Source organism: Lontra canadensis, unplaced genomic scaffold, assembly GCF_010015895.1.
Source record: "Lontra canadensis isolate GAN:19392208 unplaced genomic scaffold, GSC_riverotter_1.0 scaffold10, whole genome shotgun sequence".
Taxonomy (NCBI): Eukaryota; Metazoa; Chordata; class Mammalia; order Carnivora; family Mustelidae; genus Lontra; species Lontra canadensis.
The window spans coordinates 3,536,913-3,654,881 of NW_022631004.1; the positions used below are offsets into that span (position 1 = coordinate 3,536,913).

General features: G+C 36.6%; 3 protein-coding genes across 14 annotated transcripts in view; 1 reads left to right on the plus strand and 2 right to left on the minus strand.

The window, feature by feature from the left end:
- The window catches only part of NEK1 (NIMA related kinase 1), a 208,858-nt gene extending 203,293 nt beyond the window's left edge, over nt 1–5,565 (minus strand). For all 8 annotated transcript variants that reach the window (XM_032855471.1, XM_032855470.1, XM_032855469.1 and 5 more), the window contains exons 1-2: nt 5,408–5,565; nt 4,972–5,095 (exon numbers count right to left, since the gene is read on the minus strand). The gene's annotated coding sequence lies outside the window, so the exon portion shown is untranslated. The remainder of the gene's footprint in view (nt 1–4,971; nt 5,096–5,407) is intronic.
- Nucleotides 5,566–15,295: 9,730 nt separating this feature from the next.
- CLCN3 (chloride voltage-gated channel 3) lies at nt 15,296–112,885 on the plus strand. 5 transcript variants are annotated; one of them, XM_032855475.1, is made up of 14 exons: nt 15,296–15,782; nt 28,092–28,267; nt 70,386–70,543; nt 77,045–77,144; nt 78,515–78,702; nt 79,655–79,777; nt 80,922–81,128; nt 84,546–84,626; nt 85,536–86,081; nt 88,558–88,744; nt 98,156–98,554; nt 104,577–104,793; nt 109,472–109,547; nt 111,272–112,885. In XM_032855475.1, the coding sequence occupies exons 2-14, from the start codon at nt 28,108–28,110 to the stop codon at nt 111,428–111,430; spliced, it is 2,601 nt and encodes an 866-aa protein (XP_032711366.1). In that variant the 5' UTR covers nt 15,296–15,782; nt 28,092–28,107; the 3' UTR covers nt 111,431–112,885. The 5 variants fall into 5 exon arrangements, with proteins under 5 accessions (XP_032711366.1, XP_032711368.1, XP_032711367.1 ...); XM_032855477.1 differs by lacking the exon at nt 109,472–109,547 and having other exon boundaries at nt 15,307–15,782; XM_032855476.1 differs by lacking the exons at nt 15,296–15,782; nt 28,092–28,267 and adding an exon at nt 54,033–54,291.
- On the minus strand, nt 37,077–37,634 carry LOC116866537 (protein C10-like). The gene is given in 2 exon segments (XM_032855482.1): nt 37,077–37,394; nt 37,397–37,634. Coding segments are annotated over 2 exon segments (378 nt in total). The 5' UTR covers nt 37,539–37,634; the 3' UTR covers nt 37,077–37,158.
- Nucleotides 112,886–117,969: the final 5,084 nt, after the last annotated feature.

Genomic DNA, 117,969 nt, shown 5'->3' on the forward strand with positions numbered 1-117,969 from the left:
GTTGTAGCTCATTATCAGACCATCCCACTTCCCAAAACAATCAAAAACTCTGAGTAAAATATATAATTGACCGACAGGAATTGAGGGGCTATAATCCTTGAGAGGTGGGAAAACATTAGTGAGTTTCACATCCATCCCAGACTTCTCCCTGAAGACATTTTCCAAATTGCGGCATAGCATGATGGAACTTAAGTAGAAAACCGCAATCTTACTGAGCTAAGGAGAGAGAAGTCAGAGTTTAAGGCTGCCAAAGTCCTAGAGAAAGGAAAAAGAACAGGAAAAAGCCCCAAATTCTCCATATAAATTTTTTCTCCTGTCAGCCCATTTCTAAGTTGCACATACAAAGAGCAAGTCTAAAACAGACTAGTCCTAGGAGAGCCTAACGCCATTCCTTGACAGGATCAAGGAAGGTAATCTACTGATACTCCCATCAACCTGCCAGAATAAAACATAAAAATTTTTTGGAAGATACATGTTCCAGAGCCTCTATGACTTTATTTACAACATCCAGTAAAAAAATTATGAGGTGTGTAGAAGAAGAAGAACCAAATAACCCAAGACCGAAAGAAACAATAGAAATAGAATCCAAATGATTCAAATACGGATTTTAAATAACCATAAGAAATACGTTCAAGAAAATAAGAGGAAAAGATGAACAAAAGTGATTTTTCTTAAAGATGGAGAACTTCAACAAAGAACTGACATTTATTTTTGAAAATTAAATGAACATTCTAGAACTGAAATACAGATATATGAAATTAAGAAGGCACTGCAAGGGTTTTACAGCAGTCAGGATGCAGTAGAAGTCAGGACTATTAATCTGGAAAATGAACCAACAGAAAATATTCAAGAAAGAACAAAAACACACCAAAAAAAAAAAAAACCCCCCAAAAAACAGGTGGAAAGATCTAATATAAAAAAGATTTTAATTCTTAGTCTCTACATTTATTCTGACCTATCAAAAACACAATCTTTGTGGGTGACAGTGAGTAGACAAGCTGATTTGAAGTTAGTATGAGAAAAAAAGAATAAATACTGAAAAAAGAAGAAAAAGACCAATGAAGGAAGACTTTTCTATTCAATATCAAAACACAATATAATGCTACAATAATTATGAAATTGACAGGCAAATAATTGAACGTGCAGAAACATATCAAAAACATTTTTGGGGGGACACCTGGGTGGCTCAGTAAGCTAAGCTTTTGATTCTTTATTTCAGCTCAGGTCATGATCTCAGGGTCATGAGATTAAGCCCCGCATCTGGCTCCATGCTGGTTGTAAAGGCTGCTCAGGATTCTCCTCTCTCTCCCTCTGCAACTCCTCCCCTGCCTTTCTCTCTTTCTCTTTCGAAACAAACAAAAACAAAACATCATATTTTTAACTTTGTGGATGACCACAGTGACACTTCAAATTGGTGGGGAAAAGTTAGATTTTTGAAACAAACAGTATTTAGACAACTAGGTAGTAATACGGAAGAGAAAAACTTAAACCCATTTTCTTCACTTTACATCAATATAAATTCTAGATAATAAACTACTTAAATGTAAAGGGAAAAAAAAACGAAAATAGCAATAAAACATGGGAGGATGACTTTTATAATCTTAGAGTAGAGCAGCTTAGTATGACACAAACCCAAAAAGCCTTAAGGCATTAATGTAACTACATAAAAAACATGTATACAAGAGGTACCTGGGTGGCTCAGTCAGTTAAGTGTCCAAATCTTGATCTTGGCTCAGGTCTCAATCCCAGGATCATAAGTTCAAGCCCCACGTTGGGCGTGGAGCCCACTTAAAAAAGAAAAAAATATGGGGCACCTGGGTGGCTCAGTTGTTAAGTATCTGCCTTCGGCTCAGATAATGACCCCAGGGTCCTGGGATCGAGTCCCACATCGGGCTCCCTGCTCGGTGGGAAACCTGCTTCTCCCTATCCCACTTCCCCTGCTTGTGTTCCCTCTCTCTCCCGGTGTCTCTCTCTGTCGAATAAATAAATAAAATCTTTTTAAAACACATGTATGGGTGCCTGGGTGGTTCAGTGGGTTAAGCCTCTTCCTTCAGCTCAGGTCATGATCTCAGGGCCCTAGGATCGAGCCCCACATCAGGCTCTCTGTACAGCAGGGAGCCTGCTTCCCCACCTCTCTCTCTGCCTGCCTCTCTACCTACTTGTGATTTCTGTCTGTCAAATAAATAAATAAAAAATCTTAAAAAAATGTATATGAAAAGTTAGTGTAAGTCAAAATTCAAATAACAAAAAGAAAAAATATATATGATATATATATGTATTAGTTCCTATCACCAAGGGCTCATTTTTCTAATAAATAAAACATTCTCATATTCATAGAACCAAAAAACTAATCTAACTGAAAAATAAAGGATTGAAGTTACAAGTTAACAACAAAAAGGAATGTAATTAATGTTAAAAATTTGCAAAAGTATCCAATCTCTTATAAAGAGAAATATAATTTAAAAGTACAGGATAAATTTTGTTATGTATATTTTACCTTGATTAAAAAAAAGTACAAGTGATGCATTTTTCACCCATCAGAATGGCAAAATTCAGAAAGTTTGTTACTATACTATGTTAGAAGGGAATATAAGGAAGCAGAATATGATGAGAATACCAACTGATACAAATACCAGGGAAAATAAAATTCCATAATATCTACCAAAATTATCAGTGTGATAATGAATTGCTATGATCCAGTGTGATAATGAATTGCTATGATCCAGCAATTCCGTTCTTAGGACTCGACCTTATAAATATTTCCAAATGCGTGAAAATTATACATTTACAAAATTTTCCTCTACAGCACTGTCTGAAATGGTAAAATGTAAATATCCATAAGCAAATCAAAAGGAAGAAACATTTATATTGATATGGATTAATTTCTAAGTATCAGAATTACTAACATGGCATACTATCATTTGTGTATTAAAAGGAAAAATATATGGGGGCGCCTGGGTGGCTCAGTGGGTTGAGCCTCTGCCTTCGGCTCAGGTCGTGGTCTCAGGGTCCTAGAATTGAGCCCCAAGTCAGGCTCTCTGCTCTGCGGGGAGCCTGCTTATGCCTCTCTCTGCCTGCCTCTCTGCCTACTTGTGCTCTTTCTTTGTCAAATAAATACAAATTTTTTTAAAAAAACACTTTAAAAGGAAATATATATGGGTTTATGCTTACACTTATTTACTTACACATGTGAGTATATGCAAATATATGGTATCTCTACATGTGTACAGACTCACCTAATTGCTTGTATACGTAACACCTGTGAAGGGATACACAATAAACTGGTACACTATTGGCTGCCTTCAGGGAAGAGAACTGAGTAATTAAGAGGAAGACTTTTTTAATCTTTTGTGCCTTCTGAATTTTAAGCCATATCAATGTATTATTTATTCAAAACAGTAAAATTTAAAAAATAATAAATGCTGACAGAAAGAAGAAGAATGCTAGCTAAATCAATTTCTCCAGTTAAAATCTTTCAACAGTTCCCCATTTTCAAACTTCTAACACTGACATTCAAAGTTTTCCTATACGGCCTACTTCTTTTCAACTATGTCAACTATGCTCCACAAAACTATCTTAGCCTCTAGTCAAATTAGACATCTTTCCTTACATTTAACTAAAAAAATTTTAAGCTACAATAAGCAATGTTTGATATAATAAAATTTCTGTACCAAATATGAAAAATGCCAGAGAATATAAGCAAAAACTATATCCCCTTCAATCTAGAACTTTAAGTTTCTCCAGTTGTTTTAGCTATTTGATGAACAAATTTTCCTGAAGGGAAACACTAGTAGAGGAATGTCAACAGATTTCAAGAAGTCCCTATGGTACTGCCTGCAGCTACAATCCATATACATGGTTTTCCAAACATTAAGTAACGTTTGGATGGTGGGAGGGGGACAATTTACCATCTCAGTGAGTCAAGTCCTTGACTTATTTATTATCCAAAAAAGCAGAAAGCAAAAATGGAATTCCTATTAGACTTTCTTCAAAACATTTGTTTTTCTTCTCTATAAGCCTATACAGACAACAATTAACGGCTTCCCTAATGGAAATTACCAACATCTAAATAATTTATATTCATGAAATGGTGTCATGACCACAACTTAGATTAGAGGGGAGAGATTATAGAAAATGTACTTGGAATACAATGCCAATGTATTAAAATGACCTCAAAAGAACTGTGGCCAAGTTCCATAACCCTCACTAAACTGTTAATGCTGACTCCCACTGTGCAAAAACCTGTTTTCCCAAAGAAGAGGCTCCTTACCTTTCACCTAGAACAAAGAGCAATCTTAAGTGAAATAGATCTGTGGATTCTCTAATAACAAACAAATCTAAACTAGAAACAAAGGACTACTTCTCTCCGTATTTGGCTCCCCTCCATCATCTCTACAATACTGCTGCATCATAAGAAAGGGCTATTACTTGCGTACATTGGATATTACTTTTAATCCTTCAAATACTTCTGATGTTACCATGGCAATAAAAAAATTACTGTTTCTCGGAGGTGGAGCTTTACATTAGAGAATAAAAATTAGTCCTGTATAAAAAAGTTATGATAAACTCTTAAAGTAGTACAACTTTTATTGTCTTCATAGGGAGACTGTTTCAAATAATATAAACTGAAATATAAGATTAGAAGCTAACCAGTTAACTGCTACTCATGTTTAATTAAAATGTATATGTAACTTTAAGAGACAACATAAATGCAAAGTAAATTACTGTTTATGCATACCAAGATTTGTTATTTTAATTCCTTTATCATTTAATATCCTTTAACTAACGTCCAAGCACTTCTTTGTAATATATATCGTTCTTTAGAGAATTAACATTTTAGTGAGGTGGAGGTATTATTTTCTACTTAAAGTATCCCTGCAAGCTCTACATAAACAAGTCTAAGCAAGATCTCCTCATTTCCAATATGATTTTACTCTTTTGCATATCATTGCTTCCCGCAAGTTAACTAACCTCAACGACACAGAGCGTTAGTCGGAGTAACGGTGGGGATAAACACGCATCCGTCTAGGTGTAGCAGCCTTCCTACAGCAGTTAATGAGGCAGGGGCACCATCCAGGATTTTGAAAATGACATCCTGAAAGAGAAACCAAGTCTATCTAACCTGCAGCTCCTCACAGGCCAGTTTAAGGAGGGCAGTGAGACTCCCACTCCAGATACCAGAGTTTCGCTGACCCCTCAGGCTTGACTCCTTCCCGCCTCCGGCAACGCCCAGTGAGACAGCTCCACACTACACGGGGCGAACAAATTGGTGTCTGAGCCCCTTGGAAACAGCGGGCGGTGGCAGGGGGAGTGCCCGGGTTACCGCCCCTGCAACTTCATAGAGGTGGTTACTAGTGACCCCGGCGGGATGGGGGTGGGGAGATAGCATTTGGGACTGGGAAGCTACCTGCCTGACACGTCCTTCTGCCTCCCAACGCCGGTACTGGACTCGGGGCTACGCGGAAAACTGCTTACGACTCGGAGCTGACGACTCTGCACCGTAGCGCCCCAAAACCCTAAAGCGAATGCAGAGGAAGGGGGAGCGGCCGGCGCGTCACTGGCGCTGACGTGTGACGTCAGCGTGCGGAAGCCGGCACGCATTGGGGGAGGCGGGGAAGGAGTGGCGCGGAGGGGCGGGGCCAAGGCACAGCAGGTGGGAGATGATGCCAGAGAATGAAAAAATGAAAAGGAAGGAAAGGAGTTAAGGCAGAGATGAGGGTTAGAGCTGTTTTGAATAAAGCATTTTATAAATTTGTCCCACATACATAGAGAAAGGGATTTTTTTTTAACATGAAGTCTGTTACTTAGGAATACCGCATTTTAAAAAGTAATTTTGCTTTAAAAAGCGAGGCTTTTTCTAGTACATTTTGGATGATTAAAGCAAGAAACTATTTTTAAGTATTGAAAAAAAATTTTAAAGACTATAATGTGGTTTTCTACACATTTACATCCAATGTGTGTATAAATTACTTGCCAGTATATTGAAATATAGTCTAATTTCATGGCAGGACTCTAAAAGATAGAAACAGATTTTCCTGTATAAGGGATTAGGTCTATTGTCCTGAATAACCCCAGGGCTAAACTGCCTTACCTAGAGTACCCCTGAGATACAGGAGAATCCAAATTTGAAGCTGAAGGAGGATGATGGCTTGTCTACTACATAAGTTACACTCCAGGTTATACCTGTTGTATATGTGATGTATGCAGCCTGCTGGAGTGTCCACAGATTTTGCCAGAAACCTCCGAGGTCAAAGATTCAGATCATTGCTTCAACAAAATCTGCTTCCTTCTCTCTCATCCTCTCTCCAACACACCAACACCCAAGACCTCTCTGAGTTTTTCCAGTTTTCGGTTTAGCCATGCTTTTATAAGAAACCCATAAAAAGAAAAAGAAAGAAAGAAAAAAGAGAAAAAAAGAAAAGGGAAAAAAGGAAAAGAAAAGAAAGTACTTTATTACTAGCATGGAAATTGAAAGTTTTTGGCTTCTTTGCCAGAAGATGGCACTGCAAGTCATCTAACCTGGCAAATTGGAGAAAAATCTGCTTTGGTTTATCTCCTCTTCAATCATCACCCATGCAAAAGACTTGTTTTCCTCATTTTCCCATTTCTAGGCTAACCTCCTGTGACCCCTCCAACCCTCAGTTAGTAGGAATTTTGGTGTCACAATGCACAATAACTCTAGCTCTACCCACATAACGGTTGTACAGCAAAGCAACATAGGAATGTTGCCAATTGCTAATCCAAGTCAATTCTCTTTAGCTGCTTTCATGAAGAATGGCTAGTCAGATACCTCCTTAGATCATTTTTCAGGCTCCTGTCATAGACTGTTGGTGGAACTATAAACTGCAACAGTCTTTGTAGAAGGTATGCTAGCAATATGCATATCCTTTTGACTTCTTTTGCCAATTCTGTACCATACAACATGACACTCCCAGAGTGGTAGAATTGTTGGCAGAAGGGGATGGCCAATACAACCTCCATTCTCTGGTAATCTCCACCATTTGTTTCTCTGTATCTGCCACAGTAGCAGCAAGACTAGTGAACAAGCAGTTCTAGACCTGGTTGGAATAGATAAATTCTTACCACTGTGAGTTATTCTTTTTTTCCCTTCCTTGAAGGCTTAAAGATTTTGTTGGCTGCTTAGTGGGGAGGGAGGAAAACTAATTTGAGTATTGATAGAGTTTTTGTTATTAATACTTCAGCTCAGTTCTAATCAAAAGAAACTGTAATATACCGTGCAAGAACCTGATGTTATTCACATAACTTATTTTGCTATGCCTCCAAATATTTCTTATATATTGAGGGCTTACTAATTTTTGTTTGGGCTAATTTCTTTTTCCAATTTTATTAAGATCTCATTGACATACAGCACTCTATAAGTTTAAGATGTACAGTTTAATGATTTAACTTACATATATTATGAAATGGTTATCACAATAAGTTTAGTTAATATCCATGATCTCATATAAAGAAGAAAGAGAAAAAATGTTTTTCTCTTATAATGAGAACCTCTAGAATTTTTTGCCCTAACAACTTTCAAATATACTATACAACAGTCTTAACTATTTAGTCATGTTGTACATTACATTTCCAGTACTTAGTTATCTTATAACTGAAAGTTTGTAGCTTTTGACACCTTTATCAAATCCTCCCACCCACCTTACCCTACTGAGGACTTTTTAAAATGCATACTAAGATCTGTGGTCAAAAGATAAATTAAGCAATGTATAGTAGGCAGAATAATGGCCACCCAGTTATGTCCCCGCCCCCAGTCCCTGGAATCTGTGAATGTATTAGGTTACATGAGAAGTGGGGAGATGGAATTAAAGTTACTAATCAGCTGGCCTTAGAATAGGGAGATGAGCCTCGATTATCCATGTGGGCCCAATGTTATCACAAGAGTCCTTAAAAATGAAAGAGGAAGGCAAGAGAGAATCAGGAGGAAATGTGACTATGGAAAAAGTTCAGAATGATAGGATATGAGAAGGACTCAACTCCACTGTTCCTGGCTTTGAAGATTGAGGAGGTAGTCTGTAGAAGTTGCAAAAGACACAGAAATGGATTCTCCCCTAGAGCCTCTAAAAGGAGGCTGACACCTTTATTTTACCCAGTAAGATTTGAGTTGAACTTCTAATCTACAGAACTCTTAAGATAATAAATGTGTGTCAATTCAAGCTATGAAATTTGTGGGAATTTGTTGCAATAGCATATTAATGCAAACTCCTATTCTCTTAAGGCTCCAGGAGCAACGTAGATCTGGCTGACTGGTAAATTCTTTTTATTGTGTAGGAGAAGCCCACAGCTAGATCTGTAAAAACACCTTATTGAGAGTTACCTCAGCCCGAGGAAGCTCCTTCTTAGCCACCTTCCCTAAAATAAAGGATCTTCCCAATCAAACAGGATCCCTTCTATAACACTTGCTGAGAAGGAATGAGATCAAGCTGAAGTATTCACATTGGGACAAATAAAGAAAATGTTCAAGGGCATTGGTTATAGTCCTTACCATGTAAAACACCCAAGTCTGTTGAAGAGGAGATTTATCACCACCAGATTCTTCTAACAAAAATATCAAAGGAATTATAGAGAAGGTTCTTCCCCCGATGGAATCTATTGTTGTATCACCAAACTATCATGTAGCACATTGTTTAAATAGATTGCCCCGTGTCTAAAGTACTGGTTCTGACTGAATGCTGCTTATTAACTGGGAATAATTAGGAATATGCATGTTTAGGCCTAAACTTGGAATAATTAAAACACTTTCTGAGAGTGAAGCCCAAGCGAGAGTATTTTTTGAAGCTCCCTGGGTGGTTTTGAGGCAAAATGAAGGTTGAGAACTGCTGGCAAGATGGTTGTATGTTAGAAATCATGGATTTCAAAATAAACACATTCCTGTAAAGAAATAAGGTAGTGCACAGCATAAATAATATTACAGAGAACGAAATGTGCAAGTCGACTCATTCTTGCCTGCTTCCAAGAGATCCTTAGGATAATCCCCTATGTAGGAACTAAAACACTACCATGAAAGGATTTAGGACTGATTAATAAAAGGATCATAGAAAGTAGCTATGATTAATAGCTTGTGACTATTATCTACTATCTCCAGAATCTCTGTGCTCCTTCCCAAAATTAGGCTACATATCTGCAGTGAGAGAAGAAGACATCTAATGTCTGTAAATCCCTTGTAAAATGTGTTCAGTGGTGTTCCAAGTAAAATAATATTGTGCTTGGATATTACTATGGTTCAATGAATGCTACCTTGTTAAAAGTAATGAAAGAGTCATACAAAGTTTGACCATATCGTGAGTGCCCCCATCATCACCATGAGCACAAGACCAACTCTAGCCCAGAACTGTACTGTTTGAGAATATTCGATTCTGCCCTGGGAAAAAAGAAATAGGATGGGCAAAACTCACAAGTTAAGCAGAGATAAAATTACTAATCTGTGACATATGGTGGATAGATAAAGTCAGCAGGGCATATACTTGTGAACATAGGTAGAAAGGGCTAGGAAAGACCAAGAGGTGCCTAATATTAATGAAGCACTAAGCATACGAGAGCATCTAATGTTCATTGAACACTATATTTTCATGAAACATTCAATATTACATGAGACACTCAACATTCATGGGTCTTAATTCTGCCCTCCAGTGGTGACGCTCACACTGTGTCCCACATGACCTGCTCCAAAAGTGCAAAACCTGCTCACCAGGTTAATTGGCAAGCTACGGATGTGCCCAGGCACTCTTTTCCCTGCATCTCTTTGGTAGAGCCAGAGTGTCATTGGCTTATAGGCATCTTCCATCTCTGAACTTTGGCTCAAACATCTACTCTCATCCTAATTACCTCACCATCAACAGGAAGGCTAATATGCCAAAAAGAGACAGGACATATGAGCACTGCATAACCACGTGTTTCAAATCATAGGTCTTTTCTCTGCACTTGTACCCTACCTTAAGTATGTTAATTTTCTTTACCCACTTGTTTCTCATGGTAAGTTAGCCTTTCTGTGACCTCTGGATTGCTTATCTGGTAGTATATTGGGGAGATATCATTGTATTAATGTGATTTACCACACGACACCAAGCACGTAATATTTGGATATTTCTGGGACTGTATGTTATAATGAACTTTTAAACAGTGGACCTCTTTTGCCTGATATCCTATAATTTTTAACTCTGCACTCAAAAAATACCAGTGTAGACTTTGCTGGCAACAAGGGGGAGAATCCCTAATTTTGGCAGGTCCTTAGAAGAATTTTTAATCTTTGGTTTTCCATGTAAACCTGATTAACAATTTTTGGAATATTCATTATAATAGAGTACAGTTTATTTTAATTGCAAGAAGCTAAATTTCTTGATCCTACAAAGGTCATTTGAGAGGCCTGCTGATTACTGTGTATGTTGGGTGACTAGACCTCATTGTTCCAGGACTAGATAATGAGAATCTTTAGAGTGTTTTGCCTATGTAAGTGGCATAGCCTGAGATTCAGACTTATGGAAATATGTGTGAACTCCTAGCTATAAACTTATATAAGACCTAGTGACAGGGAAGAGCAAAGGGGGTTTTGGTACAAAGTTACATTGAGAGAAACATGATTTATGGGTTGGTGCCAGCACTGAATCAGGAAATGAATACAGTGATTTTAGTCTGTGATATTGTCAGCTAGTAGAATAGGATAAATGAACCAATAAAGCTAGTGCTTAAGCCTATTAAGGTATAAAACCGTTTCAGGTGAGGGTAATACAAATGGGACTTCCTTTTCTCAAAACAAAAACAAAATAAAACAAAACCCAAACCAGCTATTGTATCAGGGAAAAAAGGAGCACTCTTTCATCACTTTTGATAGGTGGCTGTGCATTTGAGAACAGTGACTCCTATCTTCTTTTATTCTTTTTTTAACTGGAATGCTTGCAACTGTTATCCTCTACCAGTTCCACCATTGTATTTTGGGAATGTTGGAACGAGATAACCTGGCTTTTTAGTTTTACAGGTCTGCCAATGAAGAATTAATAGATGACAACCAGGAACCTCATCTTCATCTGATTTGGAAGAGATTTTGGAGTTTGAGCTGATGACATTTAGATTAAGATGAGGTTTTGTACTTCAAGCTAATGCTGTATTGGGATGAGACCAATCGGAACCTTGGAAAAGGGTGAACGTTTTTTTACCTGTAAATCTTCAGGGTCTTGAAGGTGGATTGTGGTAGGCAGAATTCTGAGATGGCCTCAAGCTTCTCATGCCCTGATGTACACACCTGGTGTAATTGCCTCTCCACAGTGTGGGCTCGACTGTGAATATAGGGATTTCACTTTCATTATAAGTTTATTAGTCAATTGACTTCAAATTAATAAAAAATTAGATTATGATGAGTGTGCTTGGCCTAATTAGGTGACCCCCTAGAAAGAAGTAAGAGAGATTCAAGAGAAATTCTCCTGCTGGCTTTGAAGATGGATAAGCTGCCATGTGGTAAGAGGGCTATGGAGCTAGGAATCGAGGATGGTCTCTAGGAGCCATAAAGCAATCCTGGTCAATAACTAGTAAGAAAGCAGGGACCACAGTCCTGCAACCACAAATAAATTGCCCCAGGACCCTAGTTACACCCCTTTTCTGTTATATGCAGCTAACAAAAAGGAGTTGAAGAATCTAAAATGTTGATATTAATGTTTATTGAGTTCTGTGTGCCTTGAAGATCCAAGATATATATGTAAGTCAGATATTCATTACTCTTATACTGGAGGGCCCAAGAAGTGCACATAGTCAAAAGCACTTGTAATACACAGTTTAATAAAAATTTGGTAGGGAAGCAAAGTACACAGTTCTCTTGCACATCCCCCTGTAAAACACTTGATGGCAAACTCTTTTCCAACAATTTTTTTTGAAGATTTTATTTATTTATTTGTCAGAGAGAGAGAGAGAGCACAAGCAGAGGGAGCAGCAGGCTGAGCAGGCAGAGGGAGCTTGATGTGGGACTTAATCCCAGGACCCTAGGATGATGACCTGAGCTAAAGGCAGATACTTAACTGAGCCATCCAGGCATCCCTCTTCTCCAACAATTTACTCCAGTACTTATCTGGGGCAACCTGGCTCTTTTTCCCCCCTTTCCCCTCTCAAACGTTGAACAAAGTCCTCTTATTTCATGCCAAGTAGCTTCATGTGCTTCCCTGAATTCTGGGAACCAGCTGATACACATCTAGGGTCTTCTACCCTAAACAATTATCAAAATATCTGGCCAAGCTAAGGCAGGAATCTCTCAACAGGGCTTCTGGTGAATCAACTTTCCTCCACATTTTTATATGTACCTTTGTAAATGCCTAGAAAGTTGCTGGGAAATTACCTCAAACATACTTCACAGTATTTTTTTGTGGATAGTGAAACTAAGGTTGGTCAGGTTTTGCAGGGCATCAACTTTCAATTTGAATTTTCTGTATTGTTTCAAAATGTTTAAAAAGTTATTGTGTTAGCTTCCTAATACAAATACAATTATAATACAATTAGCTGCTATAACGAAGTAACACAAACTGAGGAGCTTAAAACAACAGAAATTTATTTTCTCAATGCTGGAGTCTAGAAGTCTGAAAATTAAGGTGTCAGTAAGGTTACACTCTCTTTAAGGTCTCCAGGAAAGAATGCTTCCTTGTTTCTTCCAGCTTCTGGTAGCCCCAATTTTTCTTTAACTTTTGACAGCCTAACTCCACTCTCTGCTCCCATCTTCACATAGCCATCTTTCTGTCTTTGTCTCTCCTCTTCTTATAGGGTCACTAATTATACTGAATTAGCCCACCCTAATGACCTTACTTTGATCACATCTGTAAAGAACATATTTCCAAATGAAGTCATATTTATGGTGGGGGAGGATCTTTGAGGGGACACAGTCAGCCTACAATAGCCATGGCTTACTCTTTATTAAAAAAAAAAAAACTATTTAATGTGCAATATTTTATCAAACAATGTCCTTGGTCTCTTTAAAACATCAATATCATGAAAAATTGGGGGAGGAACTTTGAAGATTAAAAGAGAGTTAAGAAACATACACAAGGGGCACCTGGGTGGCTCAGTGGGTTAAAGCCTCTGCCCTAGGCTCAGGTCATGATCCCAGAGTCCTAGGATCAAGCCCCACATCGGGCTCTCTGCTCAGCAAGGAGCCTGCTTCCCTTCCTCTCTCTCTGCCTGCCTCTCTGCCTACTTGTGATCTCTGTCAAATAAAGAAATAAAATCTTAAAAAAAAAAAAAACATACACAAAATGCCATGCTTGAAACCTGATTGAATCCGGTCTGGGGGGGGGGGGAAGCTGTAAGGATTTGTTTAACAACTGGCAAAATTTAAGTATGGACTGGTACTAGGTATCAGGGAATTATTGCTAATTTTCCTAGTTGTGATAATGTTATTGTTCTTGTGCTGGGGAAGTTATTATTCTTAGGAGATGCATGTTGAAGTATCTAAAGGTAAAGTATAATGTCTGCATCCTACTTTCCTCATGCTTCGGGGGGAAAAAATCACGATATAGAGGAAACAAATATAGCAGAATTTTTTTAATATGACTGATCCTGTCATGCCCATGATATGTCATATTCAGCTATTTTAACTTGAATTCAAGCAACACAAACATAAATTTTCAGTATTTATCATATACCTTAGAGAAATGAAAAAATCATCGCATATGGGTATGCAATGTACTATTCTTCCAAGTTTTCTGGTCGTTTGGATATTTTTTCCTTTTTAAAAATTATTTTATTGGGGCATCTGGGTGGTTCAGTCATTAAGCGTCTGCCTTCAGCTCAGGTCATGGTCCCAGGGTCCTGGGGTCCAACCCCGCATCAGACTCCCTGCTCCACGGGAAGCCTGCTTCTCCCTCTCCCACTGTTTGTGTTCTCTCTCCCGTTGTCTCTGTCAAATAAATAAAATCTTAAAAAATAAAAAAAGATTTTATTTATTGACTTGAAAGAGGGCAAGAGAGCATAGAGAGGGAGAAGCCAACTCCCCCCCACTGAGCAGAGAGCCCTACATGGGGCTCAAGGGAGGCTGGATCCCAGGACCCTGAGATCATGACCTGAGCAGAAGCCAGATAATGGACTGAGCCACAGAGGTGCCCCGTGGATATTCTCAAAACAACCTTGCGCGGGGGGGGGGACTACTTACAAACGAAAACTTTCCAACCATCCCCAGTTACCATGGATAAAAAAAGAACTCTTTAGCATAGCTGCTGATTTCCGCATCATCACCTCAATTCATTATCCCCAGAGTACATTTTGCATATTATATTCAAGCAAGGATAACATATAACTTTAGATTTCTTCCCCCCTTGCCAGAGGTTTCTATACTGTTTGCCCCTCCCCGCCGCCCCCCTATCCGCGCGTCAACTTTTTTCAAATTCCAGTTCAGATGTCAACTCCTCCGTAAAATTTCTTCCCACGTTACTCTTTAAAGAACAGTGCTCCTTTTTTGAACAGTTATTCATTATTGCACCGGAATATAAACCCCTTGAGCACGGGGGCCGGGTTTACCGAATTGGGGCTGGCACACGTTAATTTAATAAACGCTTGCTGAAAGTAAATAAATTCAGTTCGGCCGTGTGGAATCCTCAAATTCCGTGTTTTCCCCCAAACCCTTAATTTCCAAGCATTATGCTTGAAACTGCGTAATAGCTAAAACTGGGCTATCAGTTTTCTCTGTACGTAACTTTGGCACAGAACCCTCAACGACATATGAAGACATATGAAGACATATGAAGGGGAGCCCCGCTGCATTCCCTCATCGCGATTGGAAGCACAGACATCATCTGGTGCTGAAGGCCATTTCTCTCGATCTGTTTCGAAGTAGAGCTCGAGAACCGCCGCTTCAGCCTTCCGTTTTCGGGGCCGACGCTTGCCGGCACTTCACACGCTGCTCCGGAGCTCCTGCCGGCGTGGAATCGGAGCACCCGAGGACGCCGGGGACCGCGCGCGCCTGCGGCCTTCCGACAATGTTCCCCCCAAGGCGGTCGCCTCGTGTCCTTTCGCGAGGTCACCAGAGGGGCAAACAGCCCAGCATGAGTGACGTGAGCTACTCGCCAGGGAAAGGTTTTACCCCCAGCGCGGTCGGTCAGGGCTGGCCAGCTCGCTTGGCCCCTCCTCCGCCCGGGCACCGGCCCGCCCACCGTTTCCACATTGCCCAATAGGCGCGGATGCGGCTCCAACCGCGGCCGGTGGGGGAGGTGTTCGGCGGCCAGACGCTGAGCGGCCGTTCGCGTCAACGTGGTGACGTCACGCGTAGACGCACCTGTCGGGCTCCCTGGTGCTGCTGTTTCTCTTCCCCTTCCGTGGCTCCGGGCCGGTTTGGTCCGGAACCCACAGCCCCTTTTTCACAGTTCCAGTTCGCCGGCGGCCGGGAATTGGGCTGCGTTATGAGGAAAGAGGGTGTGGTGGGTTGAAAGGCATTCTACTTCATTTCCGAGTTGGAGCGTGGATTCAGTTTTAGTCTTTTAAGAGGGAAGTGAGGTTGGAGATTTTTATTTTTAATTTTGGGTGGAAGCAGTTGACTTTAGGGCCCTCCAAAGCAAGCGGATTTAACTTAATGATTCTCCAGTGTTTGAAGGAGGACAAAAAAGGTCCCACCTGGCAAAATTTCTGTAACCTCTTCAGTAGAAAACCCAAGGTATCTTTTAAATTGCAGTAGTTTTTGTTGTGTCGAGCTTTCTTCAGGTGGAGCTCCCAGGGTAGCTAGGTTTTTAGCTTTGAAACAGATGCAGAATCCAAAGGCAGCGCAAAAAACAGCCACCGATTTTGCTATGCCTCTGAGCTGCAAGGTGAGTTGCATTGTATGAGTGAAGATTCGTTAGCTGTTATGTTCACGGATTTTGGGTCAGCTGATGCCAAGGCTCTTGTCTTGGTTGTCTTATAACAGATACCTACATGATGTCAAACCTACACGGATTAGGTATATACCCTCGGACGTTCTTTTAAGATTTCGCCTATTTCCTTTAGGAACTGTCGAAGGACCTTTTAATAGAGTGCAAGTAGGTCCCAGGAGAAGATAAATATTGAACTCAGAGTGGGTTTTACCTTTTCTAAAATTGCCCAAAGTTAATACTCAGTTTTTCTATCTTTTGTCTAAATTTATGTGTTATATCAAGACATAATTTGTGTATATGTGTAACATTTGTGTTTTGATCTTGAACTTAGATCAGAAACTACCTTAGAATCTCAAATAATTTCCGCATAAAATAGGCTTTATTTGTATAGTATTTAAAACTGGAGCACAGGAAGTTAATTACCTATTATACATATATATAAGATTTCCGAAATTTCTTTTTCTTTTGGAGGGGAAAAAAACCCCTTATTTATAAGAATTGAATCAACCATTTTCTTTCCTTTTTTTTTTGTTTTTGGTAATTCAGAAGTTCACTATATAAACTTTTTTGATCCATGCAATTAAGTTACTGCAGCATCATTGTGGCTTGTGTCATTGATTGTTGAATCTTTCCAGAAATGCTTTGCTTTTCATCTCTGAACAGTTTAATTTAATTTACAAGATTCTTTTGACGAGGTCGGTATGGAAATAGTTTAACTGATGTCAATTTTATGTGCCTTTGTGAGTCACTAGAAAATACTATCTGTGTAGCTCAAGAGTACCTGTAAGAGTGCTAATGTATGTATTGTTGATTTTCATCTTAAAAGGTGATGCTGATTGTTGCTACATAGTGTGGCTTAAAAACCAGGTGTGTGACTTACAGATACTTTTTCAAATCGAGTATGCTTTTATGACCTCTGGTTGATAGGAACAGCCACTATTGTCAGAAACCATGCCTCACCCTCCCACAGCCTACCTCCCACACTCTTCAAAGACTGATTCTTTGCTTGGAAAATGGGTCAAATGATTTTAAGAGGTCAATGTAACTATATAGTACTTATATTTTGGAAATTGTGTCTTAAGCATGTGTTTTCAATCACACATAGTTCATTAAGAATGTAAAAATCCAACTTGGTAATGGGTGTATACAGTTCAGTGGAACAGATTTGCTGAGATTATGGTTTTATGTTAATAAATTGGCTATTTTCCAGGTTGTATTGGTGGTAGGCTTTCCATTTCCTGTCCTGTGACATGTTGGTAATAATTTTCAGACCACTCAGGAAGCCAGATTTGATCTCTGTGGTGGGTCGGATATCAAAGCAGTATCCTGTGGCATTTGGCCACTTTCACTGCACTGTAGAACTTTCATCTGAGTTTTTAGTGAAACTTATCAGCAGTGATGTAAAACATGTACATGTTAATATTTATTAAGTGATTTCTGTGGTTTTGGATCATTTGTGTTTTTTTGTGGATTATCTCAATTATTACACCAACCCCAGGAAATTGGTATTTTGTTTTCCTGTTGTACAGATGTGGAAACTGAGGCACAGAGGATTTAATTAACTTGCCCAAGTTCTTAGTAAGTGTCACAACCGGTAGTATGATTTCAGAGCTCTTGGTTTCAATGGCTGCAGTATATTTCATGTAAGACTAGTTAAAATGTTAGAGGAAAAGTTAGGATGAGAGATATGGTACCATCGGTTCATTTATTTTTCAATTACAAAAATAATTTAAAATTACAGAAACTGGAAAATTTTTGAAACCTTCATTCCACTCTAATAAACTCTTTTTGTGTGTGTTTTCTCATACTCACACTCATATGTGTATATAGACATTGTGGCTATGATTTGTGTTGATTTTTAAGGATGAAATGTTCTTAAGTATAAATTGTAGGATCAACCCATGTGTGGAAACTGCCCATTTGCATTGCTAAATACAGAAATTTGATCTGCATCTTTGACTGGAACCAGTTAAATAAATATATTCTTTGCCCTTTTGAGAAGTGGTTGAACAGTTTGTCTTGTACAATCATGAAAATTACTTAGTTTTCAAAGAGTAAGTCTTCCACATCATCTTTTTGTTGGATTATTGTTTGCCTTTCATTTTTTTAATAGTCTAAGCCTTATATATATATACATATATATATATATATTTAAGTTTTTATTTATTTGACAGACAGAGATCACAAGTAGGCAGAGAGGCAGGCAGAGAGAGAGAGGAGGAAGCAGGCTCCCTGCTGAGCAGAGAGCCCGATGTGGGGCTCGATCCCAGGATCTGGGATCATGACCAGAGCCGAAGGCAGAGGCTTATAACTCACTGAGCCACCCAGGTGCCCCTAAGCCTTATATTTTTAAACTTTTTTTTGTTTTTCTTTTTGTTTTTACTTCTAAAATTATCTAGCATTTTTAACTTTTGAATGGCTCCAAAATTTTTTATGAATCTAGGAAACTTTCTTTAGAGAAAACATCTGCTTCTTTTAGAAGGTTATTCATTTAATACTTTTTTTTGAAGAAAAATATAACCACAACAATTTGGACATGGAGCTACCTTAATAGTAGAGATAAAATATCAAGTTAATACTGCTTTTGGGACAAATCAGTTTCATTATTGTTATATCTTGTATGTGGTGACAATTTGTATCAGAATAAATACTTTATTACTACTGCAATGTTCTGACCTAAGTTTTGTGATGTTGTATGGAGTAGAGGGGTCATTCTTTGGTAAAGTAAATTTGAGAAACTTTTCATAAATTTTGGTCACGCAGTTAGTGTTTACCACAGATTTTCTCAAGAGCCTTTCCTTTGCTGTTAGCCGTTACAGTTCTAGAATGGGGTCTGCTCTATTAACCAAACTTACTTGACTGTGAAATCTTTTACTGGACTTGTATTCTGTGCACATACTCATCTGCAGATAATTTTGTTGGCTTCTTGGCTCCATAGCTTGATTCATGCCAGTAGTTTTGCTTCAGTTAACTTCTCCCATGTCTGCCCCATAAAATCCCACTTATCTTTTAAGGTCAAACTCAAGTGTGACCTTGAGTCTAGTGTGACTCCAAAGAAGGCTTCTCACCATCAGTCACACTGGGATGAGAGCTCTTCTTTTCCGAGCTCTTATAACACTACTGCTGTCTTCTGTGACATCTCTCTTGTATTGCTTTTTATTGTATGGCTATACATTACCTTCTAGGAAAGTATTACAGCCTCCCTTTTGAGGACCGTATGTAATGCAGTTTATGTTGAACTTGACTGAAAGCTGTAGGACCTATGCAATCATGATGCCACTAATCAATAAAAATTGTGTTTAGGGGCACCTGGCTGGCTCTGTCAGTAGAGCATTGCTTCATTTTGATTGTTGACCAGTACTTAGCAATAGTTAGAATATTTATATGAGATGCTTAAAGTATTAACATGAAAATGCTCCTTACACACAAGTGGTTAGATCAGTCAGCGTTTTACTTCTCTGCCATCATTGCTTGTGAAACTTTTGCTTGTGAATGAAACTTTTGTCTCTCTAGTTGCTAATATTAGGGATTTTCTTTTCTTTTTTCACTGAGATTGTGCCTTTTTTTCTGTTCAGCTTACCAGCCAGCCAGATAGCGGACTGATAACGCTTTTGAAACTTAGCCATGGTCCTTAGCCCTACCTAGTCTCCTTTACAAGAGAGGCAAAACTGTTTTGGGAGCTATGGAAAATTGGTGTACCTACCTCAGGCTGTGTGAGTCCCTTAGCCACAGATTTACAGGGTCTTCCTATTTCTGCTCCCACCCCCCGGTTCTGGTGGGGTTCTGCTTAGTGTTTGGAGTTTGGGTTCTAGATTTTTGTACTGAATGAAGGTAACTATTCCCTTCATTGTAGTCTGGCCCAACAGAACTGAAGTCGAAATGTGTAATCCTATAGTTGGAAAGAACACTCCTGTCTTAAGTTCCATAAGAGGTAGGAGACTAAAATTTGTTTCTTCCAGCTGTTTTGAATCAGTTAGTCAAGTCAGAAACCTAGCAAATATCTTAGGTTTTTTTCTTCACTGTTCCTCACAATTTATTAGTTAACCTTATGCTCTTAAATATTTCTCAGAATTCTTTTGACTCCATATTGTGATGTCTTACGTTATTTATGCCTTCAGTATCTCATGTTTAGGATTGTTCAAGGTTCTACTGGAATTAGGGTCACCTAACTTCCCTTTCAGTGTCTTGCTCTTCTTCTGTCTTCTGTACTGGGGCTACTGATGGCTTGCCAAAATTCATAGTTGGTCATGTGGTTTGTCTTAAAAACTCTTAATGGTTTCTCATGTGTGTAAATGAATAAATAAGTTCCTTTGCACAATGTATGAGCTCTTCCCTTTCTGATCTGGCCTGTGTCCACCTCTCCAGCTATTCTCTTGTTCCTTACCTCTTATTTAAGCCACCCAAGCACGTTTTGTTACTATGCTGCTGTGTTTTTGCATGTACTTTTTTTCCCTGTCTATATTGACTTTTCACCTCATAGTTAGCCCAGTTCACTCATCCTAATCCTTCAGTACTAAGCTTAAACATTCCTTTATTAAATGTTCACAGACTTTTCCAGGTAGCATAGTTACACCTTTTTAGTGTTGTCACATACTTTGTATATTCCTCTCCTGTGATATTTGTCATACCATACTGTAGTTATTTCTATATCTTTTACCTTCACTGCTTTGGGAATAGGGACCATATTTTACTCATTACCCCAGTACCTGGCTTTGTGCCTGGTATGTGATAGGTACTCAGTAAATGGTTTTCAGATAAATTAATAATCTGACAGCTAATTTTGGCTTTGAGGGAGATGATGATCCTACAAGCTGAGAGAGGGAGTGTAGGAGGACAAGCAAGTTTGGGGCAAATATTTATTCAGCTTCAGTTTTGTTGAGTTAGAGTTTGCATATAGCATCCAAGTAGAGATGCGCTATTTGTTTGTTACCAATTTTTATTTATTAATCGTATAAATATTAACTGCCCCAGCAAGATTTTGTAGATATAGATCAGATTATAAAATTTATATGGAAAGGCAAACTAGAACAGCTAAAGCAATTCTGAAAAAAATAAAGTGTGACAAATTAGTCTGTCCAGTTTCTAGGCTTATTTCAGAGCTAGAGTAATTGAGTCTGTGGTATTGTTGTAGGTATAGACACATAGATCAGTGGAACAGAACATAGAACTGTGAAATAGACGTACACAAATATGCCCAACTAATTTTTGACAAAGGCAAAAAAACAATCGGTGAGAGAAAGAACTTTTTTCAGCAAATGCTATTGGAACAATTGGATATCCAAATTGAAAAAAAAAAGAACTGCCTTAACACCATATACAAAAACTCATGCCAAATGGATCATGGGCTTACAAATAAAATATAAAACTATAAAAAATTGAGAAGAAAATCTTTGGGGGGTAGATTTTTTAAGATTTTATTATTATTTTTTTTAATTTGACGGGCAGAGAGATCACAAGTAGGCAGAGAGGCAGGCAGAGGGGGAGGGAGAAGCAGGTTCCCTGCTGAGTAGAGAGCCCGATGCAGGGCTTGATCCCAGGACCCTGAGATCATGACTTGAGTCGAAGGCAGAGGCTTAACCCACTGAGCCGCATATAATCTCGTATAATCTCATATATGAGCCACATATAATCTTTATGTTATAACACCAAAAGTATAATCCATACAGGAAAAATTGATGAATTGAACTTCATTAAAGTTAAATCTTTTTGCTCTGTAATAGACCCTATCAAAAAGAAGAAAGTCAAGGGCACTTGGCTGGCTCAGTCGGTGGAGCACGCAACTCTTGATCTCAGGGTTATGAGTTTCAGCCCTATGTTGGGTGTAGAGGTTACTTAATAAAAAATAAAAATTAAAAAAATTTAAAAAAAAGTCAAGCTACAGAGTGGGAGAAAATATTTGCAAACAACATATCTGACAAAGGACTAGCATCTAGAATATATATTCTAAAGTATAAAACAAGAGTAAAAAAAGCTATCCAATTAGAAAATGGGCAAAATAGGGGCGCCTGGGTGGCTCAGTGGGTTAAGCCGCTGCCTTCGGCTCAGGTCATGATCTCAGGGTCCTGGGATCGAGCCCCGCATCGGGCTCTCTGCTCGGCAGGGAGTCTGCTTCCCTTCCTCTCTCTCTGCCTGCCTCTCTGCCTGCTTGTGATTTCTGTCTGTCAAATAAATAAATAAAATCTTAAAAAAAGAAAATGGGCAAAATATATGAATAATTAATTCACTGAAGAGGTTAGAAGATAGCAAATAAGCACATAAAAAGATGTTCAACATGATTAGCCTTTAGGGAAATGCAAACTAAAACTACAGTGAACTATCACTACACACCTATCGGAATGGCTAAAATAAAAAGTGATGGGGTGCCTGGGTGGCTGAGTTGTTAAGCATCTGCTTTTGGCTTATGTCATGAATTGTGCCCGGGAGTCGGACTCCTTGCTGAGTGGGGAGTCTGCTTCTCCTTCACCGTTTGTCCCCCCACCCCCACCTCATGCTCCCTCTCACACATGCACTCTCTCTCTCTCTCAAAATCTTTAAAAAATGGTGACAATGGGAAATGCTGGTAAGGATGTGAAGAAACCGGATCACCCATGTATTTATGGGTGGGAATGTAAAACTGGCAGTTCCTTAAAAAACTAAACAGTTCCTGGGACGCCTGGGTGGCTCAGTTGGTTAAGCCTCTGCCTTCGGCTCAGGTCATGATCCCAGGGTCCTGGGATCGAGTCCCACATCGGACTCCTTGCTCAGCGGGGAGCCCACTTCTCTCACTGCCTCTGCCAGACACTCTGCCTACTTGTGTGTGCTCTCTCTCTGACAAATAAATAAATTAAAAAAAAAAAACAAAACTAAACAGTTCCTTAAAAAACTAAACATGCAATTACCAAATGACCCAGTTTTTGCACACTTTGACTTCTGTCTCAGAGAAATGAAGACTTAAGTTCACACAAAAACCTGTGCATGGATATTTATAGCAGCTTGATTCCTAATACCCAAAACCCAGAAAAGCCAGATATTCTTCAGTGGGTGAATGGTTAAACTATGGTATAGCCATACTGTGGAATATTACTCAGCAATAAAAAGGGAAGAACTGTTGCTACATATATAACAACATTGGTGAGTCTCCAGAGAATTATGCTGAATGCAAAGAGCTAATCCCCAAAAGTAGCATACTGTATGGTTACATTTATATGACATACTTGAAATGGCAAAATTCTAGGAACAGAAAATAGATATGGGTTGCCAGGGGTTAAGGAGGGGTGGTGGTAGGGTTGGAAGAAAGTACGTGTGGCTATATAAAAGGGCAACATGAGGGATGCTGTGGTGATGGACATGCTCTATATCTTGAGTGTACTATCAGTGTCAGTGTTTGGATTGTGATATTGTTCTGTGGTTTTTCCAATGGTGGAAACTGAGTAAAGGGTACACAGGATATCCCTGTATGATTTATTACAACTGCATGTGAAATCACAATTACTTCAAAAAGTTTAATAAAATAACATGGAACACCTAATATATGCCAGGTGCTGTGCTAATGACCATCAAATATGCAGTGCTGAACAAAAATTGACACCTTGCCAGACCTTATGATATATATTATAGTTGGGAAGATGTTAATTAAATAGTCACATAAATAAGTATAAGATTACAACTGTAGTAAGTGATACAAAGGAGAGATCTAAGAACTAACAATGAAAATTTGACCTACTCAGGGAAAATTTGCCCAGGTAGTCAGTAGGTCAGGGAGGCTTTCCTTACTAGTTCCGTGACTTTGGGTAAATTATTTAAACTCTGTGCATCAGTTTCCTCGTCTGTTAAATGAGTATAATATGAGTATATAAAATGAGTATAATAATAGCTTTAATCCTAAGCTTTAGGATTGTGATTGTATTTAATCCAGCTATAAACTGAGTAAATTTGTGTCATGTTTAGGATGGTGTCATACATATAGTGAACTCTGTTTAAGAGTTTGTTAAATAAAGATATAGTTCATATGAGATCTGAAGAATACATAGGAAGGTTAATTGGATGGCGAGGAGAGGGTTTGTTCCAAGCTAAGAGAGCTATAAGACAGGAAATAGCCTGGTAGGACTGAGACGAAGATCAGTGAGTCCAGAGTACTGCAAGAAGTACACACTTCAAAATGAAACTACAGAACTAGGCAGAGGCCAGGCTGCATAGGGTCTTGCCTGCTGTGTTTAAGAGTTTGATAAGGTTGGTGAGAAGTGATTAGGACTTTAACCCGTGGAGTGGGGAGAGATTACTGATCAGACTTGCTTTTAGAAAAGACAATGCTGGCTGCAAAATGAAGATCAGATTAGAGGGGGTCAGGATCATTGTATGTTGTGATCATTTAGGAATTTACTGCAGTAGACCAGGCTTTCTCCCTGGAGATTTTCATAGGTTATTTCTAATCTTCATAACTGCAAGAATATATTTGCAGGCTACTCTGTGTCTATTATGTTTTGAAATGATTTCAAATACATTTTTTGGCAATTAAAGAGGAAAAGGTGACTTTGTAGTATTTTTAATATATATATTTTTAAGATTTTATTTATTTGACAGAGCGATCACAAGTAGGCAGAGAGGCAGGCAGAGGGAGAGAGGGAGAAGCAGGCTCCTTGCTGAGCAGAGAGCCCGATGTGGGGCTCAGTCCCAGGACCCTGGGATCATGACCTGAGCTGAAAGCAGCGGCTTAACCCACTGAGCCACCCAGGCGCCCCTTCAATATATTTATTTTTAAGATTTTATTTATATATTTAAGAGAGAGAGAACATGAGAGGGGAGGGTCAGAGGGAGAAGCAGACTCCCTGCTGAGCAGGGACCCCCCCACCCCCGATGTAGAACTTGATCCCAGGACCCTGAAATCAAGACCTGAGCAGTTACTTAACCCACTGAGCCACCCAGGCGCTCTTCAGTATTTTTAATATGCATAATTTCAGCTGCCATATTATGGTTTAAATCGATTTCTGTGAGCAAGCCTGGGAATTGAGTTTAGAACTTAAAAAGATTTATTACTGGTATCTAGAGTTCTGTGCATTTCCTTTATGCTCCCATAGAATTTTGGATATCATGTAGCAGTGCTGTTCAGTACCAGTATTTGTGCTGCACATGTGAGCCACATGTAATTTCATTTTTTAAGCCATATTAAAAAGGTAAAGAGAAAACTAATTTTAAGTCCTGTAACTCAAAATATCTGAAATATTATTTCAACATGGAATCAAAATAAAAATTATTAGCAGAATATTTGACATTCTTTTTTTGCATTAAGCCTTAGAAATCTGGTAGGCATTTTACCTTTGAGCACATCTCAGTTTGGACTAGCCATGTTCCAAGGCTACTGACAGTGATTGGTGTACAGCTCTGTGGGTTCCTAGGTTTGTAAGAATAGTTTTTTTTTTTTTAATTATCAAATTTGTAGAAATAACCCATCCAGCCCCGAGTTTAATAGACTTTTGGAACAGAGTTGGTCTTATTATAAAGGTGTGGGGGATAGATGTCTCAGAGATATTGGTGAAATTAAGTTTTTTTTTTTTTTTTTTTCCCCAGAGGGTAGAGAGTGAGAGGGGTGCCGGGGGGTGGGAGGTGGGGAGGGGCAGGCAGAGAATTTTAAGTAGGCTCCTTGCCCAACTCAATCTCACAACCTTGCAGTCATGACTTGAGCCAGAATAGGAGCCCCATGATTCACCCACTGAGCTACCCAAGCACCCCAAAATTAAGTTTTAAAAACATTTTGAAAGAATTAAGTTGCCAGTTATCACTAATGGTTTTTGAGGCACTTTTAAGAATAAATGGAAGAGATATCTTGGAACTTGCTGTTTGAGGTCCCAGTACACAGGCATTTGTAATTATTTTAGAGAGATTTTTTAGTGATATGTAGCCTCCAACTAATGTTTATTGATGTGTGTTATCACATGTCTTAAAGCCCTTCTAGTCTGATCATGAGGTAAAGAAGTGAAGAATAGAATCCTTGTATTTTTTCCAAAATCTTAGCATATGTTGCTTTGATACATCAAAATTAAAAGGATTCTTGGAATTATTCATGTTTTTTTTTTTTTAAGATTTTATTTATTTGACACAGAGAGAACGCAAACAACGGGAGTGGCAGGCAGAGGGAGAGGGAGAAGCAGCCTCAATGCGGGGTTTGATTCCAGGACCCTGGGATCATGACTTGAGCCAAAGGTAGATGCTTGCTGACTGAGCCATCCAGGTGCCCCTATTCATGCTTATTTTTTAAAAGGCTTTTGGGTATTTACTCAAGAGCCACAATATTTAATTTGATTGCCTCTATGGACACTGCAAAGTTCTTAGCATGAACAGTTGTTTTCATACTATTCTGTTTTAACATTTATCTTAAACATAAAACTCTTGCTTTAATTATGTTCTGACAAATATCGGTAAGTTATAATAGGCTGCCTTTGGTAGAGGTAACCCTGAAACATTGATGATGCAGTAATGCAAAGCAGCTAAGTTTTTCTTTGTATTCTATGTGCTAGTTTTTGGTTATTCTCCCAAGACCAGGTTAATATTGTTGTAGAGAGCATTTGTTTATTGAAAATTGAATACATTTTTCTTTTTAACCTTATTGACTAGAATAGCAATTGGACGTTTTGACATTTGCTGTTTGTATATTATGTGCCAGGTGCTGAGAATAGAGACATGCTCTTGAGGAGTATTCAAAACTTCACCTTCTCTAAAGTAATCATTAAGTTAAGAAATTTATAATAATAAATCTGTTAAAAATAGTATTGGGCAATATTTTATTTTTCTAAAAAGAAGTATAAAATCTTTATAAATAATTTTTAATTGTTATAGCTCTTTGAGGTTATTTTTCCATGTGCAGAAGGATGGTTTACTAAGGACAAGAGATTGTCTTAAAACACTTCAAATCCTCAGTGTAGAATTCAGCCCTAGAATTGGAGTATGTTTAGTGCCATTACCTTTTATTTTCATAGGTAGTTATTATGACATATTCTTGTTTTACAAGGCTTACTGGTTTGACTGCTTTTATGACTGTATCTTTCAAGTCCCACACATGAACCTTTCAAGGCTATTGCTATTATCTTGAACTCTCATTTAGATGTTGAGCAGATAAGGTGTATTTAAAAAATCAAACTATTTAGGAGTCATATTGTTTTTAGGGAGTAAGAACAATGAAAACAAGCATTTTTGGTATTATTGCTTTGAAAAAATGAAAATTATTGCTTATTATCATATTTTCCATGGCTGATATTTGACAATGGACTCTGAAGATTTAAATTTTAAAATAATGAAAGGAGAATGAAATTAATACTAAAAAAATTTATAGCATTTTAAAATTAGTACTTCCATCTGGCAAAATACTCAAAAGGGACAAAAGAGTCTCCCTTTTGGACCTGGTACTTAAGTCTTTTGTTCTTTTCTCCTGTAGGCAACTTTCTTGGAAATCCCTCCAGAGATAGTCTATATGTACACAAACAGTTATACCCTGTATTTCTTCCTCTCCTCTCCCCGACTCCCCTGCCTTTTTTGGATAAGAAACCCCCACATATACTGTAGTATACCTTAAACACTTCTTTATACTTAAAAAAAAAAAAAAGATTTATTATTAGAAAGAGAGAGCATGCATGTACATGCTCAAGGTCATGTGGGTAGGGGGGAGGGGCACAGGAAGAGGGAGAGAGAATCCCAAGCAGACTTCCCTGCTGTGCATGGAGCCTAATACCTGCTCTGTCTCATGATCCATGAGATCATGACCTTAGCCAAAATCATGAGTTGGACAATTAATTGACTGAAGCTCCCAGGTATCCCACTTCTTTGTACTTTTACATTTTTTAAAATATTTATTTAAAGATTTTATTTATTTGAGACAGAGAGCAGGGGGAGAGGCAGAGGAAGAGGGGGAGGGGCAGAGGGAGACTACTAGCTGAGTTGGGAGCCTGATTCAGGGCTTGATCCCCAGACCCTGAGATCATGACCTAAGCCGAAGGCAGATGCTTAACTAACTGAGCCACCCAGGTGCCCCTTCTCTGTACTTTTTTAACTAAGCAGTTGATCTTGCAGATTGTTTTATGCCACTTCCCAGAGAAATCCATTCCTTTTTGTAGCTGCATAGTGAGAATGGAAATATTAAATCATCCCAAAAGACAGAGAGTTAGCTGTTGTTACAGTGAATGACCTTAATATTTTTTTAAATATAGAAATCAGAAGTTTCTTTTTGTCCTGTTAAGCTAGGTGATTTTCATTAGATATTGCAAAAATGTTAAAACCATTTTTTTCTTCTTTTTTCAGATAATCAGACAGCTAAATGGAGTCTGAGCAGCTGTTCCATAGAGGATACTATAGAAACAGCTACAACAGTATAACAAGTGCAAGTAGTGATGAGGAGCTTTTAGATGGAGCAGGTGTTATTATGGACTTTCAGACTTCTGAAGATGACAATTTGTTAGATGGTGACACAGCAGTTGGTAAGTTTAGCATTACAGCTTTTAATATTTGTGGTAATGTCTAATAAATTATACATTGTTGTGGTTGATTTTTTTGCATACCTTTTTATTTTTTAATTGAGTTGATTCATATAACATAAATAACCATTTTAAGGTGTTCAGTTCATTGGCATTTAGCACATTCATGTTGTGCAACTACCACTTTTATCTAGTTCCAAAACATTTTCATTACCTCAAAAGAAAACCTTGTTAAAAAAAAAAAAAAAAGAGAGCAAGAAAGAAAAGAAAACCTTATATATGGGTAAGCTTAAAAATTTAAATGTAACACAGTATGGAGATGTATACAACTATAATTGGATCCTCAGAGAAATAGAACCTGATAGCATATATAGAGAGATATCCAGAAAGAGATTTTTGATGAAAGATTGCCTCACATGATTGTAGAGGCTGAATCCTATAATCTGTCATCTGTGAATTGAAAGCCCAGGAAAGCTGGTGATATAGTTTTAGTCTAAACCCAGGGACCTGAGAACCAAGGTAGCCAGTGGTGTAAGTTTCAAAGCTGCAGATCTAGAAGTACTGATGTCTGAAGGCAGAAGATAGATGTTTCATCCAGCAAAGAGCCGTTTCACCTTTCCTCTCCCTTTTGTTCTATTCAGATCCTCAACTGATTGGATGATGCTCACTTGCCATTGGTTAGGTCACCTTTTTTAAGTCTACTGAGTCAAATGCTAATCTCTTCTGGAAAGACCCTCACAAACATACCTATAAATAATGTTTTACCAGCTATCTGGGCATCCCTTTGCTCAGTGAAGTTGACATATAAAATTAGCCATCATAACAATCAGCAGATCATATGTGTAGAAATTATACAAAGTGAACATATGGTTATTATTATCCCTCAATTGAAAAATAAAACATTACCTGTTCCTTCAGAATTCTCCCTTGTTTCCCTTCCAATTTCAAAGGTAACTATTATTTTGACTTCTATTAGTATTTAAACTTTATATAAATGGAATTATATTATTTATACTCTATTGTGTCTGGTTCATTTATGTTTTGAGATTCATCTATGTTGCTGAATATAGCAGTAATTATTTTCATTGCCATGGAGTATCTCATTGTGTAAATATGCTGCTGTTTTTCTGTTCTATTCATCATATATTGTTGGCGGATATTTAGTTTTTTTTTTTCCTTTCAGATTTTGGTCACTAATAATGCTGTTATGAATTTTCACGTACCTGTATTTTAGCACACATAATATTATTCAAATCTGGGGGGTTTATACCCTGGAATGGAATTCTTAGGTGATAGGGAATGTGGATCTCAGTAGTACTAGCTCCTGTCAAAGATAGTTTCAAAGTAGTTATAGCATGTTCATTATACCAGGTGTGTGTGAGAGTTCTAGTTCCTCCCCATCTTCACTAATACTTGATATTTTCAGTCTTAAAAATTTTGGCTATTCTAGTGTGGGTGCAGTATTCTCACATTTTGGGTTTATTTTACATTTGTCTGAAGGCTTAGGAGTTTAAATACCTCTTTTGCATGTTTATTGGATTTATAGATTGCCTCTTTAGTCTTATTGCCTATTTTATGAGTACTTTATGCATTCTGATTAAGAGTTCTTTATCAGATATATGTATTGCAGATGTCTTTTCTTGCTCTGGCATGCCTTTTCACTTTCTTAATGTAATCTTTTGATGAAGATGCCATCAATTCTAATAAAATCCAGTTCATCTTTTCCTTTATTTTTGTCTTTTTTGTGTTCTTTTTAAGATCTCTTTGCATACCTCAAGGTCATGAAGGAATTAGCTGATTTTCTTCTGGAAGTTTTATTTTTTGTGCCTTTCACATTTAGATTTATCATCTACCTTGCCACTAATTTTTATATGTGATGTAAGTTAAAGATTTAGATTCATTTTTTCCCCATATGGATAACTAGTTTATCCAGCACTATTTATTGAAAAGACCTTCCATTCTCCTGTGTACTGCGGTGACATCTTTATCATCTATCAAGTGGATATATTTCTGTAGATCTGTTTCTGGATTTTCTACTCTGTTATATTGAAATATTTTTATTTCTTTGTGCCAGCATATATATTAAGTTTTGTTTTTCACTTTGGTCTGTTATTGACCTGTAGACCATGTAATGTAGTCCATTTACATTTAATGTAATCACCGATATAGTTGAGTTCAAATCTATTGTTTTTGTTTCCTGTTTGTCATGGCCCTTCTTTTTCTCTATTTCTGTTCTTCTCAGTATTTTGTTAGTTACACACTGTCTTGTATTTTGTTTGGTGCATTACTCTAGAGATGATAACATGCACTCTTGACTTTTTAGTTCTATAAAATTAGTACTTTTACCACTCTATGTAGAATGCAAGGCCTTAGGATATTTTACTTCATTTTATCCCCCCTCCCACTTTTGTGCTGTTGTTGTTGTCTGTCTTAATTTTGCATATATTTTATATTTCACAAGACATTACTGTTTTATGTCAGTGTTTATTTATTTTTTCAAGATTTTATTTGAGAGAGAGATACCACCTGCACACAAGCAGAGGGAGGGACAGAGGGAGAGGGAGAAACAGACTCCCCACTGAGCAGGGAGCACAGTAGGACCTCATCCCAGGACTTTGGGATGGTAACCTGAGCCGAGGGCAGATGCTCTATGGACTGAGGCACCCAGGCACCCTGTTAGTGTCTATTTAGATTTAGCTGTATCTTTACTTTTTCTGTTGCTCTTCATTCTGTATTGCATTTTCATATTTCGGTCTGGGTTAGTTATCTTTCTGCCTGAACAACTCTCATTAGTATTTCCTTTCATTACTATTAACAATAAGTTCAGTCAGTGTTTGTAAAAGTTTTTGTTTCCCCTTTATTTTTGTAGGATATATTTGCAGTTATATATTTCCAGATCTATAGTTCTTTTCTTTTCTTTTCTGATTTTATTTATTTGACACACAGAGAGAGCATGTGAAATAGGAAGGGGGAGCAGCAGGCAGAGGGAAAAGTAGGCTCCTGAGGAGTAGGAAGCCCACTGTGGGGCTTGATCCCAGGACCCTGGGATCATGACCTGAGCTGAAGGCAGATGGTTAACCAACTGAGCCACCTAGGCATCCCCATAGTCATTTTCTTTCTTTTTTAAAATTTTTTATAATTTTATTTATTTGAGAGAGTGAGAGAGCTTGCGTGCATGCCAGAGAGAGAGAGCAGGAGCATGAGTGGGGGGATAGGGGTAGAGGGAGAGGAAGAAACAGGCTTCCTGCTAAGTAAGGACTCTGGGATCATGACCTAAGCCAAAGGCACATGTTCAACAGGCTGAGCCACTGAGGATTCCCCTATAGTCATTTTCTTTGAACACTTTAAAGATAAATTCTTGTGTCATTTGCCTTCCATTATTTCTGTTGAGAAGTCAGCTATCGGTCTAATTTTTTCCCTTTTTGCTGCTTTTAAGAATTTTTTGTTTTCGGTTTGGTTTTGAGAAACTTAACCAGGGTTGCCTAAGTGTGGTTTTCTTTGTATTTATCCTGTCTGGGGTTATTAGAGCCTCCTGAATTGTGACTTGATTTTTATTTTTCCTTTTTTTTTTTTTTTAATCTTTGGATAATTTTGACCAGTGAATCCTCAAGTCTTGTTTCTGCTATTCTTTCTGCCATCTCCTTTTAGGACTCCAGTTACATGTGTTAGATCTTTTCTCTGAGTTCCTTGTGTTTCTTAGGCACTCCTCTTAGGCACTTTGTTTTTGTTTTTTTAATCTTTTTTTTTTTTCCTTTTCATTTGGATATTTTAACTCATTTGGGTAAATACCAAGGAATGTAATAGCTGGATCATATGGGAAGAGTATGTTTAGTTTTATAAGAAACTGTGAAATTGTCTTTTAAAGTGATTGTACCATTTGCATTCCCACCAACAGTGAAATGAGAAAGTTCCTGTTGCTCCACGTACATGTCACATTTGGTGTTGTCAGTAGTTTGGATTTTAGCTGTTACAATAGGTGTGTAGTGGTATCTCATTGTTTTCTATCAAGTTTTGAATTTCAGTTATTTTTCAGCCATCACATTTTGATTTGATTAATTTCCTATAAATTGCTATACTGTGGGAGAAATTCTCTGTTTTTTTTTTTTTTTTTTTTTTTTAACATATTGATTACTTGTTTAAAGTCCATACCTGAATATTCTACATGGACCTCTGGGTCTTTATATGTTGCCTGTTTTTATCTCTTGTTTTTCCAGTCTTTTGACCTAGACTTCAGGTATGCTTTTTAATTTTTCATTGAATGCTGGATATTGTATACAAAAAATTAAAGATACTCTGGATGAGGATACCTTCACCTGTAGTGTGTTTAATTTTTTTCTTGGTAGGCAGGTTGTGTAGAAGCAAATTACATTGATCCCATTAAAGATCAAGAGAATTTGCCTCATGGTTTTAGACTTTCTAGATGGTCTATATTTTGACTTGCTTTATTTTTAGGGCATAGCCCTTGAGGATTTTAGTAGAAAGCTATGTGTTTACTAAGACTCCTTCTCTTTGTTGGGTGCTGAAATTTAGTTTTTTATCTCCTTACATTTTGAGACTACTGACAGCTTTGCTTTATCAGTTTAGTCTCTTAACCACTTTTTGCTTAGTTTCTTGGCCTCTTGCTCATGAAATTTAGGAACCATAAATATTTTTAGGGGAAAAGTATCATAGAATGATTTGTTCTATCTCATTTCTCCAGGGTATTGGACCATTCAAGTCCACATTGGTGATTCTGAACTTCAGATCCTGTCTCCTTGACCCCGTAAGACTGCCAAAAGCTCCCCACTTTCACTTTCTGCTAGGGTTCTCGGTCTCTATACTTATAAATCAGGAAAAGGCTCAAGGGCAAAAAGTTGTTGAGACTGTTGTTTACCTGCTCCATTTTTTTCTTCAGAATCTTGCCACTTTAAGTTCTTAGTGCCTTGTATGTTCCCTGGCAGTTCTGGATATTTTTTGATTAAAAAAAAAAATACAGAAAGAAAATGCAATATTTTGCTATTATTAGTCATTTGCTGTCTTCATTACTAATGTGTTTTTTCCTAATTTAATTATAAAGTTATAAACCAGATAAACACATATATCCATAATTTGGAAAATCAGGTGATATTTAATAGTGTACCCATTTTTCTGTGTTTGAGTAGCTTCTTGGCTCTTTATATACAGATACAGAATTAACTCTTTATATACAGATACAGAATTAACTCAAGGAAGTAAAAACCCTTAGGAGGACCTAAGTGTTTCCATCTTTCCACGCTGCCATCAACTATTGATGATGTCTTTATTTGTGGTTTTCAATAGGAGAGAGTACCAATTAGGAAGGAATGGGCAAGGGTATAAAAAAGGATTTTTTTGTTGCTCTTTTTCTTACCAGAGAAGATACTTTTCCTAGAACTGTATCAGTAGATTTCTTATATCACTGGCTAGAATTGGATCACACGCCCATACCTAGGCTGATCACTGACAAAGAGGAATGGGATTACTGACTGGTTAGAACAATCATAATTTGTTCCTTGGAATTAGGCACAATGCCAGCCAAACAAAGTTAAAATTCTGTTAGCAAGGAAGAAATTGGAGTACCGTAGAGTAAGCAGCCATTTGTGTTTTCCGTACAGATTCGGTTCTTGAAGGTTAGTTTAGTTGAAGTACAAGATGTGGAACAGCAGTTGACAGTTAACTATGTAAGTGTTAAATTGGGTGGTACAGATTTTAGATGTTATACTTCAAAGAAAAATATATCAAAATATATTATTTTGATAACCCTTTAGAATTGCAAAGAGTGTTCTAGAAGGGGAGCTAATACATGAAGTCCCAGCAGTAAGAAAATGTATTATGTTGTGAGACGGTGAATGTTCTTTTGTAAGGTAGTGATATCCTTTCTTTCAGCATAGCTGATAGGGTTCTGTTAACAGCGATTGGAAGGGGAACATCCTGGAAGAAATGGTCTCAGATCTACCCTCATGGACTAGGGCAGATGCAGATGTCAGAGGAAAGAGCTTGTTTCTGTGTCTGCTTAATATCTGGGCAGCATTTAAGTGGATAGTTGGACAAGCAGTTGGGTATTAAATATTCTTTCATGACTCTGTATCTTTTTAGTATACCAGAAAAATAAGGAGTTGATCACTGGAAAGTACTGATAGTGTTTTAGCATATGTGTTGAATGAAGATCTGTTACGTTTAGTGGCTTTTAAGTTGTAGACCTGTATTTACATCCTGGCTCTGCCAGTTACTACCTCTGCAAGTCACTTAGCCTCTCTATGCCTTGGTTTTTTGGTTTTTTTTTCCCTCTTTAAAGAGTAGGAGTACTCTCTAAATGATTGCTCTGAGAATTAAGTGTGTGTTGAGACTTTAATATGTGAATAACATATGTAGAATCTTTAGCACAGTAACTAATTAATGGTAAGGACTCTAGCTATTTCTGTTTTCTTCTATATTCCTTTCCTGTTGGATATATTGGACTCTATCTTCTGGCAGATGTAAAATATTTTCACAAAGGATACCCAACCTCCACTTTCTGTTAGGAGGCCTTCTAGTGGCTTCTATTCAGTCTTGGGCTTTGTTAGGCTCTTCAGTTTCCTAAAGAAAACTGGCTGAAATAAACAAATAACTATTATAACTCCAAAAGATAATTCTAAAATCACTGCTATGTAATGTGTAGCAAACCTTCAGCAAAAAAAATAAATAGGTAAAAATAAATTAAAAACAAACACACGCATACACTGGTGACTTCTGAAACCTTCTATAGAATCCATCTATACAAAATACTCTAAAATAAATCTGTGAATCTTGCCAGAATATCATAAATGTGCTGTATACTAATGCCTCCAGAAGCAGTGTAGCCCAGCAGACATCTTGATTTTAGACTTCTGACTTCTAGAACTGCAAGAGAATAAATTTGTATTGTTTTAAACCACAAAGTTTGTGGTAATTTGTTACATTAGCAGTAGGAAACTGATCATATATATCATTTAAATAATAATACATGTATTATTATGAAAAGTTTCAGCCTTATCAGTCCCCTGAAAAGGATCTTGGGGGTCTTCAGGGGTCTTTAGAACACACTTGGCCCCACTTGAAAGTTCTGTTTCAAGATAAGCCAGCCGCAGAATGCACATTGGGTAACTGAATAGAGTGACTTGTATTACAGGCCGTAAGAGTGGAAAGGCTTATATTTAAAGGGCAAAATCTTTATAATGTGTTATCATTTCTTTTAAAATTTTATATATATATGTGCACATAACTTTGGAGAGAAATACACCAAACTAATGATTTTTCTCTTGGTGTTGGAATTTGGCTGCTTTTAATCTTCTTCATGCCTTGCAGTGTTTTCCAAATTGTCACTAGCTTGGCTACACATCTATAAAACTGACCTGAAACTTATAAGTCATTATAAGGTGTATTTTCAACGTAGGAGGATAGAATATATTTATTTAATAGTTTGTTGACTTGCTTGATAACTTAAATATTTAATCACGTGGCAAATGAGTCTTCCTTTGTACTCTTGGTCTGGGCCTTGTCAGTGTTAGGGTTTGGGCATATGCCAGGCTGTTGTATCTCCAGGTCTTTGAACATGTTTCCTTTGCCCATATACCAGTTATTGCTTGTACTTTGCTTCTCATGTTATACCTCACTTCCTCTGGAAAGCCTTACCAGACTTTCCAGCTTTGTGCTAGGGGCCCCTCCTATCTAGTTAATTGTATTGCTTTTACTGTGTTTGCTTTCTTGACTTTCCTTACTTGCCTTTTTCTTTATAGCCTGCCCTCCTCCTAGATTAAGCTGTACTTTCTTTCAGTATAATTATCCCGGTAAATCTTGTTGGCTTGTATGTTGTTTATTTTTCCGCCTACGTGGTTTTAGAGCTGATCCATTATGTATTGTTTACATATTTTAACTCTTGATGAGCAATCTTATTTTCCTTATTTCTAGACTTTGTGAGGACAGGATATTAGTATATCATGGGCAGCCACATATGCTGTTTATTTTATCCTCCCTTCTTAAAATGCATAATATATTGGCATGCACACAGCAGAAGCTCATTGAAAGGTTGCTGTTTTGTAAAAAAATATATTTTACCATATTTGCCAATCATCTTTTAGGATTTTTAGGAGTATTTTTTCCTTTTCATTTGTTGAACTAATATGGCTATATAGAGAAAAGTTTTGATTTAACTGGACACCTAGGAAGCCTAGGATATTCAGTGGAGTAGCAGGAACTATGAGTATACCATATTGTTACAGCTGTATTGCCAAGGGTCCCACCATGGTGATGGTGTTGTCTGAGAGGAAGAAGGCAAAGGATGGAAGATATTCGCTCTATCAATATCAATATCTAGCTTCCTGACATTACTTATTGTCATCACTTCTATTTCTCAGTTTTCTTATCTGAAAAATGAATGCAAAATATCTATTCTACCCACCCAACTCCGCTTAGTTTTTGGAAACAAAAGAATGTAATAAAGGGTGGAAGTGTTGCTATTATGTTTGAGGGTCATTTGTGGCAATTTTGGCTTGGGTATTCAAAGTTTAAACTTATTTAACTTGTGCAGCTTTGAGGTTACATGTTGACCTTCAGATAGATTATCCTGGATTCACAAAAATCTTAAATGGTTAACTCCAGGACTTAATAATGGATTGCCCTGGAGAGATGCTGATTCTAGAACTGGGCAAGGAAGATACAAGATGAGCCCAGATTATGTGTAGTACCAGAAGTAAGGAAGTGTCAAAACAAAACAGAACAAAAAAACACAAAAGGGTGAGGGATTGTCCAAGGAACACAGGAATTAACCTGAAAGAGCTCCAAATAGCCAAAACTGGAATTTTTTTTTTTTTTTTTAAGTCACAGGCACGTTTATTATCCTGTGGAACATTAAGGTCTTCCCTGCGCGGGAGGGCCGACCCTCAGGAGGCAGCCACACTGCCGCCAGAAGCAGGCCCGTGGGGAGGCAATGTCATGGGGGGCAGGAACAGTGCCTTCAGCTTGCCGGACAAGCTAGCAATCTCGGGATCCTGGGCTTCGTAAGACTTGACCAAGCGGGCAAACTTTAGGACACCTTCCCCGTCGCAGCTGAAGCCATAAGCCTTGATAACCTCCTGCTGAATCTGCGTGGCCACGGGCAGCACGAATTGCAGCATTTGCCCATGTGGTTGCACGCGTTGTCCCAAGCCTCGTCCATGCGCACGGCGTTCTCTGGGGCCGAGAACGCCTGGATTACCTCTGCCAGGACCACCTTGGCTTGCTCGGCGCTCAGGGCCGCGGGTGGGGCCGAAGCGGACACCATAGGGTAACAAAAGCTGCACGTGCAGCGAAACCAACGAAATGCTCTGGAGAAACGGGATACCTCTCAGAGTGGCTCCCAAAACCGATAGAAGGGAAACAGCATTAGCTGTAGCCGGAAGCCGAAGAAGCCTGTGGGCGTAGCGCAGCGCGCCGCAAACGCCTAACTGCTTTAGGAAACAGAGCACCACTTGTATAGACCGTCGAACATTCGAAAAAATAGAACGAGTATAAGCCAGAAAATTTGAGCAACAAAATAAATAGTGCACAATTAGATTATAACCAAAGTATAAAATAAATATAAATGAGCATGTATATATGATGTAAGTGATAGACATTGATATAAATGATTGAATGAATAAATAAATGGAGGAAAAGAGACAGGTCTCCCTTGTAGAAGAATTCCAAATAATTTATGTAAATATTCCTTCCTCATGGAGGAGGAGCTTACTTCCTACCTCCTTTCCCTTAAGGGTGTGCTAGACTTAGTGACTTACTTCCAAAGAATAAAGTAGGAAAAGAAGGAGAAAATAGTAACTTTGCAGTGGAGAAGCGTGGCAAACACTACTGTAACCAAGTAAGGGAGGTTAATATCACCAGTGATATCATGTGGATATTACATACTCCTATGATGTGACAGGATGGGCACTTTACCTTTGTGATAATTCTTTTCAAAGACCCGTAATTCCACTCTAACCCCAAGAGAAACAATAGACAAATCTCCATGGGGGGTGGGGGGTGGGGGGGGCATTTTGCAGGATACTTCACCAGTCAAGGTCATGAAAAATCAGGAAAGACTGAGAAGTTGTCGTAGGCCAGAGGAGTTTAGGGAGTTTAGGGAGACATGTTAAAATACACTGTGATATCTTTGATTGAAACCTGGAATAGGAAGAGGACATGAATATAAAAACTGGTAAAAAAGGTAAAGTCTGGAGTTTACTTAATAGTTATGTACCATTGCCAGTTTCTTAGTTTAGACAAATGTACTATGGGAATAAAAGATATTAACAGTTGAGGAAACTGAGTGGGAGGTATTTGGGACCTCGTTGTACTGTCTTTGCAACTTTCTGCAGATCTAAAATTAGTTCATAATAAAGTTTATTTTAAAAAATGAGTTGGGAAGAGTTAGCTTTTTCTTTCAATTTTATTTTTTAAAAAGATGTTATTTATTTACTTGAGAGAGAGAGAGAACATGAGAGGGGAGAGGGTCAGAGGGAGAAGCAGACTCCCCACGGAGCGGGGAGCCCTATGCGGGCCTTGACCTGGGACTCTAGGATCATGACCTGAGCCAAAGGCAGTCATTTAACTGAGCTACCCAGGTGCCCCTAACTTCTTAAATAATAAAAGCAAAAATGTGTTTATTGTAGGAAACATGAATGATAAAAATATAAGTTAGTAAATAAAAGTTTTTCATAATCCTGCTACACATCGATAACTGATAATTCTGGTATTTTACTCAAGACTCAGTTCTATGCATATTCCATTCAGTAAATAATTATTAGGCTCCTTTTGGGCCAGACACCATGCTAGGTGGTTGGTGGTTGAATTGTTGCTAAGGTAAAAAGCCTGAATGCTGCTAAGATAAGAGTTGGTTGCTTTCTGTGAATAAGAATAATGAAGTTCTTTGATATCAATTGCAGGTAGAAAACATTAATAAAGTAATCCAGGAGTAATTTTTTTAGTAAATATAGTGTCCTTGCATGTGGCTTTATAGGCAAAAAAAAATTACTTAGTGTAAAGTTGTGGTAGAACTCCAGAAATCCCAGAAATGTATTTTGATGATCTGACTTTGCTCAGCGTTTTAAAGGTTACATTTGTGCATGTTGTCTTTAGTAGATTACAGGTTCATTTTAGTCTTACTGTTTTATCTGACATGTACAGATAACATTGATGGCATTGTTCTAATAATGAGGCACTTGGCTCCAAATCTAAATTTGTTGGGGCACCTGGCTGATTTAGTAGGCATCCAATTCTTGATTTCGGCTCAGCTCATGTTCTCAGGGTTATGAGATTGAGCTCCACGTCAGGCTCAGTGTGGAGCCTGTTCTCTCTCTGCTCCCCAGTCCCCCAGGATAAATCGATAAATAAAATCTTTAAAAATTTTTGAATTTGGCAACATTAAACTATTAAGCCTTTAAAAAGCATTGAGATGGTTATATCATGAATCTTCTCGGTAAAGGGTTTTTTAGAAATTCTTTAAGTTAATAAAATACTACCTCTACCATTTAATGGCTCTCTGTTGGGAAAAGGTCACAACTCTTTCAAATGGTCTACTCAGAATTATTTTTAGAAATAAATAATTCTAAGGTTCATGTGATACTTATTCTAAGCAGTGTCATGTTCTTAATAAATTTGACACTCTTTATATTCTGTTGCCAATTGTCTTGTAAATGTTTTCTGCACCTGCATCTCCAGGTCACTTCAGTCAGAGCAACCTGTTTCACCTACCTAATACGTGTGGAGTAAGGGACTTCCCTAATTTGTGTGTTTGTGTAAGAGCATGGTAATGCATTTAGGGAAAACTAACCCATACTAAGTTTATGAAGTGCTGTCATTGAAGATGTTACTAATGAACAAAGGAAAAGAACTTGGTATTATAAAGTGATACCTTGATAAAAATAGCCTAAAATACCAGTGGAAAGCCAGTCAAAAGCCAGTCAAATACTATCATCATAAAGGTCACTGGAGGGACACCGGGGTGGCTCAGTCAGTTAAGTGTCCGACTCTTGGTTTCAGCTCATGTCATGATGCTAGGGTTGCAGGATTAAGCCCAGCATTGGGTTCTGTGCTAAGTGGGAGTCTGCTTGACATTTTGTCCCTCTGCCCATTCCCCCCATACATGCACATATCTGCATTCTCTCTCTGTAAATAAATCTTTTTAAAAAATCACTGGAAAGAAGTGAGCCTAGTTTTTATTGAAATATATAGAACCTGATGATTTATACCTCAAATATTAACTGCAATTATTACTATTGCTCTACAAAAAATTAAATTATTTATTATTATTATTTTTAAAGATTTTATTTATTTATTTGCTAGAGAGACAGTGAGAGAGGAAACACAAGCATGGGGAGTGGGAGAGGGAGAAGCAGGCTTCCCGCCAAGCAGGCAGCCTGATGCGGGGCTCCATACCAGGACTGTGGGATCATCATCTGAGCCGAAGGCAGACGCTTAACAACTGAGCCACCCATGTGCCCCTAAATTATGTTTTTAAAAGCCCACAGAAAGTTAACTGAAATTGAGTCAAGGAATAATTTTTGTGTGTGTACTCTACCTCTCTTACCATAATGTCATGAAGTAATAAATTAACGTTTCTCATGTGCATGTAGAACATTACCTCTTAACTGTTCTTGGAAGAATTAAGAAAATAGTTGGTTAAATCATGTTTTGTGTTGTGATTCCAGTTAAGAATTCTTTTTTTTTTTTTTAAGATTTTATTTATTTATTTGACAGAGAGAGAGATCACAAGTAGGCAGAGAGGCCAGCAGACAGAGAGGGGGAAGCAGGCTCCCCGCTGAGCAGAGAGCCTGATGCGGGGCTCCATCCCAGGACCCTGAGATCATGACCTGAGCCGAAGGCAGAGGCTTTAACCCACTGAGCCACGCAGGCGCCCCCCAGTTAAGAATTCTACTTGAGAAAGCTTTCAGGAGTTTTGAGCTAAGCCTGTAACATCATATACTGAAGTAAATACATAAAATCATGCAGAGTCAATGAATCTGTTTAAATAGTCATTTAGGGGAAGTTCCTTGGAAGAAGCTGTGCTTATACCAAATAAAAGTCAATGTAGATACTTACAAACTTGTTTTCTGTAACTGATTGAGACTGTAAATAAGATTAGACTAGAGTGTTGGGGTAGGGAAGCAAGAAAAAAAAATAAATCCATATTAGATGTTAATAGAATTAAAGATAGGTTAAGTTTCTAACTCACAAACTGAGGATTTTGGAGGAAAGGTGGGTGAAGGTTGGATGAGCCCGGTGGTGAGTATTAAGGAGGCACATATTGCATGGAGCACTTGGGTGTGATGTGTAAACAATGAATCTTGGAACACTGAAAAAATAAAGTAGAGTTAAAAAAAAAAAGTAAAAAAAACCCCAACTTTTGAATTGTGAAATGTAACATATACCAGAAAAATGCATAAAGCATAATTATCCAGCTTAATGAGTTATAACAAAGCAGGGATTTTGCAGTATAACCAGGTTAAGGAAATAAAGCACTGGGGCTCCTGGGTGGCTCAGTTGATTGAGCATCCGACTCTTAGTTTCAGGTCAGGTCATGATCTCATGGACCATGAGATCCAATCTACCTCTGGCTCAGTGGGGAGTCTGATTCTCTCCCTCTGTCCCTGCTCCCCCTCATGGGCATGTGTGCACGCACACATGCCTTCTCTCTCTCTAAAATGAATGAATGAATGAATGAATCTTTAAAAAAGAAAAGAAGAGGGGTGCTTGGGTGGCTCAGTTGTTAAGCATCTGCCTTTGGCTAGGGTCATGATCCCAGGGTCCCTCTCCCACTCCCCCGGCTTGTATTCCCTCTCCCGCTGTCTCTTTCTGTCAAATAAGTAAACAAAATCTTAAAAAGAAAAGAAAGCGTTACCATACTTCAGAAGCCTCCTGCGTGTACCTTAACAATCTCAACCCTTTTCCTTTCCCTAGAGGTAAATACCATTTTCTCTTTGTCTAGTCACCTTTTTTTGCTTTACTTTATGGCTTGGTGATATAAGTATACATCCTTAAAATTATAATTTAGCATTGCTTGTTTTGGAAAATTACAGATTATTAAATAAAAGGAATTATATGGTATGTATTTCTTGCTTGTGTTTATGCAGTGTGATTTTCAAGAATCTTTTCTTAATTTTCTTTATTTTAAAATTTTTTTAAAGATTTTATTTATTTATTTGATAGATGGAGATCACAAGTAGGCAGAGAGGCAGGCAGAGAGAGAGAGATTGGAGGAAGCAGGCTCCCCACTGAGCAGAGAGCCCGATGTGGGGCTCAATCCCAGGACCCTGGGATCATGACCTGAGCCGAAGGCAGAGGCTTTAATCCACTGAGCCACCCAGGCATCCCTCGAGAATCTTTTATATTGCAGGCAGTAGGTGCTTGTTGCCATGTTGCTCTAGACTATATTATTCTTTTTTATGAATACCATACCATAGTTTACCTGTTTCTTTTTTAATATTGATGAATCTTTGAATTACCAGCAGTTTTTGGTGGTTACAAACATTGCTACTTTGATTATTTTGCATTTGTTCTGGTGGATATGTGTGTAAATTCATTTGGAGTGAATTTATTGCAGCATAGGTTATGTTTTCCATAGTGGTATTCCCATTTACACTTGGGTCAGCTATGTATGAAAGCTTCCTTTGCTCCACATTCACCAACCTCTTAATTTTGTCACACTTTTAATTTTGCCCATCTGTTGGCTAAATAATAGATTCAGATTGTGGTTTTCATTTGCATTTCCTTGGTCACCAAGGAGGGTGAGCATTTTTTCATGCTCATTGGCTATTTAAAAAAATTTTTTTGAAGTACCTATTTAAGTCATTTGGCCGTTTTTCTGTTGATGTATCTGAGACATTTGTGAAAATTCTTTATTTTCTATATACAAGCTTTTTGTTGGTCATATTGTTATAAATATTTTCTGTTCTGTGGGTCTTGTTTCATTTTCTGTTGTCCATTTGGGCTGCTTTAACAAAAATACTATAGACTGGGTGGCTTAAACAACAAGCATGGCTTTTGGTTTTATTTTTATGTATTGCTCACAGTTTATTTCTACAGTTTTGGAGGCTGGGATGTCCAAGACACTGGCAGACTCGTTGTCTGGTGAGGAGGTGTGGCTTCTGGTTCCTAGTCTGCCGTCTTTTTGCTGTGTCCTTGAGGTAACTCTCTGGAGTCTCTTTGTAAGGGCACTAATCCCATTCCTGACCACCCTCATGACCACTTTCCAAAGGTCCCACCTCTAAATACCATCACATGGGGGATTAACTTTAAACATAAAAATTTGGTGGGATATAAACAGTCTGTAGCATTCTCCTAATGGACGAATTATGAACAAATATTCTTACTTGTAACGTGGTCCTCTGTATTAATCTTTTGCTTTATGGCTAATGCTGAGATCATGAATATATGAATATATTTTGCTATATTATTTTGTAAGAGCTGTATTTGTCTTTTACTGTAGAACTATATTTGCCTTTAGGTCTATAATTACCTGAGTGGTGTGTGTATGAGTGTATGTATGTGTATGTATGTATGTGTAGGTAAATGGATTAGGGTGTATTTAGCTTTTTCCTGTATGGATAGCCCGTTGTCCTAATGCTAAATACTAAGAAAATCAGTTTTTTCTTCATTCTTCTATAGTGCAACCTCTGCTATACACCAAGACTCCTATATAGGAGGATCTATTTCTTGACTCTTTATTGTATGTGATTGCTTTATTTATTTATTTTAGCTGTATGCCAGAAGCATTCTGTTTATAATGTTCCTGTGATTAAAACACTCTCAGTATCTGGTAAAGCAAGTCCTCTCCCTTTAAGACTGTCTTGATTATTCTTGGGCCTTTTTATTTCTATGTAAATTTGAGTGTAATTTGTCATAAAAAAGCCTGTTGGGTTTTTAACTAGGGTCCAAGGATGCAAGAGCTCCTGGCTCCAGGGGTCCCAAATAGACCGGGTTTGGCCACTCACTGCTGACAAAATTGGAAGGCAGTGAGACAGGTGATGGTGGAACAACAAAGGAGTTTTTTTCTGTGAGGCCAATGCCAGGAAGATAGTGGACTAACATTTCAAAGACTGTCTCCAAAGTGCAGAAAGTATTTCTAGGTTTATGTAAGGGGAATGTGGGACAAAGGTTGACGGGTACAGGCAACGTTGGCTGTAAAGGTCAGTCAGGTTGATCATTGTCTTCGTGTAAAAAATGTGGGGTCTTACTGGTGTCAGGGTAGTTTCCGTTCCCATTACAGGATGCTTTTGTGCATTGGGTCTTTTGCCTCAGCTGGAAAGAAGAACTTCATCAGTTAGAAAGTGCAGACTAAGGTCAGAACAGAGGTAAAGTCTTTCAGGTTTTTGATTGGCATTTAATTGAGTCTCTAGTTCACTTTGAATCTAATTCTTTTTTTTTTTTTTTAAGATTTTATTTATTTATTTGAAACAGAGAGAGAGAGATCACAAGTATGTAGAGAGGCAGGCATAGAGAGAGAGAGGAGAAAGCAGGCTCCCTGCTGAGCAGAGAGCCTGATGCGGGGCTGGATCTGATGACCCTGAGATCATGACCTGAGCTGAAGGCAGAGGCTTAACCCACTGAGCCACCCAGGCGCCCTGAATCTAATTCTTGAGCATGGTATACTCCTCTACATACTTGAGTCTTTTTTTTTTTTTTAAGATTTTATTTATTTGACAGACAAAGATCACATGCAGGCAGAGAGGCAGGCAGAGAGAGGGGGAAGCAGGCTCCCTGCCGAGCAGAGAGCCCCACGTGGGGCTGGATCCCAGGACCCCGGGATCATGACCTGAGCCGAAGGCAGAGGCTTTAACCCACCGAGCCACCCAGGTGCCCCTACTTGAGTCTTTTTAAATGTCTTTCAATAAAGTTTTAGTCCTTCCTAATGACCTTTGTCTTATTTGTTGCACTCATTCCTAGGTAATTTTTGTAATGCTGTTGGTATTTAATGCTATTTTTAGTTTTAAATTTAATATCGTATCTGCTGGCATATTTTGAAATACAGCTTTTGAATATTGATTTTTAAAAAAATTCATCAACCTTGGGGCTCCTGAGTGGTTCAGTGGGTTAAAGCCTCTGCCTTTGGCTCAGGTCATGATCCTAGGACCTGGGATCGAGCCCCGCATCTGGCTCTCTGCTCAGCAGGGAGTCTGCTTCCCACCTCACTCTCTCTGCCTGCCTCTCTGCCTGCTTGTGATCTTTGTCTGTCAAATAAATAAATAAAATCTTTAACAACAACAACAAAAAATTCATCAACCTTGCATAACTGTAATTAAAATGACCTATTTGTGATGTCTCTTAAGAATATAGTCGTGTCATTGGCAAATAGTGACCACTTTGTTTCTTCCTGGTCTTCATAGTTTTCCCTACCCTTTCCCCTCTTGTTTAACTGCACTGGGTAGATCTTCTAGTAAACAGTTGAATGCAAATGGTGATTGCTGGCGTCTTTTGTCTTGTTCTGATCCTGAGGTTTCACCATTAAGTATTCACCTTGAAATTTAAGTATGATGTTAATGAATTTTTGTGTTATCGTTTATCAGATTAAATAGATTTACATCCATTCCTAGTTGATTTAAGAATATAAAATTTAAAATTATGAATGGTTGTTGCATTTATCATTTTCCTTCCATTTTTTGAGGTGATTATTTGATGTATATCTTTGTTTCTGTTAATAAACAGTTGATTTTTCAGATGCTTAAACCAACTTGCATTCCTTGTATAAACTCAGTTTGATCATTGATGTAGTAGTGTATTGTTTTAGGTTTTTCTCTTGTATATAAATTGCTGGGTTTGGTTTACCTTTGTTTAGGACTTTTGCATCTGTTTATAACAGATTGCTGGTAGCTTTCCTTTGTCATTTTGTTCTCATTTTAGTATCAAGGTTATAGTCCCCTCATGAAGTGAGTTGTAGATGATGCCTTCTTTTTCTAGACTGGAGTGGTTTATGAAATGTTGGCATTATTATTTATTCCTACATTTTGGTAGAATTTGCCAATGAAACTCCAGGCTTAGAACTTTCTTTGTAGGAAGGGTTTTTTGTTTTTTTTTTTTTAAGATTGATTTTTTGGTTGATTGATTTGACAGACAGAGATCACAAGTAGGCAGAGAGGCAGGCAGAAAGAGTAGGGGTAAAGCAGGCTCCTTGCTGAGCAGAGAGCCCGATGCGATGCGGGGCTGGATCTGATGACCCTGAGATCATGACCTGGGCTGAAGGCAGAGGCTTAACCCACTGAGCCACCCAGGCAGCCCTGTAGGAAAGTTTTAAATTATAGTTCAACTTCTTTAATAGTTATAGCATTATTCTGATTTTCTGTTTCTTTCTAGATTGGTTTGATAAATTGTATTTTTTTCAAAATTTACCTTTTTACTTAAAAATTTTATTAATATAAAGTCTTTTGAATGCCTGCAATTTCCTTAGTCTTGTCTTCTTTTTCTTTCTGATAGTGGTTATTTGTGCTCTCATTGTCTTCTCCTTCCCTCCTTTTCCTCTTCTTTTTTTTTTTTTAAGATTTTATTTATTTATTCGACAGAGAGAGATCACAAGTAGTAAGAGAGGCAGGCAGAGAGAGAGAGAGGAAGAAGCAGGCTCCCCGCTGAGCAGAGAGCCCGATGCGGTACTCGATCCCAGGACCCTAAGATCACGACCTGAGCCGAAAGCAGAGGCTTAACCCACTGAGCCACCTTATCTTCTTTCCCATTCACCATTTAAAAAAAAAAAAAGATTTATTTATTTATTTATTTATTTATTTATTTAGACAGGCAGAGATCTTAAGTAGGCCGAGAGGCAGCCAGAGAGAGAGAGAGAAAGAGAGGAAGAGAAGCAGGCTCCCCTCGTAGCAGAGAGCCCGATGCGGGGCTTGATCCCAGGACCCTGGGATCATGACTTGAGCCGAAGGCAGAGGCTTTAACCCACTGAGCCACTCTGGTGCCCCTCCCATTCACCTTTTAATCAGTGTCACTGGACATTTATCAATCAGTCTTTCCAGTGGACTAGCGTCCCCCTTTTTTTAAAATTTGTTTTCTGCTTCATTAATATCTGATCATATTTTCTACATTTTGGGGGTTTATTTTGCTTTATTTTTCCCCCTAATTGAAATGAAAGGTTAGTTTATTAATTTTAAGCTTTTCAGGTGAATACATTTAAAGCTGTGACTGTCCCTCCCAATACTGTTTTTTTTATATTCAGTGTCATGTGTCTTCATCATTATTATTAAAAATAATTTCTAACTTCCATAATGATACCTGTTTTGACATACAGATATCCAAACATGTGAGGAATTTGTGTCAAATAGATTTAAAATAATTAAAAATAATTTAAAATTAATTTCCAAAATATGAATTTCTGGTTGTTTCAGGTTGACTTAGAACATTATTGCATTGTTGCCAAAGAATATACATTGTGTAATATTAATATTTTGAAATTTTTTGAGACCTCCCCCGCAGCTGGGGGGAAAAGCCTTTTTTTTTTTTGTCAGTGTTCCACCTGTGCTGTAGGAGAATATGTGATGTGAAGCTTTTGGTTAATGTTTTTCTCTATGTCCATCATGTTAAGTTTGTTACCCTCCTGTTGAAATCTCTAGTTTTCCTACTGGTTTTTCTCTCTGTTTGTTTCTATCAGGTGATAGCGATATATTAAACATTTTCACTGTGTTTATAGACCTCTACTGCCACTTCTTGTCATTCTGTAAATTTTTGATTATACTTTGATTTCATGTTATTAGGTCATCTCTTTCTGGTGAATTGAACCACCTTACTTTTCTTACTTTTACTTTGAAATGATTCTTTTTATTTCCAATTATACTGTTTTCTTTAAAATGCCCTTTGATATCAATATGGGTCCCCAGTTTTCTTTGGATTAAGGACTGCATGCTCTTTTTTAAATCCTTTTTCCTCTCAGCATTTCTGCATTGATATGTTTTAGCTGATATTCTCATAATTACATAGTTGGCTTTTAAAAATCCAGTGAGATAGTGTTTATCTTTTAAATGGAATATTTTGGGGCGCCTGGGTGGCCCAGTGGATTAATCCTCTGCCTTCAGCTCAGGTCATGATCTCAGTCAGGGTACTGGGATGGAGCCCTGTGTTGGGCTCTCTGCTCAACAGGGAGCCTGCTCTCCCCCTCTCTCTGCCTGCCTCTCTGCCTATTTATGATCTCTCTCTGTGTCAAATAAATAAATAAAAATCTTTAAAAAATAAAAAATGCTTTAAATGGAATATTTTAGTGTATTTACATTAATGTAAATATTGTTAAATTTGCATTTCAGTACTTCTAAAACTTAGAACTCTTAAAGTTGTATCTTAAAGATAAAGTCTTTGTATCAGTTTGTGTATATGCATGAGGATATTTGACAAATTTCTTTTTTATAAGATTTACTTATTTTAGAGGGAGAGAGAGAAAATGTGAGTGGGGGAGGGGGAGATGGAAAGAGAATATCAAGCAGACTCTGTGCTTACTGGAGCCCGACATGGGACCTGATCCCAGGACACTGAGGTCAGTATCTAAGCTGAAACCAAGAGTCGGATTCTTAATTGACTGTTACCTAGGTAGCCCTTGACAAATTTCTTGCAAAGGAATTGCTTAGACATTAAAAATATTGGCCATTTTGGTTCTCTCTCTCTCTCTCTCTTTTTTTTTTCATATTTTTTGTTCCTGATTTTTAAAAATGATCATTTGGTATTTATGAAAGAAATTTTTCTTCATGTTTTTAATCTTAAGATACATTATTTGGGCAACCAGACAGCCATGTTGAGAACTAAAACATTTTATGTTTGTGAGATACGAATATTGCAAAAGCATTCTGTGTTTTTTTCAATTTATTTTCTGGCTTGTCATTTCTGAAGAATTTCCATGTTCTTTCTTTTCTGCAGTAACTTTGCAGCTAACTGTGTAGCTTGAATTGATTTTCTTGAAAGCTTTACTTCCTCTTTTTTTCTCTGGTGCTTTTGCTCAGGGAGGAGAATTGACAACGCAAGTTAAAGTTTAATGTCATGTAGTGTGTCAAATACAAATGTAAAGCAGCTATACTTAATGGAATGTAAACTACAGTTAATCTGATACTTCTCATAGTAATATATTCAGTTTGAGGAGTAAAGGATGTAATTTTTTGTTAATGTTTATCTCATAAAAGTGATTTTATTTATAAGCATTTCTTTAAAAAGTATCTTCTATACAAAGGTACAGGGAAGAGATTATGTATCTTTTTGTTCTCAACACTAAAATAATTATCAATTTATGGCTAATTTTGTTTTATCTCTATTTTCTATTATTTTGAAATACATCTGAAGCATCATATTTTATTTTATTTTATTTTAATATTTTATATATTATTTATTTGACAGAGAGAGAGAGAGATCACAAGCCGGCAGAGAGGCAGGCAGAGGGAGAGGGAGAAGCAGGCTCCCCGTCGAGCAGAGAGCCCGACTCGGGGCCCGATCCCAGGAACCTGAGATCATGACCCAAGCCGAAGGCAGAGGCTTAACCTGCTGATCCACCTAGGCGCCCTGAAGCATCATATCATTTTAGATAGATAGATGTTATACTGATAGAGTCTCACATTAATCAAACTTTAGTCAGGCTCATCTGGATTCTTTTCCCAACTGGGTCTCAACTTTGGTCTCTTTTTATGTTGCTTCATTTTGGCAGTAATATTGGCCAAGTTGGTTTAGCCAAAATTCTGTACTCTTAATACCCTTGGGTTAGCCCCCACCATCCTCCCAGTGATGTCCTATCACCCTGGGCTGCCTTCAGCAAGAATTCTGTTAGATCTGTTTATCCAGAATCCCCTTTACTCGCAAATGTTTCCTCTTAGTAATTTTCCATCCACTGAACACCCCAAACCCCTTCTCCTTGGCTATAAATTCCCACTGTTTCTTGTTGTATTGGAAATGGAGCCATATTCTATGTATTGGTATCTCTTTTCCCCTTTTGCAGTAGTCATAAATAAAATCTGTTTTTACTCTTTTTAGCTCTTGTACAGTTATATATTTCATTATGTATCTCTAAAACAAGAATTCTTTTAAAAGCTATTATCAAATTGCTTCTCAGTCTTTGGGCTAAGATCAAGTGTAAAGGCTATTATCACATCTAAAATATATGATTGCTTAAAATCACGTATCTTGTTTATGTTTCTCCAATTGTTTCATAAGAGATTATTCTTTGAGATTGATATAACTTTAAGATCTTTTGTTTTGCTTAGTTTTAATTCTATAGGTTTCTTCCCTTCCCTTTTTTTTTTCTTACTATGTATTTGTTGAAGAAATTGTCATTTGTTTCCAAGTTTGGGTTTTCCTGATTATGTTCCTGAGCAGTCATTTAACATGTTTCTCTGTTTCCTGTACTTCCTGTAAACTGGTAGTTAGATCTAAGGGTAAAAAACATTTTTTCTCTAAAGATTTTATTTTTATTTGAGAGAGCATGAGAGAGGGAGACAGCACAGAGGGAGAGGGAGAAGCAGACTCTCCCCGCTGAGCACAGAGGCCCACATGGGGCTCAAGGCAGGCTCAGATCCCAGGACCCTGAGACCATGACTTGAGTCAAAGGCAGACACTTAACAGATTGAGCCATCCAGGTGCCCCCCCCCTTTTTTTTTTTTGACTTTTAATGTTGTAGATTCTTGGATCGTGTGTATTAGAAGGGACTTAAAGATTGAATATTGTAATATTGTAGTTATATTTGTATGGTTAGAATACCGTAGTCATCTATTCTACCTCCCTGATTTACACATCTCAGAGAGGTTGTGGTTTATCTGGAATCCCACATCAAGTTGAGGTTAGAATCGAGGGTGCATTTGTAAGTAGAAATATCTTCCCCTTCTGAATTTTTAAGTCCTTTTTTATGTTGCTGCTTTAATGTTTTTGTTCTTCAGATATTCCATTCAGAGTATTATGCCCCTACAAATCCCCTAGCTGTGCCTATGAATTCTTAAATTTGTCTTTTGTTCTCTTTCCACTTGATCCCCACGCTGACTATAGTTCAGTTTGTTAATCTGATAATACCTAATCTGTGTCAAAGTCCTCTTTTGCCACACCTTCCAATCTACCTTGTCCTTTTCTAAAGCCCTTTAGCCTGAGTAATAATCCTTTGCTTTAAGCAAAAATACAGCCATGGACCATAGGCATGAGAGATTTGTTTACTTTTTTTTTTTTTTTAAGATTTTATTTATTTGGGGTGCCTGGGTGGCTCAGTCATTTGGGCATTTGCCTTAGGCTCCAGTTGTGATCCTGGGATCAAGCCCCGAATCAGGCTCCCTGCTCAGTGGGAGGCCTGCTTCTCACTCTCCCACTCTCCCTGCTTATGTTCCCTCTCTCACTGTCTCTCTCTCTGCCAAATAAATAAAATCTTTAAAAAAAAATAAGGATTTTATTTATTAGAGAGAGAGCGAGAGAGAGAGAGAGAGCGCGCGCGCACAATCAGGGGGAGTGGCAGGCAAAGGGAGAGGGAGAAGAAAGCTCCTTGCCGAGCAGGGGAAGCCCGTCGTGGGACTTGATCCTGAGACTCTGAGATCCTGACCTGAGCCAAAGGCAGTGGCTTAAAGCTCAGCCACCCAGGCACCCTACCTTTTTTTTTTTTTTTTTTTTTTAAGATTTTATTTAATTTTTTTTTGGAGAGAGAGCACAAGCAGGGGGAGTGGCAGGCAGAGCAGGCAGAGGGAGAAGCAGGCTCCCCGCTGAGCAAGGAGCCCCATGTGGGACTCGATCCTAGGAGCATGACCTGAACAGAAGGCAGCGGCTTAACCAACTGAGCCACCCAGGTGACCCAAGATTTGTTTACTTTTGAAAAATTTTTTTAACTTTTAGATTTATTATTATAAAAGTAGCATAATTATTAAAAATTTCAATAGTAATATATTTGCTTAAAAATTAAAACTGTGGAACCACATAAAGTAAAAACCAAATGCACCATGATCCTCCTCACTTCTACCTCTTTCCTTCCTCAGTGATAAGGATTATTAAGAGTTTGGTGTGCCTCATTCTAGATTTTATACAAATATAATTTATATATTATATATTCTCATACACATGTACAAAAGTTTTGTTCTTTAAAAATAATTCAAAATTTTGTGCTTATGTTACAAAAGTTACTTATGTAACATGGTCAGTATATTTTATAGGGAAGGTATTCTTCCTCCTCTAGTTAATGCTAGCTAGCTTTAATTTTTATTTTTCCTTTAAGACTGAGTTGTAAATCAGGAAAAACAAGAGGAGAAATACCAGGAAAATTTACAGATAGATTTTCATTTTACATAAAGATGTGGAGCAATGAATGCTATATTGCATATATTTTTTAGAAGTCTTATAATAGTAGAATTTATATACCAAAGGACCAGAAAGGAAGACATTTATATTTAGTTAATTTGGTGAAGTTAGCTCATTGTCAGATTTTTACGTATTAAAAAAAAAAAAATCAAAATTTGGAAAATAGAGAAAACAGGAAAAAAACCCCATCCGTAGTCTTAAAGTAAATGTCAATAGCCAAAATCAGAATTAGATAGAATATTCCTATTGTAATATTTTATCTAGCCTATATTTCTTTCCTAGAATCCTTTTTCGCAAATCTCAAGTGAGATTTTATATGAAGGGCTAGCTTTCTCTGAGGTTCAAACATTTTGAAATATAAAACTTTATTTAACCTAATTTTAAAAAGAATCCCAAATAACAAATAGAATTACTCTCTTTTTACTGCCACCTGAGTGCTTTATTTCCTTCCCCTCCCCAGTTCTCACACAAATGCTTTGGCATGGAGTGGACCTTAAAGTTTGGCTCATTCAATACTTAGGAAAACAAATTTTACAGAGGCTCTTAGTCCTATGGAATTGCTTCTAACCAGTAACACATCTTAATTTAGTGGCACTGCAGCAACATAGCTATTTCAGGAGAATCTAGCCTAGAGGAATCACCTCAGAGGAACTGTAAAAATGTGAACTCAAATGAACATCAGCTTTTTTTTTTTCTCCCCAGAATGATGGATTGAAGCAAAAAGTTACTTCATTTCTGAATTTCATAAAAATGTAAGAGTCAGTTGGAGTATACTTTGAGACATATTTTACTAAAAGCCTTTTCTTGAAGCACAAAATCTTTATGAGGCAGGAAAAGTAGAAAGATAGAAGAGAGAAAACTCTCCTACCCAGTAAATCATTTTGCATAGTTTCACAAATAATAGCTAAGTTACCGGGTAATTGGTAAGTTTTCTTCTCAAAAACAAGCATGTCTTACTAGCTAGTTCCTTAAAGGAAGGAAACAAGGGGCTGCTAGAGGGGATTAGGGAGATAAAACACTATTCAACTGTTAAATTACTAAATTTTTTTAATCCACAGAAGTCTAGTACATTTCAGAATTAAGAATAAACTTTAATTTAAAAAAAAAGAGAGTAGACTTTTAAAACCAAGTCTCAAAGCCTTTGGTATGTATGTAAAAATTAGCACATTTTTATTATAAAAACATACAACCTTACCAGTATGTTCCTCCCATTTTTTTTTTACATCAGAAATGAAAAGGGGTATTGTCTACATCCAGTATTTCCTTTTCACATCTCCGTATTAAATACTTTGTGTCCCTTATATTTATCTTAAAATGGAAAAGAAAGAATGTTTTTATTGTTTTTGCTGTAGTTGCCATTGATGTTATAGAAGCTGTATTAAAATTCTCAAACCAGTTTTGTCTGTTTTACTTGGAGCTTAGTCATCATCATGCGTAGCAGGACCTGATTAAGAAGGCTGTTCCGCCTCTAAGCCTTGCTAGATTGTAGCCACTAGCAACCAGGCTGTAATAATTTCCCTTTGATGACATCATCCACTGTGGAAGAACCCAGTTGCTTCAGCGAGTCGAACTACATACAGTTCTAACCCTCATCAAATATGGCATCTCCCTTGCCGGCTGCAGCAGGGGTGGAAGAAATGCCAGTGTTTTTTTAAGCTAGCGAGCTTTTCTTTTCTTTTTCTTCTTCTTTTTAAAAATTCTAATCATGGATGCTTCTTCCGATCCCTATTTGCCTTATGACGGGGGAGGAGACTGTATTCCCTTGAGGGAATTACATAAAAGAGGTAATACCATCCCCTTGCTGTGAATCCTCTGTTGGTATGTTTTGCATGTGGCTGGGTGGTTCTCTAGTTTAAACAGGTCCTGGATTGTCCTTTAAATATTGCAGTATGTTGTTTAGTTGCCCTGGAATGTTAGTAAGGGGCAAATGGAGTTTTCTGAATGGCTCTGTAGTCGTCCCTGATTGTTTTCTCTGTGCAGATTAGTACTGCTTCGGATCACATCGGACTCAGACTCGGACTCTGACTCCATCTTCTCTGTGAAAATCCTCTTTCTGTTTAACTGCGAAAACGAATTAATCCGCTTTTATAGGTAACTAGAGTCATGTTAGCACCTAAAAAGTAATGTTTTTCTTCCTTTGAAAACTTACGTGTTTCCTTTAATTTACACAGAGAAATCATGTGTCTGTGCACCTGTGTGTTTCAGCTGCTGCCAGTTACCATGTAGCCACCACCAAGTAAATTTATAGTAAAAGCTCTGCCCTCATTTTAAAACTCTTTACAATGGCAATAAAGATGAACAATTTTATATTAATATTTTTCATTTAATATGTATTTCAGCTGATTAACATTAATTACATTGTTTCCTACAGGTATTTCATAAAAATTGATGATTAAAAACAATAAGGGTGATTTTTACACACCAGAAGAAATAATAGTAGTTTGTAAAAGCCGGAAAAGCACCCAGCATTCATGTAAATCTTTTGTAAGGTGCTGCCTGGGTGTTCGTATAACTGATTTGTGTTAATAAAATTGCCCTTTTAAATTTTTTCTTAAACTAATCTAAAAATAGACTGGTTGGTAGTTGTTCTAGAAAAAAAATTGGACCATAAGGAAAATCTCTTAGCTTGATGATTTCATTTATGAGCCACGTTAATTTGAATTACTGTATGATATTATAAACTCATTTTATGGTTTAACCCATATTTATTTAACTCCTTACTTATGAATCAAAAAAGGAAGTCATGATTTTCCGAACATATTTAGCCTGCTATTTAAAATATAGTTTGTACTCTGATAATACCTTTTTTTTTCTTTTTAGTATTAAGTTCCATTAGCATTAGAAAATGTTAATGTATTCAGCAAATATTTATTGATTACATTGTGTCTGCTAGGCACTATTTTAGGCTCTGAACAGTTGTAACATTGAATATCCTGTAGTATTCTGTTGGTAGTGAAAGCTTTTCAGATTTTGAGGAAAAACTATATGAAGATCATGTTAACATATAGTGTACTTCTCCTACAGAGTTGCTGTCGATAAAATTTCTCTAAGTATGTATTACGCTTTTAAACATTTGGGAAATATCTAAAAGCATAGAGAAGAAAATACATTTCTCATAATCTTACCACCTAGAGGTTTGTTTTGTTTTTTAATTTTTCAGTTCTTAATATGTTCATAAACTCCTCTTTTTCCTATGTTTTCATCATTCCTTTTCTGGTAAGGATTTCTTTAAACAGGAAGCAATGTGAATGAATGGTAACAGTTCAAATGTCACAGTATTTGCTAATCAGTAATTAAACTGTAAAACAAGACAAACTGTGTTTTCTCCTCAGCTATTACAACATGTTTGTTGATGGTGATAAACCAGAAAACCTGGGCTTGGGAAATTTTAATTCCCGGTGTTAAGCTTGACATTCTTTGAAATTACTCTGGACTCCTCTCTATATGAGATATGCAAATAATAAGAAATAAGCCAAAATTTATGTGAGAGTGAGGCGTGGTTATTGATGTGATTATTACTAAAACATAAGCTTTTTGTTTCTCTTATATTTTCATAAATAGTCTTTTAGGAATCTTGCTTAAGGTCTAAATTGGGCATGTTCTTGGCAGCCCAAATAGGTTCCTTATTCCTTGATGAGACTTACTATAATATAAAACAATTTTTTTGAAGATAACATTGTATCTTTGTAGTGCAGATCAGTCAGTTATTAGGCTCACTTGACGGTACTGTGGTATCCTAATATCTACAGATAAGAGGTTATTTGTTTTCCATAATTTGTGACCTATTGTAGCCATGGGTCAACACAAAGGAACTGGAGATGTAGAAACAAGCAGCTAGCATAAATCAAGAAAACTGAATCAGCTTGCTTATGAGGACAAAATTACAATGACTAGAAATATCTCTTTAGGCCGATGGAGAATGAAGAGTCAGCTAATCAAAATGTAAAATTATAAAGGATATCAATAAAGTAAACATGAATCTGTTACTGAATCTCTCGGTGCTAGAGTTAGGGACTACCTTTGTGGAGTAAATAAAATTCAGTTCTATTTTTCAAGGTGAGGTGGTAAATGATGAAGCTTCCTACTTAAGTTTCTGTCTGATAATATATAGACTGGAAATTAAGTAAATTAAACGTAGAATTAATTAATATGTTGTTGATAGATTAGAAATTCAGATGGCATCTTAAAAATAGCCATTTTTGAGATAAATTTCCTATACAAAAACTATGAAGTTTTCTCATACAGTGTCTCTTCCATTTTAATAAGGAAAAAAATTTAAAACTTTGTTGATTTGGATTATTAATTTTAATACTTGGACTTTTTCTTAATTTGTTCATGAAGTCTAAGTAATTTGGAGAGTTGAATTCTTTTCTTCTACCAGGCCTTTTTTTGGGATTTCTTTTGGACTTTGAGCCTCCTTTTACTCCATGAGAGAATCTTTAAAAATTATTTGAATATTAAATGTTTCACTCAAGTATTTATTGAGTTCTGTTAGGTGCTGTGGAGAATGATGGTGGTAGTAATTGTAATATTAATAACAGCTAATACTTAGTTTGGAATTTACTGTTTGCCAGATATTTTTGTAAGTGCTTTAGGTATATTCATTCATGTGTATAAATCATTTAATTCCTCTCATAGTCTTGTGACTTAGGTACTGTTAGAATCCCCATTTTCCTGTTGACAAAACTGAGATAAAGAAATCATAAAGAGTAGTCAGGATTCAATCTAAATGATATGGTTTATACTCCAATTACGGGGAAATACTTCTTCTTACTAGGTATATCCCTGTAATTCTTGACATTTGAAGCTTGGCAGGGGCATAAGAAAGCTTCCCAAGTTTAAAAACAAAAAAAGCCAAAGCCCATGGAAATTAATCAATTTCTAGTGAATGGTATAGAGTGCATGGTCTGTGGGATTTTAGGGGAGGAAGAGATCAGTCTCCTTTTGACAAGTGCTATCATAGTAGTCCCAAGTGCTCAAGTACACAAGGGAATTTGATAGGACATTCCTGGTAGAGAGGATAAAATGAATAAATGCTCTGATGGGAGTAAATGCATAGTCATGTTGTTTCCTGATTAGTTTTTATCAGCCTGTCAGTTAAGGGAGGCAGTATAGGTAGGCAGAAAAGTGCTGGATCCTAGAGGAGCTTGAATGCCAGAGCTTGAATGGTCTTAAAGCACAAAACGTGGGGACTTCCTATTGAAATAAATGTTTGGAGTCTTAATAATTTTCTCTCTGAAGTCATTTCGTGATACTCATTAGCTCAGAAGTGTATTTGAGTAAAGCTTTTTTGTTACTGTTATAATAGGTGAGTTTTTCATTTTTATTTCCTCCAAAATATCATGTTAGCATTTTCTGGCACATTATTTTGGAAATCCAGGTGTTAGGTGATATTTTTACTTCCAAAGGGTCATTCTCTAGGCTCTTTGTAAAATGATTTTTAGGATCCAGGTCCTTACTGTACTTCCATTACCTCTTTTAGCCAACTAGAAAATTAATTCTCTTCTTACAAATTTATTCATCTAAGTGTCTGTAAAATTAAAAGAACAAATATTTATTTGATGTCAGAAACTCTTTGTAGTCTAAAACAATAGTATAAAAACAAAGCCTGTATTTAAATTTATTTTGCTCATAGTATCTGGATTTAAAACCTTCAATAAAATCTGGTTCATATTACATCACTATCTCTAGCTCTATTTTCTAAAAATAACTGACATTTTACTATGATTAATTTTTAATCTCACTGCTTGTTAAGTCAGAAATGCTTTGTGTATCAAGATTTCAAAATGTGAGCAGATCTCCTGCCATGCAGAATAGTTTTGTAATTTTGGCTATTTTCCTGGCATTATGGTCTCTGCTTTGTGTCTACACAAAGCCACAGGAGACTGGTGGCTTAAGTTATATTTTAAAGTTTGGTTTTGTTTTTAAATAAACATATGTTTAATTTGTAATTTTTTGGAGTCCATTACAACCTTAATTAAATAAAAAAGATTTTGTTTCTGTCCTTTATTTCCCTTGCCACTTAAGAAAGCCAATTTTATAAGTCTTTTATTCATGTAATACACAGATTATCTTACATTCAGAGATAATAAATGAACATGGAATTTGTTTCCAATTATACAGGTGTCTTACTACCCACTTTATCATCTCTGCCTAAGGATGTAGGCTTTTTATTTTGGGGTGGCAATGGAACAGAGAAGAAAACAGTGAATTGAGTAATGGACTCAGCATTGCTACTGACTGGTGTGTATCTTTGGTGAACTTCTTTGGAATTTGGTTTTAATGACCCAAGACTTTACAGCTTGAATCCTAGTTAAATATGACTGTGGGTGGCAGAACAAGTTTCAAGAACATATACTTTATTCATTTATCCAGTGGACATTTGATTGACAACCTACTAAACACTTAGCACTGTGCTTGCCGTTAACCTTTTTAATCTTTAATTTGGGAGTCTGCTAACATTCTGGAACTTCAACTATCAACTTACATTTAGTTTCTCCTCCCTCAAGAGGATGACCATTTCTTATCACTAAGGTCACAGAGGCAAGAAAAAAAAAACAACGGGGACTAGACTTCCTGTTCTTAATATATAGAAGAAACTGGGCGCTCAGAATATGTAGAATTTTGGATTCATGTTGGTCATGAAATCAACTGGGTTGTGACTAGTATCAAAAAAAGAGAAAGGAAATAGTAAAATGTGACTTATTTGCCAAAAAGTAAGTATGCTAAGCATTGGTTTTACTTAGGTACATATCTGTATACTTTTCTCATTATGTCAGTGAGAAATGTTTCTTGCTATGGGCCACAGTCATAAAAGTTTGAAAAACAGTTTCTAAGTATACACCTGGAGGGGCAGTTAGCTCTCCCTGAGATAAGGTAGGCTTCTTATGGCCCACGGAATGACCTAACAATGAGAGTAGGGTGTGTTATTTTCATAGACCCCTGTTAAAACATAGGGACATGAGTGTTGGTAACAAAGCAGTGCCCATGACTGTTGTTGAAACAGTTTTTCAATGTAGCATTTTAAATAATATAGGACAAGTGCTCTGGAACCAAAGGCAAAGAAGGATGATAACGGTGAAGGGTAGGATTGCATTAATCGTCTAAAAGCTAAGTGCACGTGCACAAGTGTTTGGGAGAAGGCACTACTTAAGGGTTCTTAACTTACTAGGGGAGAAGAGTGTCTACATATCGTATAGTACACATAGGCAGGCAAACTAACTATGAAATTACTTTTTAGTCAGTATTCTGTAGTGCTAAGAAATGCCTTTGGAATGAAACTGCTTGAATGTGAATCTCTGTTAACTACTTTGTAGATATATAACCTTAACTCTGTGTTTTGTTTTTCTGATTTATTAAATGGAGTAATTCTTATTTCATGGGTTTGTTGTGAAAATTAAATGAGCTAATATATGTAAAGTACCAAGAACAATATCCGGTGGGCCAAGTGCCAAGAACAGTGTAGATACTGTTTTATTGTTGTTAGATACCAGATAACTGTGTCTGGCTTCTAGATATGAAAGATTTTTTTAAATTCTGATGTAGTCTAGTGTTATCTGTTACCTCTTTTGTCACTTGTGCTTTGGTGTTTTATTTGCAAAACCACTGCCTAACCCAAGGTCATAAGCATTTACTCTGTTTTAAGAGTTTTATAGTTTTAGTTAGCCCTTATGTTTATATCTGCGATCCATTTGGAGTTAATTTTTATGTTAGTATGAGGTACAGGTCCAGCTTTATTCTTTTGCATGTGGATAGCCAGTTGTACCAGCATCATTTATTGAAAAGACCAACTCTTTTTTTTTTTGTTTAGATTACTGATACTAGTAAATGAATTTTTGTTTACATAGGTATGTATGAATTTTTTGTACATAACTTTATAGAAGCATTTTTCATAATAGCCAAAAGGAGGAAACAATCTAAATGTCAGTCAGTGGATGAATGGATAAATAAAATGCAGAATATTCATAAGTGTAATAGTCACTCATAACAAGTAATAAAGTACTGATACATGCTGCAACATGCTTGAACCTTGAAAACATGGTAAATAAAAGAACCCCAATACAAAAAACTATGATTCCATTTATATAAAATGGCAAATAGGCAAATCCATATAGGCAGAAAGTAGATTAGTAGTTGCTAGGGAATGGGGGTGGTAAAAAGTTTTGCATATGGGGGAAAAATAAACAAGACAAAGTTTTCTTATCAATAAATTTATTTTTGCGGGACACCTTGGTGGCTCAGTTGTTTGAGTGTCTGCCTTTGGTTTAGGTCATGATCCCAGGGTCCTGGGATCAAGTCCTGCATTGGGCTTCCTGCTCAGCTGGGAGTCTATTTCTCCCTCTCCCTCTTCCTGCTTCTCTCCCGGCTTCTACAGAAGAAATGAAATCTTCAAAAAATAAAAAAAGAAATATACAGGAGAAATAAAATCTTCAAAAAAATTTTTAAAAATAGTTTTATTTTTGCAAGAAAACTGCAACTCAGTTAACAGCTCATTGATTGGATAATTTTTCCTGCCTACTGAGCTGTTTTAGTGTTGGTGATACTTGAACTATGGAAATATTGTTGATAATATTTGAATCACAAAATGTCCATTTCATAGAAAGATTGGTTATTGACCATGGATTTTAGAAATGTGTTTCTATGTCCATACAAGCTGGCCGTAATTAGTTATTTACTCAAAAATATATAGGATTTTAGATTAATATACAATTGTAGAAGAGCTCATTGTTCAAATTTGTAAGACATTTTCTTCCCCCTTCTTTGTCATTTTGTCAGTCTTCTGGGTTAAAAATAATGCCATATGAATAATATAATGCAACCTGGTAAAGTTTTGAATACCAGGATAGTTGAGTAGAAACAGTAACTCGTGTTTATTGATTTCCTGTTTATCAGACTTAGTATTAGATATTTTACGTGATTTATTTCCAGTTTACACATCGTACTCTAAAAGTGGGTGAAAAAACCCAGTCACCTCCAAGAGGTTAGTAAGTAACTTGTGCAGGGTATAGTTACATAGCTAATAGGTGGTAGAGCTGGAATATGACTTTGCTCCAAGGGCATTAAGGTAATGGAATTTCTCTACTAGGTCACTCTGCAAAGAAGGCAGTCTTTTTTCTAGTCTCCCCACCATTCCTCCAGCCATTACGTAGTAGAAGGGTATTCATTGGCACCTGGTAGTCAGACCTCCAGAAACTTTTTCAATTTTTTTCTTAAATTCGGAAACTGTTACTTTACTTAATTAATTTATTTATTTGGGGGTGGAGGGGGACTAGTACCTTAGATTGTACTTTCTTACAATCCAAGTAGCAGCAACTCTCCTATCCTTTGGAAGTGAAGTCATTGAAATTAATAGACCCCCAGTGTCTTTGCATCATAGTACTCAAGATTTACATTTCCAAGAGATAGTTTTATCAGTCTGCCTTGGATCATGTGCCTTTTTCTTAGCTGGGGAGGGGAGGACACCTTGATTGATGCTCTCCCGAAGACTATATGAAATAAGGGATAGAGATTTCCTAAAAAAAAAAAAAAATGGGTTCTGTTACAGAAAGAAAGGGAAGGGGTTTCTAGGTGGGTAGAAACAATAAGGGACCATTATACAAAGAAAAATCCTAATCTGAGGACAGCTCCTGGTTAATGTGGTTATTTTAAGCTTGGAGATAGATCTGGTTATTGATACTCAATATATGGGCACGTTTGAGGAAAAATGTTAAGAACAAGAAAAAAGTTAAAAATTTAAAAATTGGGAAAGAGGGTGACTAATTAGGCTCACATATGTTTATTGCATATACTGTTAGTAAAGCAAACTAACCTGGAGGTTTAAATTACAGTATGTCACAGCAGTTAATCTGAAGTACATTGAAAATGATGTGCATTATGCACTTAATGATATGAGATAGTTTTTAGAAAGTATGCACGGTAATGAAGAGCTTGTAAATAAGTGTGGCTAGTATGATATCATCTATATTTTTTTGTTGTAGGAAAATGTTAAAGACTGAAGCCAGTTGCCAGTTTAACTATTATAACTTCTGTTTACTCAATTTCCTCTCCTTGCCTCCCCAGCAAACCTCATGTAGTCATGTAAGGATTGGTTCTTCATCTGTTCTTTTTTCAATCCATGTCTTACTGCAGAAACTCAAACCTTTTCTTACTTAAAGCCTTTGAAACCTAGAAACCTATCACTTAAACTCAAAGATACTGGCTTTTAAAATTTTGCCTTTCTATTGATTTTAAAAGCCTAAATTTGAAACTCAGAAGCCAAAGAAATGACTCTTGTTTTCTGTGCTCTCTTGTGTATTTCTTTTCCTTTGGCAATAATTGCCTCACTGAATTGGTAGAAGAAAAATGTGTGGAGAGGATAAGGAAGTAGTGTTGGGTAAGGAACCTTGATCAGTATTTTCAAAAGGTATTCTGGTACACCTCTACCGCTCTCGTCACAGATAAGTAAATGCAAGCTGTATGTGCCTTGAGAAATGGGAAGGCCAGGCTAACTCATGTCATTTTGTGTTAATAGAGTACAACTATAAGGACAGCATTTACTGAGGACAAAGAAAGGCATACTCAGGGAAGTATGGCCTGACCACCTTTATTTCATCCCATACACCTCTTTGTCTTATAGATTTCCCTTTCAGATATCAGCTTTAGGAAAGTCGTATAATAATTTTCTAAATAACCAACCCCTGAAGTATTATTTTAGGAAAGAGAGAGATCTAGTTTATGCACATACTCATGTATGTATGTATTTAAATTTGTGCTTGTGGCATTATCTATAAGATACATGCTTCATTCATGCATAAGATGAAGTTGCAAGGTGAAGCTGGATAACTTGTACTGCATTTTATTAACACAAATAATTTGTATTTATCTCATTTTAATATATGTAAATTAAACTTTAGGTAAATCTAGGTTGCAGTGAACTATATACAAAGAAATGATACATTAGGAATATTTTTATTGTTATTGTTAGGACACATTATACCTTTAAAATTACTCCAGAGGTGGGGTATGTAGGCACTTCTATGATCCTCTCAAAAATGAATGTTCCCTACCCAGTTTAGAGTAGGATAGAAAGTTTTTCCTTTTCTCCTTCTTCATACTACTCAGATTTCCTTGTTTGGCAGAACAAACTATAAAAGAAATATATGAAATGTCATACATACTAAAGTAAAAGTCTGAATTTTTTAAAATAGCCAGCTGATCTTGAATTTTATATAGCACTCCTTTTATAATAATAGATTTTATTAATTTTTCCAATATTGCTAAATTAAGTTTTCTATAAATGTCATTGAGTATGACATTGAGTATGATATTAATTCTTTGGTAGAATTTCTTTTTAAGTTTTCAAATACACAGTTAAAAGACAATATGGAATAAAAGATCATACAGAAAAGCACATATATGAAAAGTTATACTCATCCTGGTACAATATCTTATTTGTTATTATTACAATAGTATTTTTTTTTAATATTTTATTTATTTATTTGACAGAGATCACAAGTAGGCAGAGAGGCAGGCAGAGAGAGAGGAGAAAGCAGGCTCCCTGCCGAGCAGAGAGCCCAATGCGGGGCTCGATCCCAGGACCCCGGGATCATGACCCGAGAGCAGAAGGCAGAGGCCTCAACCCACTGAGCCACCCAGGCGCCCCGTTATTATTACAATAGTATTGACTCTATTCCCTATGTTGTATTTTCTCCATGACTTATTTTATAAATGGTGGTTTGTTTCTCTTAATCCCCTTCACTATTTTATCCACCCCCCACCCCCTTCTCCTTTGGCAGTGACCAGTTTTGTATATTTATGAGTCTGTTTCAGTTTTTGGTTTGCTTTGGGATTTAGATTCTACATATAAGTGAAATCGTATGTTATTTCTTTTTCTTTTCTCTCTTTTCTTTTCTTTTCTTTCCCTCCTTCTTTCTTCCTTTCCATTTCTTTCCTTTTTCCTTTTTCCTTTTCTTTCCTTTCCTTATTTCGGTTAGTATAATACCTTCTAGGTCCATCCATGTTGTTGGAAATGGTAAGATCTCATCCTTTTTCATAATAGATGAATAATATTCCATTATGTATAGATACTAAAATTCCTTTATCCATTCACCTATCCATGGACACTTAGGTTACTTCCATATCTTAGCTGTTCTGTGCAATGCTGCAATAAACATAAGGGTGCATTTATTTTTTCTGATTAGTATTTTCATTTTCTTTAGGTAAATACCCAGAATTGAAATTATTGGGTCATATAGTTTTTCTGTTTTTACGTTTTTGAGGATCCTTCATAATGTTTTCCATAGTGGCTCTACCAGTTGCATTCCAACAGTACATGAAGGTTCCCTTTTTTCCACATCTTCACCACATTTGTTATTAAATTTTATCTCCTTGATACTAGTCATCTGACAGGTATGAGGTGATACCTCACTATGGTTTTGATTTGTGTTTCCCCGATGATGAGTGATGTTGAGTTTCCTTTCATGTGTCTGTTGGCCATCTGGATGTCTTCTTTGGAAAAATGTTGATTTAGGTCCTCTGCCTGTGGTTATTTTATTTTATTTTTTATTAACATATAGTGTATTATTAGCCCCAGGGGTACAGGTCTGTGATTCACCAGGTTTACACACTTCATATCACTCACCATAGCACATACCTTCCCCAGTATCCCACCCTCTCCTTACTCCCCCTCCCCTCAGCAACCCTCAGTTTGTTTTGTGAGATTAAGAGTCTCTTATGGTTTGTCTCCCTCCTGATCCCATTTTTTCATTTATTCCTTTCCTACTCCCCAAACCCCCCACGTTGCCTCTCAACTTCTCATATCAGGGAGATCATTTGATAATTGTCTTTCTCTGATTGACTTATTTCGCTCAGCATAATACCCTCTAGTTCCATCCATGTCGCTGCAAATGGCAAGATTTCATTTTTTTTTTTTATCTCTGCCCGTGTTTTAATTGGATTTTTTTGGGGGTGTTCTTTATATAATTTGGATATTAATGCCTTATGAGATATACCATTTGCAAATATCTTCTCCCATTCAGTAAGTTGCCTTTTTATTTTGTTGGTGGTTTCCTTCATGGTGCAAAAGCTTTTCAGTTTGCTGTAGTTCTTGTTGTTTACTTTTTGTTTTGTTTCTCTTGTTTGTGGAGGCAGATCTCAAAAAATATTGCTAAGGCTGATGTCCAAGAGTTCACTGCCTATGGGTTTTTTTGTTTGTTTCTTTTTTCTTGTTTTAAGAGCGGTTCCTGGTTCCTGTGGTTCCTGGTCTCACATTTAGATCCTTAATCCATTTTGAGTTTATTTTTGTGTATGATGTATGAAAGTGGTCCAGTTTCATTGTTTTGCATGTAGCTTTCCAGTTTCCCCAACATCGTTTGTTGGGAGACTGTTCTTTCCCCATCAGGTTTTCTTGCCTCCTTTGTTGTAGATTATTTGATCATATAAGTGTGGGTTTGTTTTTGGGCTCTCTATTCTATTCCATCGATCTCTGTATCTTTTTTTGTGCCAGTATGTTACTATTTTAATTACTATAGCTTTGTAGAATCATTTAAAATCTGGGATTATGATACCTCCAGCTTTGTTGCTTTTTTAAGATTACTTTGACTGTCTGTGGTCTTTTGTGGTTCCATGCAAATTTTAGGACTATTTGTTCTACTTCTGTGAAAAATACTATTGTTATTTTTAGTAGGGATTGCTTTTGAAAGTGTAGATTGCTTTGGATAGTATGGACATTTTGACAATATTAAGTCTTCCAATCCATGAGCATGGTATATCTTTCCATATATTGGTGTTGTCTTCAGTTTCTTTCTTCAGCGTCTTTTGCTTTTCAGAATACAGTGTTTTACTTCCTTGGTTAAATTTATTCCTAGGTGTGTGTTTGTTTGTTTTTTAGATGCCATTGTGAATGGGATTGCTTTCTTAATTTTTTTCTGCTAGTTTTTTATTAGTATATAGAAATGCAACAGATTTCTCTGTATTGATTATTTATCCTGCAACTTTACTGAATTCATTTATTCTAATAGTTTCTTGATGGCGTCTTTAGGGGTTTCTGTATATGGTATTATATCACCTACAGATAACAACAGTTTTACATCTTCCTTACTGATCTGAATGCCTTTGGTTTTCCAGTACTTGTTGAATAAAAATAGTGAGAGTGCTCTTGTCTCTGATCTTCGTGAAAAGCTTTCAGCTTTTTACCATTAAGTATAATGTTAGCTGTAGTTTTGTCCTATCTCGTCTTCATTATATTGTAGTATGTTCCCTCTGTACCCACTCTGTTGAGAGCTTTTATCATAAACAAAATGTTGGATTTCGTCAAATGCTTTTTCTGCATCTATTGCATCTATTGAGATGATCATATGATTTTTATCCATTTTGTTAAAAATGATTTGTGGATTTTTTTTAAAAGATTTTATTTACTTATTTGACAGAGATCACAAGTAGGTGGAGAGGCAGGCAGAGAGAGAGAAAAGAGGAAGCAGGCTCCCGGCTGAGCAGAGAGCCTAATGCGGGATCCCAGGATCCTGGGATCATGACCTGAGCCGAAGGCAGAGGCTTTAACCCACTGAGCCACCCAGGGGCCCTAGAATATGCCTTTTTTTTTTTTTTTTTAAAGATTTTATTTATTTGCCAGAGAGAGCAAGAGTGAGCACAGGCAGATAGAATGGCAGGCAGAGGCAGAGGCTGAGCAAGGAGCCTGATGTGGGACTCGATCCCAGAACGCTGGGATCATGACCTGAGCTGAAGGCAGCCGCTTAACCAACTGAGCCACCCAGGTGTCCCTAGAATATGCTTTTTTTAAACACCATTGCTCTGTATGTAGAAGCAAATGGAAGCAAATAGGGATGAAGGGACAGACCGACCTACAAACAATCTGTTGGGGACAAAAGCTGCTCTGGCTAAATCCCATGCTAACACGTCCTGTAGCAGTCCCAGTAGTTGTAAGGGACAAAACCTAAAAGCCCAAAGCACAAAACATTGGTTCATAGGGTCCTCTGGTTTAAAAAGTTTGAATCCTTAATTTCTGGTTTTCAGATATTTTGAATTGCTTCATAGTTTTGTAAGTTAGATGTCAGAGTAGTTTCTGCAGAGTAACTTTTAGAAAATCATTAAAGACAAGACCCATAGTTAATGTAAATATTGTTAATTGTGTTGCTCTACCTTTTATTACCTCATAAAAATGAGTATCTACTTTTTTACTTCCTGCTTTATGTCTTGGAGTAATACATGCCTCATTTGTTTATCATCTTTGTGGTGCAAACAACTTGACAATTCTTATTGTGGGGCTGCTGATGTATTGTGTGGATATATGTTAAGTGGTATAGAAATTTTGCTTTTTATATTTTGAAGAGTAATTAAGATCAGCAGACCATGCATGTTTCTTTAACTCTACCCAAATAAAGGCAACATGGGGTGGGGGGAGTTGGAAGTTTTCAAAATATATCATAGTAGACTTTTAAAAAACATTTTTTTTTTAATTTCTGTCTTAGAGATGTTGAAAAATAAAAGAATCCTTTATACCTTTCACCCAGATTTCTGAAATGTTAACATTTTACCACATTTGTTTATTTGTCTCTTACTCTTTTTCTCACTGTTCTATGTGCTATTTGCTATGTAACACATACTGTTTTGTGTGTGTGTGTGTGTATGTATAATACATCAAATGTGTTTGTGTGTGTAAATACTTCAGTGTGTATTTCCTTATGAATGAATATTCCCTAATATATAGCCATAGTACAGTTTTCAAAATCAGAAGATTGATATTGATATGTGCCATTATCTCATCTAGAGACTGTTTACAAATTTTTCACTTACTTTACTCTGTGCTTTAAACAAAAAAAACACATTTTTTTCCTTGTCCACATTCTAGTAATCTAGAAGCACCTGTTACGTTTAGTTGTTATGTCGTTTCTCCTTTAATCTAGAACAGTTCCTCAGTCATTCTTTCTCTTTCATGACTGACATTTTTTGAAGAATGTAAGCCATTTATTTTATAGAATTTTCCTCAACTCGTGTTTGTTTTTCCTTTTAAGATTCAGTTTATGCATTTTTGGCCAGAAGTGACGTCGTCATATCAGAAAACCATTGAAGCTTTTGATACGTCCTTCCAAAAACATGTTTTAAATTACCAATTTTATTATCGTTTAGAAAGCAGAGTCCACGATTCTCAAATTTGTCCAGACGTTATAAATACTCATGTTTATTCTCTAGTAGTTTTTTTCCTTAAGAAAATTTGTGGCCTTTCAGCCAGCTTTTACCGAGTGGAAATTGCTGAATAAAATCAGAGTAGAGAGAGGAAGAAAGAGCTAGTGTAAAAACGCATAAGGTTGTTTTATGTAAATCAACATGGGCTGTTGCAGGGATTGAGTTTTTAAACCCTCAGCCAAGAATGATACATTATTCATTCCTGGAGTACATCTGCCAGAACACTGAGATCAATATACTATTCTTCTTTTAGAAGTTTTATACTTTCCAAGGCAAATATTTCCAAGGCAAATATATCAGGAAGGGAAGAGAGAACCCTGTTCTACCTGGTAGAAGTAAATAGACATTAAGTTTGTTTATAATATTCAGTATTATATTGAGTCAGGGACAATGTTTTTATTACCTTTGTATCTCCTATACTATCTAGAAGAGTGCCATTAAGTACAAAATTCCTAGTAAATGTCTTCAGTTGAGTTTGGTTTGTGCTGTAGAGAATTTAAATCAGTGGTTGGGCCAAATGCTGCTCTTCACCTGTTTTGTAAAGTATTATTGAAACACAACCATACCCATTCATTATATATTATCTGTGATTTCTTTTGTGCTACTATGGCAGAGTTGTGTTGTTGTGACTATGTGGCCTTCAAAGCCTAAAGTATTTACTTCTGGCTCTTTTTTTGACCCGTCTTTTGGATTATGAGCACTTTGGCATTAATTTGTTTTTGTTTTCCTTCTAAAGCACACAGTGAGATGTTTTACCACACTGTGCATAACGTAGGGATTTATGCAAGTGTAACTGCAAAAAATTTTTTTTTGGAGGTGGACTTTGCTGGGTTTGAGAGCATCTGTGTATTTAAATTTTGGTAGCTTTTACTTTCCAGAGGGGTTATACCAGTTTATACTTAAACTAATAATTTTGTGGCAAGCGTTCTTTCCCCATAACTTTGCTAACTCAGTGCCTTAGTCACCTGTTTAATCTTTACCAGTCTGATAGAGGAAAATGATATTGTAGGTTTGATTTGTATTTCTCTTTTTTGTGTTGGATTGAACTTTTTAAATTTAAGAGCCATTTGTGTTGGATTGAGCTTTTAAAATTTACGTCTTTTTTGTGAATTGTCTTTCAGTGTCCTTCCTGGTATTAAGTCATTTACAAGTATATAGTGAACACGTGTCAAAGATTTATTTACTACTAGTAAGGAAACTAGCTTGATGACAAAGATGACTTAGAGGAGAATGTGTGAGATGATGAAGTATCAGTGAGAAATTTTCTTACAGGGCAAAAACAAAAACCCCAACACTAGAACTCTTAAGTATTATCTTTTCTACTAGAAATTGAATTACATTTTTGCTGGATGAAAACAATAATTTTCAATTTATCAGTCTTCTCTAAGTTATTATCTAACTTTACAGAGTCAATGTCCTAATCAATAGAAAATAATAAATCAAAGTCTTCTGGCTCAGAGCAAAAGATGACTACTAGGCAGGCTTATTTTTGATACTGTAGTATACGTTTGTAAGGACATGCCATGGTCTTTAGCCTTATTTCAAAGTTTTGGATGACTTTTCTTGATGTTTTCCTTCCTCTGTTTTACTACATTTCAAGTGATACTATTTCTTTATGAATTACTAGTAAACTATTAAGAAGGTTACATAGTTCACCATTGTCTGTCATAAAACATACTGTTCTTTTTTTGCTTTGTAGGAACTCATTATACAATGACAAATGGAGGCAGCATTAACAGTTCTACACACTTGCTGGATCTTTTGGATGAACCAATTCCAGGTGTTGGTACATATGATGATTTCCATACTATTGACTGGGTGCGAGAGAAATGTAAAGACAGAGAAAGGCATAGACGGGTAAGTGTTTTCAGTAATTTATAGTGTAGTGTGTAACTAGATAATTTAATAATATATTTTTGCCAATGATCTCAGGCTACCAAAATATATATCATGCATTAAAGTACATTTAAGTAAATTTCTACATTTTATGAGTAATACATGTTTTTTTTTTCTCTCTATGTAATTTTTTTTAAAAAGTTTGTTTATACCTCTGGAAAGGACTTGAGGTAGCTTAAAATAAAAAAAAGGAAACTAGTTCAAAACAGGAAGGACCAGGAAAACACAGCATGTGAGTTGGGAAGGAAGATTGAGGTATAGAGTCAGCACGATTTTTGTCTTTGAGCAGCACAGCAGTTACAGTAAAGGAGGAAAGTTGTTATGTAATTCCTATTATTACAAAAGAAGAAGCATATTGGAGAGATAGCTTCATGGGATTTTACTGTTTTCTTTTATCTCCTTTTTCAGTTTTATTTATTTATTTGTTTTTAAAGTGTTTTTTTTGTTTGTTTTAAAAAAACAAATTTTTTAAATTTAGTTTTGAGAGAGAGAGAACATGAGCAGGGGTGGGAAGGGAGAGGGAGAAGCAGACTCACCAATGAGCAGGGAACCTGATGCGAACTCAAACCCAGGAGCCTAGGATCATGAGCTGAACTGAAGGCAGATGCTTAATTGACTGAACCACCCAGGCACCCTCCTTTCTCAGTTTTAAATGCTGGGATTTCTCAGATTGAGTCCTGTAATGGGCATATTTAAGTGTTGTAATGAATCACTAATTAAAAAAAAAAAAAAGAATTACTTACATTGTAATAATATTTCCAGTGGTTTTTATAGCAAATGTATATTTCAGATACATCTTGGGCTAAAAAGAGTTGGGCTAAAATTTCTTCAGAAATCAGCTATTCCATTTGTAACATCAAAAAAAGAAATAGATAAATTTCTGCTAAATTAAAAAAAATAAGTTTAAAGTTTTATCTGTATTTTATCCATTAAATAAAAAACGTTAAAAGAAGAATGGCTTAAAAGTGTCACTTGTGAGTTGTGACTTACTGATGTAATCCAAAAATAAATTAAAAGAAAAAAAACTCTCTTTGAAAAATAAAATTCCAAATTCCAAAAGGCTTTTTATAACTTTGAGGTCTGAAAATTACTTATAAATGAAAATAACTGCTTGTAAAATTAGTTAAAACCTTTCATATTAATGTATACATGTATAGTAAAGTTGAAATTAGAATTAGATCATTTTGTTTATGACAAGTATAACCCCTGAGATTCATCAGTCAGTATTTACTTTTTTGAAGATACAATCCAGTGGTGATTTTCAAAGTTTCTCATCTTAGAACACATTTTTATTTTATTTATTTTATTTTATTTTATTTTATCATCTGAGAATACTTATTTTTTAGATTTATTTTTTAAATTTAAATTCTATTAATTAACATAGTGTATTATAAGTTTCAGAGGTAGAGTTCAGTGATTCATCAGTTGTATGTAACACACAGTGCTCATTACATCATGTGCCCTTTTTAATGCCCATCACCATGTTACCTGATACCCCGACCCTCCTCCCCTTCAGGAACCCTGTTTGTTTCCTATGGTTAAGAGTCTCTTATGGTTTGTCTCCCTCTCTGATTACATCTTGTTTTATTTTTCCCTCTCTTCCTCTTTGCTACTCTGTTTTGTTTCTTAAATTCGATATATGAGTGAAATCATATTATAACTGTTTTTCTCCGATTTATTTTGCTTAGCATAATAGCCTCTAGTTCCATCCATGTTGTTGTAAATGACAAAATTTCATTTTTTTGATGGTCGAGTAGTATTCCATTGTGTATATATATACTGCATTCTCTTTATCCATTCATCAGGAACACTATTAAACTCAAAACTCTATACAGTTATTGAGGATGCATAGGGAACTTAGTTTATGTGGTTATATTAATTGATATTTACCATATTAGATACAGAAACTGAGAAATTAAAAAACGTTGATTTATCTAAAAGTAACAAAACCCCCTTACACATTAATATCAAAACATAGTTTTACAAAAAACGAAAACATATTTTTATGAAAAATTATTGTGTTTCCCAAAATAAAAAAATATTTAGTGACCGATGACCAGTACTTAAAGACTTTTCTAAAGCAATCAGGGTTGATACTAACAAGTATGATTTTTTTAATATTGTATAATGAAAAGTGTCATTCTTATAAGGGTCCTTATAAGAAATAAGGAATCTGCCATCATTGCAGTGATATATGTTACATTTTTATAAATCTCATTATTGTTGGTTTAATGAAAGACTGCTGGATTTTAATATCTGCTTCTGCCTTCAGTCTGTTGTGGTATGTTACTTGGGTTGAAATATATGAAGAAAATCCAACCTCATATAGATGGGTAGTTGGAAAATCTAGGAATATTTTAATAACCTTTTTATATCATTATGGATATTCTTTGATTCTATACCAAACTGACAGGTGGTAGTTTCTTAAAGATTAGTTGCCAGTGGGTAATCTGAAACTCTATTAGTGAACTTTTTATCTTTTGTTACAGTAAAATCTGTTAGTTCACCTTCAACTCTAATGAATAATTTTGTAACATCATGCAGTGATCATCTGGAAAATATTCACTGTTTTATGCAGTTCTTTCAAGTATTGACACTTTTCATTAGACGAAATTAATAAAAATAACATTGGTTAATACAACACTGATCTCTTTATAAAAGTCTTTAATATTGGGAATCTGTCATCCTTACAGTGATAGATACAAGTTTTCCAAAATTCTTTTACTTCAAAGCTCAAATTCTATCACTAGAAACAAATACACATTTATTTCACTTGAAATGAGAGGCTTCTTTGGTTTGTTTTTTGGAAGATGCCTGTGAGAGTCCCAAGTCTGAAAAACCATAGTTTGGTATCTTTCTTTCAAGTAAAAATGGCATATCATGTGCAGGTGTCAACTTTATTTTGTAAATCACATAAATACTTTTCCTCAAGGCATAACCTCATACTTTAGTATGCATCAAAAGACTTTATATATACCTAAGTCATCACACCTAATATAAACAAGACTCAATGATTGAGGCATAATAATTTTTACTACTTCATCAGAGTCATTCATAAGTGAAACTGGCATTTACTTAGTTTTTTTACTGAGATACGCGGCAGTGAAGAGTAGGATGACTACCAGTATGTTTGGATGCTACTGCCTTGATTTGTGCTTGGGAGCAGCCGTTTTGCATTTGCTTTTGCATTATCAGTGAAAATGTAAACACAGTGAAATAGGCACATTGTCTTTTAATATTACAATGCAAATAGTTTTTATCCTGAAGACCTGTTTGAGAAGGTCTTAGGGACCTTCAGAGTGTATGTGACCACATTATAAGAACCAATGTTTTAATCCCATATGCCTATTGCAGGCGCACTGTAATTCCTGCATCTTGTATGAGTGTTAGGTAAATCAGTTGCAGTTAGAACTGTATACATTTAGAACTTATTAACATACTCTGGTTGGAGTTTAAATGTGTTTCAAAGTGAGGTAGTATGAAAGTGTCTGTAAGACATCATGTTCATAAAATTCTAAAGCAAATTAAAACTAAAAGATACCATGATATACTTTTTTCTCTTTGATTTTGAAGGTAGTCCATAGATCTTGAAACACTTAAAATAATATGAAGTAGTCAGTGTTTTAGCTAATCTTATTAAAGGTCTCTTTCTAGATAGGTCAAATACCATTTTCTGTACTTTGATCTATGCATAAAATTTTTTTTTAAAACCTGAGAAATTCTATACATTGGTGTTCTTATTGCTGTTTTTTATTTAATTTATTTATTTTAAAGATTTAATTTATTTGACAGAGAGAGCACAAGCAGGGGGAGTGGCAGGCAGAGGAAAAAACAGGTTCCCTGCTGAGCAGGAAGACTGACACAGGACTCCATTGCAGGATCCTGAGATCATGACCTGAGCCAAAAACAGACGCTTAACTGACCGAGCCACCCAGGCGCCCCTTTACTGTTTTTTAAAACATTACATTAAAAGAAAACCTTATATGTCATAGTCAGTGTGTATAAGTACCTAATTCTTTTTTCCCCCAAACTTCTTATTAGACTTATACCCCTCCTACCTCCAGTTTTGAGGTAAATCAACATTATATCATTTCAGATATTACTATTTCGGTATTTTGCAAAATGTCAGTAATCTAATTGTCATTCCTTCTTTATTAGCATGAAAATTTCTGTAAAGAGAACCTTCGATTATTTGGGTTCTGTAAAGTTCAGATTATTCAGAAAAGGGGAAGTTTGAAATTAGATGGTTCCCTAGTATCCTCAAAGTTGACTAGTGAGAGTTTGGTTTGCTTGTTTGACTTCTGTTTCTGTATCTTGATTGGAACATATTTGATGTATTTTAATCATCCCCATTATTATCTTTATTGATGCCTGTGTTATTCTTTATTTGACTAGAAGAGACCTGGATTGTTGCCTGTGTCCTTTGGCACATCCTTAGTAGACTTTGGCGTATTCCAGGAAAACAAGATGATCCTCGCTCATCTTATACATTTCCTGCACCATATCTGGAGTCAGCCACTTCTCCAAGGAGCCCTGGTTCCTTGGAAGGAAGATGATTAATAGGCAGTGTGGGCACTAGACATACTTCTTGCCTCTGGGTTGGCCATTGTTTTCTGGCCTCATAAGTTTATGGGAACTTTCTAATTTAAATTCAGTACTAAAGGGCTTTTATTTAGCCTCTAGTTCTTAAATCTGTACCCTCTTTCAGTCATGCCAAAAAGCTCAACATCATATGTATAATCATATGATTTACTTTGCAATACACACACAACAGTTTCAGATTATTTACCAGTGCTATCCCCATTGATGTGCTTACTCTGAAAAGTTTTAGTGTTTTCTTTTTTTTTCCCAATAGTTTTTGTTCTTAGCATTTATCCCTTTAAGGTCACACATACAAACTACTTCGTTTTAAACTCCCGTTTCCATTCTAACCTGTTGCCACCCTCTTAAAATGATGATTTACTTTTAAAACTATATGGTTTATCCCTTTATTTAAAAAAAATACAAGCCCATATATTTATATGCTTATTTTTTCTTAGAAAGATGGTAGTGTACTGTATATAGTTCTGTCCACCTTGCTTTTCTCCCCTGCTTAACACTGCATCTGTCTTTCTTTTTTAGTGAGTACAGAATTTTTTATTTCATATACTGCAGTTTACTTAACCAGTGCAGTATTGATGAATGTTTAGATAATCACCAAATTTTTAACTCCTGTTATATGAAACATTACAGTTACTGAGAAAAAGCAACATGGGGTTTAATGATTATTTTTGAAAGAAATGAACCTACCTTCAGAGTCTAAAAAATGCTTATCTGTGTATCTGTGATTAGTTGCTTATAGTATAGAAGGTATAAAATTGCCTTATTCATCCCAGAACTTAACTGAGCCTTTTTAGTGAGGAAATAGACCAGATTTTTTAATTCCAGCTGTAGCTATACTGTGAGATGATTTGAACACTGAAGTCCTAGACTGAGAATATGGGCTTTTTATTTTTATTTATTTTTTTTATTTTTTCAAGATTTTATCTATTTATTTGATGGAGAGAAAGTGCACAAGCAAGGGGAGTGGCAGGCAAGGGGAGAGGGAGAAGCAGACCACCCAAGGAGCAGGGAACCAATGTGGGGCTCTATTCTAGGACACTGGGATCATGACCCAAGCCTGAAGCAGATGCTTATCTGGCTGAGCCACCCAGGCAGCCCAAGAATATGGCTTTTAAAACAATCTTAATAGAATGGAAGAGGTTTGGGCTAGTTAGGGATAGGTTTAAAAGTACTTTCTTACTAAGAGAAGAAGAGTTGCCTTCTTGTGTCTTAGTCTAGTGAGATCTGGAAATCAAATCTATTTCTATCCTGCCAATCACACTTCCTCCTCTGTATTCAGTAGAGGACACCTTTGCCTTACACAGTGATAGAAGAGAGCCTCTGGACCCTACAAATGGGATTAGAATTCTGCATACCTGCATATTTACAGGCCTATAAATTTTGGCAGGCCCTTTAGTCACATGATGATTCTGTACTGTACTTATGGGCATAATACTGTTATTAACTTTTGTTTTAAAGAACATTATAATCCACTTAATTGCTAGAACCAGAAAGTAGTTAGGAAATGACAAACATTTCAAGCCATAATGTCTTATTTCTGTTGATATAAAAGTTATGTATCAGCTAAATTTGATTCAATTTAAAACAGTGTAGGCCAGACTCTGTGTGGTTTATGGACGCCTTGCTCTTAAATCCTGAGGTTTTTGTTAAAAATGCAGATCTCTGGATAGATGTTTATCATCTGGTTTACAGGTGTAACAACTGTCTGACGTAGTGATTCTGCCCCAAACTCACCTTTCCCATGATTTAGTTTATAGATTACTATCTCATGTATAGTAACTGAAAAATAATTGTTAGAGTCTAGAATTGTGGCTTCTGTTCATAGTTTGAAAAATGAAGCATAAACATTTCTAATTTCAGATCAACAGCAAAAAGAAAGAATCAGCATGGGAAATGACAAAAAGTTTATATGATGCATGGTCAGGATGGCTAGTAGTAACACTAACAGGATTGGCATCAGGTAAAGAAAAATTTTAATGTAATCCTTTTTTGGTTAACAGAAAAATAAATCGTTCTCCCCTCCTTCCCACAATGTTTTTTTCAGGTCCTGTTGCACTTTTAAAGGTATTTATTTTGTTTCAAGAAATCTTCTTAAACATAAGACTGCTAGGAGGCAGGATGCTTTAGAGTCTAATCTTGGCTCTGTCACTTTGTTTATGCAGTTTGGTTGATCTTTCTGGGTTTCAGTTTCTGTGTCTGTAAAATAGGTGGTTTGGTCCAGATAATAAAGTATCTTTTAATATTAACATCATAATAAGTAGCTACTTATTTTTTGAGTGCTTCCTATGTGCCATGCACTGCCTTGAAGTCTTTACAAGTATGTAAACTGCATGGCAGTCCTGTGGTATAAGTGTCACTGTCACCACCATTTTACAGAAGAGGTGCCGGAGCACAGAAAGTTTGGTAACGTGACTGAGGTTGTATGGCTAGTAAGTGGCCCAGCAAAGATTTACATTTAGGCAGTTCAGCTCAAGAGTCTGCATTTTAACTACCATGCTGTCAGGAGCCCACAAAGTGCCTATGTGTGAGATTTTAAGAAGTAGGAGTTGAAGATCTCAAAGCAAACATTAAGGACTCTTTTAATGACTTTCAGTTTCCACCGTCGAAGATTACATCTACAAGAACATGAGGAAAATTAAAATTTATGTGGAGTCTAGAGGGAAGTACTGATACCTCTAATTGACATGCACAAGAATTTTGTGACTACTGTGTATGTGACCTTTTGATCTTTTTATACGATGAGAAGGTCTTAGATTTTGTCCACAAAGTTGTATATTTTTTGTATTCTGTCATTAAAATGATCTTGGTACATTTAATTTTTTGTTATTTAAGGGAAAAAACAGTCTATCACAGTGATTCATTAGTGCTATGAGTTTCACTAATTATTTCTAATGAACATTAAATTTTAATGATATTGAGATAGTTTGTAAATTTATTAAATTTCATATTGAAACATAATAGTAAAAACTCAGACTTTAGTAACCTGATTTGTGAACCTCCTGCTAGCTGTCTTTTAAAGATGTTTTAGTATCTTTTAAAAACCTTTATTACAAATCACAGTTAATTTAAATAATGTAACTAGCTTTAATTTCAAATGAAGAATAGCCATTTTATATTAAAAAGTGGCTGTCTATACTTTTTTAGAAGTAATATAAAATTACTTATACCTAAGACTTAAAAATCTTAAATTTATATAATATTTAAATTTATATAATATTCCCTTTATGTATAGGGAATCCCCAACTTTCTTTGAACCTCTTGGTAGTTCTTAACACTCCAAAAATGGATTTAACTTTTTTTTTTTAAACTCCCTTCAACATGTTTTTACAGGGGCATTGGCTGGATTAATAGACATTGCTGCTGATTGGATGACTGATCTCAAGGAGGGCATTTGCCTTAGTGCACTGTGGTACAACCATGAACAGTGTTGTTGGGGATCTAATGAAACAACATTTGAAGAGAGGGATAAATGCCCACAGTGGAAAACATGGGCAGAATTAATCATAGGTCAAGCAGAAGTAAGTCTTGCTGGGTTTGAAATGAATTAAAAATTGAGATAGCTAAATGAGTCTTCAGTTCACTTAATTATAGAATTAATCACATATTAGATGATTGCAACTGCATTAAAAGTAAAATGTAATAGGATAGATTGGAAAATAGGAGAATACATTGCAGCGAGTAAAATGTAAAGTTTCAAGAAGCTCTTTATTAGTTAACTACATAGTCACATTCAAGTCTATTCAATTATGACATTAAATATATATTATTGTAGAAAAGTGCAGTACGATCTGTATAATCACAGAAAGTCAGTATGAAATTATTAAAACTGCTGACATACCATGATTGTTGGGAAGTATAAATTATCAAAAAGTTTAGTAAAAGAAGCCTTGTAACTGGAGATATTTTAAAGAAATCCATAGATTTTTCTTTGTAGCATTATATTTAAATGATTACTATTCTTGACGTTCTGTAATGAAGTACATTGTAAAAGTTAGAATATTGTATAATACATATAGTTACCTGGTCATAAGGATGTTTTAAAAATTTTGTTCTAGCTGAATTTTTGAACGAAAAAGAATATATTTGCTGATAACATGGCTAGTATGCTGTTTCTCACTTGATCTTCAGAACTGCAGTAGAATGCAGTCACAGTGCAAATGCAGTTTTATCTTCAGCTATTTCCAAAATGTGATTTGTGGGTAGGCATAAGTTAAAGTAGAGCTGATTTTCGGCAATAAGATTTTAGGTATCAAAAAAAAATCTAGGAAAACATTAAACAGATTAAGCCTCTTTGTTATATAAATGTTTTTTGATTCTTCTTAAATATTTTGTTCATATAAAGCTTTAACTATTGTGGAAGTAAACCAGGAAACTTTTATGAGTTTCACACAAGTTTCTTATGATGGAAAGCACTTGCATTTGGGATGCACTGTACATTAAATTCATACTATTAAATGATTTGCCTTTTAGGGTCCTGGCTCTTACATCATGAATTACATAATGTACATCTTTTGGGGCTTGAGTTTTGCCTTTCTTGCCGTTTCCCTGGTAAAAGTATTTGCTCCATATGCCTGTGGCTCTGGAATCCCAGAGGTAAGCCATGCAATATTTTAATATCATTAAACATTTAATAATTGTTATGATGTTAATCTTTTCCCTTTGGGGGGGAAAGTAGTTGTTTTTCTGAGGAAATTGTAATAGGAGAAAGAAAATTTTAAAAATGTAAGCTGATTATCACAAGAACTTCTTCTCCATCGTCATTTCATTAACCATGGAGGTTGATTTTTTTTTTTCCTCTACCACTAATTTAACATATGACTAAACAAATATCAGAACACTCAGTTATAAAGCTGGAAAAGTATTATGTGGTCTAAAATTCTTTGATGGATTAGTTGATGTTTTGCTGCTGTGAACCTGATTTGAATATATTCACTCTTTTTATGACTATATTTTAATTAAATAAGTTAATAATTATTGAATTTGGCAGATAATCTTTATAACCATTTAATACTTTAAACATTTGACCACAGGCAATAGTACAAACTTTTGGGTTTTGTTTTTTATCAACAGTAATTTAAAGAATATATTCAGGCTTGAGTGGTGTAATTTAAAGAGTACACTTCGGATTGAATGGTGTGATGGAAATTCACATCTTTCCCCTTTTAATTTTTCTGTCTTAAGTAAGTTATCAGCTTTTTCTAATGAATTTCCTTTTGAAACTTAATTTTAGTGATTTAAAAATTTTTGTTAATTAAGAATGTCTTTAAGGGGCAGTATCATCATGCAGCTGTTGTCACTTGCCCTTCTTAACATATAGGAAAATATTATACATAATAACGGCACTCTGCGAAGACAAAATATCCTAAGTTCTGACACAGCATGTCTGAATGTATCTAACTGTTTTTACAAGAGAAGTATTCAAATTTACCTTTTCCTTGTTACGTAATTACAGTCCTTGTATTAAGGTCTGTATTCCCTTTAACATGGCCTTATATCCTAGTTTTGTTCATGAGATAGGGTTGCCTTCAATCCTTGCTTGAGGAGAGAATTAGAATATGATCTAGATTTATTATTTGTAGCATAATAGTTAAAGCTTTTGAAAAATTTTGAATTGTTCCATGGTCCACCAGAAAAATTTGCAAGGTAGTTTTGTAAGTAAAACAAGAGAGTAACTTAAATTACTTTAATTTTCCTGTTTCTTAAAGGAAATTAAGCTGTTTTAATCTTTTCTTTGTAGATTAAAACTATTTTAAGTGGATTCATTATCAGAGGTTACTTGGGAAAATGGACTTTAATGATTAAAACCATCACATTAGTACTGGCTGTGGCATCAGGTTTGAGTTTAGGAAAAGAAGGTCCTCTGGTACATGTTGCCTGTTGCTGTGGAAATATTTTTTCCTACCTCTTTCCAAAGTATAGCACAAATGAAGCTAAAAAAAGGGAGGTAAGTGTCTTTTGCGGCTTATTTGACAGATAAATATCTATTACATAGACTTAGTGAGAATTTTCTAGTGTAAAGATGACGTTTTTAACTTTTTACTTTTTTAATAAATTCTGTATTCACATTCAAATGTGAAAATTGCTTGCTTCTTTCCCCCTTTTTGAGTATCTGTAATGTCTTTCTAGAATCCATTCCCAGTGCTGCTCAGTTACTCTGATATTTTAGAGAAGTTTTGATAGACTACCTGGTGTCCATTGGTTTCCGTTGAATTTCACAAAGCTTTTTCCATTTGTTTTTGCTTTGCTTTACACCTTTCTTCCTCTAAAGTTTTTCCCAAATGTAACATTATTTTTCCCCTGATTTCTCACCATCAGTATTTTTCCAGGGTTGGGAAGTCTTAACAGCTGTGTTTTCCTCTGGAGGAAGTATCTAATGCCCCCGAGAGAGGTGTGTCATCTGCAGAGAGCTATCTGCCACCATGAAGATGTTCTCAGGGCCTTTAAGACCTCTTGAGGTTTAAATCAGAGATTCACACTAAAGGACATATAGGAATTCCTCTTTATTCAGCTGTTTACGAGCATTTATTTCCATTACCTTTTTTTTTTTTTTTTTTTAAGGCCAGCCCAAGTATTTCTAGGAAGGCTTTAAGCTTTAAGTATTACAGAGTTTCCTAATGTTTGTACATTGCTGTGGATATTTTCTAAAAGAAAAATGGGCTCCTGAGACCTTTTGTATTAGCTCTACACTTCGGGAGCCCAATCCCTTCTTTTTTTCCCAATCTAATCTGTAGGCCAAGGTGATACAGAGCACTTTAGGTTTTTAAGATATCATATTTTTATATCATTAAATACTGAGAACTCAGAGGTCTCTGACCCTCGCACAGGACCTTTCATCCTGTTGTTTTAATAATATAACAAAAAAAATCTTTTTTGTTATATTATGAATATTTTTATCAAAGTATTTGATTCTTCAATTGAAATGACTACTCCTTCATTTTAGTGTTAGTACTAAAACACTGTTCATGCATTGGCAGTAGTCTGAAAGGGGAACACTTCAGACCATCATAGTTCTGTCTCTGAATGATAAGGTGATTCTAGTACTATGCTCTAACACAAATCGCTAACATTATTGATTACTTATTATGTATCTGGCTCTGTGACAATCCCTTGCATTTTAACATTTAAATCCACAATAATCCTATTAACTTGGCACTATTATCCGCATTTATAGATAGGAAATTAGGGTATAAAATGCTAACTTGTCCAAGACTATGTAACAGAGTGTCAAGAGTATGGATTAAAATTTATTTTTCTCTGACTCCAAAGTCTGTACTCCTCCTCCTACTACTATTTCTGCTGTGACTGTGGATATGTATATATGTTAAAAGCCATACAAAACATAACCTCAAACTACATTGTAGCATAGCAGATTAGGGCTAAAATGGAGATACAGCATTTGTCTCTCCAGTGCATTTCCTTTACTTGCTATTGTACCTTGACATTTTGAGGGTAAGATTTTTATTTTTATTTACTCATCTTAAGTGCAAAATGTAATTTATTAGAAAATGTCATAGAAATTACATTCACTTAAATTTTAAGATGTACACTGTGATGATTAGTAATGTTTATGACATTAACTTTGTTCACCTTAGTATATAAATGGCTAGAGTTTACTTATTAGTTGGAAACATGAAGGCCTCATTTTTTGGCTTTCTTCTTAGGTTGACTTCCTTGACATTTTTAATTAAATAATTTCTTAATACTTATAGAACATTAAAACTTGTGTGAGTTACAGGTACTGGGTGTTAGCTTGATTGTAAAATCCTGTTACATTAAATGCACAGAGAATTCAGTTAAGTGTGTTGTCTACAATCCTTTAGTGGGAAAAAACAAAATCACTTAATTTACTGTCCTCCCCCAAACAAGCAGAGTCTGCATTCTTAAAGCCAGGTACAATTTACTTATTTTTTTTAAAATATTTATTTATTTAAGAAAGAGAGAGAGCAAGAGAGCAGGGGTGGAGGCAGAGGGAGAGGGAGAGAGAAACCCAAGCAGGCCCCTTGCTGAGAGCAGAGCCCAACTTGGGGACCCATCTCACAACCCTGAGATCAGACCTGAGCCAAAACCGAGAGTTGCACCACCCAGGCACAATTTAATTAAAATGAGTATTTGCTTATTTTTAATTTGCCAGAAGCAGCCTAAAAATGGAGCTCATGGTCTTAATTATATATAATTTAATTTCGATTATTTTCAGTTTCTTTTTCATAAATGTAAAATTGACCATTTGGTAAAATGGTTTGGTACCCTTGGATATTTACTGGAATGAAATAGTGAAAGGAACAAAGATTCTTAGAAAAGTAATTACAATGTAAGTGTCCAGTGAATTAAATGTGTAGTTGGCACTAGTAGTTCTCTAGTAACACTCAGTAGTTCGCACTGCTGAGAAGTGGGCAATGTCCTAGTGATGGACTGGGGAATTGGGGAGAAGATCTCTGAAAGTTTTTGTGGATATTTTTGTTTTCTTTAACTAGGGTGAAGCCATTGTTTGTGCTTTAGAATGAGGCTTTCCTATTGGCAGCAGTGGTGTTTTCAGAGGATTTAGAGTAGTGAAAATAAGGTAACTCAGTAGGTTTTAAGTTCTCTCGATATTTTACTACAATTTAGAAAACAGTAATTATTAGGGGTGCCTGGCTGGCTCAGTCAGTAGCGCATGTGACTCTTGATCTCAGAGATCTTGAGTTCAGGCCCCACATTGGGGAGTAATTATTAATGATGTAAAGCAGTAATTATTAATGATGAAGAAGTTAGCTCTAAAATATGAAAAAATTATATCCTATTTAAAAATAAACTTCTTGGGGCACCCGGGTGGCTCAGTGGGATAAGGCCTCTGTCTTTGGTTCGGGTCATAATCCCAGGGTCCTGAGATCGAGCCCCACATCAGGCTTTCTGCTCAGCGGGGAGCCTGCTTCCTCCTCTCTCTCTCTCTCTGCCTGCCTCTCTGCCTACTTGTGATCTCTGTCTGTCAAATAAATAAATAAAATCTTAAAAAATAAATAAATAAAAATAAACTTCTCTTCCCCTAAACCCCAGTTACTGTTCTCTCCACTGCTCTTCCCAAACATCTTCAGAATTGTCTGTATTCATTGCCTTTTCTTCTTTGCATCCTGTTTACATTAGTGTATCTCACACAAATGTTTTTTAACTGAATATTGAATATGTGAGTGTCCTTTCAATTAAAGCAAAAGAGAAAAAATATCTTTTTAGAGGATATAAATATTTGCCTCTGCTTGGGGAGAAAAGGGGTAAACATGTGAGTTAACTTCGGAAGAGGCATTTCAAAAATTCAAGCAACATGGGGAACTTTCATTTGGTATATTTGAATTTCTAAGAATATATGAAATAAGCCAAATCCTCTCTTTAGGTGCTATCAGCTGCCTCAGCTGCAGGGGTTTCTGTAGCTTTTGGTGCACCAATTGGAGGAGTTCTTTTTAGCCTGGAAGAGGTAGGTAAAGAAAACAACAACTATAACATTGTGTATAATTACCATTAAAATATGTATTTTGGTACACTTTTTAGTTTTATAGCTAGTGTAATAGATACAGATTGTGTTTTTAAGTTTTCAGGTTTAACTTCATAAAGTTATTTTTCGGTTATTCTTACCTACAGAGTAATACATTACATGTGTCCTTTACCTTGAGAAAAGCCTTAAAATTATTATTCATGTATAAATATTAATTGATTATTTAAAGTTTAACTTTCTTGACATACTTAAAAGTAAGCAGAAATGGATTTGGCTTAGTTAAATGGATTTAACCACTGTTTGTTAAATTATCACCCATGTTTTTATTTTAAGAGTTTTAATTAATTCCTAAATTGTGAGTTTGTCTTGTATGCTTATTTCTAGGGTAGTTATTCATGTTTAAGAAGATGATTTTAGTCGCATCAGTGGCATATTTTTTGTTTTCTCTGGTGCTTAAGACTTTTTTACATGTTTACACAAAAATGTGATTAGGAATGGTTTAAAATTTACTTTTCCAGTTTGTGTTCTTTTCCTCTTTTTTCTTTAATATAGAAGAAACAAATACTTCTTTATGAGCTAATAGGAGTTGGTGATGGTACATTTATTCTTAACTACATGATTGAATTAGAGGTGAAACTCATTTTGAAAATAAAACAATGCTAGGTATCTGAAATAATTATTATAGACATTTTTGATCAGTTGATATTGGGAACTTGTAATGATGTGATAGCCAAAGTTAATAAAACATCGGTTTTTTACTTACCACAGTAAAATGTATTATATGTAAACTCTAGTTAAACAGCAAAAATTTAGACTATGATATTAAAGTTATATCAGAAACATCTTATAAAATTATACTATTAATTTTTCTCCCCCCCCCCTTTTTTTTAGGTTAGCTATTACTTTCCTCTTAAAACTTTATGGAGATCATTTTTTGCTGCTTTAGTGGCTGCATTTGTTTTGAGATCCATCAATCCATTTGGTAACAGCCGTCTGGTCCTTTTTTATGTGGAGTACCACACACCGTGGTACCTTTTTGAACTGTTCCCTTTTATTCTCCTCGGGGTATTTGGAGGGCTTTGGGGAGCCTTTTTCATTAGGGCAAATATTGCCTGGTGTCGTCGACGCAAATCCACCAGATTCGGAAAGTATCCTGTTCTTGAAGTTATTGTTGTTGCTGCCATTACTGCGGTGATAGCCTTCCCTAATCCATATACCAGGCTCAACACAAGTGAGCTGATCAAAGAGCTTTTTACAGACTGCGGTCCTCTGGAATCCTCTTCTCTTTGTGACTACAGAAATGACATGAATGCCAGTAAAATTGTCGATGACATTCCTGATCGTCCAGCAGGCCTGGGAGTATATTCAGCTATCTGGCAGTTATGCTTAGCACTCATATTTAAAATTATCATGACAGTATTCACTTTTGGTATCAAGGTAAGTGCTAATGTGAGGTGCTATTTAAGTAATTTTGACATGTTTAAGAATTGTATGTGAAATGAGCAGTGCAATGCTTATATAAAAGTGGTTATTTCATAAGTGTAGGCTGAAAAAGTTCTTATCTTTTGTGTTTCATTTTAAGTAATGAATAAAAGAATTCTTTTGGATATATTGTTGAACATGGTTATCTGTTACTGTGTAACAAATTACCCTCAAACCCAGCAATTTAAGATAACTCTTTATTTTGCTCTTGCTATTGAGTCAATAATTTGAGAAGGACTCAACTGGGCATGCTTTGTGGTCTGTCATATATGTCTTCAGGCATGGCTAAAGCTGGTCATCTACCACCTGAGCTGGGAAGAGTCAGATAACTGGGTCTGGAACATCTGGGCTCCTGAACATCTCTTTCTCTCTGACTCTCTCTCTGTCTCTCTGGTTTTTCTAACGTGGTGCCTTCCAGGCATTTAGATTTCTTACATGGTAGCTCAGTGTCCCAAGAAAATTGTTTTTTTAACCTGGCCAGGGAAGTCATGCACCATGCCTCATGTTACTTTCTATTTGTCTGGGAAGTCACAGAGGCCTGCCTCTTAATGGGAACAGTGCCAGGGAATTCATGATCATGTTTTAAAAGCACTTACATTAGTTTCCTTTTGCTACTATAATAAACTGCCACAAACTTAGTGGCTTAAAAATCACACATATTCATTACAGTTTTGGAGATCAGAAGTCCAAAATTGGTCTCATCGGGCTAAAATCAGGGTGTTCATAGGGATATATGGAGATTGTAGGGGAGAGTCCATTTCTTGCCTTTTCCAGCTGTCTAGAGACTGCCCATATTCCTTGGCTCATGGCCCCCTTCTCCTATCTTCGAAGCCAGCAATGGGTAGTTAAGTCTTTCTTTTACCTCATTATCCTGACACTAACTCTTCTAAATCATTCTTCCACATTTAAAATAACCTTTGTGATTATTTTGAGCCCACCCAGGTAATCTAGGATAATCTCCTGTTTTAAAGTCAGCTGATTAACAACCTTAATTTTTACCCGCAACCTTAATTCCTCCTTACTGTATAACATAAGGAATTCATAGTAATCAGGATATAGAAACTTCGAGGAGCCGTTACTCCACCTGTCATGCTATAGGGTATTCGCTTGAAAGGACATTGCAGACTCTGTTAAATTACTAGCATGTGAATACCATGTCTTTTTCCATCAAAGACTTAAAGCAACTAGGCCCAGTGCCCTGGCACATTACTTCATTTGAATGTGCAAAAGTGAGAATAACGTTGATTAATTGGTGATTTGCCAATAAATGTAATTTTCTTATATGACTGTCAGTGCTGTATATGAAGATCAAATGTCAGCTAATCTTTTTTTTTAAATAATATTCACTAGTGATAATATTCTTTCACAGATGTAACTTATGTGGAATAACACCTTAATTTCAACAAAATCATGATAGTTTTTGAAATATGGTCTCTTTCTTTTCTGTTGTTCTCTATTTAGTCCACTGGGTATGAGTGTTAAATAATAGAAAAACCTTGAAGTTAAAAGGTTTTTTCATAGTGGATCAAGTTAGAGCAACTATTGATGCTCCTGTTTCTGTGTAAGCTGATTTTCTGTAAATCCCAACTTTCTCATCTTCAGTTGAGCTACAGGATGCTGGAGACAATTGGCAAGTCTTTGTTAAGTCTCGCATTGCACGGTACTCTGGCTGACGAATCCTGACTGGCAGTAGAATAAAACATATTTTGATCTCTTCTATTTATTTGGATGACCTTTTGATGATCCTGGTCCATGTTCAACGTGCCATCATTTTGTGCTCACCTTATTTCCTATCCAGAACATTTTAGAGCTATTAGTATTTTAATCTTTAAATGATCTTGCTTAAGATGTTTACTATTCCTATTTTCTTCATTAAATTTAATTGATCAATAAACATTTTTCTCCTTATATGTATCACTAAAAAATATTTGAGGGACCTGGTAAGATTGTCTGCTTCGCACTGTACCATTTAAGAGGAATCACATCTAATATTTTTATCATTTGATAGACAACAGATATGTAGGAAGGATGTAATTGTGGAGTAAAGAACAGTACTTCTCACTGAATTGATTTTATTTTGTGAAAACTGCTTCATATTGTCCTTTTTTTTTCCTTCCCCGTTTCAGCATAGACTACTAAAAATTTTGTTAGGGACTGGCATTAAGGAACCTTTGAGCTAAAGGATAATTAACCTTGGGTTATTTTCTCTTTGGGCTGGAGAATGTCACGTGGTACTTTGTAACTGAATTCATGAAATTGTTAAGGTACCAGTAGAACAGTATTTTCCTTTAGTATTATTTGTACTCAGATTTTGCTATATAAATAAATTGTGAAAAGAATCAAAAGTATTAGAAACAGGCCCATAGAATGTAGGTCCCGAGCATCCAAGTAGAGACTCTGTGCCCAGTTAAGCACTGTGTTTCTGTTACAGGTGCCATCAGGCTTGTTCATTCCCAGCATGGCCATTGGAGCGATTGCCGGAAGGATCGTGGGGATTGCAGTGGAACAGCTTGCTTATTATCACCATGACTGGTTTATCTTTAAGGAGTGGTGTGAGGTTGGAGCTGATTGCATTACACCTGGCCTTTATGCCATGGTTGGTGCTGCTGCATGCTTAGGTAATTTAACTATGTCTGTGGATGGATGTTTGTGAATCTGAGAGAGAAAAGAGCAAGAGTGAGAACACGTTTATGCTTAGCTGGTGAAGTGGGTGAGGGTGGTACAGGACAGAGGAAGAGAATGTCAAAACTAAAATGAAACAGTACTAATATGGTGTTTATATAGTACTAGTTTTCATTTTGCCTGTCTCTAAACATTTGTTAATGCAAACATTTAATGGTGGTTAGCATCTTTTAAATATTGTGTAATATTTAATATTGTGACAGAAAACGTCTCAGTACAGCATAAGCTTAATTTGAATCTTGTCCAAGGAGAGTTTTTTCTTTTACTATCAAGGATCTTGGCTTGCCTATGATGACCGTAGCATGATTCCCGAGATTAGCATTCTAGCAAAGCGTCAGAGTAGCTCTGGCTCTGCGGTGACTTATAGGCTGTAGTAGAAGATTTCTTTACCAGCCCTCCTCCATTTAAGGTGCATTTATAGCAAAATGAAGAAAGGTAACTGTTGTTTTAATGAAAAAAAATATATATCTACATTAAATACTTAAGAGTCTATGTATTCTCTTGGATGTGAAAAATAGTTATTTCTTTTTATATTTAAAATGTCAGCTGAATTTTGGTTATGATATTTAATAATAGTTGGTATTTTGACTTATTTTTGTTCAGTGAATCAAAATTATATAATTACTGATCTTCAGAGATAAAATATCAAGTCCAAGTGAGGGAAAGAATCATTTTAATCAAAGTAGCAGTTATTTAGTAATTATCCACTTACTCTTCAGCACTTTCTCTTCAACAGTGCTAGGTGCAGGGAGTGATACAAAAAGAAATATAAAACATGGGCCCAACCTCAAGTACAGTCATGTTGGGGAGACAAGATCAAAACTGAGAAAACAATACTGAGCAATTTAATGATTATATAATGAGTATTACATAATGAGTCTATGAAAGTTATAGGAATCTAGAGAAAAAGAGAGCTGATGTAGTTCAGGTAGAGTAGAACATGAGCTTTACTTAAAATTGGTAGCATTTAGGCAGACTGGGTGGCTCAGTCTTTAAGTACCTGCCTTCAGCTCAGGTCATGATCCTGGAGTCCTGGGATTAAGCCCCACATCAGGGTCTCTGCTCAGCAGGAAGCCTGCTTTTCCCTCTCCCTCTCCCCCTGCTTGTGTTCCCTCTCTTGCTGTGTTTCTCTCTGTTAAATAAATAAATAAAATCTTAAAAAAAAGAAGGAAAGAAAGAAAAAAGATGAGTAGCATTTAAAGAAGAGGACTTTCTCTTCTGATGGTCCTGTAGGTTAAAATGATAGTACCTATGGAAGGTGCCATTTTATAAATGTTAATAAAAGTGGGGGGGGGAGGGGCCGGCTCCCGGCAAGCGGCGGAGCAACAGAGCACAAAAGCAGGACTTTTAAAAGTCTGTTCCGCTGAGGGACATCGCTCCAGAGGCTTAACTGGGGTGAAGCCCACGCGGGGCCAGTGTGGCCTCAGGTCCCGCAGGGTCACAGAAGGATCTGGGTGTCTGAGTGTCTCAGAGCTCGCAGGTATTAGAACAGGGAAGCCGGCTACAGAGACGGAGCCGAGGAGTGAGCTCACAGCTCGGGCTTACCTTGAACCGGTCGCAGGCTCGCTGAGCTTGGAGCGCAGCCGGAGGCCAGGCAGACGGGAGTAATTGGACGCTGTTCCCTGAGGGCGCACTGAGGAGTGGGACCCCGAGCTCTCGGCTCCTCCGGGCCGGAGACTGGGAGGCCGCCATCTTCATTCCCGTCCTCCGGACTCTACGGAAAGCGCTCAGGGAACAAAAGCTCCCAAAAGCAAACCCGAGCGGATTACTCAGCCCGGCCCCTGGTAAGGGCGGTGCAACTCCGCCTGGGGCAAAGACACTTGAGAATCACTACAACAGGCCCCTCCCCCAGAAGATCTACAAGAAACCCAGCCAGGACCAAGTTCACTTACGAGGAGTGCAGTTTCAATACCAAGGAGAGCCGCGGAATTCCAGAGGAGGAGAAAGCAAAGCACGGAACTCATGGCTTTCTCCCCATGATTCTTTAGCCTTGCAGTTAATTTAATTGTTTTTTCTTTTTCAATTTTTTTCTCTTCTTCTGCTAAATTTTTTTAAACTTTTACCCTTTTCTTTTTTAACGTTTTTTAACTAGTTTATCTAATATATATATATTTTTTCCTTTATATATTTTTTTCATTATTGGTTTTCTTTGTTACTTTTTTTTTCTTTTTTTTTTTTTTCTTTTTGAACCTCTTTTTTTTCCCTTCCCCCCCCCCCTCACAATTTGGGATCTCTTCTGATTTGGCTAAAGCATATTTTCCTGGGGTTGTTGCCACCCTTTTAGTATTTTACTTACTCCTTCATATACTCTTATCTGGACAAAATGACAAGGCGGAAAAATTCACCACAAAAAGAACAAGAGGCAGTACCAAAGGCAAAGGACCTAATCAATACAGACATTGGTAATATGTCAGATTTAGAGTTCAGAATGACTATTCTCAAGGTTCTAGCTGGGCTCGAAAAAGGCATGGAAGTTATTAGAGAAACCCTCTCAGGAGATATAAAAGCCCTTTCTGGAGAAATAAAAGAACTAAAATCTAATCAAGTTGAAATTAAAAAAGCTATTAATGAGGTGCAATAAAAAATGGAGGCTCTCACTGCTAAGATAAATGAGGGAGAAGAAAGAATTAGCGATATAGAAGACCAAATGACAGAGAATAAGGAAGCTGAACAAAAGAGGGACAAACAGCTACTGGACCACGAGGGCAGAATTCGAGAGATAAGTGACCCCATAAGACGAAACAACATTAGAATCATTGGGATTCCAGAAGAAGAAGAAAGAGAGAGGAGAGCAGAAGGTATATTGGAGAGAATTATTGGAGAGAATTTCCCCAATATGGCAAAGGGAACAAGCATCAAAATCCAGGAGGTTCAGAGAACCCCCCTCAAAATCAATAAGAATAGGTCCACACCCCGTCACCTAATAGTCAAATTTACAAGTCTTAGTGACAAAGAGAAAATCCTGAAAGCAGCCTGGGAGAAGAAGTCTGTAACATACAATGGTAAAAATATTAGATTGGCAGCGGACTTATCCACAGAGACCTGGCAGGCCAGAAAGAGCTGGCATGATATATTCAGAGTACTAAACGAGAAAAACATGCAGCCAAGAATACTATATCCAGCTAGGCTATCATTGAAAATAGAAGGAGAGATTAAAAGCTTCCAGGACAAACAAAAACTGAAAGAATTTGCAAACACCAAGCCAGCTCTACAGGAAATATTGAAAGGGGTCCTCTAAGCAAAGAGAGAACCTAAAAGTAGTAGATCAGAAAGGAACAGAAACAATATACAATAGCAGTCACCTTACAGGCAATACAATGGCACTAAATTCATATCTCTCAATAGTTACCCTGAATGTTAATGGGCTAAATGCCCCAATCAAAAGACACAGGGTATCAGAATGGATACAAAAACAAAACCCATCTATATGTTGCCTACAAGAAACTCATTTTAAACCCGAAGACACCTCCAGATTTAAAGTGAGGGGGTGGAAAAGAATTTACCATGCTAATGGACATCAGAAGAAAGCAGGAGTGGCAATCCTTATATCAGATCAATTAGATTTTAAACCAAACACTATAATAAGAGATGAAGAAGGACACTATATCATACTCAAAGGATCTGTCCAACAAGAAGATCTAACAATTGTAAATATCTATGCCCCTAACGTGGGAGCAGCCAACTATATAAACCAATTAATAACAAAATCAAAGAAACACATCGACAATCATACAATAATAGTAGGGGACTTTAACACTCCCCTCACTGAAATGGACAGATCATCCAAGCAAAAGATCAACAAGGAAATAAAGGCCTTAAATGACACACTGGACCAGATGGACATCACAGATATATTCAGAACATTTCATCCCAAAGCAACAGAATACACATTCTTCTCTAGTGCACATGGAACATTCTCCAGAATAGATCACATCCTTGGTTCTAAATCAGGTCTTAACTGTTATCAAAAAATTGGGATCATTCCCTGCATATTTTCAGACCACAATGCTCTGAAGCTAGAACTCAATCGCAAGAGGAAATTTGGAAAGAACCCAAATATATGGCGACTAAACAGCATCCTTCTAAAGAATGAATGGGTCAACCAGGAAATTAGAGAAGAATTGAAAAAATTCATGGAAACAAATGATAATGAAAATACAACAGTTCAAAATCTGTGGGACACAACAAAGGCAGTCCTGACAGGAAAATATATAGCGGTACAAGCCTTTCTCAAGAAACAAGAAAGGTCTCAGGTACACAACCTAACCCTACACCTAAAGATGCTGGAGAAAGAACAAGAAAGAAACCCTAAACCCAGCAGGAGAAGAGAAATCATAAAGATCAGAGCAGAAATCAATGAAATAGAAACCAAAAAAACAATAGAACAAATCAACGAAACTAGGAGCTGGTTCTTTGAAAGAATTAATAAGATTGATAAACCCCTGGCCAGACGTATCAAAAAGAAAAGAGAAAGGACCCAAATAAATAAAATCATGAATGAAAGAGGAGAGATCACAACTAACACCAAAGAAATACAGACAATTATAAGAATATATTATGAGCAACTCTACGCCAACAAATTTGACAATCTGGAAGAAATGGATGCATTCCTAGAGACATATAAACTACCACAACTGAACCAGGAAGAAATAGAAAGCCTGAACAGACCCATAACCAGTAAGGAGATTGAAACAGTCATCAAAAATCTCCAAACAAACAAAAGCCCAGGGCCAGACGGCTTCCCGGGAGAATTCTACCAAACATTTAAAGAAGAACTAATTCCTATTCTCCTGAGACTGTTCAAAAAAATAGAAATGGAAGGAAAACTTCCAAACTCATTTTATGAGGCCAGCATCACCTTGATCCCCAAACCAGACAAGGATCCCATCAAAAAAGAGAACTACAGACCAATATCCTTGATGAACACAGATGCAAAAATTCTCACCAAAATACTAGCCAATAGGATTCAACAGTACATTAAAAGGATTATTCACCACGACTGAGTGGGATTTATTCCAGGGCTGCAAGGTTGGTTCAACATCCGCAAATCAATCAATGTGATACAACACATTAATAAAAGAAAAAACAGGAACCATATGATACTCTCCATAGATGCTGAAAAAGCATTTGACAAAGTACAGCATCCCTTCCTGATCAAAACTCTTCAAAGTGTAGGGATAGAGGGCACATACCTCAATATTATCAAAGCCATCTATGAAAAACCCATCGCAAATATCATTCTCAGTGGAGAAAAACTGAAAGCTTTTCCGCTAAGGTCAGGAACACGGCAGGGATGTCCGTTATCACCACTGCTATTCAACATAGTACTAGAAGTCCTAGCCTCAGCAATCAGACAACAAAAAGAAATTAAAGGCATCCAAATCGGCAAAGAAGAAGTCAAACTATCACTCTTCGCAGATGATATGATACTATATGTGGAAAACCCAAAAGACTCCACTCCAAAACTGCTAGAACTGGTACAGGAATTCAGTAAAGTGTCAGGATATAAAATCAATGCACAGAAATCAGTCGCATTTCTCTACATCAACAACAAGACAGAAGAAAGAGAAATTAAGGAGTCCATCCCATTTACAATTGCACCCAAAACTATAAGATACCTAGGAATAAACCTAACCAAAGAGACTACGAATCTATACACAGAAAACTGTAAAGTACTCATGAAAGAAACTGAGGAAGACACAAAGAAATGGAAAAATGTTCCATGCTCCTGGATTGGAAGAATAAATATTGTGAAAATGTCTATACTACCTAAAGCAATCTACACATTTAATGCAATTCCTATCAAAGTACCATCCATTTTTTTCAAAGAAATGGAACAAATAATCCTAAAATTTATATGGAACCAGAAAAGACCACGAATAGCCAAAGGAATATTGAAAAAGAAAGCCAAAGTTGGTGGCATCACAATTCCGGACTTCAAGCTCTATTACAAAGCTGTCATCATCAAGACAGCATGGTACTGGCACAAAAACAGACACATAGATCAATGGAACAGAATAGAGAGCCCAGAAATAGACTCTCAACTCTATGGTCAACTAATCTTCAAAAAAACAGGAAAGAATGTCCAATGGAAAAAAGACAGCCTCTTCAATAAATGGTGTTGGGAAAATTGGATAGCCACATGCAGAAAAATGAAATTGGATCATTTCCTTACACCACACACGAAAATAGACTCAAAATGGATGAAGGACCTCAATGTGAGAAAGGAATCCATCAAAATCCTTGAGGAGAACACAGGCAGCAACCTCTTCGACCTCAGCCGCAGCAACATCTTCCTAGGAACATTTAAAAGGCAAGGGAAGCAAGGGCAAAAATGGACTATTGGGATTTTATCAAGATCAAAAGCTTTTGCACAGCAAAGGAAACAGTTCACAAAACCAAAAGACAACTGACAGAATGGGAGAAGATATTTGCAAATGACATATCAGATAAAGGGCTAGTGTCCAGAATCTATAAAGAACTTAGCAAACTCAACACCCAAAGAACAAATAATCCAATCAAGAAATGGGCAGAAGACATGAACAGACATTTCTGCACAGAAGACACCCAGATGGCCAACAGACACATGAAAAAGTGCTCCATATCACTCGGCATCAGGGAAATACAAATCAAAACCACAATGAGATACCACCTCACACCAGTCAGAATGGCTAAAATTAACAAGTCCGGAAATGACAGATGCTGGCGAGGATGCGGAGAAAGGGGAACCCTCCTACACTGTTGTTGGGAATGCAAGCTGGTGCAACCACTCTGGAAAACATCATGGAGGTTCCTCAAAATGTTGAAAATAGAACTACCCTATGACCCAGCAATTGCAGTGCTGGGTATTTACCCTAAAGATACAAACGTAGTGATCCGAAGGGGCACGTGCATCCGAATGTTTATAGCAGCAATGTCTACAATAGCCAAACCATGGAAAGAACCTAGATGTCCATCAACAGACGAATGGATAAAGAAGATGTGGTATATATATACAATGGAATACTATGCAGCCATCAAAAGAAATGAAATCTTGCCATTTGCGACAACGTGGATGGAACTAGAGGGTATCGTGCTTAGCGAAATAAGTCAATCAGAGAAAGACAACTATCATATGATCTCCCTGATATGAGGGAGAGGAGATGCAACATGGGGGGTTAATGGGGTAGGAGAAGAGTAAATGAAACAAGTTGGGATTGGGAGGGAGACAAACCATAAGTGACTCTTAATCTCACAAAACAAACTGAGGGTTGCTGGGCAGAGGGGTGTTGGGGGGGGGTTATGGACATTGGGTAGGGTATGTGCTATGGTGAGTGCTGTGAAGTTTGTAAACGTGGAGATTCACAGACCTGTACCCCTGGGGGAACAAATATATATATATATATGTTTATAAAAAATAAAATTATAAAAAAAAAAAAGTGGGGAGGGGGGCTTCAAAAAAACATAAAGAAGAGGACTATTTTTGAGGAATGTAATCATCTAAAGGCAAAGGAATTGGGATAGGGATAAATTTAGTGTTCATGGAGCTTTGAAGATACTGACAATATTGAAGTAGAGAGTGCGTTTTGGATACTTTTGGGAAATGAAGTTGGGTTAGTGAGAAGGAACCAGATTATGAAGAGGCAGTGATTTGTGTCAAGATCAGTTTGTATGTGGAATTGGTCAGATCTGTGGAAGAATTGTGGTTTTGGGATTTGTAGCTTGACAACTTTGGGAGTGTTTCTTTGCTTTGATTTTTTATTTTCTTATCTTTAAAACAGAAATAATAACTTTTTATCTCCTACTGTTTTGAGGATTAAATGAGATCAAATGCATGTAAAGCTGTTAGCACAGTGCCAGGTTAAAATAAGTCGCTTAGTTTAAAAAAAAAAAAAAGCCTTTATGAACAGACTAGGGACATGCCTGGTATAGTGTAGATAAGTAATATATAGTAGGTTCTTTCTCCCTTCTATTTTTAGGTTAGAAAACCAAAAGGAAGAGTTTAAGCTTAATACAGTATGAACTGGTGATTCCTGGTAGGTTTTTGAGCAAAGGAGCAACATGGCGAAAGTAGTACTTAGGAAAGATTAACCTGGGAACATGATTTATAAAGTGGATTGAAGGTAATGGGGCCTGCAGTCAAGGAGGTAAGATAAAATAGTGTTAAAATTAAGGAACAAAGTCTTGAGAGTCTGGACTAGTTTGGTAATAGTGACCGTATTGAGAAAGGGACCCATAGATATTTTGCAAAGCAAATCAAATAGGACTGGGTGAGGGTCTAGGTGTTGGGTTAAAGTAAAGAGATGGATCTGGAATGACTGTCTAGGTTGCCAAGAAGTCAGGGAAGTTGGAATGGGTAGCTCTTTGGGGGAAGAAGAGGATTTTGGTTTTAAGTGTGTGGTGTTTTTCGTGACAGTGGGTCATCCACAGTCTTTTTATGGTTGGAAAAACGAGACAAGCAAACATTAAGATGAGGTATGCAGAGTTGGAGACATGGGACAAATGCAACAGTAAGTGAGACATGTGGATTATGAGGCATCAGCATACAGATGGTAGTTCATCCATCTACTTGGGTAGATGATTTGGGTAAATAGATGAGTTTTCTAAGGGAGGGGATATTACCCTGTTAACAGAAATCACAAGGCATTGAAATATTTTACTCATTTTGAAAAGATACAGAATAGAGATGTATATTAAGTTAATATTCTACCCACATATGACCTTAATTTGTAAATTGGCAGCTGTGACATAAAAGGTAGCTCTTACATGCTTCACCAAATTCTAATAATCAGTTTTCATAAGAGTGAAATTATGTCCTTGCTATAGCAATAAACCAGAATGGCAAGCTTGCTTTAGTTGGTTGGCTGTGTACTGTGAAGTAAACAGGTTTTGAAATGTTATTTTAATAGTCTTTTGTGTTAACTAAAGAAAATCATTGTTTCTCTAGATCTTATTAAAATAGTGATAATTGTCCTAAGAGACGAGTAACAGTTTTTTTTTTTTTTTTAAGATTTTATGTATTTATTTGACAGAGATCCCAAGTAGGCAGAGAGGCAGACGGGGGGGTGGGGGTGGGGGGGGGAGCAGGCTCCCTGCTGAGCAGAGAGCTGGATGCAGGGCTTGATGCGGGGCTCAATGCAGGGCTCGATGCAGGGCTCCATCCCAGGACCCTGAGACCTGACCTGAACCAAAGGAAGAGGCTTTAACCCACTGAGCCACCCAGGCGCCCCGAGGAGTAGCAGTTTTTGATGATAATCCTTTTCACTAAGTTTTATTTACAGTTCATGTTCAAATGCCTAGTACAAAAATTCCATTAACATGTTCCTGTCCTCCTTGACCAATGGTGCTTATTTTTTTTTTTTTTCCAGGTGGTGTGACAAGGATGACTGTCTCCCTGGTGGTTATTGTTTTTGAGCTTACCGGAGGCTTGGAATACATTGTTCCCCTTATGGCTGCTGTTATGACCAGTAAATGGGTTGGCGATGCTTTTGGTAGGGAAGGCATTTATGAAGCGCATATCCGGTTAAATGGATACCCTTTCTTGGATGCAAAAGAAGAATTCACTCATACCACCCTGGCTGCTGATGTCATGAGACCTCGAAGGAATGATCCTCCCTTAGCCGTCTTGACACAGGACAATATGACAGTGGATGATATAGAAAACATGATTAATGAAACCAGCTACAATGGCTTTCCTGTCATAATGTCAAAAGAATCTCAAAGATTAGTGGGATTTGCTCTCAGAAGAGACCTGACAATTGCAATAGGTACCCTTTTTAAAAAATACACATACATAAATCTATCTATATCTGTATCTGTTGGAATCTACATATATTTAGATATATATAGACATATAATAGATTTCTCAAGAAAAGGAAAGCAGTAATATTTAATAGGTTGGGTTTGTGGGGGCGAGAGGTGTATTTTTTATTTATGTCTCTGAAGGTCTTATATTCATTAGGAAAGGAATTATGCATCTGAATTGTTTTCCCACTAAGTACAGTTTTTTTGGTCAGTTTATATTTATTGGAATAGATAGACATTCTCAATGAATGAGGTGAAAATTAAATTTAAAATAGTATGATATGTCAGTACAGTTCTTTTTAAAGAAATCTTTTCATTTATTAAAGATTTTATTTATTTGAGATAGAGTGTGCTAGAAAGAGCATGAGGGGGCATTCAGAGGGAGAGGGAGAAGCAGGCTCCCCACTCAGCAGGGAGCCCGGTGTGGGGCTGGATTCCAGGATCCCGGGATCGTGACCTGAGCCGAAGGCAGACGCTAAACTGATTGAGCAACCCAGGCTCCCCACTAAATGTAGTTTTATCTTTTGATATGGCATTGTTGTCCGAGATCGAAGTCCGATTCTTTCTTTTTCCACTGATAGAAACCTTGTGAAGTTGATATTGTTCATAATAGCGTATAAGATAAGGCCTTAGCAAGTGCCAGGGCATCCCACTAAATACATTCTTATATTTAATATTGGCTTATTTGAATGCAAGTTATTGAAAATCTCATCTTCATAGTCTGTTTTGTATCAGATTCACAGGTTTTCCTTATCCAGCTTTTGGATTTAGGTTTATAATATTAACATAAAATATCTGCTTGAAAGTGAAAAAAAATTGAAATTTTATTTTGGTCAAGTGCTGTTGAAAAGTATATATAAGTTGTATTTTGAGCTGATATTCCTGCAAATACAGATGAAAGGCATTAGCCATATTATATTATTTCTTGGAGATAAATTAAACTTTTATGAGGAGGAAACAAGTTGTATTCCTCCGAGATTTATTTTTCTCCTTATCTTATAGTCCTGAAGTATTGATGAGGAGGCTAATAAGGCCTTTTCTATATAACCTGATTCCTTTCCCACTCTTCCCCCAAATCCCAAAGGTGATAAAGAATATTTTCATCAAGCTGTGGTTTTCATACTCCTGAGTTTTCAGTGGAGGACCATGAGCCAAAAATGTTAAGCATTTGGTCCTATGATCACATCCTCTACAACTTATCTCTATAGCCATTTGCAAAAGGATTGAAAAATAATTTAATTCTTGTGCCGTAGGAAGAGGGAAGACTTTGGGGAGTATTTCTCAAATTAGAATGGAAATGCTCTGTTTATAAGAGCTATCAAGGGGCGCCTGGGTTAAAGCCTCTGCCTTCGGCTCAGGTCATGATCCCAGGGTCCTGGATCGAGCCCCGCATCGGGCTGTCTGCTCAGCAGGGAGCCTGCTTCCCTTTCTCTCTCTCTCTGCCTGCCTTTCTGCTTACTTGTGTTCTCTGTCAAATAAATAAAAAATCTGAAAAAAAAAAAAAAACTATCAAATAAAACAAAAGTGCCTACAGAGAATATCCTATTTAGTTAAGGAAAAGCCTACAGCTCTGGAAGAGTTTTTTAAAGACTAGCAATCCTGTCATTCCAAGTTTTGCTGTAGGTAGTAGAATAGTTGCCGAGAGTGGGCAATATGTATGGTTAGATTTGGCTCTTGTGTTTAAGTGTTTCAGCTTCTAAGCTGTTACTGTGGCCAAACTCACAGAGAAGAATTTCATTGTGTAGATTCATATTCTTTAGGTTTTAATGGTAGCCAGCCAAAGGAAAGAAAAAGGTCAGAATTGTAGAATTTACTTAGAAATTTAAAGGAAAACAAGGGCTTTTAAAGAAGAAAGTGTTAAAAGTTAAGAATTACTCATAATCCTGCTGATTCTGTGGATATATTTTTCAGTTTTATTACTATCTTGAAACAGAATATTGTGATAGCAGATAATGTCAGTTTAAGGAGAATAGGTATACTTGAGACATGTGAAATAACCAGTCATGTCATCAGAAATATTCCACATGTGAAGACTTTTAGGACACACCTTAAATATTTACCTACATATATTTTTATAAAGTTTACATTTTTGAATGAGAAAAATAGGCCTGTACATGAAGTTTTGTATATACGTGTAACATATAAACTATGTAGTTATATGTGTTTATATAACATATTTTATGAAAGACAAAAATTGCTTGAGTAACAGGTAAACTGTATGCCATATCCAGGGATGGGAAAACTCCAGATTTTAAAAGTACAGTTTTCCCATAATTTATAAACTCTGCATTTGTATGTCATTTCATTATTTAAAAATTTTAGATTACTTATAGATGGTACATTCACATAGTTCAAATCAAGAAGATTAAAATTATACAGTGACAAATGTCTCTCACCCATGACCTCATAGTTACTACTTTAACTCTCTGTAGGCAGCCATCTCTGGTTTCTTATGTATTCTGTAGATACTATTCTATACTTCTATAAATGTTTTTTTTCTTTTTAAACAAATTGTCATGCTGTCTAAAATGTGGTGTTGTGTACTTTGTTTTTTGTTTTTTTTCACTGGACAATGTTTTTTTGGACATCTTCCCAGTGACTTTCTTCATTTTCTTCTTTTAAAGCTATACAATATTCCATTAAGTGGGCATACCATGGGATACCTAATGATTTCTAAAATCAGTTCCTCACTGATGGACATTCAAGATGTTTCCAATTTTCTGCTGTTATAGAGATAGCTCCCTGTTATATTTGATTATCTCACATATTCAATATTCTGCCTATGTGCAAATGTACAAAAATTACTGCAAGTGGAATTGTTGGATCAGAGAGATGGTGTATTTGTAATGTTGTAAGATATTTTCACATCACACTAGGTAGTGATTATACCCTGTACTCCCACCAGCAGTGAATGACAATTTACTATGTTAAAGTTTAGTTCAAATGGAGAGACATTTTTCCTGCATTTTTATGTCAAGATTAAAAGTGAGGCCGAATGTTTTATAGATTTGTTTAAAATGAAGCATATTTAACAAAATGTGAATTGAATCGTCTTTCCTATTTTTCCGACTTAAGGTATAAAAAATACACTTGTTCGTTTCTATTTATGTAATACCCATAAGTTTCAGGGGGACTCTTAGTATATGAAAACCTAAATATCATTTACATATTGAACACAATAGAAGGTACATGGCACAGTGACAGGCTGCTCCCCTATTTGTACTTTTCTCCTATCCCCTCAAGATTTTTTGTTACGAATAAAGCTTTAGTCTGCGTACTGAGGAGAGCTAATTTGTTAAAGGTTTCCCTTTCCATAGCAACATTTAGAAACCTTAAAATGAGTTTATAAAATAATATGCATTGCCAGTAAGTGGACTTGTCTTTTGTTTATCACTTTGTAGTAGCTAAAGTAAACTTTATAACTGCTTGGTTAGTTGAGATACCATTTTACAGATTTAGAGATTTTTTTGCTTTCTAAGATTACTACAAGTGATGAAAGACTTCTGGATCCATGGGGAATGCTTTTGCAGTCTGTCATTACCAGGTTTTACATAGTCAAAAATGAAGGGGACAGCCCGTGTGTCTTTCTTTGTTGATAAGTTGTGAGAAGTTAAGCCCTTGAGAGTGTATTAACATGAACAAGAATAATAAAACATAAAACTTTAGGGGGAGAAAGGTGATCACGTTCAGACATTTTATGTTTAACATTATGTTAGAAAAGAACCATTTCCATTCCCCTGGAAGTGTAACTCTATTTTGCATGCATACTTTAAAAAAAAAAAATGGGGGCGCCTGGGTGGCTCAGTGGGTTAAAGCCTCTGCCTTCAGCTCAGGTTGTGGTCCCAGTGTCCTGGGATCGGGCCCCGCATAGGGCTCTCTGCTCAGCGGGGAACCTGCCTCCTCCTCTCTCTCTCTGCCTGCCTCTCTGCCTACTTGTGATCTCTATCTGTCAAATAAATAAATAAAATCTTAAAAAAAAAAATGCCTGAATCGTATCAAAATGAAAACTATTATGATATTTTCTGCTTTAAAAGCCTTTGAATAAATGGCATTATTTTTTATCAAACAAAGCAAAACAATCCTAGCAGATGTCCTGGGCACTTTGTGTAAGTACTCGATAAATGATGCCTGTTAAAATAGTTACTGTATTCATGTAGAGGACAGATTTAAGTCAGGCTGTGTGTTCACTAGCCTTGTCCCTTGTATATCAAAGGAAGATTACAATAAGCAAATAAATAAGGTTAATAACTTTTTCTAAAATTTTCTGAAACTTCTGTCATTAAATGTTTATTTAAACAATCTCAGCATATTTTCATTGATGGTATAATATTTATTTTAAAGTAAGTTTGATGAGTAGGGTTGGTTTTAACTCAGCATCTGTCCTAACAGTATTTATACTCCACCATTCATAGGTCATTAGCCAGATGCTTTTGTGAGTTAAGAAAACTTAAGGAACATTTTTTTTTTTTAAGATTTTATTTGACAGAGATCACAAGTAGGCCGAGAGGCAGGCAGAGAGGTGGGTGGGGCGGGGGGCGGGAAGCAGACTCCCTGCTGAGCAGAGAGCCCGATGCGGGGCTCGATCCCAGGACCCTGGGATCATGACCTGAGCTGAAGGCAGAGGCTTTAACCCACTGAGCCACCCAGGCACCCCAAGGAACATCTTAAAAGAATCACTTATATCACTTGCCCATAGGCTTTCTTCTTTTCTATGCCTTTATCATGCTTTTGAAGTGGTTTAGTAAGTAGTAATTAGAACTTCACTTAGTGCCTTCTACCTGAATGTGTTCTAGCACAAATTAAATAAGGCTTTAGAGGTCAGGAGGAGCAAAAAGAACCGCAGTGTTTGTTTATAAGCTGCATATGTTTATCTGCTCAGTCTAGGACTGATGCTTATTATTTTGGCTTAAATATTTTTGTAACAAAATTCATGTTTAAAATATGTTCAATATAGGAAAAACAGATTTGTGAACACAGTTTTGAATACATACAAACTCAAAATACAAACATAGAGCTATTTATTTTTCTATTCTCTCCATTTCATGGGTTTCCTTTCTCGTCTTGTGGTCTCTGTTCTGCTGTTTTTTGCATTTTTACCGCTTCTTGTCTAGCACCGTCAAAGGTCGGAGTGTGGAAGTTGGCAGCAAACAGAAGCACTTGAAGCAGAGCACACTGAGAGGGGAACTTAACAGAGACTTTACAGACAAAACTTGGAAAATAAGTCTGTGTCCATCATGTGCATAGTGGTAGTTTCAACCCACCTATTAATGCTCATGACTCGCTTAGAAAATTGAACTTTAACGTTAGAGAAGGAACTAGCTAATTCACAGGGATGGAGTATATACCAACATAGTCAAATCAGGAACATAACTGTAGTCCCACCTTTAGGATAAGTGACATTTTAGCCTGGGCAGCTGTCATTTGATGATGGATTCCTATAACCATGCTATAATTTGTGCAGGTTTTCAAAAACCATATTTCACACCTTCTTCCTTGTCCTTCAGAGTTAGGAAATAGCTTCAGCCCCAGAAAAGAAAATTGATAGATCATAAATATTTTACTTACATGAAGATGATTTGCTCTTTGTGTATTCTTTTTTTTTTTTTAAGATTTTATTTATTTATTTGACAGACAGAGGTCACAAGTAGGCAGAGTCAGACAGAGAGAGAGGGAAACAGGCTCCTCGCCGAGCAGAGAGCCCGATGTGAGGCTCGATCCCAGGACCCTGAGATCAAGACCCGAGCTGAAGGCAGAGGCTTAACCACTGAGCCACCCAGGCACCCCTGTTCTTGGTGTATTCTAATCCTGTCCAATATAAGAAATTACTGTATCAGTTTTCACTGGATTCCTTTCGTGGTTAAGAAGGTAGGAAAAAAATGAAGGGACTAGAAGTCATGGGATACATTTGTTTATTTTTTCAAGTCTCCAAGTAAGCAGATTCCCCTTAACACAAATTAACGTTGGGTCTTCTCTCTCTCTCTTCAGAAAGTGCCAGGAAGAAACAAGAAGGCATTGTGGGCAGTTCCCGCGTGTGTTTTGCACAGCACACCCCGTCTCTTCCAGCGGAAAGCCCTCGGCCCCTGAAGCTTCGGAGCATCCTTGACATGAGCCCTTTCACCGTGACCGATCACACCCCGATGGAGATTGTGGTGGATATTTTCCGAAAGCTGGGTCTGAGGCAGTGCCTTGTAACTCACAATGGGTAAGTCTGGTGAAAGAAATCAGTTTGCTTCACAGAATTTATGACACTTTTTAGTGGAATTCATATTCAGTTCTTAGGGGAGAGTTTAAGTCAGCTTCCAAGTGGGAAAATCTGTCTTTTTAGTGTGGTTATACATACAGGATCAGTATTGATCAGACTGGCATCAAGAATAAAAAAGCGTCAACTGGCAGATCTTTGCCAAAATGTAAAGTAGCATTTGTCAGAACCACTTCAGAGGTGGCAAAGAGGAGGAGTGGACCTAATCTCTGTGGAGCAGAGAAAAAAAAACAACCATGTTTCCATTTTGTACGTATTTCATTCTTTGAATTTAATGTTCTAGTTCAATAATAACTTTCTAGGTATTTTTGCCATTTACAATTCCAGCCATTATTTTTTTTTACCATGTATAATTAAATGAAATTTGTAAGTTAGCTAAAATCCTCCTTTAGCAAATGCTTTCTGTTTCCCCTTTTCTACCTTTTCCATCCACACATTTTTCATATAAACTCCTTATGACAAAACTCATATATTTAAAATGTATAAATTGGTTAATTTATTTTTCTGTCCTTCACACATGAATACCAGTGTTTCTCTAGGATAGGACTATAGAAAAGTTTTGTTTGGCAGATGTCCCAGGGACAAAGTGGAGATGTGATACACAGTATGCCTCAGCAGCTGTACTCCTGCTTCATTGCCTCTGCTCCCCTCTGTCTCTGTCCCTGCCCCTGGGATCGGATTCCCCACCCATTCTCTCTCTAGTCCCCTTCATGTCCATTATACTGCTGTTCCTCGTTGAAATACTTAAGAACATTGTTTTATCTGAAGGCTGAAGACAGAAAGGCTGAAAATGAGAAACAAAGGGTATTCTTGATTGTGCATAAATTAAATGGTTTAGCCCTGCCCTGCCTGAAGCTGATTGAAATACTAAACACTTGGAGAATCACAGCGGGTTTTTTTAAAAAAAGCATTTTTTTCAAAACATGTGAGTGATGAAACACATGACCCCTGTCTAAAGAAAGGAGGAAAAAAGAAAAAAAAAAAAAAAGGGAAGGAAATTTATTGAGTACTTTCTTCAGGTTTCTCAGTTAACTTTGTAGTACCTTTGCAGAGTAGGTGTTAGCATCCCTACTTGACAGGTGTAATAATTGCAGCTCGGAGGGGTTTAATAACATGCCTAGTCATGTGGTTACTAAGTCATTGATCTGAGAATCAAGTGTCTTTCCAGTTTTAGAGCCCAATCTCTTGCTACTATTTTTACACTGTTGTTGACTTATAGAATATATTTTCTTTTTTTGTGATTCCTTAAACTTCTACCATTTTCTTGAACAATATATTGTGCCATATTGGGTTAAGAATAGAAATATAGAGAATTAGATCCATGTTTTTAGTGTTTTCACTGTGCTAACCAATTAGAATAACTCTAAATAATGTGAAATAAATTATTAAAGGTATAAAATCCTTGATGAAAGCCAGGAAGTTTGGAATTATTAAATATCACAGATACTAATTGGTAAAGAGATACATATAATAATAAAAAAAAACCTATTTTCTTTTAATGTTGTTTAAGTAGAAAAATAATAGTTTCCAAACTTCATTGTTTGAAAACTTAGTACATGTTAAATGGAGTAACTTTTTATGAAGTTATGTGGGTTTTAGGGCCCTTTTAATTATAAATGGCTCAGTTAGAAGCTAAACTGAGTTATTATAATTTTTACTTGCTTTGACTTATTCTCTGTGCCTGGCATGGTTTGCCCTTTTGTATGCTAACAAATATAAATGTCACTCTAGTTATGATTACCTCTGATCACAAACCTGTGTGAGTCAATTACTATATTTCACTTTGCTGACAAATTTCCAGATTTTCAACAGCACAGATATTAGAAAGGAAAATATTTTTTAGAAAGTGTAAAAATAACAAAATGTGGGAGAAGAGGAGGATAGCTGATTAAAATCTTACCTCATACTGCCTGTTTATAAGAAAGCTTGTGGTGGGGAGTAGCTTTTTCTAAAGGAATATGTTTAATTGCCTTGATTATTAAATTTTTCTTATTTCTGTCCTTCAAGGAAAATAAATTGGTATATATAGAAAGAAAAGAGATCATTTGTGATGGTAGCTCTTGGGTCTTTATTTTCTTGGAAGTATGTAAGAAAGTAAAGTGTTTTTATTCTTTCTTGAAGTTAAATGACTTGGAAATTAGAAAAGAAGCCATTTCTAATAGTTTTTAGTGGAGAGTGTGAAATTCTGGATAGCTGTCAGCATCTTCTAGTTCACAGTGGGTCCTTAGAGGTGGAAAATAACTATCTGGGGGAAGAGACACAACAAGTCCAGACTGTTAAGAAAATGAGAATAAGGAGATGAGGGAGAAAGTGTGTCTGTAAATTTTAAAGATGTCAGTTGTAGATTTCCCATGTTTTATATTTTAATTAGCAGAATTTCTCAAAATCTTTTTAGTCCTTTTTTTTAAAAAAAAGATTTTATTTATTAATTTGTCAGAGAGCACAGAAGCAGGGGGAGCAGCAGAGGGAGAGGGAGAAGCAAATTCCCCACTGAGCAGGGAGCCTGATGCGGGGCTGGATCCCAGGAACCTGAGATGATTACCTGAGCAGAAGTCAGATGTTTAACCTGAGCCACCCAGGTGTCTCCAGATCTTTTTATCAGGAATTTAATAGGCATTACTCAAAAAGAGTTTTGTGATCATGTAAGTTTGGAAAGTATTGGATTAAATACAATTGAGGTTTCTCTGTTGTGGAATGTCTCAAAACTTATAAAATGTTGATACTATTTGAGTCATAGGGCCGATAGGAAACATAGTTTTCCAAACTTGTTTGAACATGCAGCCTTTTATTTTATTTTTAATTTTTTTTTAATGGAGGAAAGAGGACAGAAGAATTCTTGGGACTGGTGTTTTCGGAACATATTTTGGAAAGATGTTGGGTCATGCTCTGTTAACTCTTAAATCATTGCTTTTTAGCCGCCCAAGGAAACAGCAGATTATTCTTTATATAAGTTACATTTTGCATTGATTTTCTTTGTATTTCCTGCAATTAATAAAGCACTGAACTTGGCCTTATTTTTCTCAAATCACTTTTCTCCATAGGAAGTACATTATTTCCTCCTTTTAACAGGATCATTACTTTGGAATATAGAGATTACTTTATAAATCTCCAAATTTGCCACTTGGTTCTTAATCAATCTGTAACTCTCCTCATTTTGTATCTTGTGATTTGGCAGAGCTTACTAATATACTAACTGAAGTAACCATTGTATATATAATTGGAAAGAAAAGAGTAAGAATTAAACTGGAATTATTTGTTAAGGTTTTTCACATTTCCTGACTCCCAACTATAAATTAAAGTGAGTTGATGGTTTTTTATTTTTTCTGTCACACTGCTAAGAACATCCATTGAGTGATTAAGTACTTAGTTTATGTATGCATTTTTTCTTTCATAAGTGCATTTTCTGAGCCTTTTTGGAGGGAGAACTTGTTCGTATCCTCTGACAGCTTTTCAATTTATCTTGTTCTTAAGGATCAGTACATTATTTTAAATAATGAGAAAACATTAGCAGAGAACCTGTTTCTACCTTTGCCAATGCCTGCCCTCCCTGCTTTCCTACCCCCACACCCAGGCATCATCCTTAATAACTGTTTTATAACTGACGGATCTGTAGGCTTTGACTATTCTTTAAGTGAAGCCCCCTGGTGACATTCTTTAAGAAGTCAGAATGTTCAAAGGCAGTTGAATAGTAAAGTTGACTTAACTAGATCACCAGTACCCTGAAGGGCATTCTTGATGGCCTTCCAGAATTGAAGATTAAGGCTTTTTAAAGTCTTTGACATTCATTATTTTTGTTGCTATATATTGTAGTTGAATTCTTCCATTATAGAACCAGTAACCAGGATTTTGTTCTAATAAATCTGATTATTTTCAGGTATCTTTGTGAGAATTTATGTCCCTCATTTTGCTTGATATTATAATAGTGATAGGTTAAGTGAGAAGTAATCATTTAGAAAAAAATGCATAATGTAAAAGTCATTTTGACCTCTACTCATAGATATATCTTATTAGCTTATTTTAAGGAGTAGCTTTCAGTAGGTCCTAAAAAACTAGGGGATGTGTGTATTGGTTGACATTATTTAAGTGCACGTTGCCTTTCATTTTAATCCGAAGTAGTCGTAAAACCCATGGGATTTCTTCAGTCTGCTCATAGGCAATTGAGGCTAAGCTTTCTTTCTACCTTTACACTGCTGAGGTAGATCCAAATAATAGTGGCAGCATCGCGACATTTTAAGAAATTAGAAAAATACTTTCCCCTAATGAAGGAACACTGAAAATGAAGCTAAGTTTTAGAGATTTATAGCTGTGTATTAATACTGTTTCTTTTGCACTTTTCTTTATAGTCATTTTCATTGCAAACTTTTATGATTTTGATTTTTTAATTTAAAAAGGAAAACAACTCACCAGTATTTAGAAATAGTATCATGTCTCTTATGAAACTCAGTAGAAGTTATGCAAATGGGACCTGGGATTTCAAATCATTTTTGTTTTTAGTTTTCTAAAGTTCATTAAAAGCATTCTTATGGTTCATGGTTTTTTTTCTCATTCTTTATCATTATGATTGGAACCTCTTTTAATTTAATTTCTCACACAGTTATTAGCATAACATGATCTGTTTCAGGATTGTCTTGGGAATCATCACAAAGAAGAACATATTAGAGCATCTCGAGCAACTAAAGCAGCACGTCGAACCCTTGGTGATTAGATATATCAGATCTCCTCATTAGACACCTTAGAAGTCAGGAAGCATGAAACTTGTGAACTGTTCAGTTCTGTCTGTCCCAGATTATCTGCTGGATAAAAAGATCCTACATGCTGCCAATTACATTTATATCTCATAAACTATGTTTGCAAGATTAATTTAGATATTTGTAAGATTCCATTCACAGGAAGTTAGCAGAAGTTAATGTCTCTCATCAAAATCATTGGTTGCAATTTAAGAACTGTAAACAATTTGTTAGTTACATGAGTAAATATTATTGGACGTTCTTAAAGTAAACACAAGTCTGTCTACCTTAGCGGATACACCGATCTCAGAAGGTGCTTGACTGGTTAAAAATGTCTGCGCCCGCCCCCCAAAAAACCCTCCTCCTTTTTTATGTTTCCTAATCTTGTGGTAGTCTTGTGGTAAATCTAAGCTCACAAATGATTTTAACTGAGCTTAGCAATGTTAGAATTGCCGAATGTTCAACATATTTTTTATGGGCACACTAACTAGCGCGTAATGTTGTATATATTTGTGATCATAGCATTAGTTCCTTTTCTGCTACACCTTGCATATCTTCACAGTCAAGAATGTGTGTCCTGCTGTTTCATTAGTGAACTGTACCTAGATTATTTGTGTGCCCCTTTTGTATGATGTTTCCAGAATGCTGTGAGCAGCTTTTGGGGTCAGATGCATTTGTTTTAACTGGCTTTATGTCCTAGTGGTTTCATGACTAAAGATAAATTTTGAATTACCTTACCTTATAACCTAAAAATTGTCTGGCTTTAGCAATTAATGCCTGAAATTATTTTGCCCTGCAATTGTCATACCTATATAAAACCTGTCCCAGTTTGCTTAAGTACACAACTGATTATGTATTCCTGTTGTATGCTAATATTTCACAAGTGTTTCATGCATCCTTTTTTAAAAAACTACTAACCAGAATAAGTAGCTACTCATTCATTCTGCTTTCTGCTTCACCTATAATAATCTTTTAGGATTGCTTCTTGATTTTTCACCTCTCTTTTACTCTAAGCATTAACAACCAAGACTTTCATAAAAGCACTGTATTTAACTTTCTCGGCCAAAATCAAAAGAGGAAAACATTGATGAGTGTACTAGAAACTTGGGTCGTTTTCTAGATTTGTTCTTGGGGCTCTGAAGTTTGGGATTGGAGTTCTTTGTTGACTATTTTATCTCAATTGTATGTGCTTTCATGAAGATTCTGCATACAACTGGGCAGTCCTTAAGTTATTTTTTTGAAGTTGGTTACGTTTGGTTTTAAAAAAAAAAGGAATATTGAGGAGATTTGGTCATCAGACATATTACTGCTTTCTTGGTGTCATGGCAATGAATTTTCCTTCTCAAATGGGATCAGTATCATTTTTTGTTCACACATCCTCCCATTTTTTATTTGTTTTTTTACTTTTTTTGTTGGCATACATGAATCAAAGTACCTCTATTTCAATGAGGCATGCAGTCCTCAGAGTCTTGGTGGAAAGGACATTGTACTGTTAGTGACCATGATACTTTCATATCAAAGGATGGTTGCTGGATAATTTAATTATCTTTACCAGTAAAATACTTTTTGAAAATATAAAATCACGGTGCTTGCTTTGCTCTCTTCCTGTCAACAAAAAGGGTTTAGCTATAGAGTTAGCTTTTCTTTTCTTTTCCCTTTTATTTTAATAGCAATCTTCTGTTTATTGCTTTCAGGCGCCTCCTTGGCATTATAACAAAAAAAGATATCCTCCGTCATATGGCCCAGACGGCAAACCAAGACCCCGCTTCAATAATGTTCAACTGAATCCTATAGATGAAGAGAGAGAGGAAACAGAAGAGGAAGTTCATTTGTTGAATAGCACAACTCTTTAACCTGAGGGAGTCGTCTACTTTTTTTTGTCCTTTAAAAAAAGAAAGAAAGAAATCTAAAAGCCGGGCTTTTGCCACACAGTTTGCAAACACTGCTGGTGGAATGGAGGAGTTGTTTGGGGAGGGAAAGGAGCGACAAGGAAGTGAGTGAGATATTTCCCCCGTCTAACCCAGAGCAGCAAATCATCTCCTCTTGTACACTGGATGCATTCAGCCGAGGATGTGCCCGGGACCGCGGGCTGGAGCGTTGGCAGAGGGGGCACCGCAGCCTTGGAGCACCCGGAGCACCTGGCCTGTTACTCCGATGTCGCACAGACACATTCGCATCCCTGTTTCTGGAGGGATTACTTTGAATTGAGCCATCGAAAAGACTGCAAGGTCTTGCCCTTTTGTATCAATACTGTTCTGTTTAATTCATGAATTATATAGTTAAGCATTATCTTTCTACATTCCAGAAGAGCTTTCCTTTCTCTCTCTCCCTCCCTCTCTCCTTTTTCTTTCTCTCTTGAGCTGTGACAAAGCCTCTTTAAATTGGTGTGCCCTTTTGAAACAGTCCTTTCTCATATTGAGATGTACTGTGATTTTACTGAAGTTTCATCAAAAGAAGGGAGTGTTTCTTGTGCCATTAACCATGTAGTTTGTACCATCACCAAATGCTTGGAGCAGTCACATGCACCACAACAAAGGCAATTCGAACAGGTAAAATCTTGAATGAACCGTGAACAGAATCTCTCAACTTGTGTGCATTGTGGTTCAGAATCAACAACACTGAACGTGACTTGTAAGGATAAAGAGTTTTCTTTTTGTTTTTTTCCTCTCAGACTTTATGGATAATGTGACCTGGTCTTATGCAAATTTTCTATTCTAAAACTACTATAATACACAAGTACTGTTCAGCATAAGGAAACAAAATGCTGCTGCTTTGACAGTAAAGAGAAGGAAGTATTCTGTTTAGCTGTATCTGGTATTAATTGCATGTTTAAACACTGGAATTTTTTTTCTTGAAATTAGATCAGTCATTTTTTTTTTCTTTCTTCAAGATATTTTATTGCTGACACTGAAGAAGAAATGTAATTCATAACTTGCACTAAATGTATATTTCTTTTCTTAAAAATTTACCATTCTTATTTATATTTTTATGGATTAAAATTTATAAAATACAGATCAGTTAATATCGCGCTTAAATAATTTTACCTTTTTAATGTGATTTTTATAGACTAATTCAGACTTACAAATATGGAGATATGAACAAAGTTTACACTGGGAACAAGGGTTTAAAAAGAGGTTGTGGTTATTTGTCTATGATCCAATGTGTACATAAACCTTTTTCTGATCTTTCACTGCCATCATCTGGATTATGTCTTCTGACCTGTACATTTTGACTCATTAACTAGAAACTTAAAACACAAGAAATCACTTTGCAGATTAAAACCAAAAGTTAAATAATGTTAACTTAAATCAAACAACTGAAAACATCAGTTGCAAAGGTAGCAGTTAAAATTTTAATCTGAACATAACCTTTGAATCTTGGGGTACATCACATCCGTAAGTGTTCAGTTAATGTTTTGAGTATCCACAGTGCACATTTTTGCAGGATGAGTTGAAAATGTAGGGGGTGTGTTTGGAATTTTTGTTTTTGGAAATGTCTGTCTTAATCATGGTCTTAATTCACTATCAGCAAAAGCAGTTTACTTGAAGGACTGGCCTAAATAATCTGGGCTTATGCATTCTTGGTAATGAATGAATTACCAATTTGGTAATAAATGAGTGTTGCAGACAGACATTTTCTGAAACGTAACCGGCAATGAGCCGTTTTTACATTTTGGAAGTGATTCTTCACTTCCTCGATCTTAAAAATAATATATCTGTAAGATCTTGAAGCTTTATTAGATCATGAAGCCATATTAGAATGACATTTGAAAGTTGAACAACATTTTAGGAATTTTGTGAAACATTTCTCATTTTGCTATCTGCCTAAAATCAGTATTTTGTCCGAGTTTACTTCCCCCACCCCTTTGGCAGACTTCAAGCTTTCTTAATTACCCCTTCAAAGTTCATTTGCCCATCTGGAGTGAAATCTTTTCTAAATGATACTTCTATAGATCTTATCTTCATCTTGTCCTGAGTGTCTCTGCAGTGTGAACTCCTCAGCATTGGCTACTGAATGGCTTGTTTGTCTTGAGTCTTCAAAGGAGAAAACAGCTTCTTTGCAGATAGCTTTGTAACATTAAACGTCACATGGATTTAATTTTCCATGTTTCCTTTTTGATTTCATGTCCTTGTCCCATTGCTCATCCTGCTTCACAGACTGACATTTCAGGGTGGATATTCAAGGTAGATATTAATTTTCTTCCTGGTATGTTTCTATCACTTGATGTGTCTTACTGCTAAAATACAGGAAGAGTGTTGTATTTCTAATGCATTCAGTGGTTTTCTTCAGTAATAGTACCTGTTCCACTTTTCTTTTTGATATGTTGAGGTATGTCTGCTTTTCAACCAAATGATGAAATAGTGGAGACCATGAAATATATGTGCCTGGCTAATTGGCAAAGTAATTGACCAATATAATAAGTGGAGCGCCTTATTGGAGTACCCTTTTTGAGAAGGTATGATGAGAATGGGCAAGGGTGTCAGCATCTCTTATTAATCATTGTTTTCAGTTTTGGTTCATGAAGAATGCTTAGTTTGTTAATCTGTGATGTTGCCTAGAGCTGTATTTATCTGTTTTTATTTATACTAGTGTAGTAAAGCATATCATTACAGTAAAAATGATTACTGTGATGAGTTAATCAGAAAATCTATTAAAATCTGTATGACAATGTGTGGTTTGGCCTTTAATTATATTTGTAATATCCTCCCACTTCTGCTGCTGCTCTATGCAGTGTAGGCCAATATGCCTGGCACATGCAGCCTCAAAGGGGTGACAAACAGAATGCTTCTCTCAGGTTACAAAGACAGGCGAGGGGGTGACAAAGGACTAGATGCTGGATCAAACAGCAGGATATAAACACTACCAGCAATAGTAGAGAGTCTCTGCTTGTCAGTGCAACATCCAGGTTTACAGAAAGATTTCACGCCAGTTTACTTTCAAAAAAGAAAAATTATGCTGTTGGCATGAATTTAAAACATGTAAATGATTTACATGATTTTTTAAAAAGATTTATTTATTTTAGAGAGTGGGAGGGGCGAGGGAGAGAGAATCTCAAGCAGACTCTGCATTGAGTGTGGAGTCTAACCTGGGGCCCAGTCTCATGACCCTGAGATTACAACCTACACCGAAACGCAGACGCTTAACTGACTGTGCCGCCCAGGCACTCCTACATGTTTCTTAAAATATTACTTTGTAGGGGCACCTGGATGTCTCAGTGAGTTAAAGCCTCTGCCTTTGGCTTAGGTCATGATCCCAGGGTCCTGGGATTGAGCCCCGCTCTCTGCTCAGCGGGGAACCTGCTTCTCCCTTTCTCTCTGCCGGCCTCTCTGCCTACTTGTGAGCTCTGTCTCTCACATAAATAAGTAAAATCCTTTATACTCCTTTGTACATTTGCTAATAGAACTGCCTAAAAGAAGGTGGTAACATTTGAATTCTTAAAAGATTTCAGTAGTCTAATACTAAACTCATAAAAGTAAAGCTATTTGGACTGAAAAGGTAAAGCTATTGGACTAAAAAGTCTGGAATAGATTTTTTTTTTTAATCATTCATTTCATTTGATCATTCACTGAGCTTTTATTGAATACTTACTGTGTGATAGGCACTGTGCTGTGTTCCTGAAGCTTACGTTCTAGTAGGGACAGAGACATACATGGTATGTCAGATGATGATACGTATCACAAATTAGTTCAGCAGATTTTTTTCTTATTCCTGTGTGCCACACAGTTCTAGGCATACATAAGTCAGGAAAAAATTACCATTCTAATGGAGAGAAATCAGTAATGGGGATTTTTATAGAGGGTGATGAAAAAGGGCCTCAGCATTAAGGTGACATTTGAGCAGAATCTTAAAGGAATGATACAGTTATCTGTGAGGAGAATGTTCTGAGAAGAGGAAGTAGTATGTGCAAACATCCTGAGGGAGGATATACCTGACAGAAGGAATACCAAATAGGTGTCTGTGGCTGGAGTAGGGAGTAGGGTGTAAGAGGAAGGAAGAAGTTAGGAATATACTCGTTTGACTTTTATTCTGAATGAAATGGGAAGCCAGTGGGGCAGAAAAGTGACATGATCTGATTTAACGTGGTCTCTGGCTGCTTTGTTGGAGATAGACTATAATGTGGAAGGGGTGGAAGGAGGGAGATGCAATTAGAAGGCTCTCGGAATAATCAAGGTAAAATATGATAGAAGCTCAAACCTGCCTGGGGCTGGTGGAGGTCGTTCAGGTGGCTGGACTCTAGACGTTTTGGAGGTTGCATAGACCGGATTTGCTAATGGATCAAATGTGGAGTGGTACAAGGAGTAAAGGAGGTTTCCAATGGCCACTGACTGAATTGGGAATGACTTCAGGAAGACTAGATTTGAGGTGTACAGAGGAATTTTGGTTTTAGACATTAAATTTGAAATGACTTTTTGGCTTCAAAGTGGGGCTGTCAATTAGGCAATCGAATATACAGAGACAGGTTCAGGAGGAAGGTCCAGCCTAAGAGACCTGAAACATCTGGGAGGTATCATCCTGAGCCAGGAGGGGATCACCATGGGATTAAGTGGTAAGAGAAGGCGGGAGCGTTGACATACATGTATACTTATATTTGAGGTGATGAGGGGCCGGCAAAGAGGGAGGCACCAGTGAGGTAGGGGGAATACTGGTGCCTTTAAGAGAAAGGTGGTCCCCTAAGGTAAGTGAATGTTTCAAGGAGGAGCAACTTTTCAGGTGTTGCTGATCCAGTGAAGTAAATGGGGACTGAAAATTGCCTAGTGGGAGATAATGGATAATTTTGACCAAGGCTGGTTCAGCGAGATTGGGCAAAAGTCTGATTGGAGTGCGTTTGACAGAGATTGATGAAAGGAACTGAAGGCAGCAATATTTTATTTTTTATTTTTTTAGGATTTTATTTATTTGAGAGCATGAGCAGGTGTGGGGAAGGGGCAGAAGAGAGAGGGAGAAGCAGACTTCCTGCTGAGCCGGGAGCCCTGTCATAGAACCCTGGGATCATGACCTAAGCCAAAGGCAGATGCTTAAGCAACTGAGTCACCCAGGCGTCCCCGAAAGGCAGCTATTTCAACTCTTGCTGAGTTTTCTGGAAACTGGATGTGTGAAAGACTGTGTTTTGTTTTAGGATGTAGGGTATTACAGCTTTTGTTATTGGTAGGAATATTTGAGAGGGAAAATTGATTTGAAGAGAGGGGAGAGGTCTTTGAGTAGGGAAGAGGGGATGGCATCTTGGGCACACAGTGGGACATTAAGCAACAGTCATACCAGTGTGGAAGAGGCAGAGAATATTGGGTAGTTGGTAGTGTGGGGTGAGATCTTGTGGAAGTTACTTTGTTTTTTTCCTAGTGAAATAAACTGAGGGCTGGGAGGTATTGTTGCGTGTTTGAGGAAAGATGTGGAAGTAGTAGGATTAATGAGCAGTAGTACGACAACTTGAGGTTAAAACAAGACCGGTGTCATGGTTATTTTTTCCCCCAGCCACCTGATACTGAGCGGAAGCAGGAGTAGGAAGCTTTTTATCAGGCTTAAGGTTCTAATGTAAGTACAACTAATGGAGAGGGGGCAGTGGAGTAGATGCGGGGGAGTGATGATAAGGATGGAGAGTGGAACAGAAGGGTGGGTGAAGAGGGAAGCGAGAATGCCAAGTGAGTAAAGAATAGTGAAAAGGGCTGTTAGATCAGTGAATTGGTGTAGGCTATGGTGGGGACTAGAGGAAGAGAGGAAAAGATGGGTGGTGATATTTTAGACAGTAGGATGCTTAAAGCAGATTAGGTTTACATTATTGTGCTGACAAGAGTCTAGGGTGTGACTTTGGAGTTGATGGCTAATGAGGGGGACCGTCTAGATCAGGGGTCAGCAAATTTTCTTCTGTGGAGTGCCAGATAGTAAATCCTTTAGGCTTTGGGGCCATAACAATCTACTGCAACTGCTCTGCCAAGCTATAGGCACACATAATGTGCAAATGAATGGGTGTGGCTGCTCCTCCAAGAAATTTTAATCTACAAAAACAAGGAGTGGGCCAGATTTGGCCCTCAGCCCTAGTTTGTTCACCCTGGTCTAGATACTGAAAAAACTGTGAGGTTTAAGGTATCAGAAGGATCATCTGTGTAGATAGTTATCTGTCATTGTGGCGAAGTAGTTTGTAGCACTCTCTTGGATTAAGTTTTATAGCTTTCATTTTTTTATTGGGTCTATCTTTCTAGGTAAGTGTTTGAGAGGTCATACAGAAACTCTGTTATCAAGCTCCAGGAATGAGCTCAGCTAAATTTGAGTAGTGATTCTGTTAAATTCTTATTGGGTTAAGGTACTTCACTTGTGAGTGTAGGCCCCTAGAATGTGTTCTGTGGACAGAAGTAGATAGGCGGCGTGTGGAAGTGACTAGAGCCATTGGATGGCCACA

What these genes read in the sequence shown, in the direction of transcription:
- CLCN3 (XM_032855475.1), top strand. Translation starts at nt 28,108, where the DNA reads ATGGAGTCTGAGCAGCTGTTCCATAGAGGATACTATAGAAACAGCTAC. An exon ending in TTCTTTTTAGCCTGGAAGAG is followed by an intron (nt 84,627 to 85,535) that starts GTAGGTAAAGAA and finishes CCTTTTTTTTAG; the next exon opens with GTTAGCTATTACTTTCCTCT. An exon ending in TGCCTTGTAACTCACAATGG is followed by an intron (nt 104,794 to 109,471) that starts GTAAGTCTGGTG and finishes GATCTGTTTCAG; the next exon opens with GATTGTCTTGGGAATCATCA.